Raw genomic sequence first — 112,983 nt, forward strand, 5'->3', positions numbered from 1 at the left:
TCTTTGCAACGGGCGGCGCGCGCCACGTCGCCCCGGGAGGGAGGCGGGAACGGCGGGCGCCCCGCGACCGTCCCGGCACCGCGGCGGGGCACGGGGGGCCCGAGCGGGACAGGGGGAGGACGAGGACGTAGCATCAGGCACAACCCGTCTCGAGGCCGTTCAAGCCGTCAGCACAGGCACATGGCCCTACAGCCCCCACCGCCCGAGCCGGGGCACAGGGACCCCCCCCGGAGCTCCGCAGCCCCCGCCCGGCAGCACCGCCCCCTCGCGGTGCCGGCGGAGCCCCCAGGCTGCCCGTAGCAGCCTCCTCTGCTCGTGGCAGCGGTACTGATGCGCTCATCCACGCAGCGCTGATTGCGCTGTTCCCCTCTCCCCCATCACCACCGGCTGCCCAGGAGCAGGACAGGCGGCTTAGCGTGCCCGAGCCCGAAGTGCCCTCGGGAAGGCCAGGTGCTGTCGTGCAGGCACTGCTGTGTCCATAGGCAGCACAGCGACAGGAGGTTCACACCAGCTGTTTGGGACAGGATCCTGTTTATCCACAATGGCACAAGTTAACTGGCTTATTGCTCATAATCGACTATTTTTCCAAAGAAATAAAGTCGTCCCCCCCGCAAACAGACACTGTTTCAGAGCCCAAAACCAAGACAGACAGAGGTACCTTGTACATGTCTTTTATCATGCCCATTTTTTATCCTGAGAACAGCCCCACTCACCACTGCTTCCTCACACGACCTTACACTACCCACGACACGGCTTTTGTCTCTTATTGTTAACAGACAAGTTACCAAGTGCCAAATGCTATCACCAGCTGCCCATGTTGACTCTTGGGATCTGCCATCCATGGGGTTCAGGAAGAAGACGGCTGGCTACAGCTGACAGCCATGGGAAACAGAGCAGCTGTGGAGGATCACTTGCTCTCTATGAATTGATCCTGACAAGTTCTGGCATAAGGTGTGCACAGGTCATCCCAGTGTGTCAGGCTAGTCACTGCACCCAAAGAAGGCAGTGGTCTTGTTGTAGTCTCTCATGCAAAGAGCTCCAGGAGAGAGCAGGGGACACATGAGTGTCCCCCTGCTCCCAGCACAGTGTGCCCAGCCCTGCCACGCTATCCTGAAATCCCTGCAGACAGCAGGAGGGCAGGTCTCACCTCAGGCACAGGCCAGTGCTTGCCCACAGCGGGTTGGGTGTATCCAATATGACTCCCAATCGTGGTTTGCAATGAAGAAAGCATGGATGCCACATGCTGTCACAGAGACCAGCGATTCCCACTGTAAATCCTGGCCACATGGAGCATCCAGCTCTGCCTGCCACCTCCCTGATTTCCTCAATAAGCCCTTTTTTAGGCTAGATCCCAGTCTCCAGGGAGAGCTAGTCATGTTATCTAGGGTGACTCTGCCTTCCCCAAGGCACATCTGATGACTCAAAAGCACCTGCCTTGTCCTACATCAACGCTTCAGTGCTCAGAGGATACTCCATGCAGGAGCTACAACAGACCAAGAGAGCTGAGACATCTCCATGCAGGGCAGCTACTACCAGTCCTGCCAGTCCCCGCACAATTTGCCAAGAGCCCCAGCAGGGACAGAGACACTTTTTTCATCACTGGGTCCGTAACAATTGATCTGCAAGTTTAATGTAACCAATACAGACTTTTGGGAAACAAAATCAGGTTCTGAGACAAAACTGCAAGGAAACAATGTCAAGCTCACAGGTGTCACCTCCCCAAGTCACACAGTTCTGAGGTGGCCGAGAGGAGATGGCCAAGATCTGTTAACGCCATCAGTCACTTCACCTTGAAAAAAGTCCTTTCCCAGACAAAAAGACCTCGCCAGGACATCTCCGATCAATGCAGGGAAGCCCAGCCAGGACCCTACCGGATGTCAAAACACTCTGTCAAATTCAGTCTGGTTGGTGGCAGCTGGGTTCCTGCCTTGGTTCGCCGGCTGCTGGGGCATGTGCCCACCCCTCCTGCGTGGTGGGGCCAGGTACTCAAACATGGACTGGTTGTGGGTGGACAGCATGTTTTTGAGGTCTGAGGGCATGGGGTCCGACCAGAAGAAGTCGTGGTTCAGGGCGTCGTCACTGTCAATGCGCTGGGCGGGGTCCAGCACCAGCAGCTTGTCGATGAGGTCGAGCGCGTAGGGGTCTTTGACATAGGCCTTGAGGCGATCCTTCACCTTCCGCTTCTGCCCCTTGGGGAGATCCAGCTTCTCGTACAGCTCGTATTTATCCACGTTCGGCCAAACCTGGGAAGGGGCAGGAAAAGGCATTGGCAAGAAATAGTTATGGAAAGGACAAGCCATTTTTGATTCAAACACCCTCAGGCAAACCAGGGTGAGGTCTGCTGAAGTAACAATTCTATTTTATAACCTCCAAGCTGGCAGACCTTGTTCTCACAGCAACAAATAGGCACTAAAGGCTGCACTTATGCCTGGAGACATGTGGACGAGTCAGGGCAGTCTTCCTGGTGCTGAAACAATGCTCCAAGATTTCTGGTTCCCCCACAAAAGGAGTACTGGACAGCATGGTTCAAGCCAGCTACCACATCCAGAAAGATAAAGTGACAGAACTGATTGCTAAATAATCACCTGGATGTGGCACTGTTTATCTTTAGAAAGCAAAGTCTGCTGCAATCACCAGCACTTATCTAGATCTGGAAGAGACCACAGCAGGTCTGGCTAAAGAAATGCCAAAGAAAGTGCATCCAGTGTCTTTACAGAATGAATGTGACAGCAGGATGAGGACCCTGCAGCTGCCAGCACAACATCCCGCAGATCCCAGTCCGGGCTGAGATCCCTCAGCTTGCTCCCCACAAGAGGGCAGGACGAGCTGCTGATAAAGGAGAAGCTGAGAAGGGGCCGGGTGCTCACACCAGAGCTGAGCTGATGCCGCAAATCACAAGACAGAATTCAAGAGGCTTTTCAAGGTGACCAATGCAAAACACCTGAGAATAAAAACCCCCACTCTTCTTTAAGCAGATATTTAGGGTGTTTGTGTGAGTGACAACCCCAAAACACAGGCTAGAAGATTCTCAAGCCTCCTTGCCAGCAGCAGCAGGCACACTCCACTGCTGGGAGCATGCAGCAGCCAGCACACAGGGCAGGGAAGAGGCCCGAGTGCCTGGTCCCAGACTCTGCCCACACTCCTGCTCTCCACATCTCATCCCTGCTCTCACCCTCACCTCCGGCGTGATGGATCCACAGAGCTGGCTGATGAGAGTGAGCTGGTGCTGCTCCGTGTTCCCCTGCATGATGGGGCTGCGGGTCCACATCTCTGCCATGATGCAGCCTGCGCCCCAGAGGTCAATGGGGGGGCCGTAGTCCCGCTCCCCTAAACGGAGATGCTGAGTTAGTCTCCCAGAGGGCCGAGAAGGGCCAAGAAGCCGGCAGAGCCCACCTAGGGCTCCTCCTACCTAGGAGCAGCTCTGGGGGCCGATACCACAGGGTCACCACGCGGTTGGTGTAGCGGTTTGGCTGGCTGTTCTTAGCCAGGCTGAAAGCTCGAGCCAGCCCAAAGTCCGCCAGCTTCAAGACTCCATCCCGCGTGATAAGGACGTTCGCTGCTTTCATGTCTCGGTGCAAGATCTGTACAAGGACAGACATTGAAGAGTTAAGTGAATAAAGTGCCCTCCTTGGGTGCCTGGGGCCAGCACAATGCTCAGGCTGCAGAAGTGGAAAACAAGCCTGTACTAAGACATCTGCTCCTTGGAAAGCCACCTCTGAGCACAACAGGAGTCTGTCCCATTACCTTGTTCCTGTGGATGTAGTAAAGTCCATTCAGGAGCATCTGCATAACTTTCTTGATCTCTGACAGTGTGAACTTGACGTGGGCATTGCTGAGAAGGCCAGCCAGGTCGTGCTCACAGAAGTCAAACACAAGGTAGATGCTGCCCTTGCACCGGTTGTATGGAGAGGCTGCAGGAGAGGCACAGAGGGGCTGTCAGCGAAGGACCTTTCACCAGGTCATAGCTCCTCTTACCTCCCACCACCCTGCTGCTCATACAACACCCCCTACACAGAATCTCAGGGCACGGGAACACAGAGAACCAGACAGCCTGCAGGCCTCAAGGTCCTTCCTAAAGAAGAACTAAGCAAAACTAGCAACACAAGAACAGGAGATGAGGACTGGTGCAGTGGATGTCATCAGACAGGCAAGGAAAGAGCACGGCAACCTTTGAAAGGTTCACTTCGTGCTGCTCTGGCCACAAAACGGCTGTGGGGTTTCCTCCTTGCAAGCCGTGGTTGCCAGCCAAGCACCAGCAATAGAGGAGGCAGACAGCCCTGGTAAAAATGCATAAACACAGAAAATCTGCCTAATCTCACATTAAAAAGTGAGATTTCCTGCAACCTCAAACAGCATCTGCAAAAATGGACTGATCTTGATCAAACTGACATAAAACTCCAACTGCAATTTGAAGTCAATGACAGCAGACCTCAAGTGAAGCAATCGATTTCAATCTTGTTCCTAGAGCACACATGCAAAATGTTATTAAAAAGAGAGGCTGATTTTCATCAGCTGTATTCAGCAAAACCTGCTGATCAGCATCTCCAACTGGAAAAGCTTAGCCCCCACAGAAGCACACTGCTCTCCTCTCCAGCCAGGAGGGTGCCTGCCTGGGTTTGCAGCTCCTCACACGGACACAGCACAAACACACCTTTCCAAGGCAAAAAGAGAAAAGCCTCGCATTTGAGAACGGTAAATGAAACATTTCTACTTTACTGTAAACTGAGGTCAAGGTAGATTTGGATGAAAACTGGAATACAAACAAAACATAAGCAAAAAGGGAACAAATGACATGTCTACAAAAATATTTACTTTTGGTATGCCAGACACTCAATCATCACAGCTCTTTTAATCACACAGTGAATTAAAACTTAACTTGTCATTGGTGTTTTTACTCATACCTATGCAGACAGTAATCTACACAATTAATCTACAATTGAGTACTGAAGTAACTTGAATTTCCCAGTCCTAGGCCACAGATTTCTGCCCGTTCAGTGACTGGACTTTTTAAAAAACACCAGATACTGGCCAGTTTTGTTCTTATTTCACTGACATGACTGGCTAGGGAAGGGCAGCCTGTAACACCAGCTGTCACTTTCCAAAGTATTTTTCCAGTGCAAATCCATGTAAGAGAATGATGTATAAACTCTAGCAAATGTTATATAGCAGTTTTACTGGAAGCAGAGCCAGGCCAGGTGTGCTGAGCCTGCAAAGCAGTGGGGGCACATGGCACCAGGTGGGAGTGAGGAGGTGGAAGAGTAGCTCAGAACTGCCCATGTGGAATCCCAGTCCTCCCAGCACGAGCAGTTACGTCATGCACAGAAAGAGATGCTGAGTGAGCCTCAGCTGGAGCTGTGTCATCAGCTCAGAGCTGCCACAAACCATCACAAGCCAACCAAGAGAGGCAGCTCCAGGCTCAGGAGCTTCTGCTCCAAAGTCTCTCCAGTGCTGGTTCATTTAAAGCCTCTCAGAAAGGAGTATCCCAGCACAGGCAGCATTCACTGCCATGGCACAGGCATATCCTGGCAGGACTACAACAGCTTTTTCCAGCCGAGCTTCAGCAACATCCTGACTCATTTAGAAACTCTTTTCCAAGATAAGTGACCTGTCACCCGATGTCACAGGCAGGAACAGAGGCCCATGCTCAGCTAGACCATCCCAATCCCAGCACAAGACACCTGCCTGCTCAGCAGGGCTCAAAAAAGCCATCATTAACACAAGGGAGACCCCGCAAAGTACCTTTGGTCCTGCAGATTTCTATGAGGTTCACAACGTTCTCATGCTTGAGCAGCTGGAGGATTTTAATCTCTCGCAAGGCTGTGATGGGAAACTGGAAAAGAGAAACAGAGAATGGAGACTGGAGGTGCAAGAGACCAGGCCATCTCTGCCTAGAGAACAGGAGAGGTGTGACCATGCATCTTGGCAGGTCCTGCCCTCTTCTCCTCAGCTTCCACATTCACACCAGGACATGATACAGCCCAGTTTGAGCTGCAGAACAGCCTCTCTGGCTGCTACCTTCGCTGTTTAAGGTGTTAACTCTCTCCCCAACCCCTAAGCATGTGCTTCACACATCACCCAGTTTTTTCACAAACACAGCCAGTGTGGAGCCCTGTGCTGGGGTTTCCCAGAGGAGAAGAAACACATGGGAAGCGTCACTTCCCAGCAGACATCCCATGCAGCCCAGTCCCTTCAATGCTGCCATGTGCCTCTGAAGCCCAGCTGACAACAGGCCCAATCCAGCCATGCCCCACACTTACCCCTTCCTTCTCATTTTCCATCAACACCTTCTTCAGTGCTACTTTCTTGCCTGTCTGGCGATGTTTGGCTTTGAAAACTTCCCTGTAAAAAAAAACAGAAAGAAATCTGTGAGCAGCTCATGATGCCTTTTCCTGGTCTTAAAATCAAGAGTCAAACACAGTTAGAAGGGAAAAAGGGATTTTACCTTGGTATTTATTTTAAGGATCCTTAGGTGCACTACATCCAGATCGAATGCACCAATATGCACCCCGCAATGCACACCCCCAAAAGATCTGGTATAACATTATAGGTCTTACTAATTAGCATATCTATCAAACATTCCCCAGTTAGAGGCTTGAATGAGCCCCCCTCCCCAAGGAGCTTTCCCCTGGATGGTTTTATCTTAGTTTACAGAATGTGTTCTGGAGAGGACCTTGGGGGCACACTATCTTCTACCTATGAAGCTTCTAAAATGTTGGGTCTCTTAGCTGAACAAACAAGTCTAAGAATGTAGGCAAAAAGCACTAAGACTACAGAAGTTGTAAAAAGGTATAACAGGGGTGTAAAAGAAAAGGCAAAAAATCTTCATGGCATCAGCACAAGGAGAAAGGAGCCAGGTGCTCCTGACAAGGAACAAGCCCAAACAAGACACACTAAAGCACCATACAGAGAACTCTGTGCTGAGCCAATATAGCCACATTCCCCCCGAGCCAAAGGCCCTCAGGATTCACTGAACCAACAGAGAGCGCAGAGCTCCTGCAGCCTTGCAAGGATTTTCAATAACGTAGCACATTTTGAGTAAAAAGCTGCCCATCTGGAGCCAGGCTGCACATATGGAGCCAAGGTGAACATCTGGAGCCAAGTTACAGGTCCCCACCATAACTGTTTTCAAGGTTAACTCTGCTCTGCCACAACTGAGAGCGGAGTCTCAGGTTGGGGAAAAGAGGGCCCAAGAGCCACACTGGTTCTCTGAAGCCAAGAGGGGTGACCGGGGAAAGGACACCGGAGCAAGGAGCACCCGGGGCTGGCGCGGATGGGCCGCGGGGCTGGGCCCCGGCTGCAGGCCTGAGGCCGGGGAAGGCCGGGGCCGGGCCGGGGAGGGCCAGGGCCGGGGCGGCACTCACCCGAAGGTGCCCTGCCCGATCTTGGCGAGCTTCTCGTACTTGGAGACCTCGTCGCAGAAGGGACACTCGACCATGTCGTACTGCTTGGCCATGGCGGCCGCGCCGTTGCTACAGCACCGCGTCCCACCCGTTCCGCCACGTGACCCGACGACGCCGTCACGTGACCCGCCGGCCGCCGCGCGGGGCCTTGTGGGCGTTGCAGTCCGCGGCGCCACCGCCATGTTCTCCCCGGCTGTCCCTCCTCGTGGCCCGGGAGCACCGAGCGTTTCCCGGTGCCGGTGGCCCTAAAGAGCATTGCCGTGTGCCCCGTGTGTGCTTAAACACGTCAGGAGTTAAGCAGCACTTCTGCTCCTGCAGCCGCGGCTGTGACGTAGGGATGCAATGGCCAGGCAGGAGGACTTCAGGGTCCGGTTCAGGGGACCCCGAGTTCCTCCCCCGTCCATGGCTGTGTTCAGGTGCAGGACGAAGAGCTCTATCTGGGGCTGTTCGAAACTGGTCCCCAAAGTGGAGAGTGCAGAGAGCCAAGGACAGAGCTGTGGCAGAGGTGGCTGCCAGCATCCTGGTCATGGGAACCACCAGCTCCCTGGAAACGGGAAACATGGATACCGGATCCTTGCTGGGTCCAGGCCACCTTGTCCTGCATGGAGACACTCCTGTGGAGCACGCCAATGTCCCCAGCACAAGAGAACAGCTGATGGGGAGTGCTCATGCTGGCAGTGATGCCACCCACCTCTCAACCCTCAGGGGCTGAGCACCAGATGTGCATGGCAGAGTCCTGTCTGCAGGGCTGAGCCTCATCCACAGAGCTGACAACCTCATCCACAGGGCTGTCACACTCCTCTAGGGCTGGCACCTTCTTCCACGGGGCGGGCACCCTCTTCTAGGGCGGGCACCCTCTTCTAGGGCTGGCACTCAGAGGTTTTTGGGTGTCCACATCTGCCAGACATGCCCAAAACGGGGTGCAGAGGTGGCTCTTGAGCAGCCAGGCAGGTGCAAGCAGCCACGGGGACTGCAGGAACTGTGGGGACAGAGTGAGGGCAGGCAGGGACAGCAGGGGGGCCGGGAGCAGATGACAACACGGGAGGAAACGCTGAGCGAGTGATGAGTGACTGCGGGGGGGGGCAGGAAGGGAGGAGCGAGCAGGGAAGGGCTTCACAGTTATATTCTTGTCCCTCTTGGTCCCTGCGGCCTCCAAGCGCCACGGCCATGGCCGAGGGCCAGAAACGAGGGGGCTTCAAGAAATTCAGTAAGTGGCCGCGGGACAGGGTGGGTGGGCAATGGGGTGCTCACCTGGACATCCCGGTGGGTAGGAGGATGTGTGAGAGTTAGTGTGAGTGTGAGTGTGAGTGTGTGCTCACACGCTCCCCGGGTCATCCCATCCAGGGATGTTTGGAGCTGTGACAGGCTCTGCTCTTGTTAGGAAACTCATTGGGGTGAGGGGCTTTGGGGGTTTCCATCTCCAGGGCTTGGTGCTGGCTGAGGAGCTGGGTGCTGGGACTGGGACCAGTCTGCTGCAGCCCAGCCCTGTGCTGGATGCTGGGATGTGACCAGAGGGATGCACAGCAGGGTTTAAGGGTCTTCACTCTAAATCACACCCTTCAGGGTGCACAGCTGGGGTACCAGCTGGTGCTGGGGGCTGAGGGTGGCTAGGACCCAGGGTGCTCCAGCAGCACAGGGATGGGGGTGACACAGAGGAGCCGGGGTGGGAGCCTGGGAATGGATTCCCACTGGCTCTTCTGGGAGGAAGTGCTCCATACCCACAGGGAGCGAGCTCTGCACTTTCTCACAGACCTCGGCTTTCCCCCGGAACCCCAGGGAGAGGTTGCAGAGGCCTTCACCCCATTCCCATCACTGGGTTGTGCTCTCTGCATTCCTGCCGCGGGGCCGGCGCCAGAGGGGAGCCAGTCCCTCCGCTCCCCCGGGACCCCTCCACTAGCCAAACCCGCGGCCCCATCCCAGCTGGGATTTTCCTTTGTGGCAGAGTGGTGGGGAGATGGGGAAAGTGCCCAGTGCTGGCTTTCCCACCTCGCAGCAGTGCCAGGAGCAGCAAGTAGCAGAAGATGCTTGGACTACAAGAGGATGTTTTGCCAAAGTAGTTTTGCCTCTAACTGCACTCAGGCCACGAGGTTTCTGCCTTGCAGAGGGGCTTTTGGGATGCAGCCTCTTCGCCCTGTCCAGCTGCAGGGATGCCCCGCAGAGGCTGCAGGTGGGAATCCGAGGGCCGAGCAGCCCCGGACACCCGGGTCCCTGCTCAGCACCTCTGCAACGTGTCGCTTCCTGCCCCGGCAAATCCGCCGTGCTTTGCAGAGCCCCAGGGCGGCATCAACATTGCAAAACCCCCGGTGGCCGCCCACAGCACTCGGAGCAGGCAGGGAAACCCTGCTCAACAGCACTGCGGCCACAGGCTGGCTCACCCCGTGTGCTGACACCAGCACCGGCACCAGCACCATCCAAGGCTGCGCTGCAGCAGCAGCACACTGAGCTGAGCTGGGGCTGAGGTGTGAAATGCAAAGCCGCCTGCCGGAGTTACAAATATTTCTCCGGCGAAGCATGTTCGTGCTCAGCACTTGCAGGTGGCAGCTGGAGCTGGCGAGGGGCCGGGCGAGGAAGTGGGGAGGTTATCTCCCGCCCGCAGCAGCGCCCGTGGCTGGTTCCTGCTCCACCGTGCTGGCGAGACATGCACATGTGGGCAGGTCATGTGTGTTCAGGACCCCCATCCCCCGGGGAGATGCTGTGTGTCCCATTCTTGCATCCTGCAGGGCTGCCCTGAGGCTGTGGGAATGGGCACAGCCCTGCCCAGAGTCCCCCGGGGAAAGCAGGCAGGAGGAAAAGATTTGAAATAATTTCTAGAGTTGCCTGCTTACCTGCTCGCCCCTCAGCTGTGGTGGGAAGATGCAGCCGTTAGATTTACCAGGGCACAGGAGACTTCTGCTCCCCGAGGGACCAGGGCAGAGTTTCCGGGTTCCCAGCAGAGACACCTCAAGCAGCATCACATACACCCCAGACCACGGGGATGTCATGCCAAGCTGGGACTGCAGATGTGGGTGTAACAGAGTGACACCAGGCTGCACAGTGCCCCATGCCCACCCCAACCCAGGACCAGGGGCTCTAGGACCCCCCCATCATCACACCGTGCCAGCAGTAACCCTACACTCACCACTCCTTTCTCCTTGCCAGAGTTTTTCAAGTTCAAGGGCTTTGGGAGCCTAAGCAGCATCCCCCGCTCCTTCACCTTCCGGCGCATGTCTGCGGTCCCCAACTCTCCTGAGAGTCTCAGGCCACATCTCCCACCTCCCCACGGCTTCCTGGGGGAGCCCTTTGACAGCATCCAGGATGATCTCAACACCGTGCCCAAGAGCCCTGGCCCCTATGCCCGATCATCGGAAATGTACAGCCACATGGGCACCATGCCCAGGCTGAATCTGGGCAAGGCGGGGAAGAGCCTGGGCAAAGACAAGAGTAGCCAGAACTGCCAGGAGAAATGGACTCCCAACAACAAAACTCCCCAGACAGCCCAGCTCCCCAGCCTCAAGTGCCCTGAGACGTCCAGCACCCCTGGCCCAGGTACAGACTCACCCCCAGCTGCTGGACAAGCAGAGCAGGAGGAGGAAGAGGCTGAGCCTGGGGACACCCTGGAGGCAGTGATGGCCGGAACAGACCAGGAGCCTGTGGGGAATGTCTCCTGCCCTAGGACAGAGGCACTGAGCTCCAGCCTGGCTCCAAACCCCAGCCAAACCACAAACCCTGATGCAGCAGCAGGAGCAGAGACCACTGATGGGGATCTCCTGGAAAAGGGACAAGAGCATCCTGACAAGATCTCCCCAGACAGGTATAGCCCTTTGAGGGTTGCTCTGCCTTCTGCTAAGACCCCCCTTTTTGCCCCTCCAGGGCAAGAGGAGGGGGCTGGGATACAACAGGGTCACTGCAATGTCCCCCCGTGCCCACAGTGCCAGCGGGATGCACCTGGCCGGTGGGACAGCGCAGCTGGAGCATGGTCAGGTCAGCGGCTCCATGGGAACGAGGTTTCCTGTGGGATTCCTGTTCCCTCTTGTTTCCGGACGGGGTGGAAACATCTTGCAGCCCCGCTCTGCCCCGGCACCTCTTTGTCCTGAGGCGGCTGCGTTCCAGCACCAGGATGTGTTGCTGCGGAGAGCTCACACCAGCACTGTTACAGCCTTCTCCGCTTCTCACTCTCCTCTTTTCCACCCCCTCTATCCTTTCCCCCTCTCCCGAGCAGCACTGCCTCTCCCAAGGCACACGGGCAAATCCTGAAACCAGACACTGTCCCCATTTCATCACCTGCCAGTAAACCCGCACTCCGGGCACACACACCCCCACTCCAGGCACAATCTCCCCCCTCCGGGGCAACTTGAGGCTCAGCCCTCTGAGATGACTCAGGGTGGATTTTTTGGAGGGCTGTGACCACAGAATCAACCAGAGGGATTTTTAGCCCCCTGCCCCTGGGCATCTGGGCATAAGGGGCCAAATACGACCCCAGCCCAGCAGGGTGTGGGACTAGGGACACAGGCAAAGGCGACTCCAAATTTCTCCCGAAAACATTTCTCCCCCTTTCCCTGGCCTGACTCTCCTCTCTCTGCACTCAAGTGGCCCCTGATGTCCCTGTTCCCCCTGCACCGCCCCGGGGCCGGGGGCTCCTTTTCCTGACACTGAGCGTTCGGGAGGTCCGGGTGGCCCCAGTAAGCGGGGTGAGGAGGAGAAATTCGTGCCGGCGGTGGGAGCCGGGCTGTGCCGACCACACATTCCTGCCGGCCGTGAAGGGAGGGCCGGAGGAGGGCTGGGACGGGAAGGAGGAGGGTCTGCCACCGCCTTGCGCGCCCCGAAGTCCCGACGCTCAGTGCAAGGCGGGAGAGCGAGCGGGAGAACTTCTCCCCATCCCGGAGCAGAGGCGCTTGCTGGATCCCGCAGGGCCGATGACAGCGCTGGGCAGGAGGTTTCCCACCCTGGGACAGGGCAGGTAAGGGGTTCCGGCCCCCTGGCCACCCCTAGCACCCCGGCACAGCGGAGGGGATGGGGAGGAAGAGGCTGGGAAGGGGCTTCGCTTGGGGCGGGCAGAAAATTTCGACGCAGATGCCGAAGCCGCTGCTCGGGTGCCGAGGCCCCCAGCCCGTGGTGGTGTTTGCTCAAGGAAAGAGCTGCTGAAACCACAGCAGACCCGGCGCCAGGGGCAGCGGCCAGCTCGGAGGGCCAGAGGCTCGGAGGTTTGGGGGGCTGGTGACACTGCCACATCCTTCAGTCAGCACAGAGCCCCAGCAGTGGCAGAGAGTCCTCGAGGAGGGTGCAGAGGGCTCACCCAGACCCTCCATCTCCCAGAAATTACTTAGATCCCAAGCCACCATGGCTGGGAACCAAGCAGCAGTGGAACAGGGTGGGTCACCTGGGTGTCTTGAATCTGGGGAGTGGGGACTTGGGGTCCCAAAAATGGGGGGCCAAATGCTTTTTTGCATCCTGTGTGGTTTTCCTGATGATGGGTGTAGCCTTGCTGCTTGCCAGGGAAACTGAGGCACAAGAGTGACCAGAGCAGGTTTTGGCATCAGGGTTATTTCTGCCCCTCCACACTCTAACCCAGAGCCCCTGCCACAGCCCCTGCCTCAAGGAGCAGCCGTCTGCCAGAGCCATCCCAAGGCCAGGCCCTGCTGTGGGACGGGTGGGAGGAAGTGGGACCGGGATAATGCTGCGCCCCAGCCCTTCCTCCTGCGCAGGCACATCCCTGGGGATGGGGACAGTCTGTTCCTGCCAGGCCATGGCAGCAGCGTGTTCCCTGGGGAGGAACAAACATGGCCCTGGGACACGTTTTCACCTGCCCCCCTGGAGTGTTCCTGCTAAAGACAGTCCCCAAGACAGGATGGGCTGAGGATGCTCATACACAGGAGGGCTTTCCCAGAATCAGGCCTGTGAGGGAGGAAATTGTGCTGCTGTGGGACAGGGAGTGGCAACCAGCCTGTGGAGCTGCTCAGAGCAAGGCGGTGGCTGTGACTCCAGCAGAGACATGCTGACTAACGGGAGATGACCGCCGGCAGGTCACAGGGCGGACATGACTCGGTTTCCCTGTGCGCCCAGCCGTGCGTGAGGCACGGGAAACGCTGCTTCCCGCAGGCACTGCCTGACACTCCCTGCAGACCCCTCTGGCAGCACTGCCAGCCAAAACCTCCCTCAATGCAGCTCTACAGAGGGGGAAACTGAGGCATAAGGTGCCCAAATTTGGTTCCCCTGGGGTACAGCCTGCACCAGTGTTCCAAGACAGGCAGACCCTGGGCTTCAAACCAGGGCTGGACCCACCGGATCCTCCTGGACTGTTCCCAGCAGCCAGCCTGGAGCTTGGCACATTTGCAAGTCACGGTGATTCCTTCGCAAGCCCAAAGGGAACAGCCACCCCACCAACCCCCCCCTCTCATTGCTGTAGCTCCGGGTCCCAGCAGCTCAGCCATGGCTGCACTCGAAAGGCAGCCCTGGAATTTCTCCCAGGCACTCGTCTGCCCCCAAAAATGCCGTTTCCTCCAGGAATGTGCAGAACCAGGGGGGCTGCGGTCCCAGCTGCTGCCCTTCCCCGGCACAGGGGCCTCTCCTGTCCGGGCCCTCGCAGCGTCTCCCAGCTGCTCCCATGCTCCCGACTTCCTGCCCAGAGGCCCCCCATCCTCCTGCCGGTTTTTCTCACGGCTCTCGCAGCACCAGGCAGCTCTGCGGCGTGTGAAGGGCAAACAGGCTGGGGAGGCAGTGCCCGGGCGGGCAGGCAGCCCACAGCTGCCCAGGGGAGTCTGCATCCATCCCTGCTCCCAAATGCTCCACTATTTTCTTCACCTCCAAAAAAGTATGGGTTTGATTTCCAGCTCCTTCTTCCCCTCCCAAGCTCGACACCAGGGGATGCGGTTTCTGCAGCGTGGGCTTGGAGAATCACAGAATCACTAAGGTTGGAAAATACCACTAAAATTGAGTCCAAATGTCAACCTGGCCCTGCTATGTTCACCACTAAACCGTGTCCTTAAATGCCACATCCACACATTTTTTAAAGACTTCTGAGGGTTCCAGAAGTGGGAATTGTATTCTGGAGGGCTGGACACTACGAGGAGCTCATATAGACCCTGTCACAACCCACTGTAATGCCATAGGGGATGTCCAGTGGAAAAATGTCTGGCAGGGGTTGCCTCTGCTATCCCTGTTGCCCTTTGGGGAGGCCACCAGGCACCACCCTCAACCTGGAGAGAGCCCACAGAGATGGAATTTGGCTCCCCAGAGTTGCTACCAGTGCGGGTCCCAGGGGGAGGTTGTGTGCAGGACCCTCAGCAGCTCCCAGTGTGTGTCTGACGAGGTGGCTCCTGGCAGGGAAGGGACATCCCAGGTCTATGATGCCCTTGGATTTGGCTATTCCTTAGTTGCAGCTGCCTGTCCTGGTGTGGCAGCCTGCCATCCCCAGGCCCCTGCTGCTGCCTTGTGCTCAGGCAAGAGACCTTGGCAAACAGTGGGATGTCCATACTGAAGCTTGGCACTGGGGAGGCAATGGGTTCTGGATTCTGGTTAAGGACATCTGGATTTTTGTATTTTATTCTGAAAGGTGAGACCTCAAGGTAGCACATCCCAGCTCAGGCTGTTCCAGCCTCTTTCCTTTTGAACTCTCTGTTGTTCCCCTGGGATGCCTCCATACAGACATATACCTGGACCTATAAGAGCATGAAAAGCAGTCCCAGTCAGGACATTACAGTTCAGGCCTAGCTTTGGTGGGAGTTTGAATTCTGTAGGGTCGCACAAAGCCATAGACAAAGTCAGAAATGCTTGTCTGGGTGGCATGTCCCAACAGCTGCCTACTGGGAATGCAACTCTGCCAGGGAACAGGACACAGGGCCCCCCACCTTGGCATGTATCCCCCAGCACTGTGACCTGCGGGGACCCTGGCCTGGCTGCTGGGTCTCCCTGGTTCAGCTCACAAGGTCCCAAGCCGATTTGGGGAGAGTTCCTCTAAAAAGGCCTCATTCTCCCCTGATCGTATTAGGGAGGATAAGCCCTGTGCTGAGAATGGGCACAGAGCAGGCAGGAACACTGCTGGGGCCCTGGGAACCTCTCCCAAAACCATGGCCATGCTCTTGGCACCGTAGCAAGACAAGAGGCACAGACCCCAACTCCCCCAGTTGTTCCACCACTGCCTTTGACCTGAATGTCACAACTTACTGCCCTTTACTTATGTATTTTTATTGTTCCTCTTCCTTTTAGCCACCACGATGGCCTGGAGTCTGGCAGTGAATACGTGAAGGTAAGACACGGAGCATGATCACAGCCTGTCCCCGCTGGGTGCCAGGGGTGGAGAGAGGATGGTGGCCCTGGAACTGTCCAGGTCTTACACCAGCAGGGTGCTCAGTTCTGCACCCCTCCTCTCCTCTGGGCTCTCTCTTTGGCCCTGGAAGATATTTCTGGCAAGGCCAGGGAAGACAGAGGAGACACAAACCCTATGTGGTGCCCCCAATGCTGTTCCCACAGGAGCTGCTTGCATTTCATGTTCCCAGATACTTGTGAACACCCACAGACGCAGCCTCCTCCCTCCGCCCCCACGTAAAGAAACGGAAGGGTTTGAGCCACTTTCGTGGCTGTCACATGAAAGTTGGTGTAAATCTCTCCAAATCTCTTGCTTATCCTCCAGCAAACTATTAACATTCCTGAGGACTCTTCATGTCTGGCCAGAAATTCATTAGTGAGGCGCCTGGCTCTGGAGGAGAGCAGCCCTTTTGCAGGAGGCTGCTGGCACAATGGGGCACCAGACAGGGATGCTGTGAGGTTTGGGCACAGAGCACTGAAACCAACTGAAGTGACAGGGTGGTCACTGCCATGCCATGGCATTTGGGGTGTTTGTTTAAGGAGGGTTGAAGCTTCCTGAGTCCAGTTGCCCAGTGGGGATCTAATCTAGTCTGCCACTGGGCAGATGTGGTCATTGAGAAGTGACCTGAGGTGCCCAGCTTGGGTGGTCTAATTAGCACAGAGCCCTGCACCTTCGTCTTTTGGACTTGGGGCTCCTGGTGGTGGCTGTAGCCAGATGTGGAAATGTGGGAACCCTCTGTGGCAGCATCAACTGGCAAGCTTGGGAGAGAGCTGGCTGGACCCTGAGCTCATCTGCTGCTTCTAACAGGGGTCACCTCCCTGCACATCCATCCCTGGGGCTGATGAGGACCCCACACACCGAATCTGGCAACTGGCAGCCTCTGGGCACTGCGGCCAGATGAGTTTTTGACGTGTAACAGAGCGATTCCCTGGGTGGGATGTTCTCCTCTCTGTGCCCTTAAGCCATGTGGGACTGGCAGAATGGGAGCTCACAGGGCTGGAAGTGGGACTTGTGCCAGGACAACAAAGCTCTGACTGGGTGTATTGGGTCTGTATGTGATGTAGTTCATTTTCCCCTGCAAAGCCAATACACTGGCCTCTGCAGAGAAGGGCCCTGGTATGGGGACCTCAAGATGTGCAGAAAAACTCCTGCTCGCACAGGCAAGTCCTGTGGGGGCAAGGAGGGGTGAGGGGAGGAACAGAATAGTTTGGGGTGTTTTCCCTGGCACTGTCAGTGTGTGCACCCAGAGATGGGCACATTTTATGGGTCATGATTTAATAGACTAAAACAATACAGGTGGGGAGCAATGGGTATGGCTCTGCCTTTGGGATCAAGTACTTTTTGGTGAGCCAGGAGAATTCCCTACCATCCAGTCAGATCCCGGACCTAAGCTATCTGGCTGTTACTTCTCATCCATCCCCGTCGTGTCCAGAAACAGCCCATGGGCTGTGGTTTATACACCACTTCCCTTTGGCCAGGGAAGCAACTGATGGCTGCAGTGACAGCAGCTATTTTAGTCAAATAAGTAATTATCTGGAGTGTGAGTGACCGGGATGACAGGGACACTCCAGCTGATTGCAGGCACTGTGACTGGCTGGCAGCCCGTGCAGCTGCAGGGTGTTCAGCCCCAGGTCCTGTGGGATTCAGGGTGGGAAAGAGGCTGCTGTGCCTGTCTGTGCAGCAAGGGAGGATGGGGCTGGGATCTGCCACTGGTCCGTATAGCTGAGAGGGAAACAAGCAGAGGGGAAACACTGGTGAGGGGTGAGCCAAGGAAAGGCAGGAAGAAAAGAGCTGGTGAATGAGAGAGTCAGGAAGAGGGAGAGGATGTGTTGCAAAGCCCTCATGAGCAAAGGCTGATAGGCAGGTTTGCGTCCAGGTGTGCACCAAGGATCTGCCAAACATCAGCCCTTGAGCTTCAGCTGCAAAATGGCCAGGACTGGTGCTCCTATCACCAGGTCTGGCCTGATTAGAGGTGCAACCGGGAGCTAGAGAGGGTTGGAAAGCCAGGATCAATAAGCACTTGGTAATTAATGTGCTTTAATAATAGCCTAAGGGCTGGTGTTTCCAAGCTGCCCGGGGAAATGCATGCCCAGCTCTCTATTTCAACATCCCAGCCAGCCCAGCTTTGGCCTTTGTGCAGGTGAAAGAGCTGCAGAAAGACGTTACCTATCTGGAGAGCTGTCACACATCCTCATGAGAGCTCAGTCAGGGATTTTCAGCTTCCCTGTGAGGAGGGGCAGCACAGGCACAGCTGGAAGACTTCACCCTGCAGCACCCCATGAGGCTCCTGCTCACTCATTGGTGAAAGCCTCAATAGGAAACCATGGAGCCCATCACAGGAGAGAAGCCCCGGCAGGAGCATGATTCACCATTGCATCTTTTTGGAGCAGCATGTCCCTGCACAGTGCCATCTGCTCTGTCCCTCAGCCCCAGGCAGGAGGAGAGGAGGAGAGTCCATGCTCCCTGCCCATGCTGGTGGGGCTGCAGGCACCCATGGAACCCGTGAGCACCTGCTGCCCCATGTTCCCTGCCCGTAGGCTGCGTGCTGCCACCAGTTCTCCCACACCTCGTGCCTGTCCTGCTGTTCAGCTGTGCTGCTCTCCTGTCTCCTCTCTCCCCTGCAAAACCAGGGGCAGAGTGAGAGCCCAGCCAGCGCCTCTGAGCTCTTTGTTCTGCACAGAAGAGCTGCTTGCTCAAGCAGGGACCTGTATCTCATCAGGCTCGGATGCTGTCTCCTTGCCTGGGAATGTGAGGGGCTCGTTTGAATTAATTAGCAGGAAGGCTGCGAGTTCTGTGGTTGGTGGCAGCAGGAATACCTCTCCGAGGTCACAGTGTCGCCCAGGAGGCGTGGGGGTCCTTGGGCCAGAACACGCTTTGCAGATGGGAGGGTGAAGCCCCCAGTTCCCGAAGCACAGCCAAATCCAGGCCGTGCAGTGCAGGACAGATGTGGAGGGAGAACAGCAAAGAGCAGGTCCCTGTCACTGCCAGGGCTGGGGGAGCCTCTGCCTCTCCCCGGCACAGAGCAGCTGCCAGCAGTGGGTTCAGGCAGGGGTTTGGGGGATTTATTTAAGAGTCAAGGCTGGAGCAATGCTTTGAGTCATCAGTGCTGCCTTGCACATCCCATATGTGATACTGTGGCCTTAATTAAACCGAAGCAGAGCCTTAATTAAACACAAGTCAGAGACAGCCTACACAGGAAACAGGCAGCCGGCTCCCTGCCATGTGAGGTGGGCACTGGTGTATCCCTCAGAAAGGTATCATCATGTGGGGGTGAAAGAAGACAGGATGGGCAAGAGGGGACAAGGCTGTCCCTGACCCATGGGCATCACTGGGGAGAGCAGGCAGATTTGGGATGGGGAGAAAAAGGGTTCTGGGTTCCCTCAGGGTGTCTGATCCCCTCAGAGGAGCCGGTTTCTCTCAGAGCACCGGCAGCCAGGGGTGCTGGTTTCCCTCAGGGGTGTCTGTTCCCCTCTGAGGAGCTGAGTCACCTCGGAGGAACCAGTCCCACTCAGGGCACAGGCAGCCGGGGTGCTGGTTCCCTTCAGGGATGCCCGATAGCCTCAGAGGTGCCGGTTCTCTTCAAGACACAGGCAGCCGGGGTGCCTGATGCCCTGAGAGATGCTGCTTCCCTTTGCAACATGGGATTGCCGGTTCCCTTTAGGGGTGCCTGATCCCCTCAGGGATGCCTGCTCCCTTTGCGACATGGGAGTGCCAGTTCCTCTCGGAGGAGCTGGTTTCCAGTTCCCCTCAGAACACAGGCAGCCGGAGTGCCCGATCCCCTCAGGGATGCTGGTTCCCTTTGTGGCATGCGAGCGCAGGTTCCCCTTGGAGGAGCTGGTTCCCAGTTCCCCCGCGCAGGGCGCAGACGGCCCGGGTACCGCTTCCCCCCGAGGTGCCGCTTCCTCGGATCCCCGGAGCCGGGGCGGTCCCTCGGGGCGGGCCGGGGCGGAGCTGCCGCACCGTGCCCGCCCCTCGCCGCCGACAAGGGATGAGGTAATCGGGGAAGCGGCTGAAATTGAAGCCCGGCGGCGGCGGAGGCAGCGGCGGTGCAGCCCGGGCCGGGGCAGCCCCCGCCGGGCGCGCCGCGCCATGACGGAGCGGTGCAGCCTGTGGAGCGCCTTGTCCGCGGCCGCCTGCTGCTTCTACCGCGGCTCCTTCATGCAGGTGCAGGTGAGCGGGGGCGGCGGTGGGACCGCACCGCTCGGCGCGGAGCCCCCGTGGTGCCGCCGGGCAGCCGCACGCGTGGGGAAGGCGGCGGGGGCAGCGGGAGGGGAAGCGTACGGGGGACCCCCGGCCGTTCATCCGCCGGGGTCTGCTCCGATGCGGGGAGCCCTGCGGTACCCCCCCGCTCACACGGAGCCGGTGCGGGCAGCGCGCCGGCTGCGCTCAACGAGGCGGCAGCGAGCGCGGGGTGAGCCGAGCAGAGGGTCGGGGGGCAGAGCTCGGCCCCTCCGCAGCCAGGGCGACGCAGCCAAAGCCACCACATCCCCCGGACCAGCGCTTTGACAGGTAGAAAAGTCTCTGCAGGGAGTCCTCACCTGCAGCAGACCTCATGAAGGGGAGTATTTAGAATCCCCCAAAAGGCAGCATGTGCCCGGAGCATCACTGAGCACAGGAGGGAGATCGAGCCCAGATGAACATGCAGCTTCTTGGCCCGGGTCTCCATCTCTGTGCTGCACTGCACAGGTCTGACTGGTGGGAGAAAGCTGGGATCCATCTGTCACCTGTCCTGTGGTGCTTCCAGCACTGCCACTGTCCAGACATGAGTCTAGGTGTCCTATTTTTGGACTCTAGCATTCGCACAAGGGCCATGGGGGGAATTGGTTCCCTCCTTTACTGAGAGAGCAAAGGTGTTTAGGACTGCAGGAGCCAAGCTCTGGTCTGAAGCACGAGCTGTAGTATACTGCAAGTTAGAAGGCAGCCAAGAGAGCTGACAGTCTGATTCAGTACTCCTGCTGAGCGAGGTAGGTGCTGAGCTTTAGAGATTATTCTGGATAAGACGGAGCCCAGAAGCAGCATTTCAAGTCTTGTCATGATTGCGGCTGATCTCAGCGCAAAGCCAGGGATTTTGATTGCTAGTGGGGGTGAAGAGGGAAAAGCAGCAGAGCTTTTTCCAGTTGTCCAAAGGCCACTGAGCAACACGGGGACATGCCCTTGGGCTGCACATTGCAGGGGGTGAGCAGGTGCTTTCAGCCAGCTGCTGCCAGAACAAGGGAGAGACAGGTGAGCATCTGGCTCTTGTGCAGGGATGTGAGAGGGGATGAAGGGCACTCCATCTTGACTCCAGAAAGAGTTAAAAGTGAAGCCCTAAGTGCTCACCTGGCTCTGCCAGATCTTTCACCATCTATTTGTGTCCAAGCATGCCCAGCAAACACACACTGAAGTCCCCATGAATGACTGGAGCGCTTCCAGCTGACAGCCGCATCCCTGCTCACCGCCAATGGCGGTGCACCCAGCCTGGGAAGCACTGACATCATTTCTGGCCAATAGCAGCTCCGAAAAGGGATGCAGCAGCAGCCGCTGCTGCCGTCTTGGAGTGAGATAAGTAATATATAGATAGATGGAAATGTGTGTATACACACACACCATCACTGCATTGGAGACCTGCTCCCCCAGGGCAGCGGTAGCAGCATACTCCGCCACCCTGCCACACAACCTGGGGTGCTTGTCCCATCTTAGAGCACCCAGATGTTCCTGGCTAGCTGTACCCCACCCCTGCCAGTGAGACAGAATTGCTCCAGAGCTGCCACAAAGGAGCATGGCCAAGGGGAGAGGAGACCATGAGGGTAGCCAGGACTAGTCCTAGGAAGGGCTTTGAACTCCAGAACAAAGAACTTGAGCCGAGATCTGCCTTCAGTGGGAACTAATGGAGATGTGTCATAACCAAGAGATGCCTTCAGTCACCTATGGGGTGGGCAGATAGGCTTGATGCCTTCTCAGAGGCTGTTTAGGTTCCTAGAGTCATTGCAAGAGAGGACAGAGGAACAAGTGATTTCTTTTCCATATGAATATCAAGATCAGCAGGACAGGCTGGTTCTCAGCAGAACATGCAGACGGAGACCAAGCCCATAACAACCTGGGGGTTGTTTGTGCTGGGATTTTCTTGTGGTCGTGCAGGGTGGAGTAACCATTTTTGCATGGTACCTGGACTGGTGAGTGCAGCAGTCCTGCATCAGGCAGGCAGAATGGTTCTTGGGTTTGCCATGATGCTCAGCAAGGATGTTTGCTCCAAAATACATCGCTGAAGTAGCCCATTGCCAGGTGTGGAGGAAGCAGAGAAGACCCCTCATGCAAGTCTGTGGCTTTCCCCAGACACCTGTTCCCAATGGCTTGTTACTCCATTTCCTCACAGTTCTGCTTCCCAGGCCCCAGAGCTGCTCCAGCAGCCAGAGCAGGGGTGGAGAACTCCAGAAGAGGCTTGGATTTCCCTAGAGAGGGTCCCAGCACAGAGTAGGCAGCATGAGCAGGAGGGAGAACAGATGTGCTTGGTGCCTTGGGGTTAGTCAGATGTTATCAACAGGGTGGGGTGTGAGTACACCTTGCTCTCCAAGCTGACTTCATCCTCATCTGCAACTCCTCCAGGTTGGGAGGGAAGAGCAGGAAAGCAGAATGGAAATCACTCCAGTTTCATAAGATTACCTCTGCAAGGAGAGAAAGCCAAATGCCAGCCTTTGAAGCTCTCCTTAGAGCAGGCAGAGCGGCAGCCGCTGTTTTACACATACCACAGGCATCGGCACCTTCCATCCCTGCAGCTCTTGCCCTTCCACTACCAGTTCCAGTCCTTGCCACTCAGCTGGGAAGCGCTTCCTCCATCAAGAAAGCAGCATAGAGAGTCAGGGAAGCAGGCAGGGATGGAGAGCCTCAGGAACTGCCTTCTCATGGCAGCTGCCCCATTGCATAGCTGCTCCAGAGGATTCCCCAGCCCCAGGACTGTGAAACAGCCCATCGGGGCACTCTCCTTTCTCCAGCCAAGCCAGCTTGGCTGCTGGTTGGGATTCCTCAAGCAAAGCTTGGCATCATCTCTGGCAGCTTCTGAGCTGGTTTGTCTTGTGCGGCTGGTTTGGAGAACCACTCTGATCCCCATTTCTTCCTGCTCAGCTGGAAGAGGCCTTGGGTCCTTCATGCAGGAGCCCAGCACCATGCACTCCAGACAGATGCTAATAGGAGTCCAGGCTTTTCCCCACACCCAACCCACTGGTATGCAAGACCTCACATGGGGCCGTGCAACTTTAGACATTTCCTTGGCATGGCCAGGAGTGCCAAGTGGTGCCTTTTCAGCGCAGCTCTCAAACATCCGCTTACACACTCCTGACAGCGCCCGGCTGGCCCACGCCGCCTCGCCAGGCCGTGCCATGCCAGGCCTTGCCAGTGCCTCGGCACCTGGCCAGCTGGCAAGCCCAGCTCCTCTGAGACACGCTCCCAACGGAGCGGAGGAAACTCGAGTGCTGCTGAAGGGCTCAGGAGGAAGCACATCCCTCCACAGCACAGGGGTCTTTTGCACCAAGGGCTTGTGGGGAGCCCAGTTCCCACACAGAAGGGGGAGCAGACAGCTGATTTTGGCAGCAGGTTGGAATAGCATGAGAGACTCACAACAAGGACCAGTCTCAGTCACATCACACCAAGGAAAAGGGCTCCCCATGGTCAGTCTCATGCTGCCTCCCCAGCCATTATAGCTTCACAGTCACTCCAAGCAGTGCCTTCTTGGTGGTCTTGCAAATCAGGTGGGATCTCACTGCCACGCCAAGGAGCCAAAGGGACAGTGCCCTCCATATGGTTGGAGAAGGTGGCTCCTGACACCCTCCGCTCACAACTGGGCTCCCTCCCCTATCTGCAAGATGCAAAACTTTCCTTGCCTCTCCCAAACCTCCTGTTCTCTCCTGCTAGCTTTGCTCATGGCTCCTGGCATGGATGCCAGTCAGCTGCTGCCCAAATCTGGGCTCAGAGACACCAGGCACTGCTCAGCTGGGCTTGTGTTTTTGTTATCCTGCACATTTGCATGGGGAGGATTTGGAGGAAAACCCAGATGTACAGTGCTGAGCAGAACAGGCACTAATCCCTGCTCTAGGGGTGGTGGGGGGAGAGCTGTCATCCAAACTGCTCCCAGCTCAGCTCTGATGACTTTCGCCTGCACAGACAGCAGAGTTTGGGGGGGGAACCGTGTCACAGGGTGCTGCAGTCAAGGGTCCCCCACCATCCCTGGGCCAGGTCTGCTCTGTGGCAATGGATTTATCGCCATGGAAACAGCATCTGCTCGGCCTGGGCCCCCCAGGAGGCAGCCGGACCCCTGCAGCATCCGCCAGCTACCATTTATTTTTAATCGGGCTCAGCAGCACCGGGTGGCTTTGTCTCCAGGAGGGCCCAGAGCAGCAGCAGAGCTCAGCTCCCTGCAGCCCTTGGTCGGGGGGGGGCAATCAACACATCCCTGTAGCTCCAGTCAAAGGGACCCTCTCATAAGGGGAATAAACATGGTTGGATGAGCAAGTCAGAGTTCAATCCACACTGTTTTCATAGGCTGCTTCCACTCTCCCAGCACCTTCGCCTTGACAGGAGTTAGGAAGGGAGGAATAAGGGCAGGTCCAGGCTGGTGAGGGCAAGCCCTGGAGAGCACAGTCCCAGTGCACAGGCCCTTTGCTACTGCCTCCTTCCATCTCCCCAGGCTGGAGCAGGATCCCCAGCACAGGATCTCTGCCTGGTTTGGCAGATGAATGCAGCTACCAAGAGGGATGGAACATCTCCAGGGAAGGAGAGACCTGGGGTCAGGGTCCTGCTGAGGGACTTTGTGGGGTCCCAGGAATGCCGCAAGAGCAATGGGTACAAGACAGGAGAGCAGCACAGTGCTTTACACTTTCCCTTGCTCACAACAAGTAGAGAAGCAGAGGGAATTGATACGGGACACAGAGGATGAGGCACCGGGCAAAGAGTTCAGCTCCAAGGCAAGGCCCTGATGTGTTGGCATGGGGCTGCAGCCCCCTGTGCTCTAGGGAACCAGCCGCCACATAAGGCCAGCCACGAGTGCCAGCCTGCTCCTCTGGCAGTGCCAGAGCAGTGTCAGCAGGGCTTCAAGCCCATGCCTGTCCTGCGAGACATCACCAGAATCCTGCCCCGACAGGCACCAAGGAGCTGGGTCAGCCCTTGCTGCCTCCTCACACTGGCACTGCCACCGGAGGTGAGCTGGGCCACCCAGCCCCCCTCGCTCACGGGAGCAGAGGAACAGGACACCCCAGTAGCCCCATCCAAGCTTCTTAGTCCATGGCAGGCACGCATCCCCCTCTCAGGACAGCACACATCTGGGATATGGAGGGAACCCAGGAGTCTTGGCTCCCAGGCCCTGCTCCACCACGCAGCTGTGTTGGTACCACAGCAGGAGCATCCTAAAGCCACTGTGTCAACCAGGAGAACCAGCCTCAGGTGAAGCACACAGGAACCCCAAACCTGTGCTCAGCTCCCCAAACATCCACTGGCTTCACTATGCCAGCAGCTGGGAACACTGGCCCAGTGGCAGGCAGGGAGGGAGGCAGGCAGGCTCCAGCCAACAGAGACATGATGCCATCACCCCTTATCTCTCCAGGGGAAGGGAGGGGGCAAATTGCATCCTCCAGGCTCAGGTGCACCAGTGCTGGTGAAAGCTAATTTCTGAAAGCTAATTTCAATGCAGAAGGTTCCCTTTACATTTGTCATTATTATTTATGCTGCCATCAGGCTAAGCAATGAGTTAACCCTTTGAAGGGGGAACTGTGGTAGATGTTTAAAGGAGGAATAATGCAGGTTTCCTCCTGAAAGAGTGCTTCCCATGGCAGTTCAGCCCCAGAGATGTTTAAGGGGGAGCTGGGGCAGGTTTTCTCCTGCCCAGCCACACTCAGCTCTTAGTTGGGGCAGAGAGGCAGCACACCAGGTGCAGGTGGCCAGGCACAATAGGGACATGCCACCAGGAGACCATCCAAGTGCTCCTGGTGACAGGACCTGGCCATCAACAGGCACATTACTACATCCTTTGCCACAAGCAGTAATCCTCACGCACAGCTGAGTTACCTGGCCTTTGGGGACAGTTGTGCTCCTGGCAGGTGCCACAGTCCCCACATGGGGATCCTGCCAGCCCTTCCCTCCCCAGTCCCTGCACTGCTGCACTGTCTGACACTCTCTCTTCTCCTGTACAGTTCTCCAAGGAGAAGTACATCCTCGACTCATCACCAGAAAAGCTTCACAAGGAGCTGGAAGAGGAGCTGAAGCTGAGCAGCACCGACCTGCGCAGCCATGCCTGGTACCACGGCCGCATCCCCCGGGAGGTGAGATGGGGAAGGCGGGTGGCTCTGGGCACCCTTTACTTGGAATGTTGTGGGAGACCACTCTGAGGCCACACGGAACCACCAGCCTTTTCCTCTGGGAAACCTCTGGTCAAGAGCTTCATTAACTCTGAGCTGCCTGATTTTGCCACAGCAAATGCCCTCCTATGCCTCAGGGCCAGGGGTGAGGGGAAAAACCAGTGCCCCAAATAACACCCCAGCAGAGCATCCACTCATGCCCCGTGGCCCATCCAGTGTGGCTGTGGCTGAGCTGTGCCCTATCCCCCTGACAGGTGTCTGAGAGCCTTGTGCAGAGGAATGGCGACTTCCTCATCCGTGACTCGCTCACCAGCCTGGGTGACTACGTGCTGACGTGCCGCTGGCGCAACGAGCCGCTGCACTTCAAGATCAACAAGGTGACAGTCAAGTCCAGCGATGGCCATACCCATGTCCAGTACCTCTTTGAGCAAGAGAGCTTTGATAACGTGCCTGCCCTTGTCCGTTTCTACGTGGGCAACCGCAAGGCCATCTCGGAGCAGAGCGGGGCCATCATCTACTGCCCCATCAACCGCACCTTCCCCCTGCGGTACCTGGAAGCCAGCTACGGGCTGGCCAACGGGAAGCACGGGGGACCCCACAGCCCCTCCACCCAGAAAGGAGGGCACATCAAGAGGAGGAGCATCACCATGACAGACGGTCTGACTGCAGACAAGATCACCAGGGCTGAGGGGTGCCCAACCAGGTGAGCATGCAGTCTCATCCCAGCTCAGCTGAGCAGAGGATCAGCCTCAGGAAGGAGGCAGGGCATGCTCAGTCACCGCTCTCTGGGTGCAGAGGTTTGGGATCAGGGATGGAAGAAAGAGACCAGCAGAGGCATGGGAAGAACCAGTACTCAGCTGGAACTGGGGTTTTCTCCCAGGCTGGCTGCCAGCCATGTTGAGCTACCACAGCAGACGCCCAGTGAGCAGACATGACTTTAGCATTGCAGGCCAGAAGCCAGAGAGTGTTTTACAATCACCCAGTCCAGGATTACCAGCATGTCAGGGCTTGTTAGAGCCATGGAGCTGAGCTTTCCCAGGCAAACGTAAGAGGAGAGTCAGTCCCAGACACCAAGACAGCATTTGTTGTTTGGTTTTGGTTTTGAATGGCCCTTTTAGTTTCAGAGCCCTTTCCATTCAGCATTTTCAAGGAGTTACCAAGTAGAGCTGAAAGCCTGGTGGGCAGGAGGAGACTGATGGGGCTGTGCTGATGGAGTCTGCACAGACCCTGGATCACAGCCTTCACAAAGCTGAGCTGTTCACATTTTCCTTGGCCAGCTGGGCTTCTCCAGAGGTGGAGGAGGAGACTTCCTTTGTATGGCTTACTTTTGGCAGTCCCAGACTGCCCAGAGCCCTGCAGGGAAGGCAGGGCCACACACATATCCTCACATGCAGCAGCCAAGGGCAGACCCGTCTACTCCTGCCTCCAGCAGGACACAGCCTGTTGTTAAGCCAAGCTGCTTTCTCACCACCCTGACCTGAGCCCAAGGACAGGGTGAGAATGCACCAGCAGAAAACAGGCAACCAACTGTTATGGCTGGGAAAAGGGAAACACTCAGACTTCCAGAAGAGCATATGTGTTTCCAGAAGAAGAGCGCAGATCCATCAGTCTTTCCTCATCACTCACATTTTCCCCAAATCCCTTATCACTGCCACTGCTGTCCCATCCTCCTCCCACTGCTGAGGCACAGTGCTCAAGACCAACCACATCACAGCAGCCCAGCCCTCACTCACAGCAGGGAGGGCAGTGAATTACCTGCCATAACTCCTTGCAACCCTCCCCACACTCAGCATCTTTTGCAGCACCATTGACACACAGTGTTTTCATCAGGCCACCACTGCTGCCCCACCAGCCCAAGACCGCCTTGCTTGTTATGCAACTTCCCAAGTCCCATTTCCAGGCACTTTCCAGCTCTACTAAGCTTTGAGTCAGAGCAACAGTTCACCTAACCAGCCCAACAGAGCTCCCACTTAGAAATAGAGTAATACACACAGTATTAGATACCACTTCGCAGCACAACCCTAGAAAACTACCATCCATGACTTCTTTGACAGATTCACTTCCCCACAGCACCCTGGAGTGGACCATGCCTTGGCATGGCATACTGATGCATTGCTCTGCTCTCCTCTGTAGGACCAAGGTCCCTGCATGCAGGTCTGTCTCTGATTTATGGGGGTCAGTGGGTAGTGACCCCTTCTGCTCCCAGCTGCTGCAAGGACTGCCCGCTCACTGCTCCAGCTGAGCTTGTTATGGGTAGTTGTGGAAGGCGGTGATGATCCAAGGGAGGTGTTGGGGCAGCAAACCCTCATCCCAGTCCCTCTGTGCTTGCCCAGGCCGTGCTTTAAGGGACTAACCTGCATCCTCTGCCCCCTCCCCAGCGTGTCCCTGCCCCACCACAGAGACATCATTCGCAACTGTGCTGTCAGCGTGGACCAGATCCAAGACCTGCACTCCCCGATGTCCCCCATCTCTGAAAACCCAGCATCACCTGCCTACAGCACAGGTAGGCATTGCCCCTCTCCATCCCTCTGGAGACAGTGGGGCTGTGGATCAGCCTGGACTTGGCACTGTTGTGATGCAGGGACCTGAGGAGGGGGACCTTAGGGACAGGACCTCAGCCAGTCTTCAACTGCATCATTGTGCAGCTGTCCTGGGACCAGGTTATTCTGTTTTTGCAGTGGGGTTTTCCTGAGCCCCGTGTCCCTGGCCTGCTGCATCTATGGTCCCTATGTGTGTGTGCATCTCCGGGCTTTGATAAGTGACTCCTCTGTTCCCTACAGTCACACGGCTAAAGCCACATGCCTGCCAAGCATCTGGAATCACCCCAGCCTCTCCGGTCATAAGAAGGTCTAGTGAACCCCAGCTGTGCCATGGGAACAACAGCAAACCTCTGCCAGACCCTGCCCACAGCTCCCATTCGACTCCCTGCCATGGGTACGCCCGCGCCTCCCCGTCTCCCTCCGTGAACAGCTACAGCGACCCAGACACGGGGCACTACTGCCAGCTGCACCCCACCTCGCCCATCAGCAGGGACCGGCCAGCCCACGACACCAAGCAGCTACCAACAAAGAGCTACGTGGAGAGGCTAAAGGTGGAGGAAGGACAGAGAGGGACTGTGGAGAACAGCTCTGGGGAAGCAGAGGCAGGGCAGAGGCTGAAAGCAGAGCTGGACTTCATGGGTTTTGTGCCCCCTACCATGGAAACAACCTCCTCCTTCAACCCTGCTGCCTTCCAGTCCCTGCTCATCCCCCTGGATAACAAACCTCTGGAGATGACTGTGCTAAAGAAAGTCAAAGAGCTGCTGGCAGAGGTGGACGTGAAGACACTGGCCAAACACATTACCAAAGTGGACTGCCTGGTATGGCCAGGGCCAGGAGGGAGGGATGGGCACTGCTGCCCTCCAGTCTGGGTTGGCAGGGATCAGTGCATCAGGCAACCCCTGAGCATTGGAGCCCCCCTACTGGGCTCTGCCATGCTGTATCAGCCAGGGCAGGCAGAGGCTGGGCTGGGGCAAGAGGCTGCCCAAGGACACTTCAGCCTCTCCTCAATTAACAAAGGTCTAATCAGCTTTCACCTTCCTTCCCAGGTCGCCCGGATATTGGGTGTGACGGTGGAGATGCAGCGGCTCATGGGGGTGAGCTCCGGTATGGAGCTGCTCACCCTTCCCCACGGCCACCAGCTCCGCCTGGACCTGCTGGAACGGTACGGCACAGCACGGCCAAAATGAGCCCACAGCCTGCCCTGCGTGGCCTGGTCCAGCTCCCCTGGGTGTTCCCAGCCTGGCATGGGGGAAGGGAGAGGAGGAGTCCTGTCTAAGCCCCCAGAGCACCCTCCTTCCCCATGCTGACCCTGCTCTGTGTCTCACCCCTTGGCAGATTTCACACTATGTCCATCATGATTGCCGTGGACATCCTGGGCTGCACAGGCAGCACGGAGGAGCGGGCGGCCCTGCTCCACAAAACCATCCAGCTGGCTGCTGAGCTGAAGAGCACCATGGGGAATATGTTCAGTTTTGCAGCTGTGATGAGTGCCCTGGAAATGACACAGGTAGGGGGACGCTCCTTTCGTCCTCATGGCCTGGGCTCAGCCTCTTGCTCAAAGTGCATCCCTCTCCCTGTGTCCTGCAGGCTCCAACAGTCACTGGGATGGGTGAAAGGGGAAAATGCCCAGGGTAGGAGGAATGGGGCCACATCTGCTGGGATGCAAGCAGGGAAGGAGAAGAGCCATCCCCTCCACAGAGCAGGCAGCCTAATCCCGCCAGGATCCAATTGTTTTTCGGTGGTTGGGCTTTTTGTTTTGTGCTGGGCTGTGTTCCTGGGAGGAAATGAATCTGCCCTCCGGTACAATACCAATCAGTCTCAAGGCTGTGGCAGCAGCGTCTCCGGGCCACACTGCTCCCTTTGGAAGATGAAAAGAGATTAAAATTCAATTTTAAATGGAGCCCAGCTGGGAAGTCTTGCTTCCTGCCTGGACAAAGGAGGTGGAACGGCTGCCCCCTCCCTGCATCTCATCTTCAAGGCTGCTGCAACGAAGGGAAGTTGCTGTCCTGGGGCACAGGCAGGGGGAGAAATCCTAAGCCTAGCTTCAGTGCCAGGGATGTGCCGTCTCTGGCCATGAGCACTGGTGGAGGAGGCTGTTTTTGGGAGCAGCAAGCACTGTTGTGTGCAAGGCTGGGGACTGTAGCTCCAGGGTCAGGCTGTTCTCCTTGGTGCCTGGAAGCTGTGCTGCCCCCAGCACCTTCTACCTGCCCCATCTCCTTTCAGATCGCCCGGCTGGAGCAGACCTGGATGGTGCTGCGGCAGCGGCACACGGAGGGTGCGATCCTCTATGAGAAGAAGCTTAAGCCTTTCCTGAAGAGCCTGAATGAAGGGAAAGGTAACAGAAGCAGCTGCCCTTATCTCACTTGCTTTCTCCTTCCCACTTTTGTCTGGGCATGGCGTCACCCTTTGAGAGCTCTGACCCTCTCCCAGCTAGTGCCAGACACTTCCCCTCTGGCTGCTGAACCGCCCCAGCACTCGGCAGAGCCCGTCTGGCCTTGTTTGCCCCTTCCTTCCTGAGGAAGCATTTCATAACTAAATAAAACCAGCAGCTGAGCCAAACCCTCATGCTTGCATGGCGGTGAGTGCCAAACCAAGGGACAGGACGGCCAGCTGGAAAGATGAAAAGCCACATGTCTCTAGTGCCCGGTGCCCTGTGGTCTGCAAACCTGCTCCTCATTGCAGCCCGGGGAAATGCAGCCTGAGCAGGGCCATCAGCTTTCCCTTCCCAGCACAGCCAGAAACCCTGGCTGGCAGGAGCTGGTGTTAAACGAGGCGATGGCCCCAGGCACAGCGATCGAATAGACACAGCAGCTGCTGTGTCCAGCTGAGCCTTTAAGCCTCTCCTGGGAGCATGGTGGCAGCCTGGCTTCATGGCAGTGTTTGGCCACATGAGGACTCCACAGGGAGATGGGGAGGGGGACACAGTGTCACGGGGCCATGCGGGGTCCTAAGAGTGCCTCTCTCCCCAGAAGGGCCACCACTGACCAACACCACCTTTCCCCACATCATACCTCTTGTGACTCTCCTGGAGCGGGATGAGGCTCTCACGGAAAGCCCCGAGTCCTGGGAGGCCACCGACAATGGCGTGGAGGTGGTCATGGCCCACCTGGAGGCAGCACGGATGGTGGCCCACCATGGTGGGCTCTACCACACCAATGCTGAGGTGAAGCTGCAGGGTAAGCAGTGGGGACAGCAAAGCCCTTTCCCTCTGCCACATTCCCAGTGTGCAGCTCCAGCATCAGGATGGAGCATCCCACAGGTGCAGGGGATCCCATCCTAGGGAACTGACTTTCCCTCTTGCAGGTTTCCAGGGCAGAGCGGAGCTGCTGGAAATCTTCAGCACCGAGTTCCAGCTGCGACTGCTCTGGGGCAGCCGTGGGGCTGAGAGCAGCCAGGCTGAGCGCTACGAGAAGTTCGACAAGGTCCTCACTGCCCTGTCTCACAAGCTGGAGCCAGCAGTGCGCTTCAGCGAGCTGTAACCCCCCGGAACTTCGGAGACCCCCAGCTCCCAGCCCGTGTCCCACCAGTGGCTGTGGGGCAAGGGAAGGGACCGGGCACCCAGCACCAGGAGGAGGAGAGATGGCCCAGAAAGGCACTGAGGTGCAGGTCAGCAATTTTGAGACAAAGAGGAGGAAAAGCAGCCACCTCAAATCTACCACCCACCTCTTCAGGACACAAGCCAGGGGTCCACATCGCTACCCTGAAGAGTGGGGACAGTGTCTGAGCAGGCCAGCACCGGCCTCCACCACCCAGCCCTGCCGAGGTCCATGACTACATGGTGCCCCTCACCTCAACCCTTTGGTTTTGTTTTTTTGCATCTCCGTCTTGCCCACAGCTTCTGGATCTCGTGTGTAAATATCACGATTACTTCTTGATGTACAGACTTGTGAAGGATGGTCCTTGTTGTAAATAATTAGGCTTATTCATTTTGTCATGTAAATACATGTACATATCTCATGGGTTTGGTTCTTACATCCAATAAACTTTTATCCCGTTCCTCAAGGGGACCCCCTGTCCTGTGGGTGTCCTTTAAAGGAGCCCCCCAGGGAAGCAGAGTGTGGGAAGGGCTGACAGGGGGAACCACCATGCTGAACCCGGCCCCACCTGGCCCCAGACCCCACGGTGGCCCAGTGACAGCCCTTCTGAGGAGGGCTGTGTGGTGTCACAGAATCACAGAATGGTTCAGGTTGGAAGGGACCACAGTGGGTCATCTGGTCCCACCTCCCTGTGGACTCCACACCCTCTCTGGACAATCTGTTCCAGTGCATGCTCACTGCAGAGTAAAGAAGTTTTGCCTTGTGTTCAGGTGGAACTGAACACAGTTTCTGGGCATCAGTTTCTACCCATTGCCTCTTGTCTGCAGCACCACTGACCAGAGCCTGGTCCATCTTCTTGGCACCCCCCCTTAGGTATATATACATACATACATACATACATAGACAGATATGGAAGACTGAGCAGAGATGCAGGATCACCTCCCTGACCGGCTGATAATGCTCTTCCTATTCCACCCCAGGATTCCACTGGCCTTGCTGGCCCTCAGGGCACACTGCTGGCTCAGACAGCTTGTTGTCCACCAGGACCCCTAGTCCTTCTCTGCAGAGCTGCTTTCCGTGTCAGCCCCCAACCGGTACCAGCGTTCGGGGTTGTTCCTCCCTAAGTGTGCAGGACCCTGCATTTGCCCTTGCTGAATTTCACACGGTTCTTCTCTGTGAGGGGGGCACAGGGACCCTGCCCGGATGGGAGGCGGGGCGATACGGACCAGGCCCCGCCCCGTCCGGCTCCGGCTCCGCGCGGGGCACGCTGGGAGCTGTAGTGTGGGCGGTGCCGGAGCCGCGGCCGCTATGGCCCCTGCAGCGGCTCCGGGCCCGGTCCGGTTCCTGTTGGTGCTGCTGGCGGCCGCCGCCCGCCCCGCCGCCGCCTGGGACCTGTGGGCGCTGCGCTGCGGCTTCTCGGCGGACTGCGAGTGTGGCTTCGGGCCCGACCTGCGCGGTCAGCGGGAGCGGCCGGCCGGGAAGGGGGTCTGGGTGCAGGGGGACCCCCGGGGCGGGGGGCGCGCAGCCGCCGAGGCCGGGAGGTAGCGGGCGAAGGGATCCCGGGAGCCAGCGCGGCTCCAGGAGAGCCTTCCCGGGGACGTCCCTGGAGCGGGGTCTCCCAGCCGTGCAGCAACCGGGACTGACAGGGCCCAGCGGGGCGGACCCCAGGGACGGGACGAGCGATGACAACCCGCGGTCTCCAAGTCCCGGTTTCACTTCGTTTCAGGTCTGGAGTTTGACTTGGCCACCAACCTGGTGGGGCAGCCCCTGGTGAGGCAGCAGGTGATGAAGGGGGTGAGAGAGTTCCTGGAGAACCCGAATCCAGTGAAACCCCTCGTGATGTCCTTCCATGGCTCGACGGGAACAGGCAAAACCTACGTGAGCTCAATGCTCATCCGCTACCTCTTCCAGCGTGGGCTCCAGAGCCCCTATGTTCACCATTTCTCCCCCATAGTGCATTTCCCCCACGCTGAGCAGATAGAGCAGTACAAGGTAAGGGCCACCGCTCAGCAGTGCCACTTGGCTGGGGGTTTTTGGCTATGTCTGTCTTGAACATATGCATTCAAGCTGTTTCCCGAAGTGCAGTAGGAATAAAAGCTCTTTGTTTTACCCTCTCAGACAAACACAGCTGAGTGAGTGGCTCCATACAATGGCTGAAGGATCCACTAGTAACTGGGATATACTCAGTTATCACTTTCGTCCTCTCCACAGCAGTCCTTGCCGTGATCATGTTCTCATTCTCAAATATTTACACAGCTCTTTGAATGCACAAACAAAAGTGCTTGGCTTAGATGAAAGGCACTAAAATTTTCCCATTGCTTTCTAAACAGCCTGATGGCTGTAAAAACCTGCATATCACTAGACTTGTAATCCCCTCCTCACAGAGCACACAGCTCCCAAACAGTTCCAGACTCTCCATGGTGCCATTCTGTCTCTTGAAGCTGAGAAAGGAGAGAAAACAAAATGCCAGATTCTCACCAGAGTGGGGATTCAGCACACCTGGACTTATAGTTTCTGGGTGTTTGGAGGAGTTATTTGTTGTGTTGTGTCCTTAGAGGAAATGCTTTTGGAAAAGTAAATCCCTTCCTGGCTGAAGTGCTTCAGTGAGGAGTTATGCATGCCCCCAGGCAATGTGAGTGGTTTTTTTGTGGGCTGGGAAGTACCTTCAGCCATGATAAAGAGCCAGAGCTGTTCTGGGTCAGTGCAGGCACGTGTTTCTGCATCCAGACAGGAGCTGGCAAGAAGCTGGGAACTGTGTAGATACAACAGGGAACGAGAAGAACGTGGGGAACTGTAGGAGTCTGAATCTCCAGCTTTAGTGTGCTGCTTCCTTCTTTAAATCTGTAATAAAAGACCTACAATGGGCTAATAAAGCTGGTACACAGCCACTGTGTGAAACCCAGAATAAAGGGGCCTCCCCAGCACTGGCTGTTTGAGCTCCAAGTGGGTGGTGCTCTGCAGAGACACGCTGCTCTCGGCACCTTTGGCTCTGCTTGAGCTCCTGCCTCAGCCTGTACTCTGGGGTGCCTGAGCCTCCCTCGCCATCTCAATGCCTTACAGCTTGGTGGGTGTTTTTCCTAGGAAAGCCTGAAGCGCTGGATCCAAGGGAACTTGACCAACTGTGGACGGTCAGCCTTTCTCTTTGATGAGATGGACAAGATGCACCCAGGCCTGATTGATGTGATCATCCCGTTCCTGGGACCCTCATGGGTTGTGTACGGGACCAACTACCGCAAAGCCATCTTCATCTTCATCAGGTGAGAGAGGCCTCTCCATGGGGCCTTCCGGCTCATGGCTGCTCGTTTGGGCAGAGGTTGCACCTACTTCAGGGCATACACTTGTTTTGCCTTTCCTTCTCCAAGCCTTGATCCTCTACAAATGCCAAGAGATGCTATCTCACTGTGAACAGACAGATCTGGAGAGTGTGAAAAAGCCTCCTCTGCATGTTATTTGGCTGTCTCTACAGGAGTTATTTTCGGCCAGGCAGCTGGGAGCTGCCGGCTTGCACTCTGCAGGCTGGTGGGTGTCAGGTGCCACCTGAGACACCATTTTCCTGGGTACACACTGGATAAGCCTCTCATTTTTGTGCAGCAATGCAGGAGGGGAGCAGATCAACAACGTGACATTGGCTCTGTGGCGTGCTCGCAAGGACAGGGAGGAGATCAGCCTGCAGGACCTGGAGCCAGCCATCTCCAAGGCCATGTTTGAAAACCCTCAGAGTGAGTCCATGGAGCTGAGCTCTTCTTGTAGCCCCACAGCCCAGCACAGGTAGCCACACCTGTTCTAGGAAGCCACCCACACCACCTGCCACCTCCCAGGCAGCCAGAAAGGGACAAGGGGGTTTTGAGGGATTGGAACTGCGATCCCCTTGAGGTTTCCTGGCGAAGGGAACCAGCTTCTGAGCCAGCAGACCTGTTGCCATATTTAGCAAAGTTCTTTGGAGACAAGGTGTATTTGCAGCTGGAGGCTGGCAGACAGCACAGCACACTTGCCAGAACGGCACTGAGCTATATTGATCCCTGCCTGGATCTCCTTGCTTTGCCCTTAGCACAGGGAGCAGAGCTTAAATTCTGACTAGACAAGCTAAATCCCCCCCATTCCAGGAGAACAAGTCTGTTTGGGGGAGAGGTGACAAATGATGTGTTCAACCCTCTCCTTGTACAAAACCAGCAGATCTCTCTTCAGCAGAGTATTTTGGCTTCACACAAAGCAGCTCTTTGAATTGCAAGGACTGCAGAGATCTCTGAAGGTAAAACTTTCTCCTCCTTTCCTTGTGCAGGTGGCTTCTGGAAATCTGGGATCATTAATGAACATCTCATTGATTTTGTTGTGCCTTTCCTCCCACTGAAGCACCACCACGTAAAGCAGTGTGTAGTCAGCGAGCTTGTCCAGCAAGGCCTCGAAGTACGCCCGGGTGTTGTCCAGGAAGTGGCTGACAGCATCCCCTACTTCCCAGAAGAAGAGAAATTATTCTCATCAACAGGCTGCAAAACAGTGGCCTCTCGCATCAGTTTTTTCTTCTAGTCACTGGCAAGGGCCTCTCTCAGATCCATACGGAACTAGAAAGCACCCAGGGCTGGTGGGATGAGCAGTGGGAATGGTGTGTCGCTCTCCACAGCACAAGTGCTCTCCTGGTGAACTCTCTCCAGCCCCAAGGAGGCCACTGCAGAATGCAGCTGCGGGACCAAGTGCAAATGATGTGATTTAAAGCACTTTATTGGTTCTCTTGGCCAGGTAAGGGTGGATCCACCACCTGATGCATCTGTGATGACATGGGGAAGAAGCTCAGAGGGTCTGCAGTGTCAGGGAGGTTCTCACCCTGTCAACAGCACCCACCTGCAGCTCTCCCCCCTTCTGGCAGCTGTTGATACCATTAAGATTCTGAGCCCACAGAAGAATATTTCTTCCTTACAGCATTTTAACAGTTTTAAAAAAAAACCTTTTTAAGCGTAGCTATGCCTCAGCTCCTTGGCACAATGTGAGTACTGGTGCTGATTCCTGTGAACACCTCAACATGGCAACAAAGTTTTCTTTTCAAGGAAGTTTTAGAACCACCCACATCCAGCTTCCTTTCACTGTGAATAGGTGCTGGTAGGGACCAGTTTCAACATCAAGTGAGAGGGGTAATGTGGGAGAGGGCAATACCTGATCTGCCATGAGCCAGGCTCCCCTACCACCCCTTCATCCATCTTTCCCCTAAGGGTTAAAGGATTTCCCTGTAGCAAACCAGGAAAACAACAACAAAAGTCTTCTTGCTTTTTTTTACCAGCCATGAAGAATTTCATCCTACCTCCAGGGAAGCCCACAGTGCTGCTAATGGTTTTGAAAATGCCTTTTATTCAGTGATGGTTTCTACAGCAGAGTTGGTGCTATGAGCTGTGGAGCCTCTTGTACATCCTTCTGCTGGTCAGACCTTGCAGGCTTTGGCTGGGCCAGCACCCGTTCAGCTTCTGGGGAGTGTCACAATGGGGGACCTGGGGACAAGTTAGAGAAGATTAGTGCTCCAGACTGCCAAGTATGGGATGTGCAGCCTGGCTTTTGCCCAGATTTTGATATCCTCTGTGCTTTTATGGAATAATAGGTCAGAGGAAGCAGAGTCATTCACTCTCTAGGAACAACCTGCATATGGGATGGGTGTAGGGGTACTTCGCAAAGCTTGCAATGCTCTGCTTTTCCCTGTACGGAAATGAGCTGACAGTGCTTGGGACCATTCCAGTTCCGGGCCCTGAGCTTTAGGGATTTTAGACACCACCCAAAGGCTGCCCAGGAGCTGGCCAAAGACAGAGGCAAAAATTCTGCCTCTTCCAAAAATATTACGCATTTCTAATTTTAAAATAAATCTTTTAAGAAATAAACAGTTGAGGTCTTTACTTGGATTCCCGACTGCAGGTAGTGTGGAAGGACTTGGAAGATAAGCAATTTCACAGTGATGTGTTGCTGGGCTGGGTGAACCGTCACAATGCCCTGGAAGAAAGCTCTGCCCTCCTGGCAGGGCCAGGACCCACCCAGGGCTGAAAGATGGCTTGGGGGAGTGTGAGGAGTGATGTGTTCCCCCATGAACGCGTATCCCAAGGGCAGGCACAAACACACAAAAACACACACAGTCCGGGGCATTCACTGCTCCTGCAAGTCCCTCGGGGACCCTCTACAGAGCCTCTCCCGGCTCGAGGGGGTTCCCAAGCCGCGGCCCCCAGTAACGCCCGGGCTGCGCCTCGCTGTCTCCACCACGACCACCCCCAGGCCCAGCCGGCCCGCGGGACATTATCAACAGTGGCGACATTATCAACCGTGACAGTGACACCGCGACACCGACATCGCCCCCGGCACCGCCACAGCGACACCGCCCCCGACACCGCCACAGCGACACCGCCACAGCGACACCGCCCCGCCTCCCGCAAGAAAAATGGCGGCCTTGCCCGTAACCAAGATGGCGGCAGGGGTCGAGGCGACGCGGAGGGGCGTTGGCGGCGCGCGGGCGTGACGTCACGCGGGCAAGGAGGGGGATGCCGGCGGCCGAGCTGGCGGGTCGCGCGCGAGCGCTCGTGGGGCGGGCGGGGCCGCGCGCCATGGTGAGGGCGGGGGGGCAGCGAGGCCGTGAGGGGAACGGGGGGCAGTGGGGGCTGTGAGGGGAGCCCAGGGAGCTGGACTGTGAGGGGAGCGGGGGAATGGGGGGAACGGGGCTGTGAGGAGAACAGGGTGGATCAGGACTGTGAGGGGAGTGCCGGGGGAAATCAGGTCAGGGACGAGCGCACGGGCGATCAGGGCTGTGAGGGAGGCACCGAGGGAACAGAGACTGAAGGGAATGCTGTGGGGATTGAGGCTGTGACGACTCAGCCAGCTGCGGGGAGGATGGAGGGAGCAGGTCTGAGACATGCTGGGGGGGATCAGGCCCGTGCAGGGGTCAGGGGCCTCATGGTGGCCCATCAGAGCCCTGTTGACACCTGTCACGCAGGTGGCCGGCCTGGGCAACTACGGGCTGTGGGGCACACGGCACAGCGTGGGCATGGAGGTGCTGGACCGGCTGGCCCGGCAGCTGGCGGTGGCCGAGGGCTGGCGAACGGACAAGCGGTGCTGCGCTGATGTGACCCTGGGCACGGCCCACGGCCTAGAGCTGGTGCTGCTCAAGCCACGGAGGTTCATGAACCTCAATGGGCTCAGCGTCGCCAGTGCTGGTGAGCAGTTGGGTCAGCCTCAAAGCCTCTAGTGCCACCAGACCCCTGTGACAGCCCTGCTGTCCCGGTGCCCTCCACAGCTCTGCAGGATCAGGGCCTGGTGAGTCTGTCTCCCTCTCATTTCTTGGGTTGTATTTCTGTTTCCAAAGCTGAGATTTACAACCTTGGCCCAGAAGACATTTACCTGGTTCACGACGACCTGGACAAGGCCCTGGGCAAGGTGGCAATCAAGCTGGGAGGCAGCGCAAGGTATGGGGTAGCCCCAGCTCTCTGATTTCGTGAGCTGGTTTGAGGCTTTAACATGCCCTAACAGGCTCATGAGTTGTTCTTGGCCCCATCCCACCAGCCTTGCAATGTTTTCAGCTCTTGTCCTGGGCTCGATCCATTGCAGAGGCAACAGCTGGCTGTTTGGGCAGCCTCCCAGTTCCTGCCCTGGCAGGGAGGGCAGGGAGCCTCCTGGAAGCGGCTGTGGGCTGGATTCAGGCCATTGACAGCACCACATGGGCTTTTTATAGCACTCTGCCTCCACTGTGCCTACCCAGCGCCAGCTCCTGGGGCAGGCTGCAGACATTTAACCTAGGAAAGCTTCCGCTGCGGGACGGGGCAGGTATGGCACTGGGCCGCAGTGCTCAGTCACACATGCACCAGCTTCAGCAAGAGCTGACATGCACAGAATGTGCTGTCCCAGCCCTGCTTCCCTCAAACCCCCAGCCAACTGCTCTGAGCCCCCAGGGCTGGATGTTCCTGCAGTACCAGGACATGGGGATTGCAGCCCCTGGCTGGGACCACATTCCCACATTCCTGCAGCAGAAGACCCCAGGGCTATACTGGGGGGGGGGGGGGGGCCGGTGTCTCTTACAGACTAACTGTGGATTTTCTCTTTCTCTCCCAAGGGGACACAACGGGGTCCAATCCTGCATCAATGCTTTGCACTCCAACGTGAGTGGGCCTCATTGGAAGGGGATCAATCATGTGCCCCCCTCAATGCATAGCTTGTCCCCCCCATTTTTCTAACTTCCATAAGACAAGCCCCAGCCCCCTCCCCCCCCCCCCCTTTTCTCCTTCCCCTTCTTCTCAGAGGGTTTGGCCGCCATGGAGGACATGGAAACAATTAGCTTGAGGGGCTCTGCCAGGTCTGGCAGGAGCCTGGGACCTCAGCACAGCCCAGAAAAAGTCTCTTCCAAAATCATGTTTCTTGGAGCAAGCACTGAAAACCACCTGGAAAACATGAAGAGCTGCTCCCTTGCTGCCCGGCCCCAGTCTCAGCACTGTCACCTTGCCTAGCTCTCTCTGAACACTTTGAGGGGAAGCTCCCCAGCTCTCTTCCTTTCTCTCTAGGAGATGACCCGGCTCAGAATTGGCATTGGGCGGCCAGAGGGTGATGTGACAGTGCCCAGCTATGTCCTGTCTCTGTTCAGTGCTGGGGAGCGGGAGAAGCTGGAGCAGATCCTGGCCCAGGCAGTGACCTGCCTGCTGGAGCACATACAGAGCCGAGTGCCTGCAGAGCCAGGGGACAGGGGCTGGCACAAAACCCCTGGGGACCCCTGTGGCTGATGGACAGGGTGCTGCGGGCTCTCTGGAGTGACTGTGGTATGGAGCAGAGCTGGCCCAGCTGGGCAGCCTGGCCTCCTTCCATCCCCACACCAATCCAGGCAGCTCGTGTCCCACTCGCATCCCTGCAGAGGCTCCATACCTCAGTTTGGCACAGAAATTAAATTGACCCTCATCCTGACTCTGCCCTGCTTCTGTCTCTCTTCCATGCGCCGCCTACTGAGCTTGGGTTGTCCTTGGCACTGCAGCTCAAATCCATTTTCCCATCCCTGTTCAACCAGCATAGTCTGGAGGGAGGCTTCTAGTGAGAAAGGGGAAGCAATAGAAGTTATTTCTGTAGAGTCCAAAGGCACTTCAACTTTGTTGAGAAACTGGCAAGCATGAAGAGCCTGGAATCTCATAGCATGCTGCTCTCACTGAGCTGCAGCAAGTTTCAGGGCTGGCCTCACAGTGTTTTTGAGTTCAGTGGTTTTGGCCAAAACCATGGAATTTCCAACAGCTGCGTGAGTTCTGGCTTCTCGCAGACCCATTTCAGGTCTCATGGTGGAGAGGGCTGACTGAGGCAGTGTGTCCTCACCACTGCTGTGTCCCAGAGTCCTGGACTGTGCCAGCATGTCCTGGCCAGCTCTGTATCCCACAAGTACTGAGACACCCAGCAAAGGTAGCTCCTCTCCCGCATCCCAGAGGGCACTGGAACAAGCACTGGGACACTTGCTGGGTGACGTATGGTTACTGCTGCTTCCATCCTCTGCTCCAGCTGGCACCAGACCTTCTGCTCCATCCCCAGCTCCTGAGCTCCTCCCAGAGCACTGAGGCTGCCTGGGACCAGGGGAAAAGCTGGGAAGCAAAAGTGTCCCCAACCTGTCATCCCTTCCTCACTCATGTCTATACTGGCTGGGACCCTGTACTTGCAGAACAGGCACTTGGCCATCTCCTCCCTGTTTTCCAGTAGATCCACTTGGATTTTCAGGTCCTGTGTGATCCGGAGCTGGTTGTTTTCCTTCAGGAGGTCCCTGCTGTAGCTGTTCAACCTGCCCCAAATGATGCTTTCCTGAATTACTTGGTAGTTTCAGACATGTCACTGTGGGAGTCTGATACCAAGGCCTCCACCTGCTGTTCCATCACCTCCATTCCCAGGGGAGAGCTGAGCTCCATGAAGATGCCACCCACCTTTCCCACCCAGACCCCAAGGGTGAGCTTCAGTCTTCCTTCCCACCCCACCTCTCTCCTTCCCTCTCTTTTCCCCTTACAGATTTCATTCCCAAAGTTCCCAGCTGGGGGAACTGCCAGACCCTCACCCCTGCAGCACCGAGGTGACCCCAGTGGGGTAATGCCCTGGGGACTTGGGGCAATGTCAGCACCCAGCACATCAGCTCAAACAGTCTGCTTTAATCCTCCCCGGGCTTCCACCATGGTACGAGGGACAAGCCCAGTCAGTGGCAGGAAGCCACCACGGGTGTCAGCCCAAAGTCCACTCCCCAAAGGCCAGGCTGGTGGGTGACGGCAGAGTTGGCATCACTTGGGACTGTCCTGGAGATGTGTCCTCAGTAGAGACAGAGCACAGTGCTCCTCTGGTCTCTCTACTTGGCAGGGAAAGGCTTTCCTGGGGCAAATCCTGCCTTGGGTGGATTTGTCGCATGCAGATTCAAAGAACCGTGGGGGGCTCTGTCCAGGGCAGCTGCATCTCTTGAGTGGAAACAGTATCAGGTCCTTGCCCACGGTGCTCCCAGCTGGATCACAATCCCTCATCCCTAGGAGACATGGACACAGACATTAGTGGCCACGGCAGGAGCAGCCCTGATGTGTTTTCCAGCCTCCTCCAGTCTGGCAGCTCCCAGGGCAGTTCTGCTGGCAGGACAAGCAGCCTCAGGCAGAAAAAGTCTGACCTGGCATTAACTATGGCCATGCTACCCTGGGGCTGAGCCAGTGTGGGTTGCCTGCCTGCCTGCCTGCATGGCCACCCCACAGATGCACAGCCCCAACGAGATCCACTTCTGAGAGGAGCAAGCAGTGTTGGGCTGAAACGTTCCCCTGGGAGATGCCCCAGCTCTTTCCACACTGAGGAGACTTTTGCAGCTGGCAAAGGAGCGTTCTCCCACACTTGAGGGGCTGGGGAGCAGCATGGACTCAGGGAGATAGAGGGCCCTGTCCCCTGGTCCCCTTCAGCCCAGTGCAGCCCCACATGGGACATCTGTGTCCCCACCTCTTTCCTCACCTGGAAGAGACATGCTTTGAGTCTGACAGGGAGAGTTGCTGCCCCATGACAAAAATAAACTAGGCATATGGAACACATCTGAACACAGCACTTGCAGGGAGACGCTCCCCAGCTGCTCTGTCCCCTGTGCCTGGGTCTCACACCCTTGCTCACCATCAGAGCTCGTCGCGGGCCGTGGAGCGGAGGTGGCCAGCACTCCCCCGTGAGTCCCTCTGAGTCTTCTGTGAGCCAACCCAGTCAGTCGTCTTGGCATCGTCATCCCAGATGGTGGAGGTCTCGGTGTCACTCAGCCAGTTGCTGTCCCCAGCATAGTGAGTGGGATAAACCAGGAGGGGGTGAGCCGAGAACACCAGCAAGTTCCGTGGGGTGAAGTGCCGCTTGTAATCCTCGCTGGGGAAAGTGGAGCAGACCCGAGAAGAGAAACTGGCTTACAGAGCATGGCACAGAGGAGAAAAAGCACTGGGGAAACCATATCAACCACCCGGGGAAGGCTCCATGCAGGGCAGGGGATAGGGAGGGATGTGGGGTACCAGGCATGGAGCCGGGGAGGGACTGTGGAAGGATTACAGAGAGGACAGGACCTGTCACTCTTCACCAGCTGGGGCTGGCTCTGGCACGGAATGGGTCTCTGGCACAGCATCCAGGCCAGGGTTGTCTGGTGCTGTTATGCCTGCAAGCAGGGGACTTCCAGCTGTTCCTGGTGCACATCCAGAGCACTAATCTGCCCCTCCGTCCACCTCCAGCCTGCCTTTTACATGCCTGATCCCCGTGTTTCTCCATCCCGCTCACTGGGTTTCCCAATCCCTTCTCTCCCATGACACCCTCCCACTGGTGTTCATTACCCCCTAAACTGCCTCCCTCTCCCCAGACAAAGCCTTACCACTGACCCTCCCCCCCCCCCCCACAGAAGGGCATGAAAATGCTCCAAATTGGGACTGAGACCCCCAACCAGGGGCGGAGAACCACACAGGCCCCCAGCACCAGGGTACAGGGGGCTGCTCCCCACCCCTTGCCATGAGGCCAAGACCTTGTGCAGGGCCCACATCAAGCCCCAGCTCCGTTCCTGTTCCCCCACCCCATGCTGGCAGAGGGCCATTTTCCAGCCGCCAGTGGCCAGGCAGCAGCCGGCTGGGAATGAGCTCATGCTACAGATGTTTTCCTCCAGCATGAGTAATGCCTGCAAGGGGGGGGACTGGGTGAGGTGGTGACGGTGGAGAAGAAACACATAGTCCCACACTGGCATGGCCAGGCCAGCACCCTCCTGCACAACCTGCTCCTTACTTGGGGTGCTTGTCATACATGATGGGCAGATACTCATCCACCGGCAGCATTTTGGAGAGGGGTTTGGTGGCCAGCAGCTTCTGTGCCCCATGGTAGGAGATGGCGTAGGCCAGTGTCCAGTACGAGTACCCGGCCACCACCAGGTTCCGCACGCCCTTCACAGGTGCCTCGTCCTCGTCATTCACCTGTTTCCTCCCCAGGTAGCTGTGGGGTGGCCAGGGAACCATGAGAGCCAGCCCTGGGGACCCCCACCCCACATCCCCCTGGCCCCAGCACCTACATGAGGTCCCAGTCCTGCTGTGCCTGCTCCAGCTCCTTCATCAGCCGCTGCAGCCGTGCTGGGAAGGCAGCCTCGAAGCGCACATCATCCTCGAAGACCACTGACTGCTCCAGCCCCCGGGACACAATCTGGGGGAGGGGACAGAGGTGCAAGCCTATCCCAGCACAATGCTGGGCCATATTGGGACCACTGATGCTGCAGGACACCCCTCTCCCCAGGTCCTCCAGACATCTGTGATGCTCACAGGGTCCCTGCCCACTGCTGGTGGCCCTTAGGAACCCCATGGCCGCTGTGGCCCCATACCTCCTTCCAGATATTGTAGTGGCTGAGGAAGCAGCCAACCTCGCCCTTGGTAAGCGTGCGACCGGAGAAGGGATCATAGTACCCAGGTAGCAGGTCCACACCCAGCACCTTGATGTCACTGCTGTTGAGGGTGCTGCAAGGTGAGGGGCTGTATCAGTGAGGTGTCCCCTCAGCCACTCCCCATCCCCTCCCCAGAGTAACACCAGGGGACTGGCTGAGTGGTCCCCCTATGGTCACCTGCCATCCACAGCATCCACAACCCGTGGAACAATCTCCAGCTCCTGCAGGGATGCCAGCATTCGCTGCCGCCGGTCTGGCCTCCGCACCAGGTTGATCAGGAAGATCTGGGGAGGAAGGGGAGAGCCCCAACAATGGGGCATGTTTTCATGGGGGACATATAGCCTGCCTGGCTACTGCAGGATGGGGACAGGGGCTTGGCCTTTGCTATGGATGGATGCAACCAGAGGGATGGACAGGGGGACACGAGCAACTCCATTGGGCACTTACTTCATCAAAGCCCATTTTTGTGAGCGGCCTGGGCAGGAGGGAAATGTGCCTGGAGCGCTGCATGGGGGGACCATCCACTGTGGAGAGAGGAGACACCCTTCAGATTCCCCTGGCTGGGAACTGGGGCTGACAGCCCTATCAGGACCTGGAAGCCTCCAGGACCTTTCCACCTATGGGCACTCACCCATGGCCTCCAGTGTGAGATGCACAAAGTTGGCATGATCATCCTCCAGCGTCTGGTGGGCCTTCACGGGAACATTGATGTAACCAAAGTGGTGCTGGTTGCACACATAGACCTCCGCACCTGCCGGGTGAGACAGGTGAGCAGCACAGCCCCCTCAAGCCCCTGCACCCCTCAAAACCCCCATCACCCTCACCAGCCTCCTGGCAGGAGTAGGCAAAGACAATGATGTCGTCGAAGGCCCAGGTGTAGTTGGGATGGGGCGGATAGAAAGCCAGTTGTGAGGTCTCCTCCTTCCGCAGGTCGATCAGGAAGGTGGCATAGACCATGGGGACACGGAAGCAGCCCACCCGCTGCCGGTTCTTGGTGGGGAAGTAGTCAGCTGTCCGGCGATAGTATCCCTGTGGCACACCGGCACAATGCCTCCATGGTGGAAGGCTCCTCCACCATGGGGGTGTCTCATTCTCCAGGGCTTTCTGGGGACATACCTGGGGTGTGATGCCACACCAGAAGTTGGAGTAGAAGGTCTGCGAGTCCAGCATGGGGGCCACCACTGACTTGTTCTGCGCCATGAGAAACTTGAGGGTCTGGTTGTTGGTCAGTATGCTGTCAGTGTCCATGAACTGCGAAGACAGCACAGGTTCTGGAGACATGGAGAAGCCCACCTCAGCCCCACCCCACCAGTGCCCCATGCCCCTTACCAGGATGTAATCTGCCTGCTGCTCCCGGGCATAGGTGAGAGCTTCCTGCTTCAACTTCATCAAGTTTTCATAGCGTTTGTCACTCCAGTGCTTGGGACCAAGCTCGTCAGGGTAGGAGCTGGGCAGGGGAAGGCAGGGGTTAACCTTGCTCGCTGGGAACACACAAACTCAGTGCAGGCTGTTTGTGCTGGCAGGCTGAGTCAGCCCCTCTCTGCTTCGCCTCCTCGCGGTCCCCGGCCAGGGAGAGTTGATGCTGCTCCAGGAGCCCCTCACAGCCCACACCTGCCCCCCACCAGCACTCACCCAGCCTCACCTGGGCTCCTCTTGCACCTTCCAGGCCACCGAGTGATAGTCCTTCCCCACGGCCCCCAACCACTCCTGCAGCATAGCGGTCGTGTTGTCCAAGTTGTGGTCTGTTGCGCACCTGGGGTGAGGGGACATTATCCTCTGGGGGTCCTCCTCAAGGGACAACCAGGACCCCACCCTGCACTAGAAATGCTCACGGGGCCAAAAGACTGAGCCAGTGACAGACTTGCTTGGGAATGTAACATGTAATTTGGTAAGGAACCAAGGCTGCACAGGCAGGAGGGGGAATGCCAACGGGTAATTTCTTTCCTGGTGCCACCACCAGCCAGGCTGTTCCACAGCTCCCACCCTCATCCCTGCAGCCCAGTGGCAGCCCTGGACACGCTCTCCTCACCCCAGCCTTGTGACTGCCCACCATAAGCACTGCAGCACAGCCACTTTGTCCCCCTGCACCCCACAGCACCCCTGTGCATCCCACTGTTCCAGCAGTGAGAGGAAAGGACTCAACAGGCAGCAAAAAATCCCCCTTCCTGAACATTCCCTTTGCCAGGCCCCATCACCATTCCCAACTCTCCCACCCATCCTCACAGCAATGTTCACAGGGACTCTAGCACAGACGGGGCTGACCAAACCCCAAGTCCCCACACTCTTCGGCACCCTCGACCTGTCAAAGAGCCCCGGGACATCCCTCAGGCACTGGAGCCATGGGGATTTGACGTGATTCAGGGGACAAGGCAGGATCTGTGTCCCCCCAGCTCCACGGGCTTAAAACACCCCGCAGGGTCCTGCAGCCGGGGGTTCCCGGGGGTGCGGCGGGTGAAGTCCCCGCCCCAGCCCTGCCAGGATCCCTCTGCCAGCCCCCGCCTCAGCTCCCCCGAAAAGCAGCTGCAGAAAAGTTTCCGACAAGCTCGGGCGAGAGGCAGAAGTGGCGCGACGAAGAGGAGACAGGAGACTGCTCTTCCAGCCAACCCCCAGCACGGTAAAGAGGGCTTGGGGGGTGTCTTTGGGAAAGGGGGGCTGAGTGTGAACCCTGCAGGGAGGGGGAAGGCAGCGTCTGTCCCTGATGATGCAGAATCCCCTTGTGCCCAGGGCTCCCCTCCCTCATCAGCCCCACAGCTTCCTCAGGGGAAAGGTGGGGGTCCTTCCCCTTTGCCGCGGCGCAGCCCGAGCCCTTCCCGGTTTCCTGCTGGGTCCCACACGCGGGGCAGAGCCACCCCTAACATTTTGGGGCTGGGGGCGCTGCTACCAGGGGGTCCCTGCTCTTCCCGAAGGTCCCTGTCCCTTAAGGATCCCCATTCCCCCGCAGGCCCCCATTCCTTCGAATCTCCGTTCTGTCCACCCAGGCCTCTGTTGCTCCAAGATCACCCCGAGTCCCCAGTTCCCCCACTCTCTCTAGTTCCCCTCCGCATTGTCCTTTGGGTCCCTGCTATCCTCGGCTCTCCATTCCCCTCACAGTCTCCCTTATTAACCAGGACCCTCCTTCCCCCCCACTATCCCCATTCTCCCGGGGCTGCCCGTTATCCCTGTGGTCCCTGTGACTCCAGCATCCCGGCTCCCCCCCGAGATACCCATTCCCCTACAGCCCTCTCCTCTCCTAGGATCCCTGCTACTCTCCGTACCGCGGGGTGCCCACTCCCCCCCCGGCGTCCCGGCTACCACCGGGGGTCCCGCTCCCTCACCACAGGGCAATGCTGCCCGCGGGATAGTCCAAGCGCTCCAGGGCTCCCAGGCAGTGCGGCAGTGAGTGCTGCGCGTTCCGGGCCAGGAGGGCGAGTACCAGGCGCGGTGGGGCTGGCCCGGTGCCGGTGCCGGTGCCGGTGCCGGTGCCCAGCAGCAGAAGGAGGGTGCAGAGCGGCCCCGCAGAGCCCATGGCGGAGGCGGCGGGCGGGGAAAGGGCGGGCTGGGACCCGCCGCGATCAGCGCACCCCCCGCCCCCGGCCCGGCCCCGCCGCCGCCGCAAGCCCCGGGGGCGTGTTTGGGTCCGGTTTCCTTAAATAGAGTCGATATCGGTGCAGAGCCCCGCACAGCCGACGGCTAGGGAGCGAGACCCCCTCACCGAGGATGCTCCTGGGCATCCCCATGTACCCCTGGCCAGCACGCCGTTGGGTCCCCACGGTACCTGCACGGCGTGGGTGGGTGGGCAGTGGGATGGCGGGATTCATGGTTTGGGGAAACATGGCCAGGGGCGCTGGTTGCCGGGGTATCATCGCCAGGGGTGATCATGGAAAAGGGGATCATGGCCAGAGATGTGGCTGTGGGGGGCTTGTACTGTGAGTGGTGGCTGAGTGGGCTCATGGCTGTCGTCCTCACGAAGGCAGCCCACCCCACTGAGCCGTGTCCCACCCAGGCTGTCCTCCATGGATGACCATTTGCAGCCCCACAGCTGCGTCTGTGACGTGTCCGAACCACGGACAGGGGCCTGTGGGACATTTGACCAAGCCTTCTGGTTTTCCACCCAATCCATAAAATACAGCTCAGCTCCCAGAGCAAGCGCGGGCCTGGAGGTGGTCACGCCCTGCAGAGCAGTAACTCCTCACCAGTAATGCCGGGCACCTCTCACTCTGGTGGCTCCAGAGCCCTGGTGAGGGACGGGTGGATGCCACACATGGCCAAACCTGTGCCCACCCGCATCAGGGTGAGGGGTGCCCTAGGCGGCTGCTCTCGCTGGTTCCCTGTGTCCCCCCGGGGGGAGGGTGGAGGGCTCCATCAGGGTGCAGCAGAAGGGCCAGGAAGTGAACAATCCAGGAACACCTGCAAGAAGCAACAGAGACGGGGGGCGACTCACAGGACCCGGCAGTCGTTGCATGGAGAAAAATATGCTGTTTACAGCCCCAGCTCGGACAAGTATTTCGGGAAGCGCTCAGCGCCAGCGCGGCCGGGAATTCCCAGCCATGGAGGAGCTGCGGACAGGGGCAGGAGCCCAAAAGCCCAGCACAGCCGGACCCACCCGTGTCCGTGCCGGGACTCCACCCATGTGCAACCCCCCGGGAAGGCTGAACGAGGGGCAGCCCCTCTCCCCTCCGCCGGAGCCCTCCAGCACGGCCCGGCGGCCCGGCAGAGAGTTAGGGCGGAGCAAGGGCCGCAGAGCAGCGGGGATGCCCGCCGAGCCCACGGGCCCCCGTCCCTCGGGGACACCCCCGCGGCACCGCCCCCGCACCGGGCCCCGCGCTCGGCCGCTGCTGCCACCTCCCGGCGCCGCTCTCGGTGGGGAGCCCAGCGTCTGTCCGAACTGGATCTGATCCCCACGTCCCCACCGCCCTCTCTCTCCCTGTCTTTCTTCATCCCTGCATCCCATCATCCCTATATTCCAGATCCGACATCCCTCCATCCCTTCACCCCTCCATTCTTTCATCCCTGCTCTTCTTCATGCCTATATCCCTTTTCTTCTTCATCTCTTCATCCCTTCATCCCTCCATCCCTTCTCCTCTTCATCCCTGCATCCCTTCCCTTCTTTATCCTGATATCCCCACATCCCTCCATCCCTGCATCCTCTCTCAGGGTCACAGATGGATCTGCCCTTCCCCTAACACTGCACACGGTTCACCCACTCAAGCACAGCCATGGCCCCACTGCCCTGGTACAGCCCTTGCCAACACTCCCTGGCCGTGGGCTCCAGAGCAGGGGAAGAGAGGGAGAGACTGCCCTTCCCACAGCCCCATCACCCCCAAAGCAGGCAGAGGAAGGAGGCCCACCACTGTGACATAGGGAAACTGAGGCACAGGCCAGTGAAATGTGCTGCACACAGGCTGGGACTGGCAGAGGGACAGAGCATCCTGTGCCTGTCCTCGCAAGCTCAGCTGGGGTGAGAATTATCCCTGCCTTTGCAATCTGCCTTCCCCCCACATCCTGGCTGCTGCCAGGCTCACAATGGACCCTCAGACCCCACTGAGAGCCAAGTGGCACCTTATAAGCAGCTTTGGGCATGCACTGGAAAAACAACCCTGGGTGAGCTCAGGGAGAAGCAGGACATGGAGATATCTGTCAGGGCACCTGCTGTGTGGTCCTCAGGGTGATGACCCACCCAGCTCTGTGCTGTGGCTCTGCATCTCCATCTGCACCACACAGCTAACACGGGGCTGTGACAGCTCCTGTGCCCCTGGAGCACGACTGGAAGGCAGGTGGCAGGTCCCCAGAGGGCCCAGGGTGTCCCCATGGGGCTCAGAACATCCTCACGGCTCCATGCACTCATGGTGGTACCTGCAACACAGAGCCAGCATCAGGCCTGCAAGCATCCTGCCTGGAAAACCACCTTCCCATCTCCAAGGCTCCAGGCAGGAGCAGCACTGCACAACATTCACATGAGTATGTTTTCTCTTTTCCACAGGAAAAAGTTGCTTTTGGACCCAGGGATGAGGATTTTGGTTGCCTCCCACCTCTCTCCACCCCTTCCTTGAAATTTCCTAGGATTTTCAACAAAGCCTTTGAAAAGCTCCAGGTTCCTCAAATGTCATATTTTTCTGCTTTGAAAAGCTCAACGTTGGTTGCAAAAGGCAAATATGTAAAGATATGTGTGTGTATATATAGATATGTATCTATAAATGCAGAGATTCTGTGTGTGTGTACATGGCCAGGCCTGGTACAAGCCCCTCAGTCAACAAAAATTTTTATTAATCTTATTTCACAAAAAAAACATCCTGGGGACCCAACTGGTTGCCCAAAGTCCATGGTACCCCCAAAGGTCCCCATTCCCATGCCATGACACTGCCCAAGTGATGCTGTCCCCTCCAGAGATGCCTTCTCCAGACCTCCCCTGACTTACCCAGCCTCAAAACATCAGCCCCGTTTCCTGCTGGGGAAACTGAGGCACAGAGCCCTCCCCCCCACTTCTCAGGCTCCCAGCAAGTGCCTGTCCAGGGGGAACTCCAGAACCAAGGAAGTGCCTGTGAATCCACCATACCCTCTGCTATGCAAGCCCCTCATCCTGAGCCATTCCAGCTGCTCCAGATGTTTTCACCACCTCCCTGATGTTGGGTAGCTCAGGAGGCCAGCGCTCCCCTCTCAGTGCTCCCCTCCCCTTCCATGTCTCTGCTAAACCCATCACATCCATGGGCGCTGCTCCACTTTTCTCCTTGCAGGCTGCTTCTGCAGCAAGCAAAAACTACAGATCTTCCCACACACAAAAATACAGGGGAATTTACACCATCTTGGAGGGATTTTGGCCATCCTGGGAGGGATTTTGGCCACCCAGGAGGATTTTGGCCCACCCAAGAGATGTTGTGCCAGAGGAGATGGAGGCTGATGGGAACAGCATTCTCATCCTGGCTGTGGGGAAAAGGAGATTTGCACCACTGTAAATGGGGCAGTGACACACTGCCAGTGTTCCCCAAACCTCAACCTGCTGGGAGGCAGACTGGGGTCTTCCTGGCGGGCTGTGAAATTCTGGGAGTGCTACGGCTTCCCTCTTCATGTCCTGCTGGGAGCAGGAAGCCAGGGCCATGCTCCACTCCACCTGCAAGGCACTGCCACCCTTGGAGCCACATTCAAGCCCTGCAGTGGCCAAATCCTGACCCTCCTGGGTGGCACAGCTGGTTCAGCCTCAGAATGGTCCCTTTTCTCCCCAGTCTGGACCATACCTTCTGGCATCAGGGCCAGCAGCGCCCTGGCCCCCAGGCACCTGGCAGTGGGCAGAGGGACACCTCCCGCAGCAAGGGGAAACTGAGGCAGGAAACCAACGCTAGGCTGCCTCAGCCTCAGTGGGCAGGGAGAGGCTGCACACCCTGAGGCTTCACTCCAGGGACAACAGGGAGCTGCTCTCTGTCCCCCCCAATGCCACCTCCCAGAGGGACAGCGACAGAGGGGTACCTGATGGACCAGGTCCCCCCCGCGCTGTGCTGACCCGTGCACTCCCGTCCCCTCCATCCCCTCCCTCCTCTCCCCTTATTGGGGCTGACGGTCGGTCCCCTCCCAACCCGGGGCAGCTGTGGCCGAAAACAAAGCTGTCCCCTTCGGCACAATGCCCTTCTGTCCCCCCCCCAGCTGCTGACCGCTGGGGTGGGCAGCGGCCGGGCTGGAGGCGTCGAGGGGCCGTGCCAGGCCCCCGCTGGCAGGGGACAATGTTGGCAGTGATGGAGAGTAGGTATTTCAAAAGGTTTTGTTTTCGGGTTGACCCGCCGAGCCGGCGTGACCCCGCAGCCCCCCACCCAGCCCTGCTCCTCCGTCCTAATAGAAACCGGCCGCATTCCTGACCTCGAGAGGGGGGGGGGGGGAAGTTTCAAACATCCCCGGGAAGGAGACAATGGGGGTGTCAGGGCAGTGATTTAGGAGGGGGGGGCTCTTTCCATCACAAAGGCGAGACAAAGGCGCTCGACGCTGGGAAAGGGGCTTCGGCGGCGGCTCAGGAGACGGGCCGTGGTATTGTGCCTGGCCAGCCGGCCTCAGCAGCAGGGCTGCCAGGGCCCACCGGGTCCCACTGTGTCCCACTGGATCCCACCGACTCCCACTGGGTCCCATCGGGTGCCAGCAGCTGCCACTGAGTCCCATTTGCTCCCACCTGAGTCTTCACCCCAGCCCGTACTGCAGCCTTCCCACGGCCACCCTGCAGACCACAGTCCGATGGCTTCGCGGATGTCACTGTGGCCCATGGTGGGAGGGAGTGAGTCCCCCATCCCCACGTGGGATGGCTGGGGCACCCCCTGCTCCCCACAGATCCCCAATCCAGCGGGGCTGGCCAGGGACCAGCCCATCCTTTGGGCACCCCATGGATCGGGACTCAGACTGGGGCCAGGCCCCCCATGGGCAGCTGTCCCTGACCCGGGGTTCGCTCAGACCCAATGCCCTGAGCTCTCCTCCCCGTCAGCCCTCCCGGGTGTTCAGGGCCAGGGTTCCATTCTCCTCTAGAGTGGCCAGTCCCGGTTCCGAGGGCCGGCGAGGGATCAGCAGCTCTCTGTGAGCAGCTCAAAGGGGCTTTGTGCACCCCGGGGCTGCCGGCACCCAGCACCACCGGCCACCGCCGGCACAGGCACCGCGCCGGTGCCCACCCTGCCCACACCTCGCAGCCTGCGCCCCCCACAAACCCCCTCTTTGCAACTGCCCCCTGTCCGACCCTCCTCCTCCATCCCTGTGGGTCTCAGCCCCTAAACCGTGGCATAAGCCCCCCACCCAAAAAAAAAAAAAGCCGGGAAATTGTTTTAGCAGACGCCCAACTTACGGTGTCCTCTGCTGCCGAGCTGAGCCCGTGTCTCCAGCCAGTGTCCCAGTGACGAAGGGATCGGAGCCTGGAGAGGAGAGTTTTTTTACAGGAGAAATATTTTTCTCCCGGTGCTGGACGGCTGATCCGAAGGAAAAGCTGGAAACAAGTTCATTGGTTTTGCTCTCGCTCCCTGTCCTTGCCCTAATTTTTTTTCCTGGCAGCTGGTGGGAGGAAGGGAGCTGGCAAGGTGATGCTTTTTGGGGAAGTGGAGAACTGCTGGTGAAAGAGGCATTCACGGCACCGGGAGCCTGGGAAAGCCGGGGGGCTGCCGGGAGGGCGGGAGCCTGATCCCCGACCACCGTGCCGAGGCTCACGGCTGTGCCCAGGCTGACCATCGTGCCGAGGCTCGTGGTCGTGCTGAGGCTCATGGCCAAGCAGAGCCCGGCGGCAGGTGGAGGGGCGCCGGCGGGATACACCAGAAAGCCAATGACATCATGTTGTGGGTTTTTTTTTTTTTTTCCAGGATGAAATTTGCAGACAACTTCCCCGACCGCCCGCGAGCGCTGGGGCTCCGCGTTGAGGAGCAGGACAGGTCTCCCCAGGACACACAGCCGCCCATCGAGGGAGCGCAGGGCTTGGCCAGGGCTTTATTTTTTTCACTTTTGGGTTAGAAGAGCTACATTTTATTTCTTAACTCGCTGGTGCCATGCAAGGGGCTCCCCAGCACACAGAGAGCGGGTCCGGCCGGCGGCTGAGCAGAGCAGCCCGACACAGCCGGCGCCAGCGCCCCGTCGGGGACCCCCCATCCCCACGGCGGGGCAGGATTCGTCCCCGGCCGCCCAACCTGGGATGGCTCCTTTAGCCTCTTCCCTCTTAATTTTGTTTAGAAACTTGTCAGGTTGGTAGATAAAGGAGGTGGAAAGATCAATCCCGGCTTTTCATCAGTGTGGGAAAAAGTATTTCACTAATCCATATTTATTGGTGTAAGGAACCGGGGAGGGGGGGGTGGGGAGGAGGGGGGGGAGGGCAAGAGACCCTAATGGTCAGAGCAGAGGACAGAAGGGACAGTTTAAGGCTGCCCTTTTCCGAGAGGTCACATGTCACCAAAATCTTTCGGTTGTCTCGGGATTGGTTACATTCTGTTCTCTTTTTTTCTATTGAGGTTGCCAAGCAACTGGCTAAGACCAGCCAAGATATTTTCTTTATTACAAGTGGAGCAGAAAGCAGCAAGGAGGAGAGAGATAAAAAAAAAAAAAAGGGGGGGGGGGAGAGAAGAGAAGAAGTTTAGACAATTAACATTTATAGGATCACATAACTCCATTAACCCGGCCGAGATTTGGGAAACAGACTCAAAAAAAAAAAAAAAAAAGGTGGTGGTGGGGAGCGTTAGGAATTAAAACAAGTTAAAAGGCCGGCAGGTCCGGGGCTAAAACAATGCCAGAACACCCCGAGCAGTGACAGGGGGCTTCCCTCAGATGGTTCCCACTTCCTAAAGAGTGGCCAGTCCTGGGCAATGGCTGCAGCCCAGCTCAGGGGCCTTCAGCTGCTGCTGCTGCTGCTCTTCTTTCTTTTTATTAAATGCTGGCTTTCTTTTGGTTTTCACACTCGTAGGACGTGGGTTTATTGCTAGTAGCGCTGGCAGGGATGTGTTGGGACGCAGAGGAGCCCTTCCGAGGGAGGCACATGGCTGTGGCAGGAGCTGGGCATCCCCCTGGCCATGGCCCATGGGGAAGGGGCTGTGAGGATGTGGCTGTCCCCAAGCGCTGGGACACCTTCATGCCTCTTCAGGGCGGTCAAAACCTCCCAGGGAGGGAATGGGACTCTGCGGGAAAGCAATCTCCAGTCGCAGATCCCTGCCCGCTCAGGGTTTGGGCCTGACAGTCTCTGACACTGTCCCTGGGCTCCAGGGGCGAGGCCTAAGGCAGGGGACACTGCTAAGGGTTGGGGACAGGGACTAGGGTCACCCTGCAGCTCCATGGGGCTGGGCTGCTCCAAGCATCCCTGGGGCTGCGGGAGTTTCTCTCCCAGCACTCACCAATCCCTCTCCCCGTGTGCCCAGACCCCGTGCGAGGACATGGGGGGAGACGAGGACATGGGGGGAGACGAGGACATGGGGGGAGACGAGGACAAGCGGGAACCTCCCCGGTGAACGGTTCCAGGTCCCCCTCCGGTTCTGCCCAGGGATCCCTGTGACACCCAGGGTGGTGGCGGGCAGCAGTGGAGAAGGCGCCGGCCACCTCCATGCTCTTCACTGCGACTGCGGGGACCTTCGGCAGGTTGGAGCTGGGGGGTCCCCCGGCGGGGAGACGCAGGCGATGTCCCCGCTCCTCCGGCCGGAGCCCGCAGCTGCCGGCCTGGCAACTCGGTAATATTCATTAGGAGAAAACAATGAGTATTATTCATCCCCAGCACTTTCCCTGCTGTTGGGAGGCCGAGTTGGGGTGCAGGTGACCCCAAACCCCACGGGGTACCCGGGCAGTGTCACTCCCGCAGCAGCAGAATGGAGGGGGTCTCCAAGGGGGGCCGAGGGGGTGGGAGGGGACCCCAGACGCAGCTCTGCCCTGCGGCTCAGGGGGGACCCCCACAACCCCGAGTGGGGCCAACCGCGGCCGTCCCCGGGACCGGGCGCCGAGCCCCCGGGGCAGAGTGCACCCCGCGTCCAGGGCCCGGTGCTGCGGGGGCTGCGGGCCGGGCCGGAGCCGGGGTTTGGGAGCTGTGTCTTTAAGAGATGGCTGGCTCCAGGTTGCAGCTGCTGTTTCTGTGCTATAGAGACAGTGGAGATTCATTACTCCTAAAACACAATGGGCATTTATCACCCCGTGGTGTTATTCAAATCCAGTACCAATTGAAGGTCATCCCCATTCTTTTCTCGCCGGCTCTGCAACACATTTATTGTTGTGCCGTTCAACTAAAAGCCCTGCCCGGCCCCGGCGCAGCCCGCAGAGCCCCGGTGTGCGCATCCCTCCCGGGCGGATTTGGGACCCTCCCGGGTGGATACGGCGTGGAGGAAGCGGGGCAGAGCCGCGGCGGCTCGGCCGGGCTCGGGGCCGGCAGCAGGTGCCGCGGGAGCCCCGCCGCTGTGCCCCGCCGAGCCGCGGGGGCCGCCCGCTCCGCCCCCGCGGGACGCACTTTCCGCGCCCCGTGGAAACTCGGAGCCCCGCGGGCCGCCGGAGCCGAGGGCGGCTCGGGCAGCCAGGGGTCCGCCGCTCGCCCGCGGCCCCCAGCCTTCTCTCGGGGCGACCTGCCCGGCCCCGCCGCGGAGCGGCCACGGCCACCGGCACTGGCATCGGCGGGGGAAGCGCCGGCAGCGGGCCGGGATTTTCCCTGGCTGGAGAGGGGGGATTTGTTCCCAACTTCGTGGGCGCCGGTCGGTGAGGAGGGACTGGGGAAGAAGCCTGGATTTTTCATCTTTTTCCTTTATTTTTATTATTATTATTAATATTTGCCCATTATATTTAATATAATGGTCATTTATAAATTTCGGAGATTTTTTCAAAGTGCACGAATTTTGAGGGCGATCCGCTTGGAACTAGTGGATTCTCCAAGGCAGGTGCGGCGCGGCTGCAGCGCGGGGCCGGGGTCTGTGCCCACAGCATCACCCCCGCCGAGCCCCGCGGCTGCCGAAGGCACCGAGCCCCGCCGCGGCCGCCAGCCCCGGCGCACCGAGCCCCCGCTGCACCGGGGCTGCTCCGGCAGGGATGGATCGTCGGTTTTCGTTGTCTATCTTTTTTTCTTGTTCGTTTCTTTATCGTTTCTTTTCTTTTCTTTTTTTTTTTTTTTTTGCTTTGGGATTTTTTCCTTTTTTTTTTCTTTTCTTCTTCTTTTTTTTTTTTTTTTTTTTTAAATAGGGCTGCTTTTTAAATTTTTCTTTTTTTTTGAGGGGTAAGAAACGAGTAGATAAAATTAAACTCCTCGCGGTGCCATTAAATGGAACCCGGGATGCGAAGCGCCGCGGCCGCACTCGAAACTTGTCGGGGCTGGAGCAGCGGCTCGGCGGGGCCGGGGAGCGGGAGCGGGGCGCGGCGGGAGCCGGCTCAGGGCCCGTGTGTCCTTTTTTTCCAGGGTCCAGCCGGATTCCCCCTGGAAGATCCCGCGATCCCGGGATGGGAATCTCCGCTCCTGATTGTCCAAACGCAATTCTTGTGCGATGGAGCCGTACGAACCAAGAATTGTGTCTGGACATCTGTAGCAGAGGTTTCACCTCCTCCGGCGGGGCTCCAGGACGGTTCTCGGGGCACAGGACAGAGGACGGACCTTCCCCGGGCCCGGGGCACGGCAGGTAACCGCTCCCGACTGCGTCCCGGGCGTCGGGGCCAGGATTTCAGAAAAACTAAGGAAACACCAGCGGCGGCTCCGGCTCTGCTCGGCGCGGCCGAGAGTGCTCGGTCTTAATGCGTCAAATACTGGCCGGGTCATCACCGGGACGGCCAGTCCCGACCGGGCAGGCCCCGGGCAGACCCCGGGCAGGGACGGAGGGGCCGAGCCTCGGGCATCGGCGCTTTGCCGAGGGCGGTGGGGCCGCAGCCGGGCGCGGCGGGCGGGCGCTTCGGCCCTGCGGCTCCATCCCGGTTTGTCCTTCTTACGTTTATTATCTATTTTAACATTGAGGCCTAATTTCATTTAACGTATTTCGGCGTGCGCCCGGCCCCCTGCACCGGGACACTCTTCTGGTCCTCTTGCCGCAGCCCCGGCTGGCGCCGGGCACACGGAGGCCGCTGCGACTGCGCCGGGTCTCCGCGGGGCCGGGAATCGGCCCCGCCGCTCGGGCACCGGGCGGGCTCGGCGGAGAGCGGCCCCGGGCTGCGGGCACGGCCCTCACCGCCGCGGCGGGACCGAGCCCCGCGGAGCAGAGCAGCCCCCGCAGAACGGCGGCCGGAGGAAGGCTCGTTCTAACAGAGAGGCTTTATGAATCCACCAGCCAAGCGGCTCGGCCGGGGCTGCCAAGGAAACCCAGGAGGAGAAGGGAAGCATTACAAGATCCGAGCAGAATTTCACCAAGAGTCTATCTAGGACAAAGCTGGAGGCAGACAACGTTTTAAAAGGCTTTTATTTCAGAAACTTTTTGTTGCTGTTGTTACAGGATTTTGCTGTACCCCTCTTCTCCACCCCCTTCACTTCCCTCATCTTCCCATTTCTAGTTTTTTTTTAGCAGTGATTGGCAGCTTTTACTACATCAGGAGCTAAGCCACCTGGGTCTACCTGCACTATCGAGGGGACCAACAGCTGCCGGGGAAGAAACCCATCCTCTCTGAGCAAACAGCTGGGAGGGATGAGAACAGACAAGCCCAGCCTAAGGCACAGAGGCAGGGGAGAGGAAGGGCAGGCAGCAGCACTGAAGATGAATCTGCTTTTTCCCATTGTGTTTCAGTCTGGTTCAAGCCACATGCCACACAGGTTCCTTGTTTTTCAGCCAGCTCCTACCACTGCCTGGAATCCCCTTCCACTGTCCCGGCCCAGCTAAGCTAAGGGCCAGGAACTCAGGACAGAGAAGAGCCTTTGGCCCGTCTGTGTCATTTACAAATGGCATTAGCTGGACTAAAGTTGCTGTGGCTGGATTTGGAAAAGGCTGAGTATCGGTTTGTCACCAGCAGTGGGCTGAAGCTGGGGCTCCTCAGATGCAGCAGCATCGTAGGCCGGGAGTGCTTTTAGTTAGGCAGGTTGTGGAGGGGTAAACGTGAGAGAGGAGTCAGTGGAGAAGTCAGCTGAGGGAATGACTCTCTGCGCATCAGACAGAGGAATTCCTCCATCAGGTGCAGGGCAGGAGAGGCTCCTTGTGCGCAGCACTCGGCGTGTTGGGCCAGGCTGCCTGGGCAGGGGCTGGTGCACCGGCTGCTCCCCACCTCCTCAGCAGCTCCTGAAGATCAAGAGCTCTCAGAGCAGTACGTGGTGCAGATCAGCTCTGAGATGCACTGACTGAGCACCAGTGAGCCCTCTGCTCCTCAACAGCCACAGCTCAGGCAGGAGCTGCCGCCGGAGACCTCTGCATGCTGCCAGAGCCGTGCCCGAACAGGTGAGCAGGGCAGGGGGGAGCACAGGAGGACAATCCTGGTCAGGCATTCCTGGAAGCTCATACAGCACACTTCAGACCTGTAGGTGCCAATGCTATCCTCTCTGACCCTGTCCCTCTGCTCTTGCCATAGCCTCCTGGCTGGCAGGGGCCAGTCCGTCTATCCAAGGAAACTTCTGGAAAGCCAACAACACCCGTGCCCTAGCAGAGCCACACACACCCACTCACCTGTGAGCACCCACAGTGCTCACAGGACTTCCTCAGGGCATGCAGCAAGAAGCCTCTCCCTCCCACTGACAGAAAGGGTTAAAAGCCACTGACTTTCTCAGGTCCTGGCACTTCTAACTGTGCATCGCCAGCCCCAGCCCTTCCCCAGCCAGGCTGCAGCTCCCACCTGCACAGAATGCAGTGCAGCCCGATCAATTCTGTCTATCATGGTGACAGAAAGATCATTTGCTGCCCTGATCACTCTGTGCTGTCTCAGGCCGGGTGAGGGTTTGTTTCCCCTCCAACCAAATCATTATAAATTGACGTTATTCATGGGCCAGTACTTCACCCTGCCTCAGCTCCGGTATGAAAGCAGCATGAGGGATCAGAAATACAAAACCAAAAAAGCCTATTTCTCTCCTGCTTCCCATAAATAAATATCATGACAAGTGGAAACTCACTTCTGAGAGCTCTGGAGCTGTCATGTTGCTACCCCCAAGGAAAAGCTAGTCAAGCCACCTTTTGTTTCCCTGCACTTTCTCACCCTTCCCGTGGCTGGTGCAGAGACCACACCAACATTAAGCATCGTGTTAAAAGAATCCTGGTTCCCAGCACCAAGGCAGAGGCACCCCAGCCTTCCCCCAAAACAGGTACAACTCCTCCAGAACACCTCACTGCCTGTTAAGACATGTTATCCTACTCAGGGTTCAGCATCTCTCTTCCTCCTGTCAGAGAAAAACAAGTCCCACATGCTGAGGTGCTCTCTGCTTGTTAGGGTACCTGGAAGTGCAGTCAGGAGAGGTGAAATGAGGACCAAAAGATGGATGCTGTTATGGTGGACAGAAGGCCGCAGGCTGGCGGGGCTTTATTTGGATGTCTAGAACAAGTGAACGCAGCGGGAAGATGCAGAGACTGGACACAGGCAGTTCAAGAGAGGTTTGGGTGGGTTAAGGTTTTTGTTTAGATTTTTTTTTCCCGGGGATTTGGATTTACATCCTCTTGTTTTTTCAGGAGTTCACCCGCCGTGCAATGTTGAGATGAAAAGCACATTATCCTGGTCCTGGAGTTTATAATCCAGCTCACCCTGCAGGCCAAGAAAAAAAAATGAAAAATTGCTTAAATGTCATTTCCAAATACAAGCTACAAAGAGAAAACAGCTCATAAAAAGATGGTGAGTATTAGGGAGAGCAGAAGAAGGGGACAGACCAATGTTTTCATCATAACAGAACCAAAGGTGAGAGATCAGCCATGGTGCTGACGCTCATACCCCACAGCGCTTTCTGGACCAGGGTTTTGACAGAACAGGTGGTTGCCTGAGGCAGGGAAATGGCAAGGGGCTGTTTGTTGTCTGAGCACAACAGTGGGCTGAGAAAGGAAGACATTTACCAGGTGCCTGCTTGAGTTGAAATCTCCCTGTGGCCTTTACCTGCCAGGCACCACTTGACTTCAGGGAAAGTGGTTCTGTGTGGGGCCTGAAGGTCCCAGGTGCCCCCCATGCTGTCACCCCACATGTGGGGGTACCTGCCAACAGCCAGAGGTGCAAAACCCAGTGCCAGAGACCAGGGAGGAAGGGTGATCTCTCTTCAGACCCTGGCTGGCTGATGAGACTCAGCAGGTTAGAGGGAGGCTCCAGGCTTTTGAACAGCTACAGTACAGGAGATAGATTCCAGCCTGCCCCTTCCCCCTCAAGTATGAGATGCTTCACTTGGGGCAAGAATCAGAAATAGCTTCTGTGAGAGCAACCAAAGAACACAGAGAGCAATATTTTCAACAAAGAAAGTCAAACGGAAGGAGTACAGACCATTAGTTCCCAGTCTGCCTCGTTGATGAGCACCAAAATTCCTGGCCTCCTGCAGAATAGAGAGAAATAATTAGGATACAGGACTGCTAAAAAGCTCCACAAATAGTTAAGAACAAGGAATGTCACAGCACACATCACAAGCTGACTGCCTATAAAGCCAAAAAAGGGATCCTAGCATGGAGGTGGAAACAGGTACAGTCTGTGCCCTTTCTAGATCAAATAAAGGGGACGCAGGAGCAATCCCAAAGCTCATTTGAATGAAAAGGCACCATTCCCGAGGATGCTCCAGGATGACTGCATTTCCGTATGATGCAGAAAAGCCAGGTAATTAAAACCCACGCATGACAGTCGAGTGCAGAGAGCTCAATGTGAAGGCAGGGAAAGCCATTCCGGTGCCCCTTCCAGAGGCACTAAACACCTGGGATCCACTCCAAGCTCCTGATTCTGAGCAAAGGGATTCCCCCTCTTTGATCTTCAGTGTCCTGCAATTGTCTCTCCTGTTACCAGGGGACCTGGCACACACTTCAGCTCACAAAGATCCGTGACGAATGTTAAACACCCCCAGCGCCACCCCGCAGTCAGGGACGGCTTGCACAGCTCACTCTGCTCCATTTCTCTTGCCTTCTTTTTTTTTTTTTTTTCCAACCCCCCCTCCACGAGGCTGGCCCCATTTTGATAATAAAAATACATTTCCCAGAAGAAGTATTTGTTGGCATTTCTCAGAATGACTGCTTCAGTCCCAGTGATGTCAGCAGGGAACAGACAGACCTGCTAAAACTCCTGGAATTGAGGATACAGGTGCTACTCTGTTCCAAGTGATAATGAAGTATAAATGGCCTTGCTTCATGTTTAAGGTTTAAAGATTTGGGGTAAGGGCTGCAAAAGATGCTCTCTGTGGACAGTGGAAGGTCTGAGTGAGATACCTCCCATTACCACTTCAGCAAATTCTGTGTTTTCATGGTCACTGACTTTCTCAAGAGGAAATCCCCCCACCAGTGGAAAAATCCCCCAAACTGTGGGGATCAACAGAGAAACACATGGAGAATTTGTAACAGTTGTACTTACACAGATTCCCCTTGCATAAATAATTCTGGTCGCTCTTTCAACAGATTGTGTTTGATCCACTTAAGCAGGTTTCTGATATCCCCTGGAAGAAGGAAGGACAGGGTTTACAAAGTAGCTGATGGCTCCAGGTGATGCCAGAGCAAAGTGATTGTTTATCCATGAAAGAGCAGATGAATAACATGCAGGATGGATGGGGAGAGCTGCGAAGAAACCCACAGACAGTCCTGTCCCTATGGCTTGGCAGAAGAGCTTTCCCACAGAAAACTCATCCCACAAAGAATGAATGCAGCTCCTGCTGAAGCACCAATCTGGCAGCGGATTCCCGATGTTCGGGTCTCTTTGACACATCCCATATCCTGTGCATTACCTTGTAACCCAACAAATTATGTCTAATTCTCCGTGTGTTTAATTAGATTTTAAAAGTCCAAACAAGCAAGCCTAAGAACCTGAACAGAGTAAAGACAGACACTTTTGCACCAAAACCAGCACAAACTCCTGGAGACATTGGGAGCTCTGGGGCCCAAGGTTGCATTTTGGACACTTATAGCATCCCTCAGCATCACACCTGCAGCTGTGGAGTGTTCCCCATGCTGTGCCTGCTCCCTCCTTCTACACTTTATGCTTAGAGCTTCTTTATTAAAGCTCAGCCTTTATCTTTCCATTTCAGTAGGTGACAGGAAGGATTTGTCTTCATGTAAAAGGAGGAGGAGACACTGCTGGCGGGTTTTTATAGTATCAATTTTACTTTGTGAGGCAAAAACAATTTCTTTAGTGATAGCATCAGTTAATTTCCTATTGGAGAGGTGAGAAGAGACAGAGGGGGGGAACAATCCGTTACAGGGTTTAGAGAAGCTGACAAATTGCAAAGTGGAGCTCTGCTGCATTTGCCTCTATGTTTCACTGTTCCACAAACCACTTCATCATTCCGAATCCACAATCAGTTATTCTCCCGGGGCTCCTTTATACAGCTCTTTGAAAGCCCCCAAAGAGTTTTGTTTGTTTTCAAGAAGCAAGGAAGCTTTCTGAAGGCACAAATCCAACAGTGAGGGCTGGAGCCCCGCTCCAAGAGGAGCTGGGATGGCAGGATGGGTTTCTTATGTCAAGTAAGCTCACCATAGTCATGAGGAACCTTTCCACACATGCTTCTCTGAGCTAAATTCACTCTGTGTATTGTAAACTCCCCATGTGTTTGCTTCATGACCAGCAATAATAAATGCATTTGTAATGGCTTGACTCAGCCCAAGCCTTACCACAGGGTTTTATGGGATCATGGATGTTACCCAGAGCCAAAATGGGGTTCTTCCAAATAACGTCACCCTCATTGCTTCTGTCACACTCAGGATGAACAGCCCTGGTGTAGGCAGGTGCACATCAACTAGGCAATGGGGATATGTCCATCTGCAGCAGATGGGGGCCTCTTCTCCTGGGGAAAGGGGGAGGGGGATGCTCTGAGATTCCCTCTGTTCCCCCTGCTTTCCCACAGCACTGGTGCCTCCAAACCAGCACTCTGATCCCAACACCCCAATGCCACCATGGGGCTTCCTGGAGCACAACAGGTATTGCTGCCTTCGAGCACTGGATCACTCTGATCTGGGCAAAAGGAGCTACTTTGTGCCTCAAAACTGCCTGGTGGGCCGGATCACCTGCCCGGGGCCAACTCATGGCTCCCTTGTAATGATATGTAGTTAAAAGAACAAAATAGACCATTTTCTGCCTCCTTCCTAGTAACATGCACCAGGTAGAGGGAGCCCCACTAAGAAGGTGTGTGTATTTACACATACATACATACACACACACATGTGCACCATAGAGGTCGGTCAGCCGTCAGAAAACAAGAGTTAACCACATTCACCTTCCCCTGAAAAATGCTGCTGCAACGTCAAGCCCTCAGAATCTCACACCCAAACAGCTCCTGCTCTCCATCACCAATAAATGAAAGCTGTAAAGGAAGGAAGATGGAGAGGAGCCTTCAGGAGAGGGAGGGGGGTGTGAAGGGGACACCAGCCCCATCGCAGCATCACCCGCGAGCTGTTTCATATTTATGCACTTGCAGCAGGCACACAACAATGAGCTGTGCCATATACCATTCTCCTTGCATGGAATAAGCAGCCCTTTCCTCTGGGACCTTTCAGGAGACACCATTTAAACAGAAACACGCTGCACCAGCTGGATAAAAGGCAGCCACCTAGAAGCAGCCTGGACGGAGGGGCGAGAGGACTGATTTATTTGAGGCTGAGCTGGAAGACTCCCTCGCCCCATCTCCTTCCATAATAAATGTTATTTTCAGCCCCACCTGAGCCTACATTCATTTACTCCTACCCAGAAGTCACATACATACATACTGAAGAATTCAAGCAGTAGGAAAAAAACCCAGACACCCCTGTGCATGCCTGGAGCTTGCCCACTCCAAAGGTACAAAAATTAAGATCCTTTCTCCACAGTCAACTTTAAGACATAATACTTTCATCTGCTTTATCAGCATTGAATTTTTTCACCCACCTTCATTTCTCTATGTCCTATACACCAATAATACTAGAACAAATCAATTATAAAGGATGACAGATGACCATAGCCACACCAAAACTATCTCCCACAAGTAATATACCGAAAAGGAACAAGATTACTTCCATTGCAAGTGGTCTGTGGAGAAGCCATCTTGCAGCTCAGTGCCTCAAACAGCAGTCTTGATCAACAGGTCAGGAGTCTGTGTTCTCATGATGGAAATAGTAAGAGGTAAATTATAGCACAACTGCTTATCTCTTAGAGCTGACACATGCAGTGTTCCCAAGACTTTTTTTTTCTGATACTATGCTACGGGTCTAACATGTTTCCAGTGCCCTGGGCCAAGGATTTGCTATGCAAATAGCAGGTTCTCTACAGATGACATATAAAGAAGGAAAAAATCTCAGCCTGGTCAGGCACCACATCTGCTGACAAGTTAAACCATCATTACAATGCAGTGATTTCACACTCGTGTTGGTTTGAAGCTGGCCCCCTCACAGAACAGAGGCATCTGATTTGGCAGGAGCACAGCTGTACTACAGGTGCTGTCATTTGGCTGCAAAACCCGCTGTGCATTTTGGCTCTGGAGGGAGGTTCAGGTGAGAGCTGAGACAATACAGCATTTTGCTCCAGCATCACCAACTCGAGCCCAGCTCACCCCAGTAATGATATATTTTTATCACTGCCGCATGGTCTTACTGAAATCGTTTTGGTAGCCTGCTCCATTTCACTCACAGCAAACAAATATCACATCAAAAAGTGCACTCTTAATTCTCATTAACTGTCCTCACCATTGGCAGCATCAGAGGAGAAGCAAGACTGAAGCAGCCAAGGAAGCGGAAATATTCTCAAACTGCAAAGAAGGAACTGAAGCACATAGTAGGAAATCCCTGTCCTATTTCTACACAGAGACAGCTTCTGCTGCCTGTACTAACAGTACATCAACAGTCTCCAAATTCTCAGAAAAAAATAATCTAAAGTTAATTAAAAAAAAGAAAAACCGGCAAATGTTTGAGAAAACTGCTTAGTTCAAGTGCACAGATGGGAGCTCAAGCCCACAATATATGCAGAAAACCAATCACCCAGCGAAACACAGCGCTCAGGGAAACGAGATGTGTGCTTGCAGTGACACAAAGTCATTGCCTTGTCACACAAGAGGATGGGATGCAGGAACTGCAGTGAATGCACGCAAAACCCAATGGCCTCAGCTCCTGTTCAGCCCAGCTGCACCACAAACACTCCTGGTTGTGGCAGAGAACTGCAGAACTGCACGGCCTGCTCTGTCTTCCTGCAAATCCTCCAAGGCCTGGCCTTCTGCATTGCCCCAACTGTTCCTTCATGAAGAATCTGCTGAGCTTCCCCTGCAACAGAAATGCATCTAATACTCCATTTTAGCACTGCCTGGGTTCATTTGCACCCTCGAAAGCAGGGCTGAAATCCATAGATCTTTCCTAGCTCAATAAAACTTCCTGGGCCTGACAGATCCATCAGTGACAACTCAGAAAAGAAGGCACTCACTGTGTGCAGAGAGAAACCAGGTGCCTCGAATAAGAAACACCAAGCTGGGTGTTGCACTAGAAGGATCTCACAGTGAACTGATAAAGGTGCAGAAATATGGAAGGATTTTGTGTAACCCTGATACCAGTTGACACGGACACACAGCCCTTGGCTCCCAGGGAGCTGCACAGGTCGCTCATAGATTCACGCACACATGCAAGGACCAGACACCTCTGTGTCCCCTGCCTTAAAATCCACATACAAACTTGCCCAAAGCCTCGAAGGGCACTCAAAAGGTGTAATTACACTCATTTTCTTGCCTTTTCTGCAGAACTGAGAGATTATTTCAGGGAAATAGGGGAACCCTATAAAGGCTGAACCATGGAAAATTCCCTTCTGGTCTGCAGTAAATAAGATATATGTGGCACTGGTCACTAAGGGGTCAGTGCTGCAGGAACACGGCACTTTCCTGGGCCGCCTTGCGGACACCTCCCTGTGGGGTACCATTTCTTTGACCCAGAATAAGATCATTTATCATACTGACCATGGCTGAGCTCCAATTTGCTGAGGTCACTAACTCTGGACGAGCGCTGCTCCACCCACATTCTCAGCCACCGGCCTGTAACCATGACAAAGCCCCTTCCCTGCCGCTCCTCTGCCATTATTCCCCCTGCCTGCATGGAAATATATGGAAAAACAATTTGTATGCCCCCTTCCCTGCTTAAGAAGCTTGTTTTTAAAACAGACAAACCAGCTCCCAATACCTGCTGCTCTTCCAGGTGCATGACTACTCTTTGCTTTAGGATCCAAGGACCCTCCAGGAATCTGCTCTCTAAAAGAGTTCAAAACCAGACCTAAGGGATCCTTCCAACTCCTCCAGCCTCCCATCTGATATGCAAATCACTCTCTGAAGCAGACCATGGTGTGCCATAAACTGCAGAAGAAGACCCGGAATAGCTGATATAAATGGAGTCACAGGCAAATGGATTTGGTACTATGCAGAGTGAGCAGCCAGGCAAATTTTGCAGCAAGAGCAAAATCCATTTTCTCTGACAAGTGCACAAGCCAATCCTGCCACACACTGGAATGGGCAGTGATTTAAGTACTAGGGAAGAAATTAGGGGGTAACTACAGCCAGGCATAAGAGAATTGCAATTGTTGCTCTCATCTGTTCTTGTCTGCTACAAACGAACACCAAGGTCTTGGCTTCTGTAATTTTTAACTGCTTTAAGACGTCTTTTTCTTGCTTCTCATCTAGAAGAGCAATGCTCTTCCTAATTTTCTTGTGTCCACAAAATGGGAATGGATCACAGAGATCTTTCATAGCCTTCCTGCTAGCAGTGAGGACTCAGATCCCAGCTATCACCCAGCAATTCTCAGCCCTGAGGTTTTAATCACAATGCTTATGAACTGGAGAGGAGCTGCTTGGGATCTTCCACTCCCCACAGATTGCTGGTCAGAGAATACAAGTTCAAGGGATCTCCAATCCCACTGCTAGCCAGCAGCAAATCTCCAGATCCATCAGCTCCCATGACAAAAAAAGCAGCTTTGAGCTGATTCTCAGGGTAAACCTAATCCCTACTCATTTCCAAAGTCAGGGCATCTAATCCTGTAACACCCAACACTATTGTCACTTCAGGCCTCCCAATAAATGCCAGTGCACCAAACTGTCTCTTTTAATTAGGATCACAGATCACTAGTGCTGGACCAGAGTCTTGCCTCTCGTTCAAAATTGTCAAAGGAAGGAGCTGAGAGAGCCTCAAAGACTATTGCCCCAGCAGTGAAGTACCAGCCTGGGGATCGCAGACATTAAAAAAACCATCTCCTTAACAGGTCCTCTGATTTTATCCTCTGCCAGTGCAGAATTATTCTCAACAAAAGACCATCCTGAGCCTTGTCTGCTCTGATTTTAAGAGGCTTGAGCACTGTAGACCTGCAACCAAACCCCAAGGAGACTGTGCCATGGTCTAATAGTTTTTGCAGTCAGGAATCTTCTGCTAATGCACTAAACTCCCATTTCTTCATTCCTCCCTATCAATCTATGCTAGATGATAATGCATCATGCTGGCTATAATCTGTCCTTCCCAATGATAAAGGAGATATCCCACCTCATCACTTTTCCATTCATTTATCCTGTTTAACCTTGGATGTTACTGGTTAATTTTTTTTTAAGCTCTCAGCAAGACAATTCAGAGAATGCATTACTAATCATCAGTGTAAAGCTTTGCCAAAACCCAGCAAACTGAAATTTCCCTTCTCTCCTATTTTCCTGGTTTCTGAGTTTTGGGTGTGTGCACAGGCACTGAGGGCTAAAAAGGAAAACCTTATTGCTATTAAAGAGACTACACAGAGCTGATGTGCAACCCTGGACCACAGAGGAAGGTGGCTGCTCCTGCCAGAGTGGGGAGGGATTCCCTGGCAGCCTGGCACTGCTCTGCATGCAGCCAGCCTGGCCGAGGGAATTCCCTGGGCTGGGCTCTCCCTGGCACTGCCAGCTGGATCAGAAAATGCCTTGAAGTCAACTCCTTGCCCCCTCCCAGCCTGGCTGGTGGCTGTGTCCCCTCTGGCTGCTGGATGAGTCAGTGTCTCAGCTCAGCTCAGGAAATTGCCATGATTTTATTCCTCTAAATACAGAAATCGCCTCTCACTTTTGGGCTCAGATCTGCTTTGCTATTATTAGACTTTCATACAGGGCCAAGCACCATTAAACCGATTCCTGTCCACCCAACCCAGCCACCCCCACAGATAGTCCAAGCCCCTCAGTCTTACTTGAAAGGGAAAAAGAAAGGGCCAGTGAGATGATCAGGGTGGAGGAGGAGGGGGGGTAAGATTTACAAGTGAATGGAGGTAAGAATGGAGCAGTTTGTGGGATAAAGGGGCTGCGGAGGGAGCTTTACAGATGTGCAGAGGGACGGGGCTCATTGTTTAATTAAGCAGAAAGTGGCTCTTTTGAAAAGCAATTTTGCACAGGAGCTCTGAGCTCAGCAAACAACTCCTGCGAGTGAGGGCAGGAGGAGAAAGGAACAGCTGGCCCGGAGCCGTGTGAACCGCATGCTAAGCGGTTTAAAGGGCCCGGATCCTCCTCCCCAGCCCTGCTCCGCTGCCACCCTCTGAACAGCGCTGTCAGCACAGCAAATCCCACCAAGAGAAAAGAGGGAGCGGAGGGGGGTGGGACACAGGGTGTCCTGCTAGGTGTCCGCACTGCAATACAGCAGCTGGGAAGGAGGGTGTAACAGCCAGGCTTTGTTATCCCAGGGATTTGGTCACACACAAGAGCTGGTTTCCCAGTGCCTGGGAAGCTCCTTCCACAATGAGTTGGGATGAGCTGATCCGGTAACTCTGCTCCACGGCCTCCCAGGAGGGTGATGGGACTGCTCCTGTGAGGACAAGCGTTTATTTCCCTGCTGCCTCTAAAGGGAGCCGCAGCCTCGCTGGGGCAGGGACCTGGGGCTGAGCCCCACACCAGGAACCACTCAATCGCGACGCCGGCAGTGCTGCAGCATCAGAACAGCTCTGATGCTGCAAACACTGCGCACCCCGACTGCTGGCAGCAGGTCCAGGGCTAAGCTGGCCCAGCCTGAGCTCCCACCCTGCATTACCCACTGAGGCCCCTTCCCTTGCCACCAAGTCTGTAATTTCCTGCCTAAAAGAGATGCACGAGTGGGATGCACGAAGAGGGGAATAACCCAAGTCCTTTGAGAGCTGCAAGTAACACACACTGTGATTAAAAAGATTTGACTGCATGAAGTTCCATAGATCTATGGGGTTTTTTTACCATTCTCCTTATAAGGCCCTATATTAGCAAATATATTTTTATTCTTTCTTCGGAGCAAGTTTTAAAATGTTAGGAATAATAAACAGAGCAATAAAATCATGCCAGAATATTAATGACTCAACTAGGATGTACCACCCAGCAATAGCACTAGGTACTAGTGCTAGGTACCGACAGCCAACACCAAGTGCTACTCTGGATTTTACAGGTTGTTTTGGTCCAGCACCCCAGTCAACTCTGAACACAGTGCCATGCTGTATTTTGTAAGCCACCCTGCCTGTAACATCAGTCTGATCTCTCGAGATCCCCAGGCTCTTTTCCGAGAAGATGAATGCTTCCAAGTCCCCAGCAGTCCTCTATGCTGTGCAGAACAAGGCCCCTGGAAAGCAAAGCTCTCGAGGAGCACACCATGCTCTTCTCCATAGGGATTCAACATAAGCAGCACTTGGCATATTATTTTAATTTTTCCTCTTTAAAAAAATCTGATTGGCAGTGGGCTTTTTTTCCCTAGAGTTTCGGTAAAGGGAAACCACAAACAATTACCAAAACACACTGATTAAAAATTTAACCTTCCAGACTTGTAAAGTGCCAAAACACAGTGTGAATTCTTGATTAGCCTAGAAGGTCCCAGCGAGCACTGCTGAAACTGGTCACTGCTGCTTCAAAAACACAAGTCCCACCACTGAAGCCACAGAAGAAATTGGAACTCAAAGGTCTGTGACAGCAGCTGAGCAGCCTGCAGCACAAGTGCCAGAGACTTTACACACAACCCCAACCTCTGGGTACAACATCCAGAAGACAACACAGCAGAGGGGTTTTGTAAACACTCTTCATCAGATGATGCTGCTGAGCTAAACCTAAAATGACTACAAGGGTTAAACAATGCCAGTGACTTCCTACCCTTCCATGCATCCATGCAACTCACATGGCCAAGACAAATCCACCACTGTTGAGTCCCAGCGAGATGGAGGAAGGAGCTCCAGCATCACTTGCAGAGCAGTCACACAATGATCTATTTGATTACTGAAGCACTTGGTTAAATTACTGTGGCTTGTTTCAGGAGGACGCTGCCAAATACATTTTCAGTTTTTAATCTAGGGTTTCTCTCTTTTATGCTCCATTGTCTCTAATAGCCTCTTAGATGCTTGAAAATAAAGTTGATTTCCCTGCCAATTTAATCCTCTCTCCATGTGACAAATATTGTTATTCCCCCAGCTGCTTTCTCCCACACACACTGTTTTTATGCAGAAGAAGCCAACAGGGCATAATGCCTTTAGATCCTCTAACAGCATTATCAGTGAGATCATCAGAATAGCCAGAAATTTGGGACAAGATTCTTGTTTAACTTGAGGTCTTCTTTCTGCAACAGTTCCACAAGATTACACAGTCCTGCACAGTGTGGATTAGGTAAATCTGCTGCCTATGCACATACACTACACCTTTCTGAGTTCCCACTTTGGCAGCAACTCCAAAATGCAGGCTGAGACAGCTCCACTTTGGAAATAAAGAACTGCTATTTAACTGACATCAGGATACAAAATGCCCCTTGGATAATAAAAATAGGTCCTGCCACGTGGCTGTACCTCTCGTGGCTTGCTCTTGTCCCATTTGCAGCTTCCTTGCTCCTGCCTTTCCCAATCCCTCCAGGAGTCTATCTCCAGGCATCAGAAAAGGACAGAGAATCAAATCTTCTTGAAAAAGTTAACTGGATCCAAAACCCACCTACTTTCCACCTAGTGCCTGTTATCAGGAAAAAAGAAATGACCACACAAAGAGTCTACTCAAGCAACATTATCATTTAGAGGACACTGCTTGCCCCTGCCAACTATGGAGCACAGTTTGTTTTATTCATGTAAATATTTGTAGGTATTTCTTCATATAATTTTCCATCTCCCTTCACTTCTGGGATATATATAAAAATGCCTAAACAATTACAATATAGGTGGACCAAATAACCCAGAGAGAAGCAACTGTTCTGCAAAAAGGAGGACAAAGACAAAAATAACCTAGAAAAAAGGAAGAGTAGGTAAGAGAGGCCAAAATGGCCAAAAATAAAACTTGGCAGCTAATGAAATCACTTAAAATGGGGTTAGAAGTGTAGGTCTTCAAGCAGTATTCATACTACAGGTCTTTCCCTGGAGAATTCAGTGATGGACATTCAGGGTAAGGTAAGCAACAGGATGTGCCAAGTAGAACTGAGCTGTTTTATTTCTCTAATCATTGCAATTCTGGTTGCATGAGGGCAGCAGGGACCATGCTATGTGTATCTTTATTTACCCAAAGATAGGAGAGTTAAAATTTCTTAGTGGGAACAAAGGAAATACATGGCATTAGGAACAACATAAAATTGTAAGAAAATTCATATTTTCTGATATGATTCAATTGATTCCTCACCCCTAGAACACAATTGTCTTCTGGAAGTATCATGAGGGGTGTTTCCAGCAATCCTTTAGTGTCAGACATTCAGGCCACCTCTGCCTGCCCCATCCCTGTGCTGGGTGTAAATGTCACTACAGCAGCTGCCTCACAGCTCAGTTTATGCTCCTCAGATGCTGCAATCCACAACCAGCCCCAAAATGAAACCTCTCTGACACCCAAGGCACAAGACAGCAGCAAACCAGGGGAGCTGACAAGGGGGTACACTGTCAGTTCTGCCTCTCTTGTCACAGGGATAGCAGCGCCTGGAAAACAAGGCAGCAGGAAAAGCTGGGAGCAATAATGTGTTAGCTGAATCTGGAACAAATCACTGGAGATCATCAGTTTGAACCCTGAAGCTGAGACAGACCTTCAGGGAGAGATTTATCCCTTAGGATAAATACACATCTTACTGAGGCTGCAGAAGTCTTCCCAGCAGCTTCAAGTGAGAATGGATCAGACCACACACAACCGCACCGCTGACAACCGTCGGGCTGGAAGAATCCCTCTTTGGTACTAATACCCTCCCCTCCCCTGGCAGAAATAAACATCTCCTGTAATAACCCCTTTTTCTTGAGCATCTGATCATGGTTTGAACACCACCAAAACCATGGGTGTTACTGGGTATTTTACATTTGCAGAGCACTGAAGAAAATTATGCTCTAGCCCCCAAGTTTATAAACCAACTAAATGAGTATTTTAGCATTTCTTTACTACCTTTCATTTAAGGATCTTAAGTGCTTTAACAGTGATGGAATTTAATGCTGAATTCTCTTGAGATACATGAAAGTATCACTAGCAACAGGGGAAAGTTAAGCAACATGACTAAACTCACAAAGCAAATTGTCATCAGGTCATGTTTCTGGAGCTTTAGTTCCTGTCCTTAACCACAAGATAACACAATATTTCAGTATTCCTATTATATTTGAATTACACATACTTATGTCCAAGCACCAAAAGCACTTCTACCAATCTCTAATTATTTCCAGGCACAGCAAAAAGATTTCAGGCCTGGAGGTTCCCAGCACATCGATTATGATATCAGCCATTCATGAGATATTGGTTGTTAACATTCCCTGATGATTTTGTGTTATTTTGGTTTATAATCCCACTCAAATAGCATAAAGCAGTGCTATCTAGCTGGAAAAATTCAGAATACACCTGTGGCAAAATTACACTACAACTGAAGTATGCACACAAGTAAGTGAATTAGTGCAGCACTGCTCAATATTGATATTCCAAATTGCAAACCAGGAATTATGACTGCTTATCCCTGGGACACTAAAGTCCTACTTTTTATTGCAGGGAAGGCCATGGGTAGGATATCCAGCATCCTATTTGAGCACCAGGTTTACTGTTTTCAACTGCAGAGTTCATATTAAAATGATCATATTTACTTGAAAAGTCAAATGAATAGATAAACAACATTTATGTTACATTGCTACACATCCCCCCACATATCTATACACCCTACTTAAACACACACACACACACGTATATATGTGCCTCTTGGAAACCTCAGAACAGATAGGAAAAAACAGAGGAGAGAAGAGGTTATTGGTGGTCTCAAGTACCAAGAAAGACAAACGTAGACTTGATGGAAACATCCAGAGGCTGTTGTCTATCCAGCAGGAGGGAGGCAAAAGTCTTAAGGAAGGACTTGATTCACAAGTGCTTAGAGGACAGGAAAGATCTCAGACTTTGAGAACTAACCCCTGTTTGCCAAGCTGCCTGATCCATGGCATGTCTGAAAGAGCTTTTAAAATACTTTGATCCTTGTTGGCAACTATAAGTGCTGTACAAACCAGCTTTGTTTCATTTGTTGTTACTCTGTCAAGTTACCCAACAGGTTTTAATACTCACAAGGCTCTGGTTGACAGGGCAAAGTCACCTGATGCTTTTTGACACCATCGAATAAGAGTTCTGCACCACCTCTGAAATAAAAACAATGAACCACTGAGATTTTGCTTTACTGTCAAAAGAAGGCAGCACAAAAGAGGCGATTTACATAGATGCCACAACAGAGAAAACAAATGACACAGACTATATTTAGCACAGGATTCCCTTTGTATTTTTTTTTCCTGTCACAAACCAAAAGTCCACAGGGGAAGCTGCCAGCTCCTATCGCCAACACAGAGAGGAGGCTCTGCTGTGGGCCAGAACCCCACGGTGCCAGGCATCATCCCAATGGAACGGGGGGATGGTTCCTGTCTCCATGTGCTCCCAAACCGCTGTGCAGTGCTGCCTTCCCTCTCCAGCCATCAGCACTGCTTCCACCCAAACAAAACTACAGCCACCACACCACGTCCAGCGTTGCTTGTCCCTAACACCTGCTGGCCAGAAGTCTCAAGAATTGAGCATTCTTCTGAAATAAATATTCCCCCAGTTTCCACGTGGAGGAGAAATGACTCACATGAAGTTACAGAGCAAGTCAGAACCAGCAGCCCAAGAGTCCTGGCAACTCTTTCTTGATCTACTGACTACAAAGTGTCCCAGAGAGAGACTTGACTGGGAGAAGCAAGTGATGAGGGTGACAAAGTGAGGCAGCTGATGTGGGGTTTGTAGCTCAGACCCGGGGAGCTGTGACTGGTCCGGAGAGATGGTCCCATGAGGAACTGTCTTCCCGGGGCCGGTGTCTTCCCTCAGCCCTAGCCGGAGTGCCCGTGCAGAGGCTGTCAGCTCTTTAGTGATTGCCAGCTCATGATTTCAGCTCTTGCTCTACAGGGAATCTCCAGGCCAGACCAGGGAGAGAGACGAGAGACCCGTGTAGCAGTTCCGTATGAGGCATAGTCTGTACCCCGCGAAAGGGAGGCCAGGGACGAGCTCTCTCCAGTCTCACAGGGGCAGGGGGATAGATCTTGTAGGGATACAGGGGGTGGGTGTCAGAGTGTAAAAGCCAATGGGTTATAAAGGCTCTGCATAGGGTCTCCCAGAGGATTCCAGGTCTGTCTTCTTCTCACAGTAACCGAAAGGTGGTTGTCTTTCCAGGGGAGTTCTGCTGGGAGGTTGTGCAATCTCCTTAGCAGGCCTCTCTCCAGGGCAGAGGCAGGGCATAGCCCACAACAAACTAAAATATAAATAAATAAATACATAATCTTCCTCCACTGAACAACCTGATGTCCATCCCTCTTCTGACACACATTAGGGAATGCCCTCAGATAACAACTGACGGCCTCTGCAAGCACAGGAGATCAGGCGTGAGCAGGATATGCAGAGGGTGGCAAGTAAAGGAGATGGTTCTCACACTGGAAAAGAATGGGATTTGAATTGGGTCCAGGCACCTAATTTTAGGCTCTTCAAAAGAGTAATTAATTTTTGCAACTACAGCTTAGAAGCCTCAGCAAGCTCCTCACCTCTACTCCTGTTCTGGAAAAAGTACAATTGTGAAAACCTTGAGCTTTACCAACATCAATCATTCTTCATGATGCTGTGAGGCCACAGGCCAAACTCAGTCTTAGATTATAAAACTCTTACCAAGTGAGTAGGGACATGGATAATAAACATAAAAGCTACTTTAAGTTACAGGACACAGCAGTAGAGAGTGTGAGCTTTTGACTCTAGACTGAATTCTACACTGGCCAAAGTCCGAACAACCAGAGAAGTCTTAAAAAACTCAATTCACTTAATATTAAACTGAGGTAGAAAAATGACCAACACATTTTTCAAGGGCATATAATTGTGGCAAAATGTTCTTCCAACTTAAATGCAGATTACTTTAGAAAAATTTCCCTATGAAGTTACTTTCCGGGAACTTACTGGTGCCTCTCCTCCCTTGGAAACCAACATAATAAAGAGAAATATTTAAAACAAACAATCCCCACCTAAATATCAACAAAGATATTTCCGGACGATATTAAGTTCCTTTAAATTCAGTATCTAAAAATGCCACAGTAGGTTTTCTTGGCTCTGCAATGGCAGAGCACAACAGAACCCTTGTTATGCCTTCGGCAGCATTACTTATATGCAGCAACTCTCCTAAAGAGCACTCTGTTGGTGTTCTTCCACCAGCTCACAACAAATAGTTATCTCAAAATTGAAGCAGTGATTATTAACATGAGCCGAGATTCATGTGAAGGAACAAGTCATAACAATTATATGAAAAACATTTTTTCATGTAATGAAAACAAGGTCACGCTTTGTTACAGCGGGAAATGTAGATTGCAAGATAAGGTCCTTCTGTAAAGAGCGAGCTGTGGGGAACTCAGCTGTGGTTCCTACATAGAGAGCTCATTTATGCATTTCCAAGGAAAGCAAAAATGCATCTCACTCTTCTGGGAAAATTAGGAGAGTTGCTGCAGCTGGAAGCGGGAAAGATAGAGGAAAGGATTCTTAAGGAGAAGGGTATTTAAAGGGTTATGGCATTTCTGTGTTTGTAAAAGGGTGGGAAAAAGCGAATAAATAGCAGCCTTTTAGCTTCTGCTAAAAGGAGGCTTTAACGAAATAACACTAGTATTTCCACAAATATGCACAGCTTCCACTGCAAATGCTTTAAGATCCCAGGGCCAGAGCATGAGCAATGCTGATACTACAGCAGCAAAGGCCTGGAAACTGAAATGCTACAGAGTGAGAACCTGGCAGCTTTACAGACCTGACACGGCTCAAACACAAAGCACAGTGAGGGCAGGCACGTGTACACACACTAACACACACACAGACAATGCTGAGGAAAAAAAAGCCGAGAAACGAAGGGGAAGTTTTCATAAATAATTTTAATAATTAAAATTAAAAAAACCAAACAACTCAAAAAGTTGAAAGAGGTGAAAGAAAAGGAAAGGCCTGGCACAGGACGCTCACAGAGAGACGGGAGCGAGGCCCCGGGACAGACGGGCAGGACGGCCCGGCCCCACGCTGCGGACACCCTCCGGCGGTGTCCGGCCCCTCCCGCCGATGCCTGATTGCCCGGTTCCCCGGCGGCGGCCGCTGCCGCTACCCCGGCCCGCAGCCCCGTGGCGGCGGTGGCGTCCGGGCCCAGACGCGCCCGTAGTGGCCTCCCAGGCCGCACGCAGCAGCCGCCCCGCCGCAATGCCGCGGCCGCCTCAGCGAGGGGCTGGCCCATCGCGGCCCGGCTCGGCTCGGCTCGGCTCGGCCCTGCCCTACCCTGCCCTGCCCTCCGCCCGGCCCCGGCCCCGCCGCCGCCGCCGCCCGCGCTCACCCGAACTCCACCTGCAGCGACACGGGCGCCGCCATCTTGGCGGCGGCGGGCGGGAGGGGCGGGCGCGCGCGGCCGCGCCGGAAGTGCCGCAGGAGACTTCCGGCCGCGCCGTGTTGCGCCGGCAGCGGCGGGGGAGGATGGGGCGGCCCCGGGCTCTGCCCGCCGTCCGCATCCCTCCTGCCCCATCCTCCCTGCTCCTGTTCCTTCCCCGAAGAAGCTCCCGCAGTGCCGGGGCCCGGCACGCAGCGCGGCCCGTGCCCCCGGCGGTGTTATTTTAAGATACCCGGGCGCTGGCGCCAGGCGGTGTTATTTTAAAACACTGATTTCTGCACCAAGTTCAGGCTTCGCTGCGCACAGAACCCCCTTCGCGTGCTCAGAACCACACACAGGGTCCTGTTCGCTCAAAGCACTTGGGCTGCGCAAAGGCAGGAGCTGCAGACGGGTTTCCCAGCGGGAGTTTCCCAGCAGAGGTTTCCCTGCAGCAAAGCTGCTACAACACAAGAAGTTCCACCTCAACGTGAGGAGGGACTTCTTTACACTGAGGATGGCAGAGCACTGGAACAGGTGTCCAAGGAGGGTGTGGAGTCTCCTCTGTAGACATTCCAAACCCACCTGGATGTGGTCCTGTTTCACCTGCTACAGGTGGCCCTGCCTTGGCAGCGGGGTTGGACTGGGTGATTTCCAGAGGTCCCTCCAGTTCTGTGATTCTGTGATGCCAACCTGCTGCCTCGCAGCTCGCTGGGATTGTTGTGGGGGACCTTTTGGTGAAGGTCCGGGTGATGCTAAGGACAGCTTCTGTCACCACTGGGAAGATGCAGTTCTGCATCAGGGGTGGCTGTTCAGCATCCCCTCCTGCTTGGGCAGCCCCTGCCAACCAGCACACCCCCACGGCACCAGGCACCCCCAGCACAGCATTAAACAACGCGGCTCACATCTGTTGCCTATTTGTTTTCCCCTCCTGTCCCCAGAGAAGGCCCATGTACACAGGCAGAACACAGCCAGGGCGGTGACAGCTGGGCTGTGTTTCTCCTCCACAACACAGAGCTGCACAGGGGCAGCACTGGTAGAAAAACCGCAGCCCCTTAACCCTCCCTCCACTCAGCAGAGGGTTTAGGTTTAAAAAATACACGTACGTGTGCACACATGCACATAGAAATGTAATAGCTATGCATATACATGATGCATTATGTGTAAGGGGCATAAATTTACACAGACAGATTGCTCTTCGTTTATGCTAACGGGGGTCAGAGTACGCCTAACCCCGGGAGCAGAAGGTGGTGGTGTTTGTAATGGCCTTTTGTTCTCTGAGGAGATCATTCTCTGGGCTGGGCCCCAGGAAAGGCCAGTCCCTCCGGCAGATGAAGGCTGCCGTCGCTGCCGGGGTTACGTGACGGTAGAGCTGTGAAGCTGTTGACCATGGTCTTCATCCAAAAATTCCAGCTGGATTTTATATATCCCTAAATCCCAAGGCTTTTGAGTATCTCGGAGATATGGCCCAGGATGGAACTGTATGGAAAAGCAGCTGAGGAAAAGAAGCCTTCAACAAAAATCTTTACTTCAGAAATGAGTGAAGCATTCTGTGTTCAGAGGATCTGGTAATCTTGATTACAGATCAGTGTTTGCAGTTATGGTTTTATATGAGCTATTCTTCTTGCTTCCAGAAATCATTTATGAGGCCAAATAAAAGCAGAACCAGCTCCTAAAAGAATCTTGATTCCTGACTTACACAACAAAATGTTACAGATTTAGTGTTAGTACCTCCCTGGAAAAGCAAAAATAAATTACAAGAAAGGGAACAGTAATCAGAAATACCAATTTGGCTCATTCAAGCATTCAAAGCTGGTTACTGTTAACAATTGTCCTGGACAAAAAGTGACCATATGAGATACGGGGGACGTTTTTATGGACATCGTGTGCCTGAGAGAGGAATGAGTCCTGTCTCCGTGCTGCGCGCCGAAATCAGAGCACCACAAATTCTCTGGCATTATGTTTGGGATGGGGAAACTAAGTACACAATCTCCTCGAGAAAATGTAATGCTGCCATTGTTAGAGTGCTGTAACATGGACGGTGTTTGATAAACAGGTACATAAAAGCCAGGTAGCTGTGGTGCTCACTCGGGTTACTGGGGCAGGAGGCCGCTGACCAGGGGCTCTGTCTGCTCCTGCCGTTCTCTCCCACAAAGCCAACTGGGCCAGGCAAAGGGAACAGGTTGGAAATTGAGCCTGGCAATGAGGAGGGGTTAATTTCTTTTGTCTCACTCCTGTCTTCTGTGTTTTTCCCTGCCATTTGCACGCTTTCTCTCTCTCCTTGAGAGCAGAGGGAACATGCCTCCATCCTTCCACTGAGGGTTTATTCTGGAGGAAACCTTTTAGGTCGCCATCACATCCTACGGGGAAACGTAGTTTATAAATACAGCAGGGCCTAGCGCTACGAGGAAACATTTTATCAGCGAGCCCCGGACTGACGATTCAATTATTTTCAATAAAACATCAGGGGAATGCGCAAACAGCTGCTCGCATCCTTCCACACAGCAAGTCAAACTTCAAGGGAACAATAGCTGGCGAAAGGGGAGCCATCGCGGAGGCGGTGACAATGGGTTTCCTTACTCGGGGCTTTGTTTGATTTCCCCGTCTCAGTTTTGAACTCCCTCCGCCGGAGAAAGGCGAGGGGGTAGGACGGGGAGAGAGGGAAGCAGGCAGAGGGGAAGGAGGGTCAGTGGGAGTTAAAGCCTTTTGCAGCCTTTCTCTCCCATTCATGTGGTAATTGGGTGTCAAGCAGAGATCAGTAAGATGGAGCCCGGCCTCTGTGCCCGGGTTAAACTGCAGCAGAAAGAAAGCGGGAGCTGAACCGATGGAGGCCTGAATGTCATTAGGGCGGGAGGAAGCGCCTCTCCCCCGGGAGCCCTTCTGCCGGGGTGCTGGGCTGGGGGGGGCCGCTTCCCATTCAGGGCATTCCTGAAAGCGGCCAGACAAAGCGGGAGGGCGTCCGAACAATGCCGCACCCCCGGCTCTACCTTCAATAGGGAGCTCTAAACAGGCGTTTAACCTTCAGAATAGCTGAAAGTGATACTCAAAGCTGAGGGGGTGGCTCGCCCGCCACTGTTAGCCTCTTCCTGCGGCCGAGCCGGAGGCCACTTGGATGGCCAGAGGCAGCAGGAAGGCTCTCGCTGCCCTCGCTTCCTCAGGCCTCTTGGCACAGCGCCGGGGGTGTGCCGGGCCCTGGGCAGGTTGTGGGAGGTGTCACGTCCAGGGCAGGATCAGGCCACAACTCCTGCCCGGGCTGGAAGGATGCTGGGGGCCCTGGGAAGGCTGCTCTGCATCCGCAAGGATGGGACTAGAGGAAGGCAGGGCTGTAATGAGGAGGGGGATGCGGCACAGTAGGGGTCATATCCCACTTTACAAGCTTGGGATCATTTGTCGAGGGATCAGGGAAGATCTAGGCAATGACCCCCATCCTGAGCAGGAATATGTCCTGGACTTGGACAGCATCCCAATCGCCTGTAATTCCTGGGGCTGCCAGCCTGTACTGCATGATCTCAACTGCCCAAAGCTCTCCCAGAGCCTGGCCTGCCATCGTTTGTGCCTGTGGGTGGAATTGGTAGTGAACTAGGAGAAAAGCAGATCAAACCCAAGGTTATTTTGGAAGGTGGGATTTGCCACTGAAATGGACTAGACTCAAAGAAAGCAGAGCAGGACCCATCCCTGCTCCCTGAGCCTTGCTCAGCCGCACAGTCCAGCCATCCCATGTTGTCCAGGAGCTCAGCAACAAACAGCCCTAAGGACATTCGCTTCCCCTCTGAAGCCTTTCTGCTTTGGGAAGGAAAGCTGTTGTCCCTTCCCTCTCACCCAGCATGATGAGATCTTCACAGACCATCATTTTGGTGGAATCCCTGGCCCCACAGTCCCTTCAAACTGGAGAGGGAGAAGCCACTCCTGGCCCTGTTCCTGGTTACACTGGAACCACTCAGGGAATCAAGTATTTCCATTTCTAAAGAGTGCACCAAAGGATAGTCTCTTCTTTAGTCCAGAATATTTCCCTGTCACTGATTAAAGGCAAAGCCAGCTCCCCAGCGTGCGGAGGAGCCGGCGGCTGTCATTGTTTGGGAAGGCTCCAGCACACCAAGAGTGGCAGGAGGAGGCTGGGGAGATGCAATGTTAAAGATTGTCACAGACTCTCACCAGCAGAAATTAATTTCCCCCAGAAAGGTCCTGAGCAGCTTGCAAAGCCCCCACCTGCGTTATGGCTAAAATACACTCCAGTTTTGCACACCAAGCATGGCCTAGCTGGGCTGGATCTAGAGCTGATCAGAAAGAAAGTTGCTGCATCTTTTGTTTTGATATATTGCCACTGTCCAGGACACAGGGTCTGGGAGAAGCAGTCATCTCCATGGGGAAGAGTACATTTGGTTTGTAAATCTCTTTGACTTTGCTTAAATTAGCAGTTTGATAATAACCCTGGAAAGGATTTTAATGTTTTCTTAACCTCATGCAAACAGAATTTCAAGTGTTTTAATTAAAACAGAATAATACCTCGTACTTTATGTATAGGACTTTTATCTACATGCAGCTGTTGAGCCAGACTAGTGCATTGATCAAAGGGGAGGGATGTCTCACAAGGTGTCTCTAATCACAGAGGATTCAATTAGCCTCTTCCTTAAAACTGCACAAATAAAAAGATATTTAAAAAAATCAACTGTGATTAAACACTGGCTACTTCATTCCAAATACCTCTTTGCTGGAAGTGTTGTGTCTCAGCATTGATCCCAGGCTCAGCACCACACCTGCACTTGTATTTCTGGGCCAAGAGCTCCAGGGACACTTGCACATAAACTTCATTTTTCCAGAGGAGCTGTGACTTCAGAAAGGCCCCAGGATTTCAACCCAAAGCTGACAGTCAACAGAAAACCTCTAATTGGTGTAGCTGTTTCAGGGAATCTGGAAGCACTGCCAAGTGCAACACAACCCTCCTCAGTGAGGATAAACAGTGCAAACGGTGAATTGTCCCGGCACCAGATCTCCAGCAGGACGAACCCCCCCAACACCAGCACCACCGTGCAGGGGGGCTCCTTTGAGCATAATTCAGAGCTATGAACACACCTCCCTGGGGCTCCCCTCTCCCTGGGAAATCCTCTGGCACAGAGGTGTATGTGGCACGTGCATGCCCCAGCCCTCCGGCACGACACCGCAGGTCTCAGCGATGGATGGGGCTGTGTACCAGTGCCCTCCATGATGTTTGCTGAGCTCTTTTCCAGTGACTCAGCACCTCCCATCTCCCCAGAGCAGGAGCTCTCACCTCGGGGGGGCCTCATCCTGCTCCTCTTGCCTGCACCCTGCAGCTCCCCCTCCTCACAGCTAGCCAGGAATACAGGGCTTGGGGTGAGCTCCTGGCTATGCTCCAGCCAGGGCCCAGCTCCTGACTTGTGTTGGCACCAGCAAGGGCTACATCCTGCTCCTCGCACAGGCCTGTAATTCCCGTCCATCTCCAAAACCCAACAATGCAAGCCAGTCTCCATTCATGCAGGCTCACTTGCAAACAAGTAACGGCCATACTTCCATAAGCTTCCAAAGCTATTTGTATCTGCATTTAACAGGCAGTGCCCTGAATGCATTAGTTCCTTGGCAGGCTTTTTTAACCTACCCTGCTCTCAGACAGACAGAAACACAATGCTGAGCTTTGCCCTGCAACCCCTCTTTCTTCAGCACAGCCATCTCCTCCAGGGAGGGAGTACAGTCCACCTGTATCCTCCTCTACTACTCCAAACCACCCATCTCCAGATGACCACCCCCCGGTCTGACTTCAGGGAGGCCAAGCTTTTCCTCATTGCCTTTAGCAGGGCTGGATGAGAGTCGGTGGTTCAGGTCGCTGCCCACCACCCTCCTGGCACAGCTCGGTGACCTCGCTGCTGCCCAAGTCTCCGTGAGCAGTCTCCAGCCAGGAGCTCGAGCACAGTGGACACCAGTGCCTGGGATTGCCGCTGGCCTCACACCCAGCACCATTATCTGTATCTGAAATTTCCTCTCCACCTCAGGCAGGGTCGGAGCGGCTCCCTGCGTGGGTAACCCCCCTGCTCCAACATCCCACACTTCCAGGGCTCTGCGAGGGCTGTAAAAGCCCCGGGAGCCCCTACAGTGTGTCCCCTCGAGGCGAGGCATTTGCCGAGCCCAGCCTGCCCTCCGCTGGTGGCTGCAAGTGGAACAGGGCCCAGAAGTGGGAGCAGAACACCTGCAGAGGCACCACTGCTGCACTCCCTGCACCAGCTCCCGGGACCCTAAATATGACCCCCCCCCAGCAAAGCCATGCTGTGCGAGGGCTGAGCCCCTCGGATGCTGCAGGGCTGTGGGGGTGATGTCTGTTTTCCACCAGCTGCTTTGGGACAGAGGCTTGTGAGTGTCCAGGGGACCGAAAAACTAAAATTATAGCTTTTAGCTTAGAGATGCTGGAGAAGACACCCATTTGAACATGTCCAAAGGTGAAGCTGCTATGTAATGGATGCAAATTTCCAATACTTTTCTTACGGTTTGTTTCACCAGGCAACACATTTCACTCAGGCTCATGGAAGACATTTGTCCCTGACACCCCCATACCAAGAAGGAACCAGGTTCTCCTGTCACCAGGGTTGGATGCAGAAAGTCTAAAAGATGGTTCTGGCAGCAAGGGAAGTGGAATGGCTACCAAAAAACTTGTCTGCAAGTGCAGAAATGAGCTGGGAAGTTCAGCATGGACAAACACAGAGAGAAGCAGCAGGAAGATGAAAGAGAGAACAGGAGAGGGGTGGAAGAGCCACATGTCCCATGGTAAAAAGGGAGAACTGAGCCAGAACAAATTGGGATGGCAATGCTGAGGACAGGACAAGGAAAAACAGGGTGTGGGGAGTTAGTGGAGGGAACTGGGGAGGGTCTGATCAACATGTTGTCACACAGTCATTAAACCCAGCAGCAAGGGGCTTGTTCCCCCTGCTCTAAGATGAGCCAAAATGCACACAGGGAAGTGATGCTCTGGAGTGGCAGCTCCCAAACCAGCACAGTTCCCCCCACCTTCCCTCACAGAGCAGGACTGTAAAAGGAAAAGGTAGGAAACTCCAGCATAGACCCATACTCGTGTTTAATTGTGAGACTGGGACAGACTGGGGCAGGCAGGTACGTTGGTGTGGAAGCACAGCTAGAAGAGCAGGCACACCCTGCCCTCACAAAACACAGATGTTGTTTTAAGGAGTAACCCTGCTAAATGCATAAAAACAAATTATTAAAAAAAAAAAAAAGGAAAAAAAAAAAGAAAAAGAAAGCCCAACCCAGAGTTTTCTCTGGAAGAGACATTTCTGCATGTTTTCTGAGGACGGGAATTGGACATCGCTGCTGAGGCTGTTTCACGTCAGACACAATGCGGGGAATTCACATAGCGTAAGTCAGGTGTTTCACATGGACATTCCAGTTCAGGGCCCTGCTCTGGCGCTGGAGACAGGGAGGGCTCTTTTGGGAAGGGATGCAGAGCACTTGAAGTCAGGCTCTCACAGAAGCCACCCTCCAGAGGACATTCTCTCTCCAGGCAAGATGCCTCCTGAGTACATCTAAGCAAAGGCTGAGATGTGGTGCTGAGTACATCTAAGCAAAGGCAAACATGGCCCTTCTTCCCACTCTCCTACTTGCTTTCTGCAAGGAAGAAGCTCCACAAAACAATGCTGCATCCACAAAAGATGGAAGTAAGAGACTGAGAGAAGTGCCCACAAGATAGCAGGATTTGTTCATGTCCTCCACCATGGAGCAAGGCCACAAGGACATATACAGGTTGCATCCACGCTGGAAGAGGAGAATCAGTCCCAGATGAGCATCCCACCTCCCTGTGAGAGAAAAGGATTCTCCAAGAGAGGACAGGTCTGGGCTATCCCTCCACCTACTGCACAAACCCGGGACACATTCAAAAGTACAGACAATAAATTAAGATTGAAAAAAAAAAGTCAGCGTGTATTTTATATATATATATATATATATACACACACATACATATATATATACACATATATAAAATAAAATATAATATAATGTGCGTGTGATTGTGAAAAATAGAAATGTCACCCTCAGGAGAGAGAAAGGCATGGCAGAAACACACCCCTGTCGCCCTCCTGAGCCCAACACTACCCTGCTCCCCTGATTCACAGCAGACACACAACACCAGCAGGGCCATGCAGAGGGAAGGGGTTGCAGAGGGAAGGGGTTGTGCCTGGCACCCAGCTTCCCTCTGCCAGTGGGGTCCTTGTGCCAAGGAGGAGCTGGCTGCTTGGTAGAGGAGTGGGGAAGAGCCCAGCACTGGCCTCTTCATGGCCTTCACAAGGAAGGGTTGCTGCAGACTGGAAAAGGTAGGGAAAGACAGGAAAAGGAAAGTGGAATGGCAGGGGCACCCCACCCCTCCTCAACTGGCATGGGCCCTGCCCCTCCCATGGCATGGGACCACCACCACTATACCAAGTAGAAAATAAAGCCATAATGAGTCAATGCTTTGGTATGTGACCATCCCCCTCCCCTCAGTCCCCTCTGTGTTCCCCCCAAACCCTTATCTGTAAAACTTGTCAAATAAAATCTCTAGCGGGCCTTTTATATCACTCTGTGAACCTTTCCTTCCCCAGTGCCTGCCTTGCCCCCTCTCCCCAGCAGGATTTGGGAGGTGCCTTGCTTGAGCCACATCAGTTACAGCTTCTGTTCTCCTGACTGGATCCTGCCAAATGCTGCCTGGTCCAGCGGCAGGTAACAGCCTTGTCTGGAGTCCAGAAAATACAACCTGTCCTTCACCAGCGCGGGGTCAAAGCCCTGCTTCCGCAGCTCCATCTTCTGGAACTTGTAAGTGCCTGGAATGGGGAGAGAAGGAGGAGTAAGGGCTCACTGGCCACACGCAATTCCACCCCCGCCATACCTGTGTTGCCCCAGACCCAGCCTTGCATCCCCATGCCTCAAAACCACTTGAGGAACTGGCCACAGCCTCTGTGGGGCAGAGAGGCTCCATCCCTACCCTACAGACTGATCTCTGTAACCAAGCTTCCCCCTCCCAGGCTCCCCCAGCTCCATGTCCATTGTGAGTGTGCATGCCATGGCTCACTTGTCTTGGAGACTTCGTGCAGGAACCGCAGGAATACAGGACGTGCATACAGTGGCAGGGCCTTTTTCAGCTTGCTGGAAAAGTCTTCTAGGTCACAGGAGTTCTCCGGGTCGGCGATGGCTGCCATTCCTGCCCTCCCTTCAATCCCTAAGAGGCAGAGAAGAAGAGCACTCAGACACACTGTCCCTGTAGAATCATCTCCCCTCTGCCCTGCACCAGCAAGACCCTGCTTTGTACTGGAGCATTGGCACGTCCAGCTGTGTCACCGCTGTGTCATCACCCTGTGGCAAGGGCTACCAGTGACACCCTGTGGTCACAGTCATGGCCAGAGAGGACACAGGGTCCTTACAAACCATCCAGAATCAGACCAAAGCTTGAGAGAGTGAGGAAACCCTCTGGATTCCTCCTAGCCACATCCCTTGTGGCCTCTTCCCAGCTCACCCACAGGGAGCCTCAGTCCACCCTCTGGTGAAAGGACACATCAATCTGGACATGCAGGACATGTTCACACTCAAGTGCTGGAGGCCCGCCTGCCTCCCCTGATTGTCCACTTCCTTCTCAGCTACCTGGGACCTCCACACCATAAACTACCACATCCGTCAGGTTGAGGATACGGCTCAGCGTTCCCTCCACCTCCGTGGTGGAGACGTTCTCCCCTTTCCATCGGAACGTGTCCCCGGTGCGGTCTCGGAAGTACATGTAGCCATATTTGTCCATTACCAGGACATCCCCTATAGGAAAGCAAGGAATAGGCAAAAAAATGAGGTGTCAGAGTGGCTAGGAGCAACCCTGGAGCATCTCAGGGCAGCGCTGCTGCCCTGAAACAGTCCCCACTCCCACACAGGTGCTCTTTTCCTCCACTCCCAGTGGACAGAGGGGTCCTGCTGGCCTCACCTGTGAGATAGGCAGCATCCCCTTTTGTAAACACGTCCCTGGCAATTTTCTTGCTGGTGGCTGACTGATTCAGGTAGCCATCGAAGTGCTGCAGGGGATTGCTCTTGACAATGCGACCCACCAGCTGCCCTGGCTCCCCTGCAGTGAGAAGAGGGGATGAAGGGGGGAAACAGCACCACCCCCGCCCCCCCAAGCAAAAAGGGTGTCTAATGGGGTTGGTGTGGTTTAACTGAGCAGAGACAAATCCAGGGAAATTATCTTCAGGTATTGTGAAATGCTCACACAGGGCTGAGGAGATTTTATCCCTGCGGTTGTCCTCACCTGGTTTGCAGCTGATACAGACACCATCTGGGCCCCGGATCAGCTCCATAGTGTCTTCATCCACCTTCACCAAACCAATGGGGTACACACCTGGTAGGATCCTGCTGTTGAAGCCACATGACCCAACCTAGAACAGAAAGAGCTCAGAGCTGTGGATAGCAAGGACATTTGTCCCACCTGAACCCACTGTTCACACACTCCCAGGACACCACAGAGGTGGCACCACATAACAGCCAAAACCCCTCTGGGTGGATGGCAACCCACGCCAAGGAGCAAACAGCCCATTTGGGTTTCCACCCCTGCCCAGGCCAGCTGTCACCCTTTGGGACATGAGGGAGGATTGTGGAGCCTTACGTTGCCGTCAAAGTTTCCCAGGCTGCAGTTGCACTCGGTGGCCCCATAGAACTCGGCCACCTGGGTGATGCCAAAGCGGGCCATGAACTCCCTCCAGATGGAGGCCCGCAGCCCATTGCCCACGGCCATGCGCACCCGGTGCTGCCGCTCCGCGTCCTGGTACGGCTGGTTCAGCAGGTAGCGGCAGATCTCCCCGATGTACTGCACAATCTGGGAGCAATGGAAAAGAAAGACTCACTAGGTCCTCTCTGCTGGGCCCTGGGTTGTCTGAGGTTTCTTCAGGGCAGGAAGGAACAGCACAATACACCCAGAGTTTGCTAAAGAGGCCGCAGTGAAAAACAGAAATTCTGATAACTCAGCCAGCCTGTCCTTCCCTGGTTAACCCACCCCTCCAGGCTGTGAAACCCATCCACTGTCCCCTGGCTAATGCTGGAACGGAAGGAGGACACACGGAGTTACCAGCCCAGGTGGGAAGGACACAGCGCCACCACCTTGAAAGGCAGTTTGGACAGACAGAACCGGTCCAGGATCCCCCGACTTCCAGCAGCTGGGTTCTCCCCAGCATGACACAGACCCCCAGGTTCCACTCCCCACTCCCAGCTGGCCCCTTGCCTCACAGCCTCACCGTGCAGTTGTATTTCACACAGTCCTCCCAAAAGTGTGAGGCTGAGAACTTCTTGCGGATGACAATTGTCATGCCCTGCAGCAGGCACTGCCCAATCCCCACGATGTTCCCTGCAGAGAGGCAGCCAGAAAAGCCCTCAGTCCCCAAACACTTCCAGCCCAGCCCACCTGAGGAAAGAACTGGCAGGGCAAGGCAGAGGTCATGGCTGGCTCACAGCCTTGGACGATGGGCAGAAAGAGAGGAGACGTGGCAGTAACATGTAGGGCAGCACTTTGCACCTAACCTATCCCAGCACATCTCAGCCAGCCAGGGAGGCACTGCTTCCCCTTCCCTTAGACTTTCCCCCCTTACTTTCCACATGGAGCAGCAATAAGGAACAGGTATTCCAAAACCAGGGTAGGATAACACCCTCCCCACTCCAAAGGTCAGACAGATCGATTCTTGGCTTCCAGGGAAAAACCAGAAAAAGCCTCAGTCACACATACTGCAAGCAGCAGCCACATCCTCCTCGACATGGAGATCACAGCCACACCAGCCTCCAGCCCAAGCCCTGGGCTTGGCTGAGGGAAGAGTCAGTCCCAGGATGCCAGGCTCTGTATGGACACGTTACCTGCAGCGTGGTAGAGCGGGAGGCAGTCGTACATCACATCGTCGGACCTCATCCGAAAACCATAAAAAACTAAGCTGGACATGCGGAAGTACCTGAAGGGAGGGTGAAAAGGAACATCAGGAGTAGGGTCAGGCTGCTGTGCTAGGACAGGGCAGAGCGCAGCCCCATCCTCCCTGAGCCCCTGTCCACAGCCTTACCGGCAGTTCACCACAATGGCAGCCTTGGGCAGCCCCGTCGTGCCAGAAGTGTAGATGTAGAAGAGTTTATCTGGGGAGCAATGAGGAGACAGGGTCACATTCCCAATCTAGGAGCTGGCCGAACCAGGAGAGGGGGACAAGCAAAATTTAAACACTCTACTCGTGCCACCTGAGCCAAAACTCTTATGTAACAGCTCCAAGAACATGCTGGGATCACCCCGGGCAGATGAGGTTTGTTGGACACATGGAGGATATGACAGGATACTACTCCACACAGGGCTGGGCTTCTGACACTGGAGTAAGACCCATCCCAAACACCCCTTGCCATCGGCATCCCCAGCAGTCTTGCCAGAGTTGTAACTGGCTGATCCTCAAAATCACCACCATGTGTCTGTCCCCTAGAACTGACCACATACCAAGAAAGCCCTTATCAGGGGGGGCTGGCTGCTGTCGCTGGGCCATCTGCAGGAGGGGGTCCAGGTGTTTTGCACCAGGAAGCACAGATTTAGGATTTCCTTCCCCAGACCAGAAGAGATGGATGGATTTATCCAGGGAGGGCTGCACTTCCTGCATTGCTGAGAAAGTAAAGAGGGGAACTGGAGAAAGGCAGCAGGGTGGCTACAGCACAGAGACCCCTTGCCCTCCCAGACAGTCTGAGGGACACCCTGCCCCAGGTAGCAGTACCCCCACTGTGCTTGGCAGAGTCCCCAAAGGGCTCACAGCCATCCCAGCCAGATGTTGTCCCCATGATTAACAGATGCTGGGGCCACAGCCCAGACCTCTTCAGGGGCCAGAAGATCCTGTTTTCCATCTTTCCCCATCCAAAACCTCTTTGGTGCCAAGAGGTCTGTTGACACCATCAACCCCAGAGGTGTGGGCTGAAACACACAAGGAACTGGAGCCAAGGTGCTGCAGGGATGTGGCAACAGCCATGGAGAGCAAGGAGAGGCTCCTTCTGCACAGTGGGACAAGCCCAGCCCAACCCATGCTGGGAATGGACCCAAGAGGCACAAGGAAGGATCCTCACACCCAGGCTGGCCTGCCTGGGAGGCAGACAAGCACTGCACTCCAGATCCTGCCCAGTGTCCAAAGGAGCCAATAACAAAAAAAACCCAACCACAAATCTAATTCCTGCATGATTCAACTGTCCACTCCCTTCCAGATCTCTGTTCTCTGGTGAGCAGGAAAGGAACACTGAACCCATTGACTAGACACACCTCCCTCCAGTCCAAAGCACTCCCACAACATCCGCCAGCCCCTCACCTTCCATCATTTCCACCCCAAAAACCACAGCTTTGGAGTTGGAGATGGTGATGCAGTGCAGCAAGGCCTCCATGCGCAGGTGGGAATTCACAAGGGCTGTCTCCACCCCAATCTTGGCCAGGCCGAGCCACAGCCCCACGTACTGATTGCGGGACTCCATGAAAAGTGCCATCACATCACCTGAACGGAAGCCTTGGCCGTAGAAGAAGTTGGCCACCTGGTTGGAGTACTCATCCAGCTGACGGAAGGTCCAGCTCTCGCCTGTGCCTTGGAAGATCAGTGCTGTCTTCTCTGGATACTTCCTCACAGTCTTCTGGAAGATCTTGGCGACTGTGTTCTTCTCCCTCACGTGCCTCCATACCTGCCACTTCACCCGCAACAGGACCAGCCCCGTGCTGCCAAAGGAAAGGGAGCAAGAGGGCAGCTGCTCAGTGACTCCTGCAAAACCACTTCCTCCAGCAAAGCCAGCACAGCACAAGGGCCTCCCGAGGAGCTGCAACAGCCCAGCACTTACACCAGACCCCACTCTAGGTCAGCAGCAGCCCTGCATGCTTCCCTGAGCAGTGTGCACATAGGCAGAACACATCTGCAAAGATGTTCATAGCCAGGGACTGATGGAGGCCAGGGAGAGATGTGTTTTGGAAGTCTGCAGACAGGGATGTCCCCAGTGAAAGGGACATTTTTGAGCCTCAGGTGCTCTCCAAGAGGTACCACCACTCCCTCCCCCACAAATCCTTGCCAGGAGCTGGCACAGCCTGATACCAACTCAGAATGAACCCGGCACAAGGGCCTGGTGCCACACCAGCAGCTTTAGGGACAGGGTGAAGTACAAGGACAGTCAGTAGACTTTGAGCTCAGCTGAAATCTATCCTTCTTGGGAAAACTTTGCCTGAGAGCTTAGAGTCACCCGGACACAGCAGAGAGAGATCTCCTTCCAGCCAGGCCAGGTGCCAGCAGAAACCCAGGCTGTGCGAGGAGTCGGGGGCTGTGCTCACACACACACATACACCAGGGCAGAGCAGAGGACTAGGGGTGGGTGGTTGGGCCATCCCAGCCAAGACACCTACGTGACATCCCTTTGTATTGTCTTGAGGAATATGAAGAAGAAGTCCCATCCGCCAGATCCCAGGTAGAAGATGAAGAGAGCAGGGATGGCCTGGGCCCAGGACAGTTCCAGAGTGACCCTGAAGAACAGCAGCATGGCTGCAAAAGCAGCCAAACGCAACATCGTGGCCTGCGGGGAGAGAGAAACCACGGTCATTAACCCACGCACACTGGACCTGGTGATAACAACCCCATGGGCGTGGGATGCCTGAGCAGCCCCCAATTTCCTGGATAAGGTCCCTGAGTCATCAGTCCTCCTGGCAGTGAGGATGTAACTCAGCAGCCCAGAGCTCCCACAGATGTAACTTTATCTGACCTTGGAGATGGCCTCCAATTGAGCCATCAGCACAGCATCACTTGGTGCAAGCTGAGAGCCTGGCCATTCCCACTTGGGGAGCCACAACCTGCATACCAGCCAGGGGTCCGGCCACACCTCAGCAACTTGAGATGCAGGATAAAGTCACTTCCATGGATGTGTGAGCAAAGTCCTGGCAAGAGGCCTTGTAAAGATGATTGGAAGCCTCCACTCTGCTCCAGAGATCCCTCTGTCCTCAAAATCCAGAGTGTCCCAGGCCCTGAGCACAAGCTCTCCTGCACACCTGGCTCCAGGACAGCCAGCACAGCTGTTGGAAGAGCACAGCTTCACGTGCTCCGCAACACAGTGTCTTGGGGTGGCACAGTGTCCTGGTTTGAGACACACAGCTCAGACAGGATCAGGGACAAGAAACTCGGTTCTTTGAGCTCTGCTTGTGTTTGCAAACCCTCGTGTTGGTGGGCAGTTTCCTGGCCTGGCTAGGCTGGAGACACTCCCAGAGCAGGTCAGGGATGAAGCCAGGCTGGAGTGGGCAGAACAAGGGCTGTCGCTGCTGCCAGGAGTGCCCAGACCCCTGCTCCATTCCCTGGGGACAGTGACTCAGTCTCTGGTCCCTGCAAAACAATATCTCTGTCCCCATCCCAGACACACCCCAGAAGTGGCTCTGAGACTCAGAGACTGTGATCTAGCAATGGCTCTTTTCAGGCGACAGCATTGGGAGGAGGAAAATGAGAGCGATGTGACCCTCACAGCTCGGAGATAAAACTGGCCCTTCCTGGCATGGACACAGGCCAAAGAGGAAGGAAGCACTTGCATCATTTCCCTCTTGAAGATTGATTCACCGCTCTGAAGCTGGAAGTCCCACGTGGGCTCTTCTATATTTGGTGGGGCTGGGAGCCACACTTGTGGCTTTCCCTCTGCTCTGGGCAGTCCCCCTAGATACAAGGAGCTTCTGTGGATGTGATAGTGGATGCTGGCAGGTTGGGAGCCAAGGCAGTGCCATATGGTCACTGTGCCCTGGCATGTCTTGCTGGCTGTCCCACCTCTGAGTTTGTGCCACCAGCAGCAGGCTGGGATGCATCAGAGCACGAGATGCCACTCCCAGGTGGACACCTGGAGACATTTTCCTACCCACAGCCCTCACCCTGAGATTCCCCCTTGTGCCAGTGACCTCTGAACACTCTTCAGCAAACACCTACCTCCCAGACATGATGTCCCACAACACAGTCCCTCTGCCTTTTAGGAGGGCAGGACTCACTGTGTTTTTGCCTGGGAGCCTCTCCCTGCACTTAAACAGGACAACTTTTAGATCACCATCAAACTACTGTGCCTCAGCCAGGACCTGGGCCCTTCATTACAGGCTCACGCCAGCCAGATGTGGAGAGGCAGCAGCGGGGGAGCCCCACTCTGTGTGGGCAGCAAAGTGCTTAATCTCCTGCTTGAACGCAAGGCAGGCTCAGGCAGGCCCCTGTTATCCTCTGCTCCTATCTCCACCTCACTCCGGCATCCCAGTGCCTCCTGTGGAGATAACCGGGGAGAGATTCCCGAGATTTCCGAGAGATACCCGGTGTGTCGATGCCAGAGACCTCCAGCCCTGCGTTACAGATTCAGGTCTTGTCCAGCTGCACCAGCACAGAGAAAAAGAAGCCCTGCCTGTAGCTCACAGCCGGCAGGCACCGAGGCAAAGCACGGGGATCCACCCCGGGAGCACCGAGCCCGAGGAGGGCCTGGGAGCGGGTCACAGCGGGGACACCGGGCAGGTGGCCGGGCTGTGAGAAGCCCCAGCGCTAATGGCACCTGGGAGGCACCTGTCCCCCACCTGCCCTGGGCAGGGACCCTCGTCTCACCCTCCTGGGGTCCCCAGCAGGGAGGTGGAGCAGCGCTGCCCCAAGCCCCATCACACGAGGCAGAAAGGCCGGGAGGGCCCCGCACCGGGATGCAGCCGCGCCCCGCAACCCAACCAGGCCCCACGACCGCCCGGGCACAGCCGCTCTCGGCTGGGCGAGGGCCCGCGGCGCGCTCGTGGAGAGACCGGGGGACTGAAGGATCCCGGCGCTTGCCGCAGTGCCCCACGAGGAGCCCCGGTACCTCATGCGGAGACCGGCGGGGCGGAGGGACCGTGGTGCCGTCCGCAGGGCCGCGGCGCCTGATGGGGAGCCCGCGGGGCCGCCCGCGGGGAGGGAGCGCGGCCGCCGCGCCGGCGCCGAGAGCTGACGGACCGGGGTGGGGAGGACGGTGCCACGCTCTTACCGGACTCCGGGGCGTTCGCTGCGGCCCGGCCACCTGCACCGGGAGCGGGACCCGCCCGACTCTGCGGCAGGGGCGGGGAGGGGCGGGCAGCGCGGGCCGCCGGGAGCTGTAGTCCCGCCCGGTGCACCGACCCGGCCCCGCGGTGACGGACGCGGTGCCGGGGAACGGTGGCGCAGGCGGGGCGAGTGAGGCGCGGGGAAGAGGCGGTGAGGGCGGCGCGATAAAGCGAGGGCTCTGTGGCGCAATGGATAGCGCATTGGACTTCTAGCGTGTGACGGGAGTCATTCAAAGGTTGTGGGTTCGAGTCCCACCAGAGTCGCATTTTGCCGCCGGGGCGCGGCGATCGCTCTCGGGGCTCCGTGGCTGCATCGGGCCGGGGGGACCCGCGGAGCCCCCGGACGCCAGGGCCGCGCAGGGTTCGCCCGTCTTCGGGAGAGCGCGGGCGGGAGACCCGTTTTGGGAGCCGGGTCAGGAACGGCCCGGGTACCGGGAAAAAACTCGGCTCTCCCGGGAAGCAATAACCAGGCACCCATCCCAGCATTTCAGGAGTTACTGTCCCTGCACGGCCCCGCAGCACAGGCATGATGGAGCTGCCACTTGACCACAGCGAATATATCCTCTCCAAAAAAAGCATTTTCACGTGGCTGGCGTCTGCCCTCCCTAAATCACGCTCTGCTCCCTCTGCCGCCTTCTTCCAGCAGGCTTCTCAAGCGATGGCTGCAAGAACAGGAGCCACAGAGGCTGTTACGTGATCCGGCTGAGCAGATGCCGTTTAAAATTACATGATGTGCCATTTCTGTAGCGCTGCCACCAGCCCACTGAGCCACACGTGGCTGCACGAAGGCGGAACCACCGACAGCCCGGGCACTTCACGGCCTCACTACATAACACAAAATGCAGCAAAACCCTCTCGCATGGCCATAATTTCCCAGGTTTCCTTGACCGCTGCTCACAGCTCCTGGAAGCAAATATTTGCCGCCCTTTGGTTTATCCACCCCAAGGCTCTGACATTTCTGGGTCATTTTAGAGGCAAATGTTTCTTTCATCTCGACCATTGGACTAGGACAACCCCCACACTGCATGTTTTATTGGCAGCTGAAGGATGTATTTATATGCTGTCTTTTAGTATCTGTTTGAAATAACTCTGGGGGCCAGAGGAGGCTTTGGAGAAAAACCTGAAGTCTGGCTTTGTGGGGTGGCTGATGCAGGGAGAAGTTAGAAAAAGGGAGTCTGGGGGGCAGGAAGGAAGCCTGCTGGAGCCAAAAAGAGGTGAGGTTTCACATCAAATCTCCAGCTCAGGAGGGCAGATGGGGCAAAAGGACAGGGGTAATGAACTACAAGCTCCAGTGTGGATTTTATTAAACAAGAAGGAATTCCAACAGCAAATATGAACAAAGAGCCCCTGGCCTCGTGGCTCTTTGCCATCACATCCAGCAACTCTGCTCCCTGGCTGCTGGCAGTCTGGAGCACAGTTTAATTAACCCAGACAGCAATCAGCTCCCAGACACAGCACCAGCAGCCACTGTTTCCGCACTCACTGGATTCAACACCATAATCCCAACTGTGTCATTTTGTTGCCCAAGGAAGGGATGACTTCTACTGAACACCCAGCACAATCATGGGGATTTCATAATTTTTAATAGTGAGGGACTACAGGGAGGCATGGCAGACCAGGACTGACTCTCAAAACAGCCAATCCAGGAGGGAAAATATCCAAAGGTATTTCCCTGCCTGCCCTGTGGGCACACAACCACACACTGCCTGGTCTCTGAGGCATGAGTGAGGCACATCCAGTATGACCCAACAGGACACTAGTTAGGCACCAGTACAAAGTGGGATTTCATCATTGCACACACCAAACCTGCTCCTGCACTCCTCTGGAAATCACTGGTTTAGCTCCAGTCCAGGGCAGCCCCAAGATCTGAAGCCTCGATCTTCCCAGGAAGAGTGGGAGGAAGGATTTACCTGCACAGGCCCAGAGCTGCAGAAGGCCAGGGCATCAGTTTGCTGCAGTGTGCTCCCTCCCCATCCCAGCATCTGGGAGTGTCAGTACCAGAATGCTGCTACTGGGAGACCTGACCAGCCAGACCGAGCTGGCAAAGGCACATCAGACCCTTACATCCTGCAAGCTGGTTGGTGCCAGCTCTTGGCAGGAGAAAACACAGCCCTCAGGTCTGTGGTGGCAGAGCTACAGCCATGCTGTGCTCCCGGGCACAACAGGAGGATATGGAGTGCAGCAGGGGCTGGCTGCTGGCTGCCAACAGGGATCCCCCGGGCTCCTCCCGACATGAGCTCTCACACTCGAACGGCGGGGGGAGGGAAGATGCCGAGCTCCTCCCGCAGGGACTCCACCGGCTGCTCCCAGCGCTGCTCGTAGTAGACGTTCAGGACACAGCTGGCATTGAGCCCACTCCTAATTGCCCAGGGAACCAGCTCGGTGGCCAGGACCTGCAACTTTCTGGAAAAAATGATACAGGTGGTGGCAGTTTTGATATCCACATTTTGTTAATTTCCTTCTCCAAGTCCCCATTGTATGCTGATGCCAAGCCCATGTGTCTCATGTATCCCTCTAACTTTCTAGCATCCCCTCTGCTTAACTCACAGGGGAAACTGAGGCACAGAAGATGGTGGGCCAGAAAGGTTACAGTCAGCACCAACCCAAGACCAGAACTCAGGTTCTGCAACAGCTGGGCCACGTGCTGAAGCGGGGAACAGCTATCAGTGTAGTGAGGGTCCTGCTGGCCCTCAACACATGCCCATCCAAGGCTTGGAAATTGCTCCTGCCTGGCACAGGGGAGCTGGTGTTGAATGCAGATTAAGCATCAGGTTCTGCTTCAGTGACAAGGCAAAGCTGTCACCGCTTCCTTGGGATGTGGGGACAGCAGTAGGTTCACAGAGGGATCTGTGACTGCCTCCCCACTGCAAACCAGCAGTGTCCCCTCTTTGTCCCCAGCAGACATGGGAAAGCACCACATAGGCTGGGTACACCCAGGGCACAGACTGGGCACCTACCGCGTGCTGAGCCGGACGGGGCCGAACGCTGCTCCCAGGACACACATGGGCAGCCCTGTCTGGACGGCTTCGAACCATTTCACCACGACCTCACCTGGGAGGGAGCAGGGAGGCCGTGAGCAGGCACAGCACCTGCATCAAGGGCCAGCCAGGGCTGCGTAGCTCCTCAACACAGGCTGCACATCTGCCCTTCCCAAGGATGGCTACCTGGGAATGCTTCCTAAGTCTGGCCATGGCCTCATCCTGTGCCAGGATGGCCCTTGTCACACACCACCCAGCCCAGAGGGATGGCACCCCACAAGCCCTGGGAGCTCGGGGAACACATTCCAGGCAGTCCAACTCCCTGCAGACCTCGGCAATGTGGTGCCAAGGCCCGATGCTCCATGTGGCTCTCCCGGTCTCCCAGCACAGGACGGGCCTTTTACAAAACTGCCTGGGCTCAGGCAAAGCCTGCACAGGAGACCTGTCATGCTGGTTCCCACACGTACCAGCAAGGCTGCACTTGTGACTTGCTATTGAGTCAGACACAAAATGAGGGCAAAGGACACAGAGACATGCAGATAAGGAGCAACCAGGAATTCCCTTCTGCCTTCACACAGAGCTTTCAAAACATCCCTCCCGCCATGCCACCCTCCCTGCCAGGCAGAAACCACCCATCCAGTGGCTGCCTGTGCCCAGGGCTTGGGCAGAGCATCTCCCAGCAAGGGAAAGGTGACATCTCATGGCCTCTCAGTCACCACAGAGCCAGTGATGTAGGATAGCGATAATGCAAAATCCCCACACAGTGACCTGGGGTAAGGATCAAGGAGTCCAGCTGGCCCAGTCTGCTCCATTTTTGGGACAGGCAGCCGAGCACAGTCGGTGGGTTTGGCAGTGCAGCCCCCTAAGCCCGCTGCTGCTCACCCAGCATGTTGGTTGGCATGCCCAGGAGGGTGTGCATCAGGTCATGGACTTCCCGGTACCGCTGGATCACGTATGCCAGCTCTTCATCATCAACAAACTTGGGTGGCATCCGGGTGTCTGGAGAAACCTTCTGCAAGTCCAAAGCAGTCCAATTCAACTCCATGGCTCCAATCTCACCTGTGCTCCCAGCACAGGGATCAGCCACAGAAATCTACACCCCGTGAAACCCCACACTCACATTGTCCTCCAAGAACCGGGCGTACTCCCGGCCCAGAGAGCCATCCGGCAGCCCCTGCAGCCTGGCCATGTCCAGAGTGGAGAGACGGATGCGAGGCCGTTCCCTGGAAGCAAAACACAGGTCAGTGAGACTCCAGGTGAAAACCACAGCAGCAGGTCCTGGAGAAAAGGAGCCCTTGGAAACCCCCACCCCTGCCTCTGGCCTTCCTTGTTATTTTCCCTGACTGCTCACTGCAGGGACAGCACCGTCTGTACTTCTGTTGCTGAGGCTGGGACACAAATTGCTTGAAGGATCTACCTGAAGCCTTGGCAATAAAAGGGCCTTTATCTTGTGCCCTTGTAACAACTCTAGTGGGAAAAACACTGGTGTGCTCTGCACCGAAACACTCCTGCTGTGTGGGCTGCCAACCTGGCACAGCCCCCAGCAACAGCCAGCCCTGCAGAGCAGAGATCTTTAGTGCCCTTGCAAAGCAGCCAGAGCTTCAAAGGAACAACCCCGAAGAAGAGAAGGAATTTTTTCTAAACACAGGTTTAATTTCAATCCTGCTCAGGCCTTCACCACTAGCCACATGGCAGCCACACATGAAAAGGTCTCCTCTACAAGTTGTTGGCAAACAGGTGCCTCACAGCCTTGGAAGTAAACAAAAGCCTTTTTATTTCCATTCACAGGATAAACTCTTCCCATTATAAAAGCCCTGCAGTGGATCCAGGAGCTGCTCAGCTCCTAGAATGGAGATGCCAGGGAGATAAGCAGGACTGGCACCAGTTTCACACTAGCTGCAGATATTTCCTTGTGTATTTGTTGTCGAAGGGACTTCAGTAGCTTGGAGGATAAAAACAAAAAGACTTGTGTGCCCAATTCAGACCCCTGCAATACCACAGGGCAAGGAGCAGATGGGTATGCCACTTCCCAGCCTTCTCCCTGGGCAGTTCTGCTGGGTTTCAGCCCCATCCTAGTGCTCTGCATGTTTTACCAAGTCACCTTCCAGAGCTAGAATGAGGCTGGTCTGCACAAACGTATGGCAAAAGGCAGCTTTTCTCAAGCTCCTACATGACACAAGCAGCAGGTGGGACACATGACAGGGAACAGGGGGAAGGCAAGCAGATATACAATGAGAGCTTGGTTAATAAGAGAAATCCCTCCTGGTCCACAGCCTTGCTGCACTCAACAAGTCCTGGCAGACATGGAAGCAGAAGCAATGGAGTCTTAAAAAAGAAAACAAGAGAAGTGGCCTCATTTCAGCATAAGCCAGGAAAGAAAATATGGAAGTGTCTAAAGAGGAGGCAGACCAGCAGAGACAAAGTCTCCAATGCAAGAGACCAGTAGCAGGCACAGGGAAGAAATCCATGGATGTAGTGGGTTCTCATTGCTGCTCAGCATCCACATCCATGGATTTCTCCCCTGTGCCTGATACTGCATCTTGTGGTGTTGGCAGCTGCCAGTTCCAGCAGTGAAGCAGAACAGACAGGCAGCAGTGCCTGCCCTTAGATGTGTCACAGGGCTCCTGTGAACTTTAAAAATAAAGTGAAATAAACAGCCTGGAGGGTTAGAGCTAACAAAACACTTGTGCCGCTTCCAAGCTCTCCCTTCACAGGGCTCAAGGAACCTGCTTGGCCTCGTGTCTGCCTCCCCACCACAAACCACGCAGCGAGGGTGGGAGGGATGAGGAGGGACGCACTGGAGGATGTGGTAACCTTCAGGGTGGTTTTTCATCTTGTCTCGCAGGTTTGGCAGGGCCAGGCAGCCTGTGGTCTCCCCAAGGACTGCCACCATGTCTGAAAGAGAGACCAGAGAGTGATCCAGGAGCTGTTTTTGCAACACACAGCTATTCTTGGTTGGCAGGTGAGGAAACAGGGCAATGAACCCATTGACCCAGGAGCAGGCAGGAAGCCTGTGGCAAACTGGGGACCCCATAAACCACAGATATTCACCTTCAGGGCTACTCTGCCCCGGTGTCACCCACATGACTCTTCCTGGGAATGGGATGGAGGAGCAGGCATGAGGCCTGGGGGACTCTGGAGAAATAGACCCGTCTGGGGGGGCATCACAAGGGGTCACACTGGGGTGTGTTTGGGTTTCCTCACTCCCTCTCTTTCACAGCCTCCTGCCCTGGGTCAGTTCTCAGCCCTGCGCCTGCTCCATAACTAAAGGTGTTACACAACAAAGGCAGAAATAAACTCTCCTATGAAGCTTCCAGGAGGCAGGGAGCGAGATTTGCCAGACGCGGGTGGCAGGCGCTCCCCTCGCCGGCCTTACCGTGTCTGTAGGGGTCATAGAGCGCCATGACCGCGGAGCCGGCGGCCAGCAGCGCCTTCTGCAGCGGGCTGGTGGGGATATGCCCGGGGTACAGCTGGTGCCACCCTTCCTCCTCCTCCCCGCCGCGTCCATCCCGGCCCCGCGGCTCGCTGTGGCTCGGCCGGGCTCTGCCTGCGGGGAGCGGCGGGTGAGAGACCGGCCCGGGTGAGGGGCTGGCCCAGACGCGCCAGGGGCTGCGGCGGGAGGCACTTGCCTGGGGAAGCGGGGCCCCCCCGCAGCAGCGGGACCCCCGCCCGCGCTGCCCGCGGCAGCAGCAGCAGCCGCATCCCCGGCGCCGACCCCGCCGCTGCCCCGGAAGCGCCCAGCGCGGCAGGGACGGGGCGGGGCGGGCATGGCGGCGGCGGCGGCCGAGCTGGCGGGGCTCTTCGCCGTGTACAAGCCGGCGGGGGTGGCGTGGGGCCGCGTTCGGGACGCGGTGGAGACGCGGCTGCTGCGCGGTGAGCGCGGGCGGCGGGATCCCCAAGCCCATCGCATCCCCAGGGGCTACCTGTGCGACTGGACCCGTCCCGTCCCGTCCCGTCCCCCCGGGGTTCGCCGGTCGCCCCTGACCCTCCCGCCGCTTCTCTTTCAGAGCTGAACGCGGCGCCGGGACGCGCCCCGCGGCAGCGAGTCCGCTTCCTACCGGCCCCGGCCCCGGGCGGCGGCGGGGCCGTGGAGCTGGTGGCTGCCAGGGTGCCGGTGCTGGCTGACCACCCTCTCGGTAAGGGCAAAGCGGGGCCTGGGCTGAGGGAAAGCAGGGACCGGTGGGAGCCGGGGGTCGGTGGGAGCCCCGGGCAGGCGCTGCGGACAGGCTCCACCCCTGTCTCCGTTGCAGTCCGAGGCCCGCGGTTCAGGAAGCTGAAGATCGGAGCAGGTCACCGGCTGGATGTGAAGGCCTCGGGAGTCTTCGGTGAGTCTCGTCCCGGAGCAGCACCGTGTCCTGCCGTCTCCGAGGTGATGGGTTTCCATGCAGGGGAGAAGGGTGGATGCACGGCCATTGCACTGCAGCAGCCCCTGGATCTCACAGCCCCACTGGGAGTTTAAGTGCTAAAACACAGAAGAAATGTCCCAGCAAGCCACTGGCAAAGCTAGATGGGAGAGACCCAAGCACACTGGGTTTTGCTCGGGGACACCAATCCCCATGTCTGCTCCACCACCTGAACTGGCTTCACTATGGCTAGCACTGCTGAGCGTTTTTCCTGAGTACCTAGGTGGAAAGTTCTGGGGAAATCCAAGAGCTCTGGTCACAGCCTTATTGTTTTCATGCCAGGCAATAATCTGGGGGTCTAATTGCACTGCTCAGACATGACTCCTAAGGAGATACAGCCCTGTCCCGTGGGCAAGAGTGGCATAACTGTTCAGTGCTGTGTAAATGCACATCAGTGACTTTTTGTGAGGCTGAATAACAGCCTGTTATGTTTCTATGTTTCAGTGCTTGGCATCGGCCATGGGAACAAGCTGCTCACTGAGCTGTACAACTGCCACCTGACCAAGGTAGGTGCTGGCTCTGAATGGGCCACAGAGCCCCAGAGTGCCATTGCACACTTGATCCTGCTCCAGTGCCCCAGAGCAGCCTTGTGATGTTGATTCTGCTCTTAAGTCTCAAACCTACCAATGCTTTTGAGAGTTTTTCAGGGTCCAGAGTTTCATCCTTCACATGAGCATCCACTTGTGGCCTTTTGAGCAAAGGATGCTGCTGTCTTTTGTGCAAAACTCTCACAGCCTGCACTTCTAGCAGCTGCATGGTGCAATACTGCTGCTCAATTGCTTGGAGTATTTTTTTGATAAATTGCGCTCTTTGTCCTTCTTCCAGGTTTATACTGTTGGTGGGCTCTTTGGTAAAGCCACTGATGACTTCTCAGACACAGGGAATTTAGTAGAGAAGACAACATTTGGTAAGAAACTGATTTGATGTCTTGATTTTTTTTTTTTTTTAAACAGAACACCAAACAGCAGATTAACTGTAAAGCACTTAAACTAGGTGAATTGCTCAATGACAAAAGCCACGTCTTGTATGTCTTCTAGTCCTTGTTGATGTTGTAGTACCCCTTTTCTAAATCTAACCACAATATATACAAAGCCAGCGTGAATGCTGGTCACAGTGGTTGCTACTGGGTTGGTCAGGACCCAGATCTCCCCGTGAATCGCACTTGGAGATAGCAGGAGATTTCATTGAATGAAAACATATGATAAGGAAACTGGAGCATCAATATTTTGAAATCAGTTAAGCAAAATAACTCTTCCCTGTGCAGTCCAGCTCTGTGCTGCTCCATGCAGAGCCAGGGGATGTGACTTTGCAAAGGCCACCCCTCAGCTCTCATCAGCCCCTTTTGATGTGACTGCCTGCCCAAGGGACAGCAATACCTCAGTGGCACTTTTCAGACTTTCCAGTTTCTGGATGGATAATTGAGACTTTGTTTCTGCCTTACTACTTGCAGATCATATCACAAGGGAGAAGCTGGAGCGGATTCTTGCTGTCATTCAAGGGACAAATCAAAAGGCCCTGTTGATGTGCGTATCCACCGGGGAAATGAGCTGATCAAATCCCACTGCTATTTGCTGGTCTTCAAAACAAATGAGAAAATTTGGTTTCCCCATAGTCAAAGTCTATAAAGGTTGGAGTGCTAGTGAGGGGCAGAGAGGAGTTACTCTTGAGTGCTCTGTGCTCTGGTGAGAGGTTGCAGTTAAATGTCTGTCTTGGTTTGAAAGACAGGTGTCTGCTAAGGAAGGCAGGAGCCTCCGAGTTATTCTAATTTTGAAATCAAGGGGCTTTTAGGCAAAGGTATGGGAAATAGGAATAACAGTTCTTTACTATTATATATCTCTATGTGTATAACCAGTCAAACAAACAGCAATAACTCTGGCAGTAACAGCGAACAATCACAAACCCAGTGCCAGCCTTCTCGGCTGTCAGGCCCTTTCCCCTCGGGTGCAGTTCCGCTCGCAGCCGGCAGGGGCGCTGGCAGCTCCCGGTGAGCAGGGCAGGTGCGATGGTTCCCCCGCGGCTGCAGGGGGCGCTCCGGAGCGAGCTCGGGGAGCACGCGGCACTGGCGGCCTGGGATCCCGGGAAGGGATGGAACAAAGGCTTCACAAACCCCTGGGCAGCCGATCCCGGTGTCCGGCCGGACCCTCGGGAACAGCAGGCTGGAACGGCAGGGACGAGCACAAGCCCCGGGTGGCAGACGAGATGTATGGAACTCCGGAGCTGCAGCGGGAGCCCCTGAGGTCTGGGCAGGCAGGGCGAGCGGGGCTACAATGCAGCAAAGGCTTGAAGCGACGGCAGGGGCAGGGCGGCCACGGCCTGGCTCCCAGAGGGGCAGGGAAGGCGGGCTTGGGATTCCGGGGTTTTTCTTCGGCAGGAGGAAAAGCAGCCGACGAAGCAGCCTCTCTCTCTGTCCAAATGCCGGGACTGACTGCCCGCACACCCAGGTGAAACAAAAGAGTAGCCAGATGCACCCCTCCCAATGGCCAGGTCTTTTGTTTTTCTGAAGTATCCAGCAATTTGTCCCCCTAGCAACACGTATGGGGAAAATTCCTTTAACAGAAAAAAAAAGCAAACCAGGAGAACTCCTAAAACCCCAACAATTTCCCTCTTGTATCCCAAAATCTCCAATCTGCTGGTTTAGGACCAATCTGCTATATTAGGGCTGACAAAAATAACTTGTAGACATGACCAAGTACCTCCCTCCCAAACTGTGCTACACTACTCACAGTACTCACCACTAAAATCTATGCAAAAACCTCAGTGGATAGTTTTAAGAATAAAAATTGCATCTCTGTTTTATTTGGGATGGACATATTTTGAATCTGTTTGGAGAGAAGTTCTAAATGTCTCTGCTGCTCTCTTTTTTTTCCTAGGTATTCTAACATTGATATGAAAACACAAGAGGCGTATGAGCTGGCTGTCAAAGGATTGATTCGCCCCATGGGAAAAAGCCCCCCAATAATCACAGCGGTCCGATGCCTCTGGTTTGCACTTCCAGAATTCCAGCTAGGTAGGACTGGCACAGAATATACTGGGGAACTCCAAGTATGTATTATGGCAAATAAGTTGGTAAACTTCATTTTCTTACTCATGATTTAATGCAAAATGAGTTGGTTGGAATTTCTTACCACCTTCTAACTTTTCTGGTAAATCCAGCCAGCTCATAGCTTTTTCCTTCACAGTTCAGATTGAAGCCCAAGGCTGGAAAATTTACATCGTGAATGCCTGTGGGGGAAATTCTTAGCTCATTGTTTCAGTGTAATACATTTCAGTGCTGGGTTTTGGGGGTTTTTTAAGGTGTGGTTTGTTTATCTGTTGCCAATCCCCTTTCCCTCACAAATTGTCTTACTAAAAAGGTGCCTTTTTATCCCCTCTGAAATACCTAAATTTCTACATTACTCTTCTAGATCTGTTGGTTTCTTTTCTAAAGTATTCATTTTGGAAGGCTGTAGAACACCCTGCAGTATTCCAGAAAATCATACCATGCTGTATCTTAGTGTCTTCTGCCAAACCAGTTCTTTCAGCATAACTGCGAGTGATGTCTGGATTTACAAAGTCAGAGCTTGTGTCAAAGCTTTGCTTCTTCTGAAGGAATGTCTCTGTCCTCCTAGAAATCCATTGCTTGCATGAGACTCAGCAGTACCTCCGGAAGATGGTTCATGAGATTGGTCTGGAGCTGAAATCATCTGCTGTGTGCACACAAGTGCGGAGAATACGCGACGGGGTTTTCACGGTGGATGATGCTCTCCCAAGAACCCGGTGGAACCTGCAGAGCATCCAGGAGGCAATTTGGAACTGTCAGCTCAAAGTGGAAACAGAGCTGGAGAAAACACTGGGACATGGGGAGAACAGTCCTCTTCATCAGCTGGATGGGGACACAGCTGCGCATGCTCTGCAGGAGTGTCCATGAGCAATTCCTGCAGCACAATACGGCAGTGATGTGCCAGCAATGTGATGGACAGCAGAAGGAAAGTGGTTAATTGTAGTTCACTTCCACCCTTTCCTTGAGATGAGTTTATCAGAAGCTTTTTTTTCTTCAGGGACAGGCTGTATCATTTTTTTTAAAGCATCACAAACAGTTCATTAACAGGAGGTAGCTGTGCCAAAATTCCTGTGTATTTGAGAGCATTAGGTTGCTAAGGGATATAAAAACCCATTCCTGAATTGTTTAGCAGCAGGAAGTAGTGTCTTAGAAAGCTGTATTGCCTTGACTGCACAGATTTGTTCTTGCAACTGGCAGCATATTATCTGCTGTCTGGATTTTATTTTCCCTGTGTTCTCCTAGAGTATTTTCTTTCCATTAGCCCTGCTCTCAGACACATGAGAGCTCAGAATTGGGCTAAATGAGGGATGTGCAGGAGAAAACACAGCTTACCCAAAGCAATGCAAGGAAATGGTTTTATCCAGAGTAGGCACTCTGTAGTGATGAGAAGTGGCTTATAATGGAGACTAATGCACAGGATACACAAAAAATAAAACCGAAAATGATCTAACAGGGAAGAGGTTGGTTGTTGGCTCAGTATTCATCCATGTACATTGACCCATAAAAAACCCCAGCATGTGCTACTTTATTTTACCCTTCTTCTCCTGAGGAGTCACGGGTGTTCAGTGATCTCTGGTGTCCTACTCTGCAGCAGCTCCTTGCAGACAGCATGTCCTGCCCTTTGGTGAAACTGTGAGCTCTGTGATACCATTTGTTCTCTGGTAGCTCATTATAGCAGGGTCTGACTTTAGCGGGGTCAGAAACACACTTTCTAAATTGAAGTTAAAAATCTGGAATTACACTTACCATTATTGCACTCGATGGTTTTCCAGTTATATACTTAGCAAGTTTGGAGATTTATTTATAGAAAGCAGAAGATTTGTTCTGTTCCTCTCCTGGACTTGGACAAAGGCCAGCATATTTAATCCTCCAGGTGACAGCCATAAAGGTACAAGAGTAACTCCGGGGGGGGCAGTCACAGGGGCTGTGATGAAGTACCTCAGTGGCAGTCTGCAGTCCTGTCCTGAAGCATCCCAGGGGTCTTTAACTTAGTCCCTGGACTCTCTCTGTTCTGGGTTCCTCGGGGCTGCACAGAGCAGGCAGAACAGCCGTGGAACGCAGCTGCCACTGTGCCAGCAGCAGGGACTCCCCAAGGACAGCGTGCCCTGTCCTTGGGTTATTCTGTGCGTGTTCTCATCCTCCATGGACAAGGGATCGGGATCATTGTGATTGGAAGCCAGAAACCAGTCACAAGGCTGCTGCTGAGAACAGATAATTGGTTTTGCACTCCCGGCTCTGGATGTGACACAGAAACATCAGGTAAGTCAGGGGACCTTCCCTGGCCACCTGCCCAGTGCTACCTGAAGTGTAAATCCATCCCTGCAGCTGCAGCAGGACACTTGCACAGCTACAGCTGCAAGTTTTAACCCCAGTGCTCCTACACAGTGGAGAAGAAAACATGGACTTCTCACTCCTTGAACAACCTTCAGTAACTTTGGTAATGGACTATACTTCATCCCCTCAGCTCACACCTCACACAAACTGAAGAATTTCCACACATCCCATTGCAAAAACAATTTCCAGTTGCGTGTGCCATTGACAGAGGAACAGTTTGGTTGGAACACTCCAGGCTGAACCAGTCCTTCTACACAGGAAACACCAGCCAAAACAGCAACTTTAGTAACAAAGTTTGCATTTCCTGGTTTTGCCACCTTGTGACTTGTTTTCCTCCCCTTAAAACTACTCCAAAACACGAGTGTTCCACACTTGGCAGAGGGGTATGTTGTGGGGAGGATATACCTGTGAACATTCCCCTGAGAGTCCACTCTGATCTGGCCACAGCAAATATTCTGCACAGCTTCACATCAACAGAGACTTACTTGGATGAATCATGGAATGTACAGGCTCTTTCTGTCTCCCTGCTTGAGATCGTTCCCACAGCTTTTGAGGCAAAAAAGGATACTTATTAGTGATGTTTCTGTGCCACATCCAGAGCCAGGAGTGCAAAACCAATTATCTGTTCTCAGCAGCAGCCTTGTGACTGGTTTCTGGCTTCCTATCACAATGAAGACAGATTAATTTGATTCAAATTTGGAAGTAACAAGCAGACTGCAGCATGGGCCTAACGAGACCACAGGGGAAACTTACTGGCTAGAAGGTCTTGGAAAGTAGAAATGGGCAGAAGGACATCAAGCCTGAGTGAAAAAGGGATAATAGATCTGCAGTCAGCAAAGCACTTCATCACTTCCAACTGCCCAAAGCAGCCAAATTTAGTCTGTGCAGTCACCATCATTCCTAACACTGACATTGAAATAGTCATGCTCCCAACATCATCCCCTGTCCAGGACAGCGCTCACTCCCACCGTGACTCTGCACTTGGAGCAGAGAAAGGTGATTCTGCACCTGCACATTCCCGGAGAAAACATTTGAGTAACTGATGTTATAGTTGTGTCAATATAGGTTTAGAATTTGTTCCCAGGTTCATGCAATGTTTTATAGGCTTTTAAACTGAATTACTGACAGATGTGAAGACTGTTTTATTCAGAGTGGACAGTTCAACACAACTTTATGTTTTGCCATTTACTACAGAAATTATACAAAACCTCCAGATACCAGAGCAGGTAAGTACAAAAATGCAGAACACCCAGACTTCTCTGGATTTGTTGATAAAACAAAATAAAACCCCCAAACCACCACAATTTCAGCCTTCTTCCCTCCCTCCTTCTGAGGGTTATCCTTTCAAAGCAGCTATTAGATTGCACATTTGTATGTCCTCACTTCTTCTATCCATTCAGTAACCAAACAGCCCCTAGATACTGCAGGGAAGCAAAGGCTCCATGGAAGAGGCTCAACATCAACCTGAACTACAACCTTTCAAAAAAAAAAAAAAACCAAACAAAATCCTGTTGATCAGGTAGTACATGAAATTATCTAAAATCCTACATCCCTTTCCCAAAGGTTCCTTTTCCACCTTCTGTCCCTTCTAAACCAGGATGACACCAACATGAAATGGCCCAGTGATAGTCTCTTTTGCAGGGCATAGCAGTCTCCAGGTTCAGGACTAGTCACTGATCTCCAGGTCATACTCAGGATAGAGCTGTTTTGTAGTGACCCCTCGGATAACAGCTAGGAAATAAAGAAACAGCATTGCTTTCATTAAACAAAGGTCAGATGGGTCAGAAACGTGGTGTTTTCCTCCCCTCATTATCCCATAGCGCATCCCATAGCCAAGAAACCCAAGGTTTTGCAGCTGTGCCTCCTGCTTGCCCACACAATTTTTTTTAAGTGAAGAATCTGTAACACAAGCTTTGCCTCCGTGGCAGCAGCTTCTTTCCGTGTCTGTATGAAAACACTGACTACAAAGGTCTTTAACAGCTTTCCCTTCCTTACCAAGCTTGCCCAGCAGCATCTGCCCAGCATCTTTAATTTCGTTGTACTCATGGAGCAGAGAGATGTGCTTGTCCAGTTCCTCCAGGCTGTAGCCCCTGTAAAATAACACCAGAAAGCTCACAAATGACACAGAGAGACTGGGGGTTCCTGCTGCTGTGGGAGATATCCAAGTCCAGCACATCGAAAGCAGAAACTGAATGCAGCAAGTGCAGTTGCTGCAAGTCATAAACATGAAAGCTCTAAATAAGCTCAAGAAAGCCAATTCACCCAAGTTCTCAGAATCAAGTAGAAACAAGAATAGGCTGTGGTGAATTCCACTGATATGTATCTCTAATCTGTATATAGGTTAAAAAAAAATGAAGAATCGTAGAATCATTTAGGATGGAAAAGACCTCCAAGATCATCAAGTTCAACCTTTGGCCAAGCATCACCACATTAACTAAACCAGAGCACTGAGTGCCATGTCCAGTCATCTCTTGAACACCTCCAGGGACCATGACTCCATCACTTCCCTGGCCAGCCGATTCCAATATTTAATCACCCTTTCAGTGAGGAAATTCCTCCTTATGTCCAATCTGAAGTTCCCCTGGCACAGCCTGAGGCCATTTCCTCTTGTCCTGTCACTAGAAAGTTTGTTTATCCTTGTGGATAAATCAAAAAGGGTTGTGGAACAGCCTTTGTTGTTCTACCATTTCCATCCTATGCACTACACTTACCTTAGAAAATATCAGTCCTTCACAACAAATAACAAATGGCTAAAATTATCTGTTCCCAGTTAACACATAATTACCTCAGGAACACCCAGGCTGAAGCTAAAATCTTCTTATGCAAGCTCCTAGTAAAACTTGTTTTGCTTTACCACATAAAGTGGAAAGAATTCCCTCTTGTCTCTAACAAGTACCATCACTTACAACAACACTGTAACCAACACTGCACCATGCCAAAGGCATCATAGAAGGTCAGCTCTCAACTCCAATTCCTGGATCACATTTTGTTTTAAAAACAAAAATAATTGAGGCATCACAGTGGACGCTGAACTTGCCAAGGACATACTCGGACAATAATTGTGCGATTTCCTGGTCTAGAGCAAGGTCTTTCCGTTTCAGCTCTTTGATTTCGTGCTGCAGGGCTTCTTCACTGGCTCCATTAGGCTGGAAGGACCTTGGAGATGGGATCTGTAGAGCACAGAAAACATGTAGCAGGAACTCAGCTCTGGATAAGATGCTACAGTGCTGGAGCTCTAATGGGAAAATAGTGTGTGTGTCACTAGATAAAACGAGAGAAAAGAAAAAAAAATATCCCCAAGGCAGGGGGGCGGTTCAAGTAAAATATGGATCAGTGTACATAACGTTAGCCTGCTCCATATCACATCCTACGGCACTTTGGAGAATTACAGTGTGAAGTGAAAATAAATAATTAAAAATCACAATGTGCCTTTTAGGAGAAACTCCCAGCACGACACAGTGCAAACTGCAGTGCCGGCACTAACTCGGGGAACCGGCAACTTCACCCTCAAGGAAAAGCACTCCCCACCGGGCCGGGCTGAGGCACCGCGAACGCGTGAGCGGCTCCCGGGGGAGCCCCGCGCAGGACTCACCGGTGCCCGGAATCCGGCCGTGCCGCTCCGCCGGCCGCACGCCGAGACCCTGCCAAAGCAGAGGGCGCCGCGTCAGGGGCCGGTACCGCCTCAGCGGGGACACGGCCCGGGAGGGGAAGGGCAGCGGGGAACCGGCTCCTACCTCTCGGACAGGGCCCGCAGCGGCGGGCGGCGGGGCGGGCTGCGGCCCGCGCTCGGCGGGACCCGCTCGGCCAGGGCTGAGGGCTTCGCGCTGAAGGCTCGGGGCTCTCGCCACACCGAAGGGTTGTAGTCCTCCCCCTAGTCCCGCCGCCGCGGAGCACGCCGGGAGTTGTAGTTCTGCCGCCGAGGGGTACGCCGGGAGTTGTAGTCCCCTGCCGGGCCCGACCGTGGTGGGGCTGCCGGTGACATGAGTGCGGCAGGACACAATTGCCCCCAATGGCCGCAGCCGAGGTAGTTACATTCGGTGCCCCAGAGACACCTCAGCACCGCGGCCCAGCTGCGACGGGGGCTCAGGGGGTCTCGGGATCACTCACACAAAATCACTGAATCAATCAGGTTCGAAAAGACCTCTGAGATCACCGAGTCCAACCTGTGATCGAACACCACCGTGCCAACCAGACCACAGCACTGAGTGCCACGTCCAGTCTTTATCCTTAAGCACCTCCGCAATGCTGTTTTCGCAAGGTGAGCCCTGCCGCGTCCCCGGCTGTCCCCGTGTCCCGCCGGGCCACCGCAGCTCCCTCCGGGCCCGGCCCTCCGAGTCCCGCACAGCGGCTCGAACAGCGCTGGAGCCCCGTCCCGCCGCGCTCGGGCCCGGCTGGCGCAGGGAGCCGTGTCCCTGTAAGAGGCGTGTCCCTGTAAGAGCCGTGTCCCTGGGGGAGCCGTGTCTCAGCGCCGGGGCTGCCCGAGCCTCTGGTGCTGCCGCGCTTGGAAGGTCAAAGGATTTGGGATCACACACAGTGACCCCACCACCTGCGCTACCCGCGCGATCAGAGGCAGCAGTCGGACACCACAGGGCAGAACGTGAGGCGGGTGTGCGGGACGCGCCCCGCAAAGGCGAGGAAAGCTGGGCTGGCCCCTCCCGGCATTTGCTCTGAGCTGTCGGGTCACTACAGCAGCAGGACAGCGTCAGGTGTCACACGGGGGCCGGGGTGTCCCGAGGCGAGGGCGTCCCAGAGGGGCCGGGCTCTCCCGCTGTGTCACCCCGGGGTGTCCCGGGGCGGAGCGGGGCTGGCCGGGGGCGGAGCCGCCGCCGCCCCCGCCGCTCCTGGCGGGCTGACGTGGCCCGGGCGCGGGGCAGACATGGCGGACGGCAGCAGGCAGAGCCGGTTGGCCGCGGCCAAGAAGAAGGTGAGGGGCCGGGGGTCCGGGCAGGACGGGATACGACATGACGGGGCTGGGGGCGGCTGCGCTCCGCGGGCCTCGTGCGGGCCGGACCCCGGGCCGGGCCGAGCGCGGCCTCC

The 112,983-nt window shown here is 54.9% G+C and overlaps 11 protein-coding genes, 2 long non-coding RNA genes and 1 other non-coding gene across 31 annotated transcripts in view; 8 read left to right on the forward strand and 6 right to left on the reverse strand.

The window, feature by feature from the left end:
* Positions 1–1,604: 1,604 nt before the first annotated feature.
* CDK9 (cyclin dependent kinase 9) lies at positions 1,605–7,501 on the reverse strand. The gene is made up of 7 exons (XM_042052144.1): positions 7,362–7,501; positions 6,258–6,339; positions 5,740–5,830; positions 3,745–3,911; positions 3,410–3,581; positions 3,179–3,327; positions 1,605–2,243 (listed from the first exon to the last, which is right to left on the reverse strand). Exons 1-7 carry the CDS (start codon positions 7,451–7,453, stop codon positions 1,878–1,880), a joined length of 1,119 nt encoding a protein of 372 aa, XP_041908078.1. The 5' UTR covers positions 7,454–7,501; the 3' UTR covers positions 1,605–1,877.
* A 1,013-nt stretch (positions 7,502–8,514) lies between these two features.
* Positions 8,515–32,547, forward strand: SH2D3C (SH2 domain containing 3C). 4 transcript variants are annotated; one of them, XM_042052129.1, is made up of 12 exons: positions 8,515–8,607; positions 10,539–11,190; positions 15,582–15,621; positions 25,836–25,964; positions 26,255–26,703; positions 28,379–28,503; positions 28,781–29,358; positions 29,587–29,702; positions 29,876–30,047; positions 30,764–30,875; positions 31,513–31,716; positions 31,844–32,547. In XM_042052129.1, the coding sequence occupies exons 1-12, from the start codon at positions 8,568–8,570 to the stop codon at positions 32,017–32,019; spliced, it is 2,793 nt and encodes a 930-aa protein (XP_041908063.1). In that variant the 5' UTR covers positions 8,515–8,567; the 3' UTR covers positions 32,020–32,547. The 4 variants fall into 4 exon arrangements, with proteins under 4 accessions (XP_041908063.1, XP_041908062.1, XP_041908065.1 ...); XM_042052128.1 differs by having other exon boundaries at positions 8,516–8,607; positions 31,510–31,716; XM_042052131.1 differs by lacking the exons at positions 8,515–8,607; positions 10,539–11,190 and adding an exon at positions 11,961–12,336 and having other exon boundaries at positions 31,510–31,716.
* Positions 32,548–33,264: 717 nt separating this feature from the next.
* TOR2A (torsin family 2 member A) lies at positions 33,265–37,931 on the forward strand. 2 transcript variants are annotated; one of them, XR_006020361.1, is made up of 6 exons: positions 33,265–33,532; positions 33,803–34,068; positions 35,158–35,333; positions 35,668–35,795; positions 36,356–36,810; positions 37,346–37,931. XR_006020361.1 is itself a non-coding variant. In XM_042052145.1 (5 exons), exons 1-5 carry the CDS (start codon positions 33,280–33,282, stop codon positions 36,598–36,600), a joined length of 1,068 nt encoding a protein of 355 aa, XP_041908079.1. In that variant the 5' UTR covers positions 33,265–33,279; the 3' UTR covers positions 36,601–37,931. The 2 variants fall into 2 exon arrangements, 1 of the variants encoding a protein (XP_041908079.1); XM_042052145.1 differs by having other exon boundaries at positions 36,356–37,931.
* A 564-nt stretch (positions 37,932–38,495) lies between these two features.
* On the forward strand, positions 38,496–40,980 carry PTRH1 (peptidyl-tRNA hydrolase 1 homolog). 3 transcript variants are annotated; one of them, XM_042052148.1, is made up of 5 exons: positions 38,496–38,567; positions 39,029–39,248; positions 39,398–39,497; positions 40,142–40,187; positions 40,587–40,980. In XM_042052148.1, the coding sequence occupies exons 2-5, from the start codon at positions 39,080–39,082 to the stop codon at positions 40,800–40,802; spliced, it is 531 nt and encodes a 176-aa protein (XP_041908082.1). In that variant the 5' UTR covers positions 38,496–38,567; positions 39,029–39,079; the 3' UTR covers positions 40,803–40,980. The 3 variants fall into 3 exon arrangements, with proteins under 3 accessions (XP_041908082.1, XP_041908081.1, XP_041908080.1); XM_042052147.1 differs by lacking the exon at positions 38,496–38,567 and adding an exon at positions 38,577–38,645; XM_042052146.1 differs by lacking the exon at positions 38,496–38,567 and having other exon boundaries at positions 38,779–39,248.
* A 1,188-nt stretch (positions 40,981–42,168) lies between these two features.
* Positions 42,169–54,110, reverse strand: CERCAM (cerebral endothelial cell adhesion molecule). Of its 6 annotated transcripts, none has more exons than XM_042052136.1 (15): positions 53,721–54,105; positions 50,595–50,770; positions 49,111–49,324; positions 46,581–46,691; positions 46,268–46,385; positions 46,055–46,189; positions 45,763–45,967; positions 45,570–45,689; positions 45,386–45,462; positions 45,116–45,222; positions 44,879–45,011; positions 44,576–44,703; positions 44,296–44,499; positions 43,168–43,404; positions 42,169–42,550 (listed from the first exon to the last, which is right to left on the reverse strand). In XM_042052136.1, the coding sequence occupies exons 4-14, from the start codon at positions 46,652–46,654 to the stop codon at positions 43,170–43,172; spliced, it is 1,536 nt and encodes a 511-aa protein (XP_041908070.1). In that variant the 5' UTR covers positions 46,655–46,691; positions 49,111–49,324; positions 50,595–50,770; positions 53,721–54,105; the 3' UTR covers positions 42,169–42,550; positions 43,168–43,169. The 6 variants fall into 6 exon arrangements, with proteins under 6 accessions (XP_041908070.1, XP_041908071.1, XP_041908069.1 ...); XM_042052137.1 differs by having other exon boundaries at positions 50,564–50,770; XM_042052135.1 differs by lacking the exon at positions 49,111–49,324 and having other exon boundaries at positions 46,571–46,691; positions 53,721–54,110.
* Positions 47,419–51,127, forward strand: LOC121676109. The gene is made up of 2 exons (XR_006020362.1): positions 47,419–47,552; positions 50,898–51,127. It is a non-coding gene; the product is annotated as an uncharacterized LOC121676109 (long non-coding RNA).
* Positions 54,111–58,731: 4,621 nt separating the features above from the next.
* On the reverse strand, positions 58,732–78,215 carry URM1 (ubiquitin related modifier 1). The gene is made up of 5 exons (XM_042052640.1): positions 78,121–78,215; positions 74,832–74,902; positions 62,783–62,864; positions 61,718–61,766; positions 58,732–61,000 (listed from the first exon to the last, which is right to left on the reverse strand). Exons 1-5 carry the CDS (start codon positions 78,153–78,155, stop codon positions 60,932–60,934), a joined length of 306 nt encoding a protein of 101 aa, XP_041908574.1. The 5' UTR covers positions 78,156–78,215; the 3' UTR covers positions 58,732–60,931.
* On the forward strand, positions 60,995–62,416 carry LOC121676309. The gene is made up of 2 exons (XR_006020418.1): positions 60,995–61,087; positions 61,932–62,416. It is a non-coding gene; the product is annotated as an uncharacterized LOC121676309 (long non-coding RNA).
* Positions 78,216–79,658: 1,443 nt separating the features above from the next.
* SLC27A4 (solute carrier family 27 member 4) lies at positions 79,659–95,243 on the reverse strand. 2 transcript variants are annotated; one of them, XM_042052635.1, is made up of 13 exons: positions 95,137–95,243; positions 92,537–92,703; positions 91,470–91,864; positions 90,623–90,781; positions 90,207–90,276; positions 90,010–90,101; positions 89,400–89,509; positions 88,775–88,984; positions 88,421–88,547; positions 88,100–88,237; positions 87,772–87,936; positions 87,206–87,352; positions 79,659–86,957 (listed from the first exon to the last, which is right to left on the reverse strand). In XM_042052635.1, the coding sequence occupies exons 2-13, from the start codon at positions 92,695–92,697 to the stop codon at positions 86,800–86,802; spliced, it is 1,932 nt and encodes a 643-aa protein (XP_041908569.1). In that variant the 5' UTR covers positions 92,698–92,703; positions 95,137–95,243; the 3' UTR covers positions 79,659–86,799. The 2 variants fall into 2 exon arrangements, with proteins under 2 accessions (XP_041908569.1, XP_041908570.1); XM_042052636.1 differs by lacking the exon at positions 95,137–95,243 and adding an exon at positions 94,975–95,063.
* A 123-nt stretch (positions 95,244–95,366) lies between these two features.
* Positions 95,367–95,455, forward strand: TRNAR-UCU. The gene is given in 2 exon segments: positions 95,367–95,403; positions 95,420–95,455. It is a non-coding gene; the product is annotated as a tRNA-Arg (tRNA).
* A 1,016-nt stretch (positions 95,456–96,471) lies between these two features.
* Positions 96,472–101,885, reverse strand: COQ4 (coenzyme Q4). The gene is made up of 7 exons (XM_042052639.1): positions 101,799–101,885; positions 101,546–101,716; positions 100,968–101,064; positions 99,290–99,392; positions 99,052–99,181; positions 98,149–98,242; positions 96,472–97,594 (listed from the first exon to the last, which is right to left on the reverse strand). Exons 1-7 carry the CDS (start codon positions 101,869–101,871, stop codon positions 97,432–97,434), a joined length of 831 nt encoding a protein of 276 aa, XP_041908573.1. The 5' UTR covers positions 101,872–101,885; the 3' UTR covers positions 96,472–97,431.
* Positions 101,886–101,923: 38 nt separating this feature from the next.
* Positions 101,924–107,069, forward strand: TRUB2 (TruB pseudouridine synthase family member 2). 2 transcript variants are annotated; one of them, XM_042052637.1, is made up of 8 exons: positions 101,924–102,042; positions 102,177–102,305; positions 102,420–102,494; positions 103,017–103,078; positions 103,398–103,479; positions 104,023–104,095; positions 105,443–105,579; positions 106,181–107,069. In XM_042052637.1, the coding sequence occupies exons 1-8, from the start codon at positions 101,937–101,939 to the stop codon at positions 106,477–106,479; spliced, it is 963 nt and encodes a 320-aa protein (XP_041908571.1). In that variant the 5' UTR covers positions 101,924–101,936; the 3' UTR covers positions 106,480–107,069. The 2 variants fall into 2 exon arrangements, with proteins under 2 accessions (XP_041908571.1, XP_041908572.1); XM_042052638.1 differs by lacking the exon at positions 102,420–102,494.
* A 1,995-nt stretch (positions 107,070–109,064) lies between these two features.
* Positions 109,065–111,817, reverse strand: SWI5 (SWI5 homologous recombination repair protein; the record flags this gene model as incomplete). Its single annotated transcript, XM_042052784.1, has 5 exons — positions 109,065–109,677; positions 109,942–110,036; positions 110,995–111,116; positions 111,539–111,587; positions 111,681–111,817. Coding segments are annotated over 5 exons (468 nt in total), but the record flags the coding sequence as incomplete, so codon positions are not given.
* A 951-nt stretch (positions 111,818–112,768) lies between these two features.
* The window catches only part of GOLGA2 (golgin A2), a 19,101-nt gene continuing 18,886 nt past the window's right edge, over positions 112,769–112,983 (forward strand). For all 5 annotated transcript variants that reach the window (XM_042052629.1, XM_042052630.1, XM_042052632.1 and 2 more), the window contains exon 1: positions 112,769–112,870. In XM_042052629.1, the coding sequence (XP_041908563.1) occupies positions 112,823–112,870 (48 nt within the window). In that variant the 5' untranslated portion in view covers positions 112,769–112,822. The remainder of the gene's footprint in view (positions 112,871–112,983) is intronic.

This window comes from Corvus kubaryi, unplaced genomic scaffold (assembly GCF_017639235.1).
Source record: "Corvus kubaryi isolate FWS band 111438036 unplaced genomic scaffold, C.kubaryi_AGA036_p1.0 78, whole genome shotgun sequence".
In the NCBI taxonomy this organism is placed as follows: Eukaryota; Metazoa; Chordata; class Aves; order Passeriformes; family Corvidae; genus Corvus; species Corvus kubaryi.

Bases quoted from the DNA above. Each gene is read 5' to 3' on its own strand.
- CDK9 (XM_042052144.1), bottom strand. From the start codon at position 7,453: ATGGCCAAGCAGTACGACATGGTCGAGTGTCCCTTCTGCGACGAGGTC. The intron at 3,912-5,739 runs GTACTTTGCGGG...CCTCTCCTGCAG, and splicing joins AGAAATCTGCAGGACCAAAG to CCTCTCCATACAACCGGTGC. The intron at 3,582-3,744 runs GTAATGGGACAG...GTCCTTGTACAG, and splicing joins ACTACATCCACAGGAACAAG to ATCTTGCACCGAGACATGAA.
- SH2D3C (XM_042052128.1), top strand. From the start codon at position 8,568: ATGGCCGAGGGCCAGAAACGAGGGGGCTTCAAGAAATTCA. The intron at 11,191-15,581 runs GTATAGCCCTTT...TCTTCCTTTTAG, and splicing joins GACAAGATCTCCCCAGACAG to CCACCACGATGGCCTGGAGT. The intron at 29,359-29,586 runs GTATGGCCAGGG...CTTCCTTCCCAG, and splicing joins TTACCAAAGTGGACTGCCTG to GTCGCCCGGATATTGGGTGT.
- TOR2A (XM_042052145.1), top strand. From the start codon at position 33,280: ATGGGAGGCGGGGCGATACGGACCAGGCCCCGCCCCGTCCGGCTCCGG. The intron at 34,069-35,157 runs GTAAGGGCCACC...TGTTTTTCCTAG, and splicing joins AGCAGATAGAGCAGTACAAG to GAAAGCCTGAAGCGCTGGAT. The intron at 35,334-35,667 runs GTGAGAGAGGCC...ATTTTTGTGCAG, and splicing joins GCCATCTTCATCTTCATCAG to CAATGCAGGAGGGGAGCAGA.
- PTRH1 (XM_042052146.1), top strand. From the start codon at position 38,948: ATGCTGGGGGGGATCAGGCCCGTGCAGGGGTCAGGGGCCTCATGGTGG. The intron at 39,249-39,397 runs GTGAGCAGTTGG...CTGTTTCCAAAG, and splicing joins GCTCAGCGTCGCCAGTGCTG to CTGAGATTTACAACCTTGGC. The intron at 40,188-40,586 runs GTGAGTGGGCCT...CTTTCTCTCTAG, and splicing joins TCAATGCTTTGCACTCCAAC to GAGATGACCCGGCTCAGAAT.
- CERCAM (XM_042052134.1), bottom strand. From the start codon at position 48,443: ATGGGCTCTGCGGGGCCGCTCTGCACCCTCCTTCTGCTGCTGGGCACC. The intron at 45,690-45,762 runs GTGAGGGTGATG...CTCACCCGGCAG, and splicing joins CTACTCCTGCCAGGAGGCTG to GTGCGGAGGTCTATGTGTGC. The intron at 45,223-45,385 runs GTAAGTGCCCAA...CTTCCTCCCCAG, and splicing joins CAAAAATGGGCTTTGATGAA to ATCTTCCTGATCAACCTGGT.
- URM1 (XM_042052640.1), bottom strand. From the start codon at position 78,155: ATGGCGGCGCCCGTGTCGCTGCAGGTGGAGTTCGG. The intron at 74,903-78,120 runs GTGAGCGCGGGC...TTTTTATTTCAG, and splicing joins TCGCTGCAGGTGGAGTTCGG to AGGTGGTGCAGAACTCTTAT. The intron at 62,865-74,831 runs GTGAGTATTAAA...TCCTTCTTCCAG, and splicing joins GCCCTGTCAACCAGAGCCTT to GGGATATCAGAAACCTGCTT.
- SLC27A4 (XM_042052635.1), bottom strand. From the start codon at position 92,697: ATGTTGCGTTTGGCTGCTTTTGCAGCCATGCTGCTGTTCTTCAGGGTC. The intron at 90,782-91,469 runs GTGAGGGGCTGG...TTACTTTCTCAG, and splicing joins TGGGGTGGAAATGATGGAAG to CAATGCAGGAAGTGCAGCCC. The intron at 88,238-88,420 runs GTGAGGACAACC...TTCTCACTGCAG, and splicing joins CTGTATCAGCTGCAAACCAG to GGGAGCCAGGGCAGCTGGTG.
- COQ4 (XM_042052639.1), bottom strand. From the start codon at position 101,871: ATGCGGCTGCTGCTGCTGCCGCGGGCAGCGCGGGCGGGGGTCCCGCTG. The intron at 101,065-101,545 runs GTAAGGCCGGCG...TCTCTCTTTCAG, and splicing joins CTATGACCCCTACAGACACG to ACATGGTGGCAGTCCTTGGG. The intron at 98,243-99,051 runs GTGAGCAGCAGC...GCTCCCTCCCAG, and splicing joins CATGCCAACCAACATGCTGG to GTGAGGTCGTGGTGAAATGG.
- TRUB2 (XM_042052637.1), top strand. From the start codon at position 101,937: ATGGCGGCGGCGGCGGCCGAGCTGGCGGGGCTCTTCGCCGTGTACAAG. The intron at 103,079-103,397 runs GTAGGTGCTGGC...TCCTTCTTCCAG, and splicing joins ACAACTGCCACCTGACCAAG to GTTTATACTGTTGGTGGGCT. The intron at 103,480-104,022 runs GTAAGAAACTGA...TACTACTTGCAG, and splicing joins AGTAGAGAAGACAACATTTG to ATCATATCACAAGGGAGAAG.